The 144,179-nt window shown below is 36.8% G+C and overlaps 2 protein-coding genes across 7 annotated transcripts in view; one reads left to right on the top strand and one right to left on the bottom strand.

Annotated features, from left to right (window-relative positions):
• Positions 1-54,330: 54,330 nt before the first annotated feature.
• Snx27 (sorting nexin 27) lies at positions 54,331-116,922 on the bottom strand. Of its 6 annotated transcripts, none has more exons than XM_067105487.1 (10): positions 116,850-116,922; positions 103,751-103,853; positions 97,861-98,123; positions 97,107-97,236; positions 93,494-93,671; positions 89,819-89,931; positions 89,469-89,618; positions 85,590-85,730; positions 74,340-74,468; positions 54,331-54,993 (listed from the first exon to the last, which is right to left on the bottom strand). In XM_067105487.1, the coding sequence occupies exons 1-10, from the start codon at positions 116,903-116,905 to the stop codon at positions 54,865-54,867; spliced, it is 1,392 nt and encodes a 463-aa protein (XP_066961588.1). In that variant the 5' UTR covers positions 116,906-116,922; the 3' UTR covers positions 54,331-54,864. The 6 variants fall into 6 exon arrangements, with proteins under 6 accessions (XP_066961588.1, XP_066961589.1, XP_066961591.1 ...); XM_067105488.1 differs by having other exon boundaries at positions 97,861-98,120; XM_067105490.1 differs by lacking the exon at positions 116,850-116,922 and adding an exon at positions 115,611-115,742 and having other exon boundaries at positions 97,861-98,120.
• Positions 116,923-141,140: 24,218 nt separating this feature from the next.
• The window catches only part of LOC136839762 (glucoside xylosyltransferase 1-like), an 8,566-nt gene continuing 5,527 nt past the window's right edge, over positions 141,141-144,179 (top strand). The window contains exon 1 of the mRNA XM_067106106.1: positions 141,141-142,608. Within this exon, the coding sequence (XP_066962207.1) occupies positions 141,553-142,608 (1,056 nt within the window). The 5' untranslated portion in view covers positions 141,141-141,552. The remainder of the gene's footprint in view (positions 142,609-144,179) is intronic.

Here is a 144,179-nt window from a genome sequence, read left to right as displayed (position 1 = left end):
CCCATTTCTAAGTAAGGGATTTATTTTCCTATATTAGTGATATTCTAATTAGTGATTACTATTTTTCATAATATTATAATAATTGTATAAGACCGCAAAGCTTGATTTTACTGCAGTGAGTTGTCGTCTGACTCGTGACTTGTGTAGGCGTGGTTGTTCAGCGTTTGTTTACTTTATCCTCGCAGTTGTTTGTTTATTTGCCTCTCCAGTATCTGAACGGAAAACATGTACGGCGGTAACGTATATAGGCTGTGTAGAAAATTTACATTGATAGCAAATAATTTTATAGGCTATGATGAAAACTTTAGGGTGAGTGTAAAACATTGGGAACAAACCTTATCTAGAATACCATGTCCTGGCCTAACCTCATTAGGGCATTTATTTTTGTAATGTATATTATGAAAAAATTTCGCACTGATAGCATATAGCCTAATATTTTTTTATAGGTAGCACATACATTTTTTATAGGTTATGGAGAAAACATTATATTGATAGCATATATTAATGAATTTTTATGTTATGAAAAAACTTTGCACTGATAGAAACTTTGCACTAATAAATATAAAATATATATATATATATATATATATATATATATATATATATATATATATATATATATATATATCTTTTACTGTAATACAACAGTATAATATGAAGATAAAAAGGCCCATAAAACGCTATTTGAACGTTGCAGCCATATATTTCGAGCACTTCCTTCTGTGCCCCTGTTCACTGGTAAAATATGGGGAGATGATGTGTTACAAGAGTATTTTATACCTGTACCGCCACACCTACATATGCTTTGTATACATACTCTTGTAACACATCATGTGTCCATATTTTACCAGAGAACATGGTCACAGAAGGGAGTGCTCAAAATATATGGTTGCAATGTTCAAATAGTGTTTTATGGGCCTTTTATCTTCATTATATATATATATATATATATATATATATATATATATATATATATATATATATATATATATATATATATATATATGTGTGTATATATATATATATATTTATATAGCCTATATACAGTACATATATATGTGTGTATATATATATATATATATATATATATATATATATATATATATATATATATATATTATATATATATATATATTATATATATATATATATATATATATATATATATATATATATATATATATATATATATATATATATATATATATATATATATATATATATATATATATATATATATAGTATATATATATATTTATATATATATATATATATATATATATATATATATATATATATATATATATATATATATATATATATATATATATATATATATATATATATATATATATATATATATATATATATATATATATATATATATATATATTTATATATTTATATATAAAATTTTAGGTAGCATATAAATCAAGAGAAAGAGCACATTTCTATTCATTTGATTATATTGTAAATTTCAGGGCATATTTCTTATATGACAAAATAGTTTTTGTGCAACAATCAGCCTTCTAACTGTCATAGTTTCATAGTTATTGCAAAATAACCATTATTTTTTCTTTCGCCATTTTCTCAAAACTTGGTTTTTTCAAAAATAAAAGCTTATAACTCCAAGGAGACAACCAAATTCGATGAAACTTTTACAGATTGTAATATAACTATATTTCTTGATTTTGTAATTGGGAAATTATATAATTTTTGACACTACAACAGAACGAGCTTGAACACAACGTATAGAAAAAATTGAAATAAAAAAAGGGATTGTAAATTGTCGTAGGAAATTATTGAAACTTTATATAAAGAAACCTTTGTTACTTGATTTAGTTAGATTTCTCTTATTAATAAAGTATTAATACACAATGGTACAGTATAAATTTGAGAATTGTTTCTTAGATTAGGTAACAAAAAGTTTTGTGATTGGACGTTCACAAGACAACGAAACAGTTTTCTAATAAAAACGTGAGCACAGTTTTAGATCCTAGCATCCCTGGGGCACACCGCGGAGCATATGTTATTCTCTTATTCGAGATTCCACCCTTTAGCCTGAGTTCGTCTAGAGTTTTCTCTTTCGATAAGACTTCCAGACCTTAAAAATTTCTTCTTGTTTTCTTAAATTTGAATGTGCAAGTTCAAAATGCAAAATCAAATGAAACATTAGATATTTGCATTGCACTTTTTATAATATAAATTTCCTCCAATACAATGTTGGCCATTGTTTATGATCCCATCTTCCTAAAATTGCTTTTAATAGTGCTTCTGAAGCAGTTAATCATAAAAGCCCTTGTAAATGCTCCTAGGGTATTTGTAAAGGAATCTGTGATAATTTAATCTTCAGATCTATAAATTACTAACAGGAAGACATTGCTGTAGATGATTTCCCGATAATTGTCAAATGTTCCACTGTGTTGTGCTCATGAACACATACCATTCTCATACTTTTGCTAGTAACCTGAATGCTAGAATTGAAAAATATCCTAGCATAGTATATACAGTAGGTGAGACAACTCCATAAGAGTTAAGATATCTCTCTTAATGATCCATGAAGTTTTGCAAAGCAAGAGAGATCTAAAATGAACTGGAAGTAGAGATTTTTGAGGTGTTCCATGACACGTGCTAGATGTCCTGCTTGCATATAAACATAATGATTCGCAGTCTCCCGATATTCAGAGATATCCATCTCAATTTTCAATGATTTAGTGTCTTTGTTCTCCCATTGTCTTGATGTCAGTTATATCCAGGTACATTATATTTCAAACAAAATTGCTTGGAAAAGGTGTTTTTTTTTAAATAATGATGCCAATTACAATTTAGACTATTTTCATTTCCCATTTACCATTCATCCTCCGCTTGCTCACATTCACTTGTAACTTTCTCCTCTTATGAACATTCAAACACTTTTAATAGCATTTAAAATGTCTCTTTACTAATTTTGTAAGCTTTAATTGCGTCTCACTACATTAATATCCCATTTCTTATTTCACAATTAATTTTGTACAGTCACACTACAAATGTGTGAAGATTCAACGGTTTCTTAAATACTTCTGATATGTCAATACTATACTATTGTTATTATTATTATTATTTTTGGTCTATCACAGTCATCCTATTCGACTGGGTGGTTTTTATAGTGTGGGGGTTCCTGGTTGCATCCTGCCTCCTTAGGAGTCCATCACTTTTCTCACTGTGTGCGCTGTTTCTAGTAGCACACTTTTCTGCTTGAGTCCTGGAGCTACTTCGGTATCCAGTTTTTCCAGATTCCTTTTCAGGGATCTTGGGATCGTGCCTCGTGTTCCCATGATTATGGGTACTATTTCCACTGGCATATCCCATATCCTTCTTATTTCGATCTTCAGGTCTTGATACTTAAAGATTTTTTCTCTTTCTTTCTCATCAATTATTATTATTATTATTATTATTATTATTATTATTATTATTATTATTATTTATTATTATTATTATTATTATTATTATTATTATTATTATTATTATTATTATTATTATTAAATATTATTTCTAAATGCTTTACTATATGCCAGTACTATATTATTATTATTATTATTATTATTATTATTATTATTATTATTGAGGTGATAAACCCAGTTCATATGGAATAAGCCCACAAGGGCCACTGACTTGAAATTCTAGCTTCCAAAGAAGATGGCGTTCACCTGATGGGAGTTACAAAAGATAATAGGAAATTCAGAAATAAGAGATCAGTTATCAAGGAAAAAAGAAAAGATACATTAATAAATAAATAAATAAATAGATAAAAATACAAGGTGAATTGTTTTAGGGTTGCAATACATTGCATTGTCGCTTCGACTTAAGGGGTTCTATTTACACAACACCCTCAGGGAGACTGTTCCACAGTCTAACGGTGTGAGGAATCAAGGACCTCTGGAACTACATATTGGTGCTGCTGTTCAGAATATCTGCTGGCAAAGCATTCCTGACACTAATCTACATAAAACCAGTAAAAAATGCTCCGAAGTTTCTTCGGCGCAGCCGAGTTTTCTGTACAGCCGCAACAGCGTATAATCAAGACCACCGAAAATAGATCTACCTTTCGGTGGTCTCGGTATAATGCTGTATGAGCCGCGACCCATAAAACTAACCACGGCCCGGTGGCGGCCTAACCTATATCGTTGCCAGAAGTACGATTTTGGCTAACTTTAACCATAAATAAAATAAAGACTACTGAGGCTGTAGGGCTGCAATTTCTTTTGTTTGATGATTGGTGGGTAGATGATCAACATACCAATTTGCAGCCCTCTAGCCTCAGTAATTTTCAAGATCTGAGGGCGGACAGGAAAAAGTGTGGACGGACAGACAAAGCCGGAGCAATAGTTTTTTATTTACAAAAAACTAAAAAGCAGTGGTGAGGAATCTTATCACAGAACATTACAGAGATAGATTTTAGAAGCGTATGCGAGTGAAATAAATTACACGATTTCCACACTGAAGCAATGTACATAATCCAGTTAAAAACTTACTCTTTCAGAAATATAGAAGATTTCAATCTTAGGGAAAATATGTACTTTTATCTAACAAAGTAAAGAAAGTTCTATGTTGCAATCTGGATATGATGTCAACAAAATATTGTAAAACAGAAAGGATTCAGTAATCAACGAAAAAGAAAAAATTGAACGTATTAGCGTGTAGAAACTTGCAAGAAATAGATTGTATGTGATACCACAAGTAGTTTTACTTTTACTTGTAAGGAATCACCAGCGGCACGATAGATAATCATATTTCACATTACCGTTTACACAAATCAAAATTCATGTGTATATAATTATGTTGGTGTTAATCCTTTGCGCATGCTTTACGGCTCTGAACTCGAGTAAAGCATTTCACAAATATAGACAGAATTAGAATTTCTCCTATCCTGCAACCATTCCACACTTTAAATAATATATATATATAAATATATATATATAAAAAAATATATATATATAAATATAATATAACATTTATTTAAAAATTAAAGTCCTCCTGGACCTCTATAGGCTCATAGGGCAGGCAGTGATCTTGTTTCTTAGGCAGACAGACAGTGGGGCAGGTCCCAATGAAATGATTTATGTACAATTAATATAATACAAGGTGGATTTCAATGCAAAGATTTTATTAAGAGAAGACATGGGTTGGTGGCAGAAGTGTTTTGGGAGTAAATAAATTTAAAGTGGCGGGACGTAATATAATTGGAATTTGAGGCGATTTGATTTGGCGTTGGTGCCCTTGTTACCCGGAATAGGGTTAATCTTTAGATACAGTAGAAGTTCCAAGACAGATTCCTTCGTAGAGCGGCATAACCGAGTGGTCATATCTCTCTACCACTGGGGACAAAAAAAAAAAGAAATACTGGTGGTATAAGGCGTAGCCCTATACAACCGGAATTTTTTCACAGCCGCACACCAAAGTTATATAACATGAATATATAATTTGATAGAATAACCTTAATTTTGAACAAATGGCGTTTTAAGATGACAACATAAATGTTTTGCGATCAGCGAAGTTAAGCTGCATTGGGTGTGTTCAGTAACTGCATGGGTGACCGCCACTGAATCCTTGTCTTATGCTCTCTCTCGCCTTTTAAAAGGGTTCTTTTGTTTTATTACGAGGATCTACTGTATATATGCATGTAAATATACACCTAAATTATCTATAATATAAAAAGTTAAAGAATAAAAACTTCGTCTGTGGTGGGAATCGAAGCCCTCCCTCCCCTGCGCTGATATCGGCAAGTGGTGAAGGCGATTATGTCCTTATGGATGAATTCACAGTTTGTAATTAAGGCAGAAACAATGATGACTCTAGGATAGGAAAACACTGCTTAATATACTCGTCATATAAAGGTTCTACCAATACAAATGAAATGCTTAAGATACAATTAGCAGATTTTTTTTCACATATTGTGTAATAAATAACAGGCCTAAGCGCTGCCAAGTTCTGTACGAAAGACACTTATGATTTCGCTCTCCTCTCCAGCAAATGTGAACAAGGTGTAAGAAAAGAGAATTTCTGTTGATGATTCTCATTAAAAAAAAAAAAAAAAACAGAGTAATGCAAATTTATACTTCAAAAAGTTGGTACTACAAAAGGATGATCACTTTTAAGCAGCTATACGAGAATTCTTACTAACTTTGCAAATTACATGAAAGCACAGAGGGAATAATGAGAAATTGAACTATCATTGTTGATACAAAAATATTTGCGCGATTATCAGAAAAAACGAAACATTAAAACGATGAAATTAATTAAGTAATTTGAAAAAGACTAAAGACTTGTTGCCAAACTGCCATACTATCATAACGTCTAGTTAGACCAATTTGTTAATATAATAATGACCCGAATGAGAAGGAGAAGACACTGTACTGGCAAACAAACACATAACATACATATATATTATATATATATATATATATATATATATATATATATATATATATATATATATATATATATATATATATATATATATATATATATATATATATATATATATACATATATAAACTTATTGAAATATAAAGAAAAACTTATTGAAATATAAAAAAACATGACTTGAAGCAGCAATCACAAGCAGCCAGCTTTGTTTCCATCGTCAGCGTCATTCAAAATGAAGAAAAGGAAAACAAACTCATTATCAAGACGATGGGAAGGGGCTTGAGATGGTGAATTAAGTACAGGGTAGAGAAAACAGCTGCTTTCCAATCAGCAAAGTTAAGCTGCTTTGGGTGTGGTCAGTAACTGGATGGGTGACCGCCACTGAATCCCTGTTTTATGCTCTCTCCCGATTTTTAAAGTGGGTTCTTTTGTTTCATTATGAGAACCTATTGCAGATATGTATGCATATACACAAATAATTTCTAAAATCAAGAATTACAGAAAAAACTGACGTGTGTGGTGACAATCGACCTTCACCTGCACTGAAGTCGGCCTTGATGAGCAGGATTCGAGTCCATGACAGACGTCGGTTTTTTTTTATTCTTCATTTTTTAAATAAACTGTTTACATATATATATATTTACATATATATATATATAATATAATAATAGATTCTGATAATGAAACAAAAGAACCCGTATAAAAGCGAGAGACAGCAGAAGACAAGGATTCGGTGGCGGTCACCCATGCAGTTACTGACCACACCCAATGCAGCTTAACTTCGCTGATCGCAAAACAGCAGTCGTGTCATCTTAAAACGCCATTTGTGTCGCAAAAGGAAGGATATTCTATCAAATAATGTATTCATATTAAATAACTTTGTTGTGCGGCTGTGCATAAATTCCGACCGCATATGGGTACGCCATATACGATCAGTATTTCTTTGTTTTGTGGCCCAACGTGTAGAGAGATATGACCGCTCGGTTATGCCGCTCTAGGAAGGAATCCGTCTTGGAACTCCTACTGTATCTAGAGAATAACCCTATTCCGGGTAACAAGGGCACCAACGCCAAATCTAATCGCCTTAAATTCAAATTATATTACTTCCAGCCAACATTTACTACTTCCAAAACAATTCTGCCACCAACACATCTCATCTCTTTTAATAAAATCACGCATGAAATCCACCTCGTATTATATTAATTGCATAGAAAGCATCTCATCAACGATCACCATCTCAAGCATTCAAGGCGATGCGCTTTTGTTTTTCTTTTCTTCTTTGAATAACGAACAAAGATGGCTGCTTATGATCGCTGTTGCGAGTCCTCTTTGCTTTTCATTTCGATCAATTTCCACGACATACTATATTATTTTGAATTTTAGTCTCGCAGTGACCTCAATAAAAATAGCATGAATTATGTAGTTTCATAAAAACGTCTCTTTACATGCTGTAGATTTCTAAATTGGGAGAGTGTAGAGGGAGTCTTGTGCCCACCCTCGGTATCATGTTACACCAAGCTGTCAAAATAAAACAACGACGCTTCCGAGTAAATAGCCCATTTCTTCCATTTCATTCTCGTATATCATATTACCTCTAAACAAACTTCTATTCCTCCAATTATAAGGTTTGACGAGCCTTATTAGGCTGCATTTAGGATACAAAAAAAGATAGAAAACCATCGGGTATAAGCCAAGTACATAGTTTGAGAAGCAACAAACATTAAGCCAGTTTAAAAGACTATTTTCTCTGCCATTTTTCCCACATAGTCTAGTAGACTAGATTAGCCTAGAAATAATGTACCATTTCTAGGAAGAAAGATGATTTTCTAAATTGTAGAAGATATTGGCCTGTACATGGAAGTCTTTATGGAAGTTGAGACTATAGTTCATATTGTGGACTCAATGAATAATTGTTCGAAACCTTGGTTTGTAGGATTATTTGCTTTAATATTTTTGTTTAGTTTTGTTTTAATTCTAATGAACAGTCGATGTTACAAGATTCATTTATACGATAATCACCACTCAGCAGTTACATAAAATCTTGCGCGTTAAAATTCTGATTTAATCTTTTAGCTCAGTACTTGTCTTTGCGTAACACTAAAATTTACGTTTTATTCCCTAAAATAATTAGCTACAATTAGTGTGCAGTTTATGTGCACTGACTAAAGCATACTTCAGCTTTTCCCCTTTCTGTTTCATTTCAGCCTCCTTCTGTCCAATGCATCCTGACTTCTCGAACCAAAGCTATTTATTTCTCTCGCGCTGCCGAAACCTTTACTTAATGATTTCAAATGTCAAAGTTTGCTCATAAGGGTACTGGACCACGAGTTCCAACAGCGCTACTTCATGTCAAGCAAAAATAAAATGCATTTAAATATTCATTGCCATTTAAACTGACAAAATAAAACCACTACCCTTGCGAGTGAATAGCCCATTTCTTCTATTTTATTCTCGTATATCATATGACCTCTAAACATACTTCTATTCCTCCAATTATAAGGTTTGAGGAGCCTTATTAGGCTGCATATAAGATGTACAAAAGATAGAAACCCATCGGGTATAAGCCAAGCACATACTGTAGCTTGAGAAGCAACAAACATAAGACAGTTTAAGAAGCCTACGGGAGGCCCCGACATAATTTCCCAAACTACATTTGGGACACGAAAGTAAATAGGCCGCATTGGATGTCACAAGAGGCTTGTATTTTCATTATACCTGAATAAGGACCGAATAGTTAATGGGTTTCTTGAGATTAATTCGCATTTTATGGCCGGACAATGTTCACATCTTGAACGTTTAACTTGTTTATAAAACGTTGTATCTCTGATAAACGGGACACTATCACAGAGTGGCATTCTTGGTGCAGTCGATCTGTTATTTTTCCCTAGTAATTTATTATTTAGGAACTTACATTGTAAAGTTGTTTAAAGAAAACTTAGCTGGATAGCAGTTTTCCATGAAGTATTGTCGTAAAAGAGTTATTTCATAGTGAAATTTGGACAAGCCAGAGGGGAGAGAATAGTCTCTGTGGAAGAGTATGCAAATTTTTTATTAGCTTTATTTGATGGAGAAAAACATAATATATTTGGACTAACAAGTACTGAATTTCTTTACCCTCATATGCGATTACTGTCAGGACCAGTATAGAAAAATATATTGTAAGAAATCGCGTATCACTTGAATTACATTCTTTGCGAAATACGTGTCATAAATTCATGATGAAGTTGTTCCTACGAAAAATTCTCGAGAACCAGATCGAAGCTGGAACCATTCATTAAAATGAAAACAAAACAAAACCAAAATATTAAACCAAATAGTTTTACAAACCAAGGCTTTGTATAACTATTCATCGAGCCCACACTATGGACTTTACTATTCTCAACTTCTATACACTTGCTTGTGCAGTTCATAATATTCTAGAAGTAAGGAAATGAAGTATAATTCTAGAAATGGTACAGTATTTCTAGATCAGTGGAGTCTATGTGAGAAAAATGTCAACCGAAATAGTGTCTTTAAACGGGCTTAATGTTTGTTGCCTCTCAAACTGTATCTGTTCGGCCTATACCCGATGGTTGTCTATCTTTGTACTTCCTAAATGCAGCCCAAGAAGGCTCGTCAAACCTTATAATTAGAGGAATAGAGGTTTTAGGGGTAATATGATACACGAGAATCAAATCGAAGAACCGTTTTATTTCGATAGTTTATACAAAAGTTACATGATATGAATGTATTATCCGATGGAATACCCTTCCCAATGCGGCACTAATGTGTTGTAAGAAGGCACAACATATGTTTTGCGATCAGCGAAGTTAAGCTGCATTGGGTGTGGTCAGTAACTGGATGGGTGACCGTCACCGAAGCCTTGTTATACTCTGTCGTATGAAAGGTGTTGCTTAGTTTCACTATTAGAATGTGTTATGTGTGTAAATATACACGTAAATAATTAGTAAACTGAGAGGAACTGAATTCTGTGGTGGACTGGAATCCTGCACATCAACAAGAACTCGCCTTAATTAACCACTTGCTTATAATACGAGAACTGGGGAGGGTTCGACGTCACCACCGACGACGTTTTTTTTTTTTTTTTTTTTTTAATTTTTTTATAATTTTTTCGTGTAGATTTACATCCATATATACAATATAGTCTCATAATGAAAGAAAAGAAGCCTTTTAAAAGCCGAGAGAGAGCATACAAGAGGGATTGAGTGGCGGTCACCTTTCCAGAGTACTGACCACACCCAAAGCAGCTTAACTTCACTGATCGCAAAACCAGCAGTCGCGTCTTCTTAAAACGCCGTTAGCGACGCAAAATGAAGGTTATTCTATCAAATAATATATTTATATCATGGAACTCTCGTGTGCGGCTGCAAGAAAATTCCGATCGTATAGGGAAGGCCTTATACGATCAGTATTTCATTGGTTTTTGTGTTGAGGGTAGAGAGATATGACCACTCGGTTATGCAGCTCTACGAAGGAATATGTCTTGAACTCCTACAGTATCTAGAGGTTGACGAACCAACGCCAAATCAAATCGCCTTAAATTACAATTATATTACATCCTGCCAACATTTACTGTTCCCAAAACACTTCTGCCACCAACACATCTCTTCTCTTTATAAAATCACGCACGAAATCCACCTTGAATTATATTAATTGCATAGAAAACATTTCAACAACGATCACCATCTCGAGCAACTTGCCATCGTCTTGGCGATGCGATTTGTTTTTTTTCTCTTCGTCTTGAATGACGACGTCCAATGGAAACAAAGATGGCAGCTTGCGATCGCTTCTGGAAGTCCTCCTTGCTTTTCATTTTGGTCAATTTGGACGACATGCTATATTATTTCCAATTTCAGTCTCACAGTGACCTCAAAAAATGGCACGATTTATTTAGTCTCATGAAAATGTCCCTTTAGATGCCGTAGATTTCTAAATTGGGAGAGTGAAGAGGCAGGAGGGTGATATTACACCAAAATGTCAAACAAAACAAAGACTGTTCTCACAATAAATATTACACCATTTCTAGAATGACAGTTCATTTCCAAAATGTGGCGAGAAACAAAACGAAGACCAGATCTCAGTATATTAGTTTGTAGGACTATTTGCTTTAATATATTTTTGTTAGGTTTGTTTTTGTTTTATTGAATAGATGATGACACCAGATTCCTTTGTACTACAATAATCTTTCAGCAGTTACATAAAATCGTGCGCGTTAATAAGTTTTGATTTCTTATCTCCTGTTTCCTTGCATGCAAATGACAGTAACTTTATGTAATTAAATAGAAGTAAGTAAAATGGTGAAATAAAAAGGGCGACATTTAAAATGGTGAAAAACATTCATGTCATTTTCGAAACAAAAGGGCGACATTTAGTACAAACCTTCAGTACTTGGAATTTGAAACTTAGAAAACTTGCACAGAAAACATTTAACTATTATTCGTTTTCGATTAGTCACAAAGAAACAATCTTACTTTGTACAAGTACTACTGGCAATAGGGCTGTGTCGGCAAACCTTCAGTACGCGAGAGAGAATATTGAAACGTCATTAGAAAACAATGTTAAAAGCATATATATATATATATATATATATATATATATATATATATATATATATATATATATATAAATATAAAGAGAGAGAGATAATAAACATATATTGTAATGAAAAGCAAAAGACGAAATGCAGCAGCGATCACGAACCATCTTTGTTTCCATTGGACGTCGTCATTCAAGACGAAGAGAAGAAAAACAAAATCGCATCGCCGTGACGATGGCAAGGTGCTTGAGATGGTGATCGTTGTTGAAATGTTTTCTATACAATTAATATAATTCAAGGTGGATTTCATGCGTGATTTTATAAAGAGAAGACATTTGTTGGTGGCAGAAATGTTTTGGGAATAGTAAAATTTGGCAGGAAGTTATATAATTGTAATTTAAGGCGATTTGATTTGGCGTTGGTGCGTCAACCTCTAGATACTGTAGGAGTTCCAAGACATATTCCTTCGTAGAGTGGCATAGCCGAGTGGTCATATCACTCTACCCTCAACACCCTAAATAAATAAATACTGGTCGTATAAGGCCTATCCCTATACGATCGGAATTTTTTCACAGCCGCACAAGAAAGCTCCATAATATAAATATATTATTTGATAGAATAACCTTCATTTTGCGTCGCTAACGGCGTTTTAAGAAGACGCGACTTTGGTTTTTGATCAGTGAAGTTAAGCAGCTTTGGGTGTGGTCAGTACTTGGAAAGGTGACCGCCACTGAATCCCTGTCTTACGCTCTCTCTCGGTTTTCAAATGCCTTCTTTTGTTTAATTATGAAAAATTTTGTATATATATATGTATGTATATATATATATATATATATATATATATATATATATATATATATATATATATATATATATATATATATATATGTATATATATGGAAGGGAAACGTCTTGTGGTGATTTTGCAAAGCTTTATTAAGCGACATAACGGGGTCCAGTCCCATCATCACAGCTGCAGAAAGACAAACACACATAAAACATATAATAAAAAGATTCATCCTAAAAGCCAAAATAGTTATAATAAAATAAAAAAAAGAAACACAAAGTGGTAAGAGAATGACCATTTCAAGTGAAGGGAAGAAGACGAAGGACTCGAAGAAGCAGCAGCGAAAGGTCCCAAGAACTCGTATGGTTATGCCAGGTAGAGAAGGGTTGCGGTAGTTTGGTTGTTAATTTTGGAACTATTGCTCTTATGAAAAGCAATTCGAAGACCGCAATCTGTTGGGGGGAAACAGCCCTGTAATGATTTTAAAACGTTTATAATTTGTATTAAATTTGCTGTTCGATAACTCACCTTAAGAAGCCTACGGGAGACCCCGACATAATTTTATATTCTTTGTTAAATTTGTTGTTCGCTAACTCACCTTAAGAAGCCTACGGGAGACCCCGACATAATTTCCCAAACTGCATTTGGGACACGAAAGTAAATAGGCCGCATTGGATGTCACAAGAGGCTTGTATTTTCATTATACCTGAATAAGGACCGAATAGTTAATGGGTTTCTTGAGATTAATTCGCATTTTATGGCCGGACAATGTTCACATCTTGAACGTTTAACTTGTTTATAAAACGTTGTATCTCTGATAAACGGGACACTATCACAGAGTGGCATTCTTGGTGCAGTCGATCTGTTATTTTTCCCTATTAATTTATTATTTAGAACTTACATTGTAAAGTTGTTTAAAGAAAACTTAGCTGGATAGCAGTTTTCCATGAAGTATTGTCGTAAAAGAGTTATTTCATAGTGAAATTTGGACAAGCCAGAGGGAGAGAATAGTCTCTGTGGAAGAGTATGCAAATTTTTATTAGCTTTATTTGATGGAGAAAAACATAATATATTTGGACTAACAAGTACTGAATTTCTTTACCCTCATATGCGATTACTGTCAGGACCAGTATAGAAAAATATATTGTAAGAAATCGCGTATCACTTGAATTACATTCTTTGAAAATACGTGTCATAAATTCATGATGAAATTGTTCCTACGAAAAATTCTCGAGAACCAGATCGAAGCTGGAACCATTCATTAAAATGAAAACAAAACAAAACCAAAATATTAAACCAAATAGTTTTACAAACCAAGGCTTTGTATAACTATTCATCGAGCCCACACTATGGACTTTACTAGTCTCAACTTCTATAGACTTGCTTGTGCAGTCCATAATATTCTAGAACTAAGGAAATGAAGTATAATTCTAGAAATGGTACAGTATTTCTAGATCAGTGGAGTCTATGTGGGAAAAATGTCATCCGAGATAGTGTCTTTAAACCAGCTTAATGTTTGTTGCCTCTCAAACTGTATCTGTTCTGCCTATACCCGATGGTTGTCTATCTTTGTACTTTCTAAATGCAGCCTAAGAAGGCTCGTCAAACCTTATAATTAGAGGAATAGAGGTTTTAGGGTAATATGATACACGAGAATCAAATCGAAGAACCGTTTTATTTCGATAGTTTATACATAAGAAAGTTACATGATATGAATGTATTATTCGATGGAACACCCTTCCCAATGCGGCACTAATGTGTTGTAAGAAGGTACGACATCTGTTTTGCGATCAGCGAAGTTAAGCTGCATTGGGTGTGGTCAGTAACTGGATGGGTGACCGTCACCGAAGCCTTGTTATACTCTGTCGTATGAAAAGTGTTGCTTAGTTTCATTATGAGAATGTGTTATGTATGTAAATATACACGTAAATAATTAGTAAAATGAGAGGAACTGAATTCTGTGATCGACTGGAATCCTGCACACCAACAAGAAACCGACTTAATTAACCACTTGCTTCTAATACGAGAACAGGGGAAGGGTTCGACGTCACCACCGACGTCAGTTTTTTTTTAATTCTTCGTTTTATGAATTTTGAGTGTAGATTGACATCCATATATACAATATAGTCTCATAATGAAAGAAAAGAAACCTTTTAAAAGCCGAGAGAGAGCATACAAGAGGGATTGAGTGGCGGTCACCTTTCCAGAGTACTGACCACACCCAAAGCTGCTTAACTTCGCTGATCTCAAAACAGCAGTGGCGTCTGCTTAAAACGCCGATAGCGACGCAAAATGAAGGTTATTCTATCAAATAATATATTTATATCATGGAACTATCGTGTGCGGCTGCAAAAAATTCCGATCGTATAGGGAAGGCCTTATACGATCAGTATTTATTTATTTTTTTGTTGACTGGTAGAGACATATGACCACTCGGTTATGCCGCTCTACGAAGGAATATGTCTTGGAACTCCTACAGTATCTAGAGGTTGACGAACCAACGCCAAATCAAATCGCCTTAAATTACAATTATATTACATCCAGCCAAAATCTACTATTCCCAAAACAATTTCTGCCACCAAAACCTCTCTTCTCTTTATAAAATCACGCACGAAATCCACCTTGAATTATATTAATTGCATAGAAAACATTTCAACAACGATCACCATCTCGAGCAACTTGCCATCGTCTTGGCGATGCGATTTTGTTTTTCTTCTCTTCGTCTTGAATGACGACGTCCAATGGAAACAAAGATGGCAGCTTGCGATCGCTTCTGCAAGTCCTCCTTGCTTTTCATTTTGGTCAATTTGGACGACATGCTATATTATTTCCAATTTCAGCCTCACAGTGACCTCAATAAAAATGGCACGATTTATTTAGTCTCATGAAAACGTCCCTTTAGATGCCGTAGATTTCTAAATTGGGAGAGTGAAGAGGCAGGAGGGTGGTCACCCACAATATAATTACCAAAATGTCGAAACAAAACGAAGACTGTTCTCAGTATATAGTTTGTGTAGGACTATTTGCTTTTATATATTTTTATTAGTTTGTTTTTTATTTTATTGAATAGATGATTGACACAAGAGATTCCTTTGTACTACAATAATCTTTCAGCAGTTACATAAAATCTTGCGCGTTAATAAGTTTTGATTTCTTGTCTCTTGTTTCCTTGCATGCAAATGACATTAACTTTATGTAATTAAATAGAAGTAAGGGGGCTTTAAAATGGTGAACTCTTGTCGGAAACAAAAGGGCGACATTTAGTACAACATGGTAATTTCTGATCTTGCAGAAAACATTCATTCATTTTCGTAGTCACAAAGAAACAATTTTACTTTGTACAAGTACTACTGGCAATAGGGCTGTGTCGGCAAACCTTCAGTACGCGAGAGAATATTGAAACGTCATTAGAAAAACAATGTTAAAAGCATATATTATATATAAAAAGAGAGATATATAAAACTTATATTGAAATGAAAAGCAAAAGACGAAATGCAGCAGCGATCACGAACCATCTTTGTTTCCATTGGACGTCGTCATTCAAGACAAAGAAAGAAAAAACAAAATCGCATCGCCACGACGATGGCAAGGTGCTTGAGATGGTGATCGTTGTTGAAATGTTTTCTATGCAATTAATATAATTCCAGGTGGATTTCATGCGTGATTTTCTAAAGAAAAGAGAAGTGTTGGTGGCAGAAATGTTTTGGGAACAGTAAATGTTGGCAGGATGTAATATAATTGTAATTTAAGGCGATTTGATTTGGCGTTGGTGCGTCAACCTCTAGATACTGTAGGAGTTCCAAGACAGATTCCTTCGTAGAGTGGCATAACCGAGTGGTCATATCTCTCTACCTCAACACCTAAAATAAATAAATACTGATCGTATAAGGCCTATCCCTATACGATCGGAATTTTCACAGCCGCACAAGAAAGTTCCATAATATAAATATATTATTTGATAGAATAACCTTCATTTTGCGTCGCTAACGGCGTTTTAAGAAGACGCGACTGGGGTTTTTGCGATTAGTGAAGTTAAGCTGCTTTGGGTGTGGTCAGTACTTGGAAAGGTGACCGCCACTGAATCCCTGTCTTACGCTCTCTCGGTTTTCAAATGCCTTCTTTTGTTTAATTATGAAAAGCTTTTTTATGATATATATATATATATATATATATATATATATATATATATATATATATATATATATATATATATATATATATATATATATATATATATGGAAGGGAAACATCTTATGTTGATTTGCAAAGCTTTATTAAGCGACATTACGGGGTCCAGCCCCATTATCACAGCTGCAAAAAGACGAACACACTTAAAACATATAATAAAAAGATTCACCTTAAAAGCCAAAATAATTATAATAAAATAAAAAAGAAACACAAAGTGGTAAGAGAATGACCATTTCAAGTGAAGGGAAGAAGACGAGGGACTCGAAGAAGCAGCAGCGAAAGGTCCCAAGAACTCGTATGGTTATGCCAGGTAGAGAGGGGTTGCGGTAGTTTGGTTGTTAATTTTGGAACTATTGCTTTTATGAAAAGCAATTGAAGACCGCAATCTGTTGGGGGAAGAAGCCCTGTAATGATTTTAAAACGTTTATAATTTGTATTAAATTTGCTGTTCGATAACTTACCTTAAGGAGCCTGACATAATATAATTTCCAGACTACATTTGGGACACGAAAAAACAATAGGCCGCATTGATGTCATAAGAGGCTTATATTTTCATTATTAAATTTGCTGTTAGATAACTGACCTTAAGAAGCCTATTTCCTTGGATGCCCCGGACATAATTTCCCAAACTTTATTTGGGACAAAACGAAAGATAAATAGGCCGCATTGGATGTCACAAGAGTTGATCTTATATTTCCATTATACCTTAATTAGGACCGAATAGTTAATGGGTTTCTTAAAGATTATTTGGATAGCATTTATGGCCGGACAATGTTATTTCATATCTTGGAACGTTAAAATAGTGTATGTGGAAGAGTATGCAAATTCTTTATTAGCTTTATTTGATGGAGAAAAACATAATATATTTGGACTAACAAGTACTGAATTTCTTTACCCTCATATGCGATTACTGTCAGGACCAGTATAGAAAAATATATTGTAAGAAATCGCGTATCACTTGAATTACATTCTTTGCGAAATACGTGTCATAAATTCATGATGAAGTTGTTCCTACGAAAAATTCTCGAGAACGAGATCGAAGCTGGAACCATTCAATAAAATGAAAAACAAAACAAAACCAAAATATTAAACCAAATAGTTTTACAAACCAAGGCTTTGTATAACTATTCATCGAGCCCACACTATGGACTTTACTAGTCTCAACTTCTATAGACTTGCTTGTGCAGTCCATAATATTCTAGAACTAAGGAAATGAAGTATAATTCTAGAAATGGTACAGTATTTCTAGATCAGTGGAGTCTATGTGAGAAAAATGTCAACCGAAATAGTGTCTTTAAACGGGCTTAATGTTTGTTGCCTCTCAAACTGTATCTGTTCGGCCTATACCCGATGGTTGTCTATCTTTGTACTTTCTAAATGCAGCCTAAGAAGGCTCGTCAAACCTTATAATTAGGGGAATAGAGGTTTCAGGGGTAATATGATACACGAGAATCAAATCGAAGAAACTCTTAAGAGGCGTTTTATTTCGATAGTTTATACAAAAGTTACATGATATGAATGTATTATTCGATGGAACACCCTTCCCAATGCGGCACTAATGTGTTGTAAGAAGGTACGACATCTGTTTTGCGATCAGCGAAGTTAAGCTGCATTGGGTGTGGTCAGTAACTGGATGGGTGACCGTCACCGAAGCCTTGTTATACTCTGTCGTATGAAAATTGTTGCTTAGTTTCATTATGAGAATGTGTTATGTATGTAAATATACACGTAAATAATTAGTAAAATGAGAGGAACTGAATTCTGTGATCGACTGAAATCCTGCACACCAACAAGAAACCGACTTAATTAACCACTTGCTTCTAATACGAGAACAGGGGAAGGGTTCGACGTCACCACCGACGTCAGTTTTTTTTTTTTTTAATTCTTCGTTTTATAAATTTTGAGTGTAGATTGACATCCATATATACAATATAGTCTCATAATGAAAGAAAAGAAACCTTTAAAAGCCGAGAGAGAGCATACAAGAGGGATTGAGTGGCGGTCACCTTTCCAGAGTACTGACCACACCCAAAGCAGCTTAACTTCGCTGATCTCAAAACAGCAGTGGCGTCTGCTTAAAACGCCGATAGCGACGCAAAATGAAGGTTATTCTGTCAAATAATATATTTATATCATGGAACTATCGTGTGCGGCTGCAAAGAAATTCCGATCGTATAGGGAAGGCCTTATACGATCAGTATTTCATTTATTTTTGGTGTTGAGGGTAGAGACATATGACCACTCGGTTATGTCGCTCTACGAAGGAATATGTCTTGGAACTCCTACAGTATCTAGAGGTTGACGAACCAACGCCAAATCAAATCGCCTTAAATTACAATTATATTACATCCAGCCAAAATTTACTATTCCCAAATCATTTCTGCCACCAACACATCTCTTCTTTTATAAAATCACGCATGAAATCCACCTTGAATTATATTAATTGCATAGAAAACATTTCAACAACGATCACCATCTCGACCACCTTGCCATCGTCTTGGCGATGCGATTTTGTTTTTCTTCTCTTCGTCTTGACGACGACGCCCAATGACGACGTCCAATGGAAACAAAGATGGCAGCTTATTATCGCTTCTGCAAGTCCTCCTTGCTTTTCATTTTGGTCAAAAATTTGGACGACATGCTAAATTATTTCCAGAGGCAGTCAGTCTCACAGTGACACTCAATAAAAATGGCACGATTTATTTAGTCTCATAAAAACGTCCCTTTAGATGCCGTAGATTTCTAAATTGGGAGAGATGAAGAGGCAGTTTCTAAGGTGGTCACCCACAATATAATGTTAATGTCGAAACAAAACATACGAAGACTGTTCTCAGTATATAGTTTGTAGGACTATTTGCTTTAATATATTTTTGTTAGGTTTGTTTTTGTTTTATTGAATAGATGATGACACCAGATTCCTTTGTACTACAATAATCTTTCGGCAGTTACATAAAATCGTGCGCGTAATAAGTTTTGATTTCTTGTCTCTTGTTTCCTTGTATGCAAATGACATTAACTTTATGTAATTAAATAGAAGTAAGGGGCTTTAAAATGGTGAACTCTTGTCGGAAACAAAAGGGCGACATTTAGTACAACATGGTAATTTCTGATCTTGCAGAAAACATTCATTCATTCATTTTCAAGTAGTCAGACAAAGAAACAATATTGAAACGTTGAAAACACAAGAGGAAGTACTACTGGCATTATCGGGGAAAAGCGAAACATTGAGGACTGTGTCGAAAAAGACGAAACCTTCAGTACGCGAGATAAAGTCATGTGTTAAAATAATACTGAAAATGTCATTAGAAAACAATGTTAAAAGCATATATATATATAAAGAGAGAGAGAGATAATAAACTTATATTGTAATGAAAAGCAAAAGACGAAATGCAGCAGCGATCACGAACCATCTTTGTTTCCATTGGACATCGTCATTCAAGACGAAGAGAAGAAAAATAAAATCGCATCGCCACGACGATGGCAAGGTGCTTGAGATGGTGATCGTTGTTGAAATGTTTTCTATACAATTAATATAATTCAAGGTGGATTTCATGCGTGATTTTATAAAGAAAGAGAAGTTTTGGTGGCAGAAATGTTTTGGGAATAGTAAATGTTGGCAGGAAGTAATATAATTGTAATTTAAGGCGATTTGATTTGGCGTTGGTGCGTCAACCTCTAGATACTGTAGGAGTTCCAAGACAGATTCCTTCGTAGAGTGGCATAACCGAGTGGTCATATCACTCTACACCCAAGTACCTAAAATAAATAAATACTGGTCGTATAAGGCATATCCCTATACGATCGGAATTTTTTCACAGCCGCACAAGAAAGCTCCATAATATAAATATATTATTTGATAGAATAACCTTCATTTTGCGTCGCTAACGGCGTTTTAAGAAGACGCGACTGGGGTTTTTGCGATCAGTGAAGTTAAGCTGCTTTGGGTGTGGTCAGTACTTGGAAAGGTGACCGCCACTGAATACCTGTCTTACGCTCTCTCTCGGTTTTCAAATGCCTTCTTTTGTTTAATTATGAAAAGCTTTTGCATATATATGTCTATATATGTATGTATGCATATATATATATATATATATATATATATATATATATATATATATATATATATATATATATATATATATATATATATATATATGGAAGGGAAACGTCTTGTGGTGATTTTGCAAAGCTTTATTAAGCGACATAACGGGGTCCAGCCCCATCATCACAGCTGCAGAAAGACGAACACACATAAAGCGTATAATAAAAAGATTCATCCTAAAAGCCAAAATAATTATAATAAAATAAAAAAAAAGAAACACAAAGTGGTAAGAGAATGACCATTTCAAGTGAAGGGAAGAAGACGAGGGACTCGAAGCAGCAGCAGCGAAAGGTCCCAAGAACTCGTATGGTTATGCCAGGTAGAGAAGGGTTGCGGTAGTTTGGTTGTTAATTTTGGAACTATTGCTCTTATGAAAAGCAATTCGAAGACCGCAATCTGTTGCGGGGAAGAAGCCCTGTAATGATTTTAAAACGTTTATAATTTGTATTAAATTTGCTGTTCGATAACTTACCTTAAGAAGCCTACGGGAGGCCCCGACATAATTTTATATTCTTTGTTAAATTTGCTGTTCGATAACTGACCTTAGAAGCCTACATTGATGCCCCGAGGCTCAATTTCCCAAACTACATTTGGGACACGAAAACTAAATAGTTAATTGGATGTCACAGATTAATATATTTGGCCGGACAATTATACCTGAATAAAACGTTGACCGATAAAGTTAATGGGTTTCTTAAGATTATTTCGCAATTTATTATTTAGGACAATTGTTCACATCTTGAAAACGTTAAACTGAGAGTTATTTCATAGTGAAATTCTTTATTATGCAAATTTTTATTTGATGGGAGAAAAACATAATATATTTGGACTAACAAGTACTGAATTTCTTTACCCTCATATGCGATTACTGTCAGGACCAGTATAGAAAAATATATTGTAAGAAATCGCGTATCACTTGAATTACATTCTTTTGCGAAATACGTGTCATAAATTCATGATGAAGTTGTTCCTACGAAAAATTCTCGAGAACCAGATCGAAGCTGGAACCATTCATTAAAATGAAAACAAAACAAAACCAAAATATTAAACCAAATAGTTTTACAAACCAAGGCTTTGTATAACTATTCATCGAGCCCACACTATGGACTTTACTAGTCTCAACTTCTATAGACTTGCTTGTGCAGTCCATAATATTCTAGAACTAAGGAAATGAAGTATAATTCTAGAAATGGTACAGTATTTCTAGATCAGTGGAGTCTATGTGGAAAAATGTCAACCGAAATAGTGTCTTTAAACGGGCTTAATGTTTGTTGCCTCTCAAACTGTATCTGTTCTGCCCTATACCCGATGGTTGTCTATCTTTGTACTTTCTAAATGCAGCCCAAGAAGGCTCGTCAAACCTTATAATTAGAGGAATAGAGGTTTCAGGGGTAATATGATACACGAGAATCAAATCGAAGAACCGTTTTATTTCGATAGTTCATACAAAAGTTACATGATATGAATGTATTATTCGATGGAACACCCTTCCCAATGCGGCACTAATGTGTTGTAAGAAGGTACGACATCTGTTTTGCGATCAGCGAAGTTAAGCTGCATTGGGTGTGGTCAGTAACTGGATGGGTGACCGTCACCGAAGCCTTGTTATACTCTGTCGTATGAAAATTGTTGCTTAGTTTCATTATGAGAATGTGTTATGTATGTAAATATACACGTAAATAATTAGTAAAATGAGAGGAACTGAATTCTGTGATCGACTGGAATCCTGCACACCAACAAGAAACCGACTTAATTAACCACTTGCTTCTAATACGAGAACAGGGGAAGGGTTCGACGTCACCACTTACGTCAGTTTTTTTTTTAATTCTTCGTTTTATGAATTTTGAGTGTAGATTGACATCCATATATACAATATAGTCTCATAATGAAAGAAAAGAAACCTTTTAAAAGCCGAGAGAGAGCATACAAGAGGGATTGAGTGGCGGTCACCTTTCCAGAGTACTGACCACACCCAAAGCTGCTTAACTTCGCTGATCTCAAAACAGCAGTGGCGTCTGCTTAAAACGCCGATAGCGACGCAAAATGAAGGTTATTCTGTCAAATAATATATTTATATCATGGAACTATCGTGTGCGGCTGCAAAGAAATTCCGATCGTATAGGGGAAGGCCTTATACGATCAGTATTTCATTGCTTTTTGGTGTTGAGGGTAGAGACACATGACCACTCGGTTACGTCGCTCTACGAAGAAATCTGTCTTGGAACTCCTACAGTATCTAGAGGTTGACGAACCAACGCCAAATCAAATCGCCTTAAATTACAATTATATTATATCCAGCCAAAATCTACTATTCCCAAATCAATTCTGCCACCAAAACCTCTCTTCTCTTTATAAAATCACGCATGAAATCCACCTTGAATTATATTAATTGCATAGAAAACATTTCAACAGCGATCAGCATCTCAAGTACCTTGCCATCGTCTTGGCGATGCGATTTTGTTTTTCTTCTCTTCGTCTTGAATGACGACGTCCAATGGAAACAAAGATGGTAGCTTGCGATCGCTTCTGCAAGTCCTCCTTGCTTTTCATTTTGGTCAATTTGGACGACATGCTATATTATTTCCAATTTCAGTCTCACAGTGACCTCAATAAAAATGGCACGATTTATTTAGTCTCATAAAAATGTCCCTTTAGATGCCGTAAATTTCTAAACTGGGAGAGTGAAGAGGCAGTCGGGAGGTCACCCTCAGTATGATGTTACACCGAAAAGTCGAAATAAAACGAAGACTGTTCTCAGTATATAGTTTGTAGGACTATTTGCTTTAATATATTTTGGTTAGGTTTGTTTTTGTTTTATTGAATAGATGATGACACCAGATTCCTTTATACTACAATAATCATTCGGCAGTTACATAAAATCGTGCGCGGTAATAAGTTTTGATTTCTTGTCTCTTGTTTCCTTGTATGCAAATGACAGTAACTTTATGTAAGTAAATAGAAGTAAGGGGCTTTAAAATGGTGAACTCTTGTCGGAAACAAAAGGGCGACATTTAGTACAATATGGTAATTTCAGATCTGACAGAAAACATTCATTCATTTTCGTCGGCAAACCTTCACAAAGAAACAATTTTACTTTGTACATTTAACTATACTACTGGCAATCGGGAAAAGCGAAACATTGGACTGTGTCGGCAAACCTTCAGTACGCGAGAGAATGTTGAAACGTCATTAGAAAACAATGTTAAAAGCATATATATATATATAAAGAGAGAGAGAGAGATAATAAACTTATATTGTAATGAAAAGCAAAAGACGAAATGCAGCAGCGATCACGAACCATCTTTGTTTCCATTGGACGTCGTCATTCAAGACGAAGAGAAGAAAAACAAAATCGCATCGCCGCGACGATGGCAAGGTGCTTGAGATGGTGATCGTTGTTGAAATGTTTTCTATACAATTAATATAATTCAAGGTGGATTTCGTGCGTGATTTTATAAAGAAAAGAGAAGTTTATTGGTGGCAGAAATGTTTTGGGAATAGTAAATTTTGGCAGGAAGTAATATAATTGTAATTTAAGGCGATTTGATTTGGCGTTGGTGCGTCAACCTCTAGATACTGTAGGAGTTCCAAGACAGATTCCTTCGTAGAGTGGCATAACCGAGTGGTCATATCACTCTACGCCCAAGTACCTAAAATAAATAAATACTGGTCGTATAAGGCATATCCCTATACGATCGGAATTTTTTCACAGCCGCACAAGAAAGCTACATAATATGTATATATTATTTGATAGAATAACCTTCATTTTGCGTCGCTAACGGCGTTTTAAGAAGACGCGACTGGGGTTTTTGCGATCAGTGAAGTTAAGCTGCTTTGGGTGTGGTCAGTACTTGGAAAGGTGACCGCCACTGAATACCTGTCTTACGCTCTCTCTCGGTTTTCAAATGCCTTCTTTTGTTTAATTATGAAAAGCTTTTGCATATATATGTCTATATATATGTATGTATATATATATATATATATATATATATATATATATATATATATATATATATATATATATATATATATGTATATATATATATATATATATATATGGAAGGGAAACGTCTTGTGGTGATTTTGCAAAGCTTTATTAAGCGACATAACGGGGTCCAGCCCCATCATCACAGCTGCAGAAAGACGAACACACATAAAGCATATAATAAAAAAGATTCATCCTAAAAGCCAAAATAATTATAATAAAATAAAAAAAAGAAACACAAAGTGGTAAGAGAATGACCATTTCAAGTGAAGGGAAGAAGACGAGGGACTCGAAGAAGCAGCAGCGAAAGGTCCCAAGAACTCGTATGGTTATGCCAGGTAGAGAAGGGTTGCGGTAGTTTGGTTGTTAATTTTGGAACTATTGCTTTTATGAAAAGCAATTCGAAGACCGCAATCTGTTGGGGGGAAACAGCCCTGTAATGATTTTAAAACGTTTATAATTTGTATTAAATTTGCTGTTCGATAACTTACCTTAAGAAGCCTACGGGAGGCCCCGACATAATTTTATATTCTTTGTTAAATTTGCTGTTCGATAACTGACCTTAGAAGCCTACGGGATGCCCCGACATAATTTCCCAAACTACATTTGGGACAAGAGGCTCGTATTATATTTTCAAATAGGACCGAATAGTTAATGTGTTTTTGGATGTCACACAAGTTAAATACATATTGAACGTTTATATTTCCATTATACCTGAATAAGGACCGAATAGTTAATGGGTTTCTTAAGATTATTTTTCCATATTTATGGCCTTACATTGTTCACAAAGAAAACTTGAACGTTAAAAGAGTTAACTAGTGAAATTTGGACAAATTCTTTAGTCTCGAGGAAGAGTATGCTTTATTTGATGGAGAAAAACATAATATATTTGGACTAACAAGTACTGAATTTCTTTACCCTCATATGCGATTACTGTCAGGACCAGTATAGAAAAATATATTGTAAGAAATCGCGTATCACTTGAATTACATTCTTTGCGAAATACGTGTCATAAATTCATGATGAAGTTGTTCCTACGAAAAATTCTCGAGAACCAGATCGAAGCTGGAACCATTCATTAAAATGAAAACAAAAACAAACCAAAATATTAAACCAAATAGTTTTACAAACCAAGGCTTTGTATAACTATTCATCGAGCCCACACTATGGACTTTACTAGTATCAACTTCTATAGACTTGCTTGTGCAGTCCATAATATTCTAGAACTAAGGAAATGAAGTATAATTCTAGAAATGGTACAGTATTTCTAGATCAGTGGAGTCTATGTGAGAAAAATGTCAACCGAAATAGTGTCTTTAAACGGGCTTAATGTTTGTTGCCTCTCAAACTGTATCTGTTCTGCCTATACCCGATGGTTGTCTATCTTTGTACTTTCTAAATGCAGCCTAAGAAGGCTCGTCAAACCTTATAATTAGAGGAATAGAGGTTTCAGGGTAATATGATACACGAGAATCAAATCGAAGAACCGTTTTATTTCGATAGTTTATACAAAAGTTACATGATATGAATGTATTATTCGATGGAACACCCTTCCCAATGCGGCACTAATGTGTTGTAAGAAGGTACGACATCTGTTTTGCGATCAGCGAAGTTAAGCTGCATTGGGTGTGGTCAGTAACTGGATGGGTGACCGTCACCGAAGCCTTGTTATACTCTGTCGTATGAAAATTGTTGCTTAGTTTCATTATGAGAATGTGTTATGTATGTAAATATACACGTAAATAATTAGTAAAATGAGAGGAACTGAATTCTGTGATCGACTGGAATCCTGCACACCAACAAGAAACCGACTTAATTAACCACTTGCTTCTAATACGAGAACAGGGGAAGGGTTCGACGTCACCACTTACGTCAGTTTTTTTAATTCTTCGTTTTATGAATTTTGAGTGAAGATTGACATCCATATATACAATATAGTCTCATAATGAAAGAAAAGAAACCTTTTAAAAGCCGAGAGAGAGCATACAAGAGGGAATGAGTGGCGGTCACCTTTCCAGAGTACTGACCACACCCAAAGCTGCTTAACTTCGCTGATCTCAAAACAGCAGTGGCGTCTGCTTAAAACGCCGATAGCGACGCAAAATGAAGGTTATTCTGTCAAATAATATATTTATATCATGGAACTATCGTGTGCGGCTGTGAAAGAAATTCCGATCGTATAGGGGAAGGCCTTATACGATCAGTATTTCATTTATTTTGGTGTTGAGGGTAGAGACACATGACCACTCGGTTACGTCGCTCTACGAAGAAATCTGTCTTGAACTCCTACAGTATCTAGAGGTTGACGAACCAACGCCAAATCAAATCGCCTTAAATTACAATTATATTACATCCAGCCAAAATTTACTATTCCCAAAACAATTCTGCCACCAACAACCTCTCTTCTCTTTATAAAATCACGCATGAAATCCACCTTGAATTATATTAATTGCATAGAAAACATTTCAACAACGATCAGCATCTCAAGTACCTTGCCATCGTCTTGGCGATGCGATTTTGTTTTTCTTCTCTTCGTCTTGAATGACGACGTCCAATGGAAACAAAGATGGTAGCTTGCGATCGCTTCTGCAAGTCCTCCTTGCTTTTCATTTTGGTCAATTTGGACGACATGCTATATTATTTCCAATTTCAGTCTCACAGTGACCTCAATAAAAATGGCACGATTTATTTAGTCTCATAAAAATGTCCCTTTAGATGCCGTTGATTTCTAAACTGGGAGAGTGAAGAGGCAGTCACCTCAGTATGGTTACACCGAAATGTCGAAGACTTTTCTCAGTCAAACTGCTACTGACAAGGTCAGTTTTTCTAAATAGACTAGTTTAGTTAACAAACCATTTCTAGAATGAAGTCATTTCCTAAATAAAACGAAGACTGTTGAGACCAGCTCAGTAGTTATGCATAGTTTGTAGGACTATTTGCTTTAATATATTTTGGTTAGGTTTGTTTTTGTTTTATTGAATAGATGATGACACCAGATTCCTTTATACTACAATAATCATTCGGCAGTTACATAAAATCGTGCGCGGTAATAAGTTTTGATTTCTTGTCTCTTGTTTCCTTGTATGCAAATGACAGTAACTTTATGTAAGTAAATAGAAGTAAGGGGCTTTAAAATGGTGAACTCTTGTCGGAAACAAAAGGGCGACATTTAGTACAATATGGTAATTTCAGATCTGACAGAAAACATTCATTCATTTTCGTAGTCACAAAGAAACAATTTTACTTTGTACAAGTACTACTGGCAATAGGACTGTGTCGGCAAACCTTCAGTACGCGAGAGAATGTTGAAACGTCATTAGAAAACAATGTTAAAAGCATATATATATAAAGAGAGAGAGATAATAAAAATAATACTTATATTGTAATGAAAAGCAAAAGACGAAATGCAGATCACGAAACATCTTTGTTTCCATTGGACGTCGTCATTCAAGACGAAGAGAAGAAAAACAAAATCGCATCGCCGCGACGATGGCAAGGTGCTTGAGATGGTGATCGTTGTTGAAATGTTTTCTATACAATTAATATAATTCAAGGTGGATTTCGTGCGTGATTTTATAAAGAGAAGAAATTTATTGGTGGCAGAAATGTTTTGGGAATAGTAAATTTTGGCAGGAAGTAATATAATTGTAATTTAAGGCGATTTGATTTGGCGTTGGTGCGTCAACCTCTAGATACTGTAGGAGTTCCAAGACAGATTCCTTCGTAGAGTGGCATAACCGAGTGGTCATATCACTCTACGCCCAAGTACCCAAAATAAATAAATACTGGTCGTATAAGGCCTATCCCTATACGATCGGAATTTTTTGCAGCCGCACAAGAAAGTTCCATGATATGTATATATTATTTGATAGAATAACCTTCATTTTGCGTCGCTAACGGCGTTTTAAGAAGACGCGACTGGGGTTTTGCGATCAGTGAAGTTAAGCTGCTTTGGGTGTGGTCAGTACTTGGAAAGGTGACCGCCACTGAATACCTGTCTTACGCTCTCTCTCGGTTTTCAAATGCCTTTGTTTGTTTAATTATGAAAAGCTTTTATATATATATATATATATATATATATATATATATATATATATATATATATATATATATATATATATATATATATATATATATATATATATATATATATATATATATATATATATATATATATATGGAAGGGAAACGTCTTGTGGTGATTTTGCAAAGCTTTATTAAGCGACATAACGGGGTCCAGCCCCATCATCACAGCTGCAGAAAGACGAACACACATAAAGCGTATAATAAAAAGATTCATCCTAAAAGCCAAAATAATTATAATAAAATAAAAAAAAGAAACACAAAGTGGTAAGAGAATGACCATTTCAAGTGAAGGGAAGAAGACGAGGGACTCGAAGCAGCAGCAGCGAAAGGTCCCAAGAACTCGTATGGTTATGCCAGGTAGAGAAGGGTTGCGGTAGTTTGGTTGTTAATTTTGGAACTATTGCTCTTATGAAAAGCAATTGAAGACCGCAATCTGTTGGGGGAAAGAAGCCCTGTAATGATTTTAAAACGTTTATAATTTGTATTAAATTTGCTGTTCGATAACTTACCTTAAGAAGCCTACATGGAGGCCCTGACATAATTTTATATTCTTTGTTAAATTTGCTGTTGATAACTGTTCGATAACTGACCTTAGAAGCCTATATTTTCATTATACCTGAATAAGGATTTGGATGCCCTACATAATTTCCCAAACTACATTTGGGACACGAAACTTGTGTATAAAACGTTGTATTATAAAATCTGATAAACGGATGTCACAAGAGGCATTCTTATATTTCCATTTTTACCTGAATATTTAGAACTTACATTGTAATAGTTAATGGGTTTCTTAAGAAGTATTGTCGCATTTTATTGGCCGTGAAAATGTTCAAGCATCTTGAACGTTAAACTAGTGTATGCAAATTCTTTATTAGCTTTATTTGATGGAGAAAAACATAATATATTTGGACTAACAAGTACTGAATTTCTTTACCCTCATATGCGATTACTGTCAGGACCAGTATAGAAAAATATATTGTAAGAAATCGCGTATCACTTGAATTACATTCTTTGCGAAATACGTGTCATAAATTCATGATGAAGTTGTTCCTACGAAAAATTCTCGAGAACCAGATCGAAGCTGGAACCATTCATTAAAATGAAAACAAAACAAAACCAAAATATTAAACCAAATAGTTTTACAAACCAAGGCTTTGTATAACTATTCATCGAGCCCACACTATGGACTTTACTAGTCTCAACTTCTATAGACTTGCTTGTGCAGTCCATAATATTCTAGAACTAAGGAAATGAAGTATAATTCTAGAAATGGTACAGTATTTCTAGATCAGTGGAGTCTATGTGAGAAAAATGTCAACCGAAATAGTGTCTTTAAACGGGCTTAATGTTTGTTGCCTCTCAAACTGTATCTGTTCTGCCTATACCCGATGGTTGTCTATCTTTGTACTTTCTAAATGCAGCCCAAGAAGGCTCGTCAAACCTTATAATTAGAGGAATAGAGGTTTCAGGGGTAATATGATACACGAGAATCAAATCGAAGAACCGTTTTATTTCGATAGTTTATACAAAAGTTACATGATATGAATGTATTATTCGATGGAACACCCTTCCCAATGCGGCACTAATGTGTTGTAAGAAGGTACGACATCTGTTTTGCGATCAGCGAAGTTAAGCTGCATTGGGTGTGGTCAGTAACTGGATGGGTGACCGTCACCGAAGCCTTGTTATACTCTGTCGTATGAAAATTGTTGCTTAGTTTCATTATGAGAATGTGTTATGTATGTAAATATACACGTAAATAATTAGTAAAATGAGAGGAACTGAATTCTGTGATCGACTGGAATCCTGCACACCAACAAGAAACCGACTTAATTAACCACTTGCTTCTAATACGAGAACAGGGGAAGGGTTCGACGTCACCACTTACGTCAGTTTTTTTTTTTAATTCTTCGTTTTATGAATTTTGAGTGTAGATTGACATCCATATATACAATATAGTCTCATAATGAAAGAAAAGAAACCTTTTAAAAGCCGAGAGAGAGCATACAAGAGGGATTGAGTGGCGGTCACCTTTCCAGAGTACTGACCACACCCAAAGCTGCTTAACTTCGCTGATCGAAAAACAGCAGTGGCGTCTGCTTAAAACGCCGACAGCGACGCAAAATGAAGGTTATTCTATCAAATAATATATTTATATCATGGAACTATCGTGTGCGGCTGCAAGAAAATTCCGATCGTATAGGGAAGGCCTTATACGATCAGTATTTCATTGGTTTTTGGTGTTGAGGGTAGAGACACATGACCACTCGGTTATGTCGCTCTACGAAGAAAATATGTCTTGAACTCCTACAGTATCTAGAGGTTGACGAACCAACGCCAAATCAAATCGCCTTAAATTACAATTATATTACATCCAGCCAAAATCTACTATTCCCAAATCAATTCTGCCACCAACACATCTCTTCTCTTTATAAAATCACGCATGAAATCCACCTTGAATTATATTAATTGCATAGAAAACATTTCAACAACGATCACCATCTCAACCAACTTGCCATCGTCTTGGCGATGCGATTTTGTTTTTCTTCTCTTCGTCTTGAATGACGACGTCCAATGGAAACAAAGATGGCAGCTTGCGATCGCTTCTGCAAGTCCTCCTTGCTTTTCATTTTGGTCAATTTGGACGACATGCTATATTATTTCCAATTTCAGTCTCACAGTGACCTCAATAAAAATGGCACGATTTATTTAGTCTCATGAAAACGTCCCTTTAGATGCCGTAGATTTCTAAATTGGGAGAGTGAAGAGGCAGGAGGGTGGTCACCCACAATATATTACACCAAAATGTCGAAACAAAACGAAGACTGTTCTCAGTATATAGTTTGTAGGACTATTTGCTTTAATATATTTTTATTAGGTTTGTTTTTGTTTTATTGAATAGATGATGACACCAGATTCCTTTGTACTACAATAATCTTTCGGCAGTTACATAAAATCTTGCGCGTTAATAAGATTTAATTTCTTGTCTCTTGTTTCCTTGCATGCAAATGACATTAACTTTATGTAATTAAATAGAAGTAAGGGGCTTTAAAATGGTGAACTCTTGTCGGAAACAAAAGGGCGACATTTAGTACAACTTGGTAATTTCTGATCTTGCAGAAAACATTCATTCATTTTCGTAGTCACAAAGAAACAATCTTACTTTGTACAAGTACTACTGGCAATAGGGCTGTGTCAAGATGAAACTTGCAAACCTTCAGTACGCAAGAGAATATTGAAACGTCATTAGAAAACAATGTTAAAAGCATATATATATAAAGAGAGAGAGAGATAATAAAACTTATATTGTAATGAAAAGCAAAAGACGAAATGCAGCAGCGATCACGAACCATCTTTGTTTCCATTGGACGTCGTCATTCAAGACGAAGAGAAGAAAACAAAATCGCATCGCCACGACGATGGCAAGGTGCTTGAGATGGTGATCGTTGTTGAAATGTTTTCTATACAATTAATATAATTCAAGGTGGATTTCATGCGTGATTTTATAAAGAAAAGAAATTTGGTGGCAGAAATGTTTTTGGGAACAGTAAATTTTGGCAGGATGTAATATAATTGTAATTTAAGGCGATTTGATTTGGCGTTGGTGCGTCAACCTCTAGATACTGTAGGAGTTCCAAGACAGATTCCTTCGTAGAGTGTCATAACCGAGTGGTCATATCACTCTACCCCAACACCCAAAATAAATAAATACTGGTCGTATAAGGCCTATCCCTATACGATCGGAATTTTTTTGCAGCCGCACACGAAAGTTCCATGATATAAATATATTATTTGATAGAATAACCTTCATTTTGCGTCGCTAACGGCGTTTTAAGAAGACGCGACTCGGGTTTTGCGATCAGTGAAGTTAAGCTGCTTTGGGTGTGGTCAGTACTTGGAAAGGTGACCGCCACTGAATCCCTGTCTTACGCTCTCTCTCGGTTTTCAAATGCCTTCTTTTGTTTAATTATGAAAAGCTTTTGCATATATGTCTATATATATATATATATATATATATATATATATATATATATATATATATATATATATATATATATATATATATATATATATATATATGGAAGGGAAACATCTTATGGTGATTTTGCAAAGCTTTATTAAGCGACATAACGGGGTCCAGCCCCATCATCATAGCTGCAAAAAAGACGAACACACATAAAACATATAATAAAAAGATTCATCCTAAAAGCCAAAATAATTATAATAAAATAAAAAAAAAAACACAAAGTGGTAAGAGAATGACCATTTCAAGTGAAGGAAAGAAGACGAGGGACTCGAAGAAGCAGCAGCAAAAAGGTCCCAAGAACTCGTATGGTTATGCCAGGTAGAGAAAGGGTTGCGGTAGTTTGGTTGTTAATTTTGGAACTATTGCTTTTATGAAAAGCAATTCGAAGACCGCAATCTGTTGGGGGAAAAGCCCTGTAATGATTTTAAAACGTTTATAATTTGTATTAAATTTGCTGTTCGATAACTTACCTTATATTCTTTGTTAAATTTGCCTTTAGAAGCCTGGAGGCCCCGACATAATTTTACATAAATAGGCCATTGATTAAATTTTAAATTACACAATGTTCTCTTGAACGTTAAAAGTGTATGCCGCATTTGATACACAAATTTTATATTGCGATTTGTTAAATTTGTTACAAACCAAAATTCATGGCTTGAGAACCAGATAACTTTCATCGAGCCCAACTAGGCTGCTAACCAAGAGGCTTCTATTTGGGACCGAATAGTTAATGGGTTTCTAAGATTATTTCTGCATTTGGGACACGAAAGTAAATTAGGCCGGATGTCACAAGAGGCTTGTTTCATTTTCATTATAAATATACTGAATAAGGAACTTGAACGATTTAATTTTATGGCCGGACATAAAACGAACGTGTATAAAACGTTGTGGCGGTCACCTCTGATAAACGGGACACTATCACAGAGTGGCATTAATGGTTTCTGTTATTTTTTCCCTATTAATTTATTATTTAGAACTTACATTGTAAATGTTTAAAAGAAAACTTAGCTGGATAGCAGTTTTCCATAGAAATTGTCGTAAAGAGTTATTTCATAGAAATTTGGATAAGCCAGAGGAGAGAGAATAGGCACTGTGGAAGAGTATGCAAATTTTTATTAGCTTTATTTGATGGAGAAAAACATAATATATTTGGACTAACAAGTACTGAATTTCTTTACCCTCATATGCGATTACTGTCAGGACCAGTATAGAAAAATATATTGTAAGAAATCGCTATCACTGAATTACATTCTTTGCTACGTGTCATAAATTCATGATGAAGTTGTTCCTACGAAAAATTCTCGAGAACCAGATCGAAGCTGGAACCATTCATTAAAATGAAAACAAAACAAAACCAAAATATTAAACTAAATAGTTTTACAAACCAAGGCTTTGTAAACATTCATCGGCCCACATACTTGGACTTTACTAGTCAACTTCTACTTGCTTAGTCCATAATATTCTAGAACTAAGGAAATGAAGTATAATTTTAGAAATGGGTATTTCTAGATCAGTGGAGTCTATGTGGAAAAAATGTCAACCGAGATAGTGTCTTTAAACGGGCTTAATGTTTGTTGCCTCTCAAACTGTATGTATCTGTTCTTCCGCCTATACCCGAATGGTTGTCTATCTTTGCTTTCTAAATGCAGCCTAAGAAGGCTCGTCAAACCTTTTATAATTAGAGGAATAGAGGTTTATAATAATACACGAGAATCAAATCGAAGAAACGTTTTATTTCGATAAGTTTATACAAAAGTTAATGATATGAATGTATTTTACGATGGAACACCCTTCCCAATGCGGCACTAATGTGTTGTAAGAAGGTACGACTTCTGTTTTGCGATCAGCGAAGTTAAGCTGCATTGGGTGTGGTCAGTAACTGGATGGGTGACCGTCACCGAAGCCTTGTTATACTCTGTCGTATGAAAAGTGTTGCTTAGTTTCATTATGAGAATGTGTTATGTATGTAAATATACACGTAAATAATTAGTAAAATGAGAGGAACTGAATTCTGTGATCGACTGGAATCCTGCACACAACAAGAAAACGACTTAATTAACCACTTGCTTATAAGACGAGAACAGGGAAGGGTTCGACGTCACCACCGACGTCAGTTTTTTTTTTTTTTTTTTTGAATTCTTCGTTTTATAAAAACGTTTATAATTTTCGTGTAGATTTACATCCATATATACAATATAGTCTCATAATGAAAGAAAAGAAACCTTTTAAAAGCCGAGAGAGAGCATACAAGAGGGATTGAGTGGCGGTCACCTTTCCAGAGTACTGACCACACCCAAAGCTGCTTAACTTCGCTGATCGAAAAACAGCAGTGGCGTCTGCTTAAAACGCCGATAGCGACGCAAAATGAAGGTTATTCTATCAAATAATATATTTATATCATGGAACTCTCGTGTGCGGCTGCAAAGAAATTCCGATCGTATAGGGGAAGGCCTTATACGATCAGTATTTCATTGCTTTTTGGTGTTGAGGGTAGAGAGACATGACCACTCGGTTACGTCGCTCTACGAAGGAATCTGTCTTGGAACTCCTACAGTATCTAGAGGTTGACGAACCAACGCCAAATCAAATCGCTTTAAATTACAATTATATTACATCCAGCCAAAATCTACTATTCCCAAATCAATTCTGCCACCAACACATCTCTTCTCTTTATAAAATCACGCACGAAATCCACCTTGAATTATATTAATTGCATAGAAAACATTTCAACAGCGATCAGCATCTCAAGTACCTTGCCATCGTCGTGGCGATGCGATTTTGTTTTTCTTCTCTTCGTCTTGAATGACGACGTCCAATGGAAACAAAGATGGCAGCTTGCGATCGCTTCTGCAAGTCCTCCTTGCTTTTCATTTTGGTCAATTTGGACGACATGCTATATTATTTCCAATTTCAGTCTCACAGTGACCTCAATAAAAATGGCACGGTTTATTTAGTCTCATGAAAACGTCCCTTTAGATGCCGTAGATTTCTAAATTGGGAGAGTGAAGAGGCAGGAGGGTGGTCACCCACAATATATTACACCAAAATGTCGAAACAAAACGAAGACTGTTCTCAGTATATAGTTTGTAGGACTATTTGCTTTAATATATTTTTGTTAGGTTTGTTTTTGTTTTATTGAATAGATGATGACACCAGATTCCTTTGTACTACAATAATCTTTCGGCAGTTACATAAAATCGTGCGCGCTAATAAGTCTCTTGTCTCTTGTTTCCTTGTATGCAAATGACATTAACTTTATGTAATTAAATAGAAGTAAGGGGCTTTAAAATGGTGAACTCTTGTCGGAAACAAAAGGGCGTCATTTAGTACAACTTGGTAATTTCTGATCTTGCAGAAAACATTCATTCATTTTCGTAGTCACAAAGAAACAATCTTACTTTGTACAAGTACTACTGGCAATAGGACTGTGTCGGCAAACCTTCCGTACGCGAGAGAATATTGAAACGTCATTAGAAAACAATGTTAAAAGCATATATATATAAAGAGAGAGAGATAATAAACTTATATTGTAATGAAAAGCAAAAGACGAAATGCAGCAGCGATCACGAACCATCTTTGTTTCCATTGGACGTCGTCATTCAAGACGAAGAGAAGAAAAACAAAATCGCATCGCCACGACGATGGCAAGGTGCTTGAGATGGTGATCGTTGTTGAAATGTTTTCTATGCAATTAGTATAATTCAAGGTGGATTTCATGCGTGATTTTATAAAGAGAAGACATTTGTTGGTGGCAGAAATGTTTTGGGAATAGTAAATGTTGGCAGGAAGTAATATAATTGTAATTTAAGGCGATTTGATTTGGCGTTGGTGCGTCAACCTCTAGATACTGTAGGAGTTCCAAGACAGATTCCTTCGTAGAGTGGCATAGCCGAGTGGTCATATCACTCTACACCCAAGTACCCTAAATAAATAAATACTGGTCGTATAAGGCATATCCCTATACGATCGGAATTTTTTCACAGCCGCACAAGAAAGCTACATAATATGTATATATTATTTGATAGAATAACCTTCATTTTGCGTCGCTAACGGCGTTTTAAGAAGACGCGACTCGGGTTTTTGCGATCAGTGAAGTTAAGCAGCTTTGGGTGTGGTCAGTACTTGGAGAGGTGACCGCCACTGAATCCCTGTCTTACGCTCTCTCTCGGTTTTCAAATGCCTTCTTTTGTTTAATTATGAAAAGCTTTTGCATATATATGTCTATATATATATATATATATATATATATATATATATATATATATATATATATATATATATATATATATGGAAGGGAAACGTCTTGTGGTGATTTTGCAAAGCTTTATTAAGCGACATAACGGGGTCCAGCCCCATCATCACAGCTGCAGAAAGACGAACACACATAAAGCGTATAATAAAATGATTCATCCTAAAAGCCAAAATAGTTATAATAAAATAAAAAAAAGAATCACAAAGTGGTAAGAGAATGACCATTTCAAGTGAAGGGAAGAAGACGAGGGACTCGAAGAAGCAACAGCAAAAGGTCCCAAGAACTCGTATGGTTATCCCAGGTAGAGAGGGGTTGCGGTAGTTTGGTTGTTAATTTTGGAACTATTGCTTTTATGAAAAGCAATTCGAAGACCGCAATCTGTTGGGGGGAAACAGCCCTGTAATGATTTTAAAACGTTTATAATTTGTATTAAATTTGCTGTTCGATAACTTACCTTAAGAAGCCTACGGGAGACCCCGACATAATTTTATATTCTTTGTTAAATTTGCTGTTCGATAACTCACCTTAAGAAGCCTACGGGAGACCCCGACATAATTTCCCAAACTACATTTGGGACACGAAAGTAAATAGGCCGCATTGGATGTCACAAGAGGCTTATATTTTCATTATACCTGAATAAGGACCGAATAGTTAATGGGTTTCTTAAGATTATTTCGCATTTTATGGCCGGACAATGTTCACATCTTGAACGTTTAACTTGTTTATAAAACGTTGTATCTCTGATAAACGGGACACTATCACAGAGTGGCATTCTTGGTGCAGTCGATCTGTTATTTTTCCCTATTAATTTATTATTTAGGAACTTACATTGTAAAGTTGTTTAAAGAAAACTTAGCTGGATAGCAGTTTTCCATGAAGTATTGTCGTAAAAGAGTTATCTCTTAGTGAAATTTGGACAAGACAGAGGGGAGAGAATAGGCTCTGTGGAAGAGTATGCAAATTTTTGAGAAGCTTTATTTGACGGAGAAAAACATAATATATTTAGACTAACAAGTACTGAATTTCTTTACCCTCATATGCGATTACTGTCAGGACCAGTATAGAAAAATATATTGTAAGAAATCGAGTATCACTTGAATTCCCTTTTTTGCGAAATACGTGTCATAAATTCATGATGAAGTTGTTCCTACGAAAAATTCTCTAGAACCAGATCGAAGCTGGAACCATTCATTAAAATGAAAACAAAACAAAAATATTAAACCAAATAGTTTTACAAACCAAGGCTTTTCATAACTATTCATCGAGCCCATACTATGAACTTTACTAGTGTCAACTTCTATAGACTTGCTTGTGCAGTCCATAATATTCTAGAACTAAGGAAATGCAGTATAATTCTAGAAATGGTACAGTATTTCTAGATCAGTATAGTCTATGTGGGAAAAATGTCAACGAGATAGTGTCTTTAAACCAGCTTCATGTTTGTTGCCTCTCAAACTGTATCTGTTGTCTATCTGATGGTTGTCTATCTTTGAACTTTCAAAATGCTGCCTAAGAGGGCTCGTCAAACCTTATAATTAGAGGAATAGAGGTTTGTTTAGAGGTAATATGATACACGAGAATCAAATCGAAGAAACGGGTAATTTCTTTGGAAGAGGCGTTATTTCATTTCGATAGTTTATACAAAACCTCATAAGAAAGTTACACGATATGAATGTATTATTTGATGGAAAACACTTCCTTTTGCGGCACTGATGTGTTGTAAGAAAGGTACGACATCTGTTTTGCGATCAGCGAAGTTAAGCTGCATTGGGTGTGGTCAGTAACTGGATGGGTGACCGTCACCGAAGCCTTGTTATACTCTCTCGTATGAAAAGGGTTGCTTAGTTTCATTATGAGAATGTGTTATGTATGTAAATATACAAATAAATAATTAGTAAAGTGGGAGGAACTGAATTCCGTGGTGGACTGGAATCCTGCACATCAACAAGAAATCGCCTTAACCACTTGCTTCTAATACGAGAACAAGGGAAGGGTTCGACGTCACCACCGACGTCAGTTTTTTTTTTTTTTAATTCTTCGTTTTATAAATTTTTCGTGTAGATTTGCATCCATATATACAATATAGTCTCATAGTGAAAGAAAAGAAGCCTTTTAAAAGCCGAGAGAGAGCGTACATAAAAACGACTTTACTATGTAGGCTATACGTATAAGTTACTGTTAACCTTGGACCTCATTGTCTACAAACCTTTAGTATACGACATAATATTCAGGACGTCATTAGGAAACACTGCTTATGGCAAAATTAATAATAATTAAAAAGTAATATGTAAATTGCTTCTGCCGCGTAGCTTGTGTTGGTTTATGTAAGGGGGGTTGTAGGGTTGCGGCTGTTAATATTCTTTTGAGTTGCCAGTGCTTCCCCCTTCCTCAAAAAGTATACGGTCTTTCATGAAGAAAACAGTACAGCAGTTTCCAGGATATATTGTGAATTTTTTGGGAATAATTTTAAATGGCAATGAATATTTAAATGCATTTTATTTTCGCTTAACATGAAGTAGCGCTGTTGGAACTCGAGGTTCATTACCGTTATGAGCAAACTTTGACATTTGAAATCATTAAGTAAAGGTTTCGGCAGCGGGAGAGAAATAAATTGTTTTGGTTCAAGTCAGGATGCATTGGACAGAAGGAGGCTGAAATGAAACAGTGACCACAAAAAAAAAAGGGGCGAAGCTGAAGTATGCTTTAGTCAGTGGACATAAACTGCACACTAATTGTAGTTATTTATTTTAGGGAATAAAACGTAAATTTTAGGGCAACGCAATGACCAGTACTGAGCTAAAAGATTAAATCAGAATTTTAACGCGCAAGATTTTATGTAACTGCTGAGCGGTGATTATCGTACAAATGAATCTTGTATCATCAACTATTCATTAGAATTAAAACAAAAATATTAAAGCAAATAGTCCAGCAAACCAAGGTTTCGAATAAATATTGAGTCCACAATATGAACTAGTCTCAACTTCCATAAAGACTTGCATGTACAGGCTAATATCTTAGTGTCGTGTTCGTTTTGTAATATTCTAATTTTATTCAGACTCTTTCAAATGATTTACTGTATCAAAGAAAATAATCCTGCAAAGTGAATATATATATAGTTACACAAAGAACAGGTGTTACGTGAATTTAGTTGGTGCATTGGGACCATAAGGATGCATTTTAATTGGGTAGTTTTCATCTTCTCATAGCATAATGTATTTGTTGGTTTTGTAATATTCTTACTGTATTCAGACTTTGTAAATGATTCACTATATCAAGGAAAATAATCCTGCAAAGTGAATATAGATACCTATATAGTTCCCCAAAGAGCAGGTGTTATGTGAATTAAGTTAGTGCATTGGGGACACAAGGAAAGATGCATGCACTTTAATTAGGAAGTGGTGCATTGGGACCAGATAACTCGGTGCATTTAGTCCATAAACCGAAAAACAAGACTGAAAAAGTACGTTTTACGTAAAGTTTTTAAGGTACTTTTTTTTTTTACCCTAGTTCAGAAAGTGGATGAAAATATTGATGAGGTTGTTGCTGACTTAAAGGTTAAAACTAGAACTTGTAGTTTTGGTGATTTGTAGGGTATGAGGAAATGATCAGAGACAAGGTTATTTGTCGAATAACTATAGAGTGAACAGCTTCGTGGTAGGCTACAAAGTAATGTATCATTGGATAAAGTTCTTGAGATAAAGTGTAGGTCTCGTGAAGCAAGTAAAAGGCAATTGAAAGATCTAAATAGTATTACTGAGAGTAATGATACGTCATTTGATGTAAATTCTAGGCTTGAGTATAAGAAAGGTAATTTTATTTAAGCCTAGGTGAATGCCAGTAGCCTATTGTGGTTATAGGTTAAACATGTGTTGGAAAAAGTAATTGGGTAGGCTAAATCTAAGCAATGGCTCTGCACGAACTATTACCTTGGAAATTGATTTTTCGTATACTTCTAGTGTTGCTGATGAAGGAGATGGTGGTGTTTATTGTCGGTCAATAATTATTAACCTTATGTCTACCCTACATGATTGGGGACCCTCTGGAAACTCAGAGTTTTGGAAACGTTGGGAGAAGGACCAGACTTCCATGTTGTTGTTATGGAATGGTTCAGCACATGTGCAAGTCGTCAGGGAGCCATATGTTTAAGAAGGGATTGGCTAAAGAAACCTATTACAAAAGGAACTATACTAACGTAACATCCCCTAACCTAACCTAACCTAACCTAGCAGGCTATGTTACTTAGCCGGGCAGGCTGTCCCCCAGTGAAGGAAACTCCACCGTTTACCAGAAGCTCCCCTATAACACTGTGCATGCTCAATAGCATTGTAGGATGGTCAGCATACAACTTCTGAGGTTAATTACAGGTTAATTACAGTCGACCGACAAAAAATAACAATAAATAATTGATAAGCAATCAAAATACTGTGGGAAAAATCAATTGCCAAGGTGATACCCCATGTGGAGGTATTTGTTTAATTATACCAGTAATTGTCCAGCAGCTAATAAGTATTGTGCTAAGTGGATCTCTAAGACATTTTAGTAAAAGGTGTCCAAATAACGGTAGTGGAGCTAAGCACAAAGGTAAGCATGTATGGTATATTTTATAAGGTTTATAGTAGTACCGAGTATCTCCATGTGATCGTAAGTTTTTCTATATGTCAAAGAAAATAACTATTGGTTTTTGTTTGCATCCCAGTGCTCTATGAATTCCATTTCCAGATGAGATAGTGAATTCACAACAGATCTTTTGTAGGCATTAGTACCTTATTTTTATGTATGTGCCATACAAGTCTTGTATTTACCATTTTGCCTGACAACTTGTATAAGCAACTGTTAGGGAAATTGACCAGGAGATGGGAATAATTATGGCATTACACCGTTTATCCGGGGACAGATCTCTGGGCCACAAATGATTATAAAACTCTAAAATGTGTGATTTACCTAATAGTGATAATGTTTGATCATCTCAAAACAAATGTTATCTCTCCCAGGAGCAGATTTTTTATGTAGTTTGAAAAGCTATAATATTCATTATTAAAGTTTTCTCATTTTCTGTCGCTCCAAAATTTAGTGGGTTTGATTCAGCTTTATTTTTTTTATTTTTTACAAAAATATTCATCCATACCCTTGTTACCCATTTTTGCAAGATTCACTCCTAATTTGTTGCTTATATCATGGGGGTCAAGAATCTTTATCCCTTTTTTAATGTAATGTGCCTTGTTTTGAGAGATTTCCCATGTGTTTACCTGAATTATCCTCACTTTTTGTGTAGGAATATTTTTGGAAATGATACAAATATTGTCTCTGTGATATTTTTCCTTGTGAAGCTCCTTTTCTAAAATTTGCATAGAGTTTGTTACATATCCATGTCCTTGTATCCATTTCTATTAACACTGTATTATATTCATTTTTAGCGTTTCCATCTTGTCAAGGTTGTGATATATCAGTGTTGTTGAACATTTGTTTAGATTAATCTTCTTCAATTGAATGATTTTGTATTATTAATTCTTGTAGAGTATCAGACTACCAAGGCAGTTTATGTTTATTAGGCTGTGGTTTAGAATGAGGGATGGCTTTATCCGGGGCTTTTTTTTTTTTTTATAAATTCTTTAGTAAAATCAGTTACATCGTGGTCTCCTAGATATTCAAATGGAATTATCTTGGGAGTCATTGATATACAGTATGTACAGTATTTCCCAGTCAGCGCTATGAATATTGTAATGTGGAGTAAGTTTAGTAGGATTATTTTGTAAAAGTGAAATTAAAATTGAAAAGTGTATACTGTATGTATATGTGTTCCATTAAAATCTAAGTTGGATGAGCAAAGTGTGACATTCAATGATGAAAAAGTCCCATGTGCTTTTGAGAAACAAGTATTTGTTGCATTGTCATTGAGACAACACGCATTATTTGAATTCGTGTGTTCCACTGCATTCCCTGCAAGATCTGGTGATATGCAATTGTGATCTCAAACAGGGTGATAGGCATTAAAATCATCAGCTATGAAAATGGGCCCTTGGAGAGTACTGTACGTAATACTTGTAAATTATTTAAATTGTAGTTTTTATTCCCTTGATTATATAAATTACATATGGTACAGGTATTTTAATGTTCAGCATTATTTTGACAAATTATCTTGCTGGGTACTATATATTGCAGTTCCCAAGTTGCCGCCTTCTTGTGACATTGCTTGTAATTATTTGCCTATTGATGATACTGGATTGTTTACATGTTATAAACATATTACTGTACTATTGTTATATAGAGTGTGAGGAGACGTATTTCTTTAGGGTATAATCTGGTCTTAAGATAGCTTGCTTTTCACTGGACTTTATGATTATTGAATGTCTTGTGTCAGATTTGTGAGATTTTCGTGGTTTATAGAAGCTGATGTTTTAATATTTCTTTTATTAAAACTGGAATAGCAGCTTTGTCGTTCTTTAGAAATTTCAGTTTCCTTACTGTTTGGTGTTCTTGGGTTAAGTTTTAATACTAGTTTCTATTTTTGGGTTTTTAGTTTCAAAGTCTCCTAGTAATTTATATCAAATGGTTGATAAATATGCATCCTCATTCATGAGTTTTTATGTCAGTTTCATTATTTCTATATTTTTTGAAATTTTTAATTCGTGTTTATTAGGCTGTCTATTATACAGTTATTCTTGTTTTTATTGCAGAATTTAATAAATTACCAAATTAAAAAGAGATTTGCATTTTACGTAACATTCAAACCTATGCTTTCATATATGGAGTATGCTGTGCTTACCTAGCTTCAGCTGTTCTCGACTCTTCTCTGAAAAACAAAATCCAAACGCTACCTGGGCCACATGGTGTGACCTGACCCCCACCTTCCATTGTCTGAGACAGCCCTTACGCAGCTCCGCTTCACCTCCTAAAAGGAGTGAGAAATCAAGACTGCTTGGGTTGGCACGAGGGGGGTAACTATGTATATGAAAGCATAGGTACGTATGTTAGGAAAAATACAAATTTCTTTTGAATTTGGTATTTGTTCCAACACACATATGAACCTATGCTTTCATATATGGAGCCTCACCTGAAGGTGGGAGGATGATCTCTGAGGTAAACATGTAGGAATGTTATCCCTAATACCCCCAAGGATTTGCAAGGGTGTTAACTGATGTGGTGAACATACTTTTTCTTCATAATGTAGATGACGACACCTTTCCTTCCTGACAGAGCTCCCATAGGGCTCTACATCATTAAATGACGTTGTGCAGACACCACTGGACCCGAGGTGAGGGCATCTAAGGACTTGTGTGCTAGATACTTAAGGTAGAAAGAGGTGAATGTCTGCCTCTTCCAGAACCCATTTCTTCTTAAACACCTCAGACAGACCTATTCTTCTGATGTTGTGAGCCCTGACTCTGGCTGAGGCGGGGTCTTCGTTACCTTCCAAACGATTTGCCCTCCCAATTACCTCTCTCATCCAGAAGGAGATAGTGTTCCTTGAAACCTCCTTCTTGACCTTTACTTGAGAACAGTCTATGACAGACTGGTCTGTGGGGCTGTACGTTTAAAGAAGACTCTCAAACTCTGACTGGACAGAACCATTTTGCCCTGTTAGTTACCTACAAAGTCCTTAAGTGAAGGAACGAAGAAACCATCGAACCATGGGTCGTGTGTGGAGGAGTTTTGGGTCTTTGCCACAAACTCTGGGAGGAAGGTCAAGCCCATCGATGTCCATCCATTGGTGTGGGTCACGTCGTATGAGAAGGCATGAAGTTGCCCACTCTCTTTGTCGATGCCAGTGCCAAGAAAACTGATTTTAGAATCAAGTCCCGGTTTGAGGCTCTCCTGAGTGGTTCATAGGGTGCTTTCCTTAGGGAAGCTAGGACCTTGGTGATACTCCATTTTGGGAGTTTTAATTCTCGAGGAGAGCAACTTCTCGAAGTTTCTAACCATGTCCGACTCCCATGATGTTGACACTGAAAGGTGCTCCTTCTGATACAGGAAAAGAAGGAACTCTGCCACATCCTTCACAACTGCTTTGAGGGGATGAAGATCCCTCTCATTGCACCAACAGAAGATCTTCCATTTTCCCTAGTACAGTTTGAGGTAAGAGTGTCTGAGGGGGGGCTGGCAATGACTGCAGGAACTTCTGAAAAAAAAAAAAAAAAAAAAATCATTCTGAGCAGTTGCTGGATAGCCCCATCCATGAAGCTGGAGGGAGTTCACTGCCCAGTGCAACCAGCCATTGTACTCTTGTTCCGGCAGGGTCGGGGTGGAGGGCAGCTGTCTTGGGATGTCTACCAGCAGGTGGAGAAGATCTGCATACCACTCTGCTTGTGGCCACTTTGGAGCTACGAGTATCGTCCTGGGACACAAACAGCCTGTTGATGACTGAAATTGGCTGACTGGGGGAAGGACATATATGTTTAGGTTGTCCCATGGGTGCTGAAAGGCATCTTGCAGGACAGCTCTTTCGTCAGGTACCAGAGAACAATACAGGGGTAACTTCGTGTTCCTCACTGTCGCAAAAAGATCCAATGTAACCGGTTCTATGCCCTGTTCTAACAACCATTCTGTTCCCACTATCTAATCCGCCTTGCTTAGTTGGTCCGCCATGATATTCTTTTTCCCTGTAATGTACCTGGCTATCAGCATCAGTCTCTTGGTCTCTGACCATTCGTGCATTTCCACAGCTAAGCTGTTCAGGTCATGGGACATTGTGCCTCCTTGCTTGTTTATGTATGCAACCACTGAGGTGTTGTCCCTCATGACAACCATGGTCTTCACTTGGAGGAGATTTTGAAAGTGATGGCGCACCAGCCAGACTGCTTGCATCTCCAAGACAATGTGATACCGATGTTGCTGCTCGTCCCACTTCCCTGGAATGCATGTGCTGTTCAGATGGGCACCCCAGCCCCTTCAGGATGCATCCTAGTATACCAGCATCTTCGGGGATGGCTGACTTAACTCTACTCCCTGCAGATGGTTTTCTGGGTTCCTCCACCACTGCAGGTCCTCTATGTTCCTCGTTGTCACACTTAAGCCCCGTGTCAGACTGTGTGCTGTCTGTCCTTCTCCTTCATTCTCCATTGCAAGGAACGGATATGGGTCCTTTGGCCTCTGGGTACCAACTTCCCAAAGGACACCTGGTGACCAATCAGTGCTTGCCACTTTTTTGATTGGTGAGGGTTGCACAGGAAGGAGCCGGATATTTCTAAGAACCTGGCTACCCCCTCTTGAGGGTAGGCCTTCGCTGTCACTGTGTCTATTACCATGCCCAGGTACTTGCCACTTCTTTGATTGGTGAGAGTTGGATAGAGGAGCCGGATATTTCTAGGAACCTGGCTACCCTCTGTTGTGAGAGTAGGCCTTCGTTCTCACTGTCTGGTACCATGCCCAGGTACTATTTGATCCTCTGTGCCAGAACTAGGTCCGACTTTGAGGGGTTGATAAAAAATCCTAGCTAACTGCAGAACCACGTCCATCCTTCACAGCTTGTTCTGCTGAGGGTGCTAGACTGAGCTAGTTGTCCAGGTACCTCCATAGTCGGATGCCCTCCCCTGTGGGACCATTCCAGCACCAGTTGAAACACTCGGGTGAATACTTAGGGAACTGTCACGAGACCAAAATAGAGGGCCCTGAATTGGTAGGTGATTTTCCTGGAGAAAAAGTGCAGTAACTTCCTGGAGAAGGGATGTACTGGGATATGGAGATACGCGTCTTGAAGGTCCAACAAGACCATGAAGTCTCCCTCCCTGATCGCCGCCAAGATTGACTGGGCCGTCTCCATTTTGAACGGAGTCAATGTATGAAGCTGTTCAGTGGTGACAGATCTATGACGGGTCTTCATCCACCTGATGCTTTCTCCACCAAGAAGAGGCAGCTGTAGAATCTTGGTGTGTCCTCCACTACATCTACTGCTGCCTTCTGTAACACATCTCCTATCTCCCGTTGCAAGGCTCTCTCCTTGGGCAAGTGGCTCCAGTAAGAGGGGAACTTGAATGGTACTGATGTCAACAATGGTTTCTGCTCGAAGGGGAGGACGTATCACTTCCGGAGGGTCTGGACTGTCCATTCCTCTGCTCGGCACTGCTGCCACTCTGGCCACTTGTTCCCCAGACAGCTCCCCACTTTGGTCTGATGGGGGGTGGAAACATCCAAACCTCATCTAATGCCCCCCTCCCCCTCTTCCCCATCCTATTTCGCTTCCCAGGACGGAGGAGCTGGGAGGTCCGGAGGGACTGCCTTACTTTCTTCTCGTGGTTTTCCTGAGTGGCTGGGAGGCCCTGTTGTCGAAATCAGGGGGGAGAAACGATTGTCTCGAGGTCAGTGTTAGCCTTCTCTGGGCCGGTGTGTCAATCGACCACCATCTTGAAGCTGACTTGAGCAAGGCTGCCAAGAGGGAGTCCTTCACATCTCTCTTCTCAGTTACTACCTGGCTCAGCAACTCTGGAGGGAAGTATACATGGACACATCCATGAGGGGCTGTTCCTTAGGCCAAGCTAACTATCGGCCGAGATGTGCCTCTGAGCCAATGACAAGAGGGACTCACTCCCTTTTGAGGGTGATATTAGCCCACATGTGGGCCACATGCTTGGCCACGCACGACAGAGACCCCTCTCTGGAGCCATGTACTCCTTCATGGCGTGCCATTTTTCGGATAGTGCGACCTCTTTACTGGCCATCTAAGACTCACCATGACTTGCTACTATCACACTTTCGTACCTACGGATGGGTACCTGAGGGTTTAAAGGGGTTTGTGATCCTAACTTTTGAACTTTTCATTTCATGACCATATTTTTTCACTTTTTCATATTATTTTTACCCATGACCATCTTTTTGCTTCGAATACCGTATGACACTTACAGGCTGCTCTATGAGCAAGTGCCCGTGCTGGCATAAAGCCAGCTCAATCAAAAAAACTGACAGATAATAGTATAAAATGAGCACCAAAGCCCACAGGAGCACTACAAAGATACACGAGATGAACTTCAAGCAATATATTTGTCTCAAAAAAGAACATAAAACTACATCATATATACAACGTGAATGTTGATGATTCTTTAGGTACACAGTACCCTGCATCTCAAATATGGCATGTAGATATATACATCAAATGTTTATATGCATGCATTTGAAATATATGAAGCTGCTACATAAAATGTCATAAATATTATATGTAACTATTCATACAGCATTTTACATAGATGAAATCAACACTTGTATATGATAAGAATATAATGTAACAAAAATATTCCCTGTCAAATTCTACTGTTAATTCCCCCCCCAAAAAAACCTTAACATCTGTAACATAAAACTGCTTGAAAACCTCACCCCAGAGTGAGTAATTTACCATTTTTAAACATGTGGGTTGTTCAAAATTTGTCTATTATGGCCATCTCAACAAATTTTGGACAAACTATCAACAAATTACAGTATACTCAAAACTGGAATGGTCTGAGCACCACTGCCCTGGCATGAAGGTAATACAGGATGTACTTTTCATCAGCAACAATGAGAGGGCATAAAATCAAGAACTGGCCAAAATACTAATACAGTAAAAGGGAGGTTTCTAATTTATACTACAGAAATAGAATAAAAACAACTTGAGGAGGAAAAGGCAGAAACTATGCAAGCTTTTTTGGTGACCTCTACAATTCTCTATTTCATTATACCAAGGTTTCACTTGATACTAAAAGTACTTGAATAAAAAATCAATTTGTAGAAGTTTCCTGGCACAGTTTTACATAACCTTTGAAAGCCTAATACCACACTAAATGAAATGGGCTAAAATTTCTTACCTTTATCTGAGAATACATCACAATTAAACACTATTTAACTATCAAGCCCAAAATAAGATGTACAATTAATGGCTTTATTTAGCCCACAAAAAAACAAGGAAAAATAAAGTGGAGTTACCTAACCCTACAGAGAGACTAACTCGCTCAAGAGACAAGTAAGGAGAAATGGAAGCAAAAGGGAATTCCACAGTTTGGCAGTGGCACAAAAAAAAGGTACTAAACTAAGCACTATGAGGATTACTGGTATGCAGACAATAAATGTAGGAAAAGCTGGCCTGTTAGGTGAACCTTGTTGGTACTTAATAAATGCAGTGATGCTGCTCCTCAGCAAAACCTACACCTAAACCAGCTTTAAAATCTTACTGTTATTTCAGACTTGAGTATATGGCAGTACAGTATTCATTATAATGGATGCTGAAAATATGTAAAGATGGCCAATATATTGAAGCTACTGAATTCCTACAAACTATACTTTCCCAAGCCCAAAGAAAGACCTTTTGAAAAAATTTTGTTTCTGTGTTTATACACATTAACAAAAGAAATATTAAACTTTACTATGCATATGAATAATCATGAGCTGTTTACTATATAAATTACTACTAAAAATACTGCTGTCAAAACAAAAAGACTGACCCAAACATTCAAAATTGTTTTCAGTTTTGACTACTGTATTATTCTACATACCATTTACTAAAATGTATTTCAAACGTCAACATTTTCTAGTAATGAAAATAATATTGATATGCATAAAAGTATATATTGCTCTTTTATACTCATGTTAAGTGAAATTACATGACCAAATCTCATATTTTATGGTCCACAACACACACAGAGCCACATGAGGAAAGGAATGGATGCATAAGCGATACAAGCTATGTACATAATACATGCTGAACAAGAAAAAAATATCTGCTTAAATTGTTCTTAACCTTACATTTGGGTAACACTCAAGAGGAAAACCTAGTGAACAGATCTTTATAAATCAACCTACAGTGCTCTCATTTGACACAAAGTGCCTCGATCTTTCAAAAATCTATTAAAAATATATCAGAACTTCAGTACATATTTCAAGTGGAATTCAATAAAGCTACTCATACTTTGAGGGGGACAATAAAGACAAAGAGGAACTAAATACATATTAACCTTCATGATGGTTCATGATGTGCAAGATAATTTCAGTATAAAGGAATATAAAGGAAATACCTTCCATCATCTGATACATGAAAAATATAACATATTGCTCAGTTAAAAATAAAAGAATATTCTATTTTCTACTTATTAGCCATCCTAACAATCTTTTTTCACATACTTCAACATCAGTCAGTCCCCTCTAATACATAAGAGGAAATTAACAACCTTACACATTTGGGTGTATATACTTCATGTATATGAATTTACATAAGCTTAAATTATTCTCACTCAATTTCTGTGCCATTTCTAATAGCAGTTATAAAATCAAAACATGAGGCAATCATCATGACTTCCATACTTCCCATCTTCTTATACAATGCAGCTTCATTTAAGTTGGTATAATACTGCTACCATTTACATTGTAATTCAATAAACAAAAGTAAATGGAAATTTTCTCGCCTTTACACTGAGGTGGTAAAACTTGACAGACTGTGAAAAATATGTACTCAAAAGATGATGGGAAAGCATTAGCTGTCCAAACCTGTATCATAATTATAAGTGAATCACAGCAAAACTCAACCAAACACAAATCTATTATGTTTCACCTTTTACCATAAAATGTAAAACTATTGTGTTTCTAACGTGTACATTAACCTGCAACTGAAGATCCAAGTAGCCTAAATAAATTCAAGCACTATTATGTTTTTTATCTTGAGTTCTCAACTCTCTATGCATGCCAATACAAAATTTCTCTAAATTTAACCTTGTAAGGGCATTAACAGAATGCAAAACAGAGCAACCATTGTGAAACTTAACTTGACTAAAACAACTTTCAAATACCTGTATTACTAATAAATAATTGCTGTTGCAGTTTTCCACACCAAAAAAGCTATTAACCCCTTCATTACAAATTTCATCAGTTCCTCTTCCTTACGCTGATTAAAAAATGTTAAAATATTATGTTCAAACCTGACAATACCCAAATTAAAAACAGATCAGTGTAGTCTGCAACTATAAGCTAAATTTTCAGTTTATTCATAAACCAACACTACTGTTTCAGTAACTATGAGAAGTATAGTTTTTAACTCCTAAATATACTCAAAAGGAAATTCTACTTGAAAAAAGGATGACATCTGTACTTAAAGCATCAAAATTATTATCTATGAAAACATATTCATTAGTAACTCTTGTTCTTAATTACTGTAACCTAAGTATTATTACTAAAATTGGGAACTGGAACACTTAAAAACACTGCATTTTCTAAATTTCTCTTCTAATGACAGGCTACAAAATATATGAAGGAATCACTTGACGATATAAAAATTACAATACCAGACATCACTGCAATTCATATCATAAATGTAGGTACCACCAATAGTGTGCTTTGCATGGTGCCCTGCAGAATATAAACAAGTTCCTTAACATCGTCCCTTCAACCCTAAACTACACTTTTTCTGCCTTTTACCTTCCACTCTCTCTAGGTTCTTCCCACTCACCTGAACAACTTCCTTGAATGTGTCTTGTTCCCAGTAATTTTTCCCACTCATTGAAGAATAATTCTTTGGGTGAGCCTTATGAGCCCAGAAATGTGTCTCAGTGGTCTGGTGACAAAACTAAACTACAATTCCCGATTTTTAAAAACGACCAAATGCAGTAAGGCTGAGGCTACAATACAAAAGAAATTATGTTCTTAAATCATTTTACAGATTATGGTGGTTAACCATACTGGAGAAGAGATATATATCAAATTTCCAATCTAGAAAGCTCACATTCAGCGTAACATAATTTCATTAAAAATCTGGTCACGATAAAATTTCCAGTTTCAAGCCAGTATGGTTATTCAATAAATGTTACCATTAAGGGTAAACATTCCTGAAACATCCTCTACAATGTAACAGCAACATATCTGAACCCAACATTAAAAATCCTGAAACATCCTCTACAATGTAACAGCAACATATCTGAACCCAACATTAAAAATTCCATGGAAAACTAATATCGTACAGTTTCAACTGTTTGGTACAATTCTAAAAGTTGAATAACCATAATAAAGTTCATTATCTTGCCTAGTTATTACCTCAACACAATTTACAATGGGGAATGAAAATTGTTTCTCTAATGCTTTCATTAAGTACCAGAGTTATTTCTACTTTCAGTATATTCATTACACCTTGTTACAGCTACAAACAGTTCTTTAAGTAATGAGTTCACAGGTTATAGTAAACTAAGGTTTATCTCAAGGATACCATTGTCCATAACATGCAATTTCCTAGTGTGTGTGATAATCCAACCTTGGGTTTGGAAAACAACATACTGTTACATACCCTAGACTTTTAGCAGTTCCCAAATAAAATGTTTGTCAGTTTCAAATGAAATCACAGATATTATCTCCTTAATGTTCTGGTTATTTCATATTTGGGTGGATGGCTTTGAGTCTAAAAATACCGTTGTTGGGTAACGTTCTTAACTGAAGTCTTCTCTTACAACACTGCTGGTTTTACAGTACCAATACCTCATCATGTGAAAATTCTGGGGTTATCTGAATAACCAATTGGCCTTATCTTGAACTAATTTTGAAAGGCTGGGTATTTAAGAAAATGGAAAAACCTGCCCAAGCTATGGCAGACAAGGAACAAAATGGCTGCACCTATAGTATGTATGCTTTACATGCAATGGAAAAGCTATGAATACAGAATATGGATGCAACATGACTGTAAAACCAACAGTGGAAGAGTCATGTAAATACAAGAATGAAGAGCAAGACTACTTCATTTTCAATTTAGAAAGAACACCTGCAACTTGAGTTATACATGGAATGAATTGGACAGGGGGAGTAATTTGTATAAGGCACCCTTAATGAGCAGGGGGGTACAGATAAATTTTGTCATACAACTGTCAGAAGTTATTTGAACACCCAATTTACTTCAATTTCAGCATATTTATAACTAATTCCATTCCAAGAAATGTCTGCTTTTGAACAACTTCACAAGCCAATGTATGTTCAGCATTTAGTGCCCTACCCCATCACATGCACTTTCATTATTTATATAACCTAGCCAAATCTGATGCATTACTTTGATAAGACAACAACAGTCTATTTCTAAGTTTTAAGTTGTATTCCTTAAATCTCACAAGAAGTCTGACTTCTATTCCTTCAAATCCCTGAGGAAAAAGCAAACCATGTGATAAAAATACAAACCTTAGCACTAACTGGCAAAACTAAAGCATCTGACACCTGGTCACAAGCAGATGAAAACAGAGGGCTTGTCTTATCGCACTTCTCATATCCATCGTAACCTAGAACTTTCCTAACGGAGACAAACATGAAACTTACCTTTAACCAAAAGACCAACACCCTATCATGACTCTGGTGAGAAACTATTCGAAAAGACGAGCTAATCTAAGAACACAGTAGTAGCTACAATTGGAAAATGGAATGTTTAAGTAACTAAGGTCATAAAAAATTCTCAAGAGCAAAAATAGAAAGTTATAGCCAATAGTAATATTGTAATAACTCCTCAAATTACGAATTTCATAACCAATCCATACAAATTGCAATAAAAATTCAAGTACAGCACATCGCTTTCATCAATTCAGTTTTAGTAATTGTGACAAACTACCTCCCAAATGTGACTCAAAGCTTGTTTTAAAAAATGCTTCATTATATTTAAGGTCCATTCTTTCCACATTTTACGTGCAGTTTAATCAGTCTGTATAAAAATAAAGTTTTTTATTCTCATATTACTAAGAAATTCCTTTATCAAACACTAAACTGATGAGAAACCAAAGGATTTAATGCATGCTAGTGAGATCAACATTCTAAAAACCTGATCAAAACAATGAAAACTTAATCAGAAAACAAATTTCTAAACAAGGAAAATCAACAATTATCAAAAGTCTAACTTATTTTTCCCTAACCCTAATATAACTGTATTTAAATATATATTTATATATTTATATATCACATATAAAAGATCTAAAATGCTATAAAAAAAACTCATGGGCACCATGAGGTTTAAGTATGTTTTCTCTTAAACTGCCAAGAAAAGATAAAAATGAAATGAAAAGAGCTCAATCAATTAAAACACATTAATGGAATCCATTATCAATTAAAAAAGTGATGAATGATCAAGGATGTAAACTAAACAATGAGAATAGATAAATGGAGTTTAAAGGCTATATATAGCTAGGAGACATTGAATATAGTGCCTGGCAGAACGACTTCTAAAACACAGCTACAAGATAAATAATGTGTCGCATAAAATTATTTCATTGGCATCAACGCAACACACACTTCTGCACTAAGGGACTCCTTTCTTTTAATGCACACTTCAAGAACCTCTTACCTTAGACTAACAATCTTCATAAAATCTCTCCACATACTTTACAATATACACAACACTATTTTACATCCAGGGAAATCCGTGAGAGCACACAGCATGATTTGTTCCCTTGCATGATCATTTGTGCTCTCAACTTTTTCCTGTTTCTTTTCCAACATTCCATGGGACTAGTAACAAGAAAAGCTTCGTTACACCGCTAATAATACTGTACTGATTAAAAAAATTATTACTGTAATGTCATCAGTTTAATGTGATTATAAATGAATGGTATGACAAAAAAAAAAGTGAAACTTTATTTGTGTTCCCATCTCCATACCGTACGTAAAACCCTTGATTCTGACTAGGATTCGTCTGCTCCTACACCGCTCCTCCATAAAGTGATACTGTAAATGATTAAAAACAGAAATTAACATGTGAAGCAGAATTCGACCATTTCATTAATGATACAAAATGTCACAACAAAGTAGAAAGCAATACTGATATTCTTTACTTCAACCAGTCCACTGGGCTAGCCATAAAATTATGTTTTCACAAAATTAAAAAAAAATCTTTTTCATACAACCCTATTAAACATAAACAGATTTATTCTTGCAATGGCTCCTAGCAAAACATACTTGCTAAATTGGTTTTATGCAAATCTATGGAGGATTTTGCAAATCAAGTTTCATATAAAAGACTGACTATTAATGGGTTGTTGGGGGCACTTAAAAGTCCCTTTTATCAAATACATCTGAGCATGTACCAATTCTAAATGTTTTATTACGGGGTAATAAATGTACAACCAACATTCAACATTCTTGGGTTATTCAATAACCTCTATAACACAGCATTCCATTCTTTTGTGCTCCGTCCTAAACACTAAAGAACTTTCTCTTGTTGATTTATTTATCAATTCTTTATTGTTAATTATGAACAGAACAAACTGCAACTATCCTTGTAAATCAAGGCAAAAGTTGAGGGCAGAAATTAAATTCATGTCAGATTTGGAAGTCTGGACCACCAGAAAATGTTAATGATATATTCAAAATGTCTCTAAATCAATAAAGTTTGGCAACACCCGAGTAAAGTCAATACTTGGATAGATGTCTAAAAGGATTAACAAATGATCATCACGTACCTTACAAATCTGGTGCAAGTAAGAATTAGGCCCACTCTATCACCAGTAAAAAAGTTTAACTAGACAAGTTAGTTAAATGTCTACTCCTACATTGGTGATCTTAAGAGTTTAGTCTTGATATACCTTAATCAACACCATATAAGCACTTGTAGGTTAACTTTCCCTTTTATGGAGTTACAATGTGAAATGAATTTTCTCGTCTCTCCTCTGTCCTGTACTCTTTCTGGTGAACTCCTACAGGTCTAGGTCTTCATCTCTTCCCTTTCAATGATATCCTTAGCCTTTCCTATAGGATATTGCCCTGTTACTTCCATATCTACATCTTTCCTGACCAGTTGTTTCCCATCCCTTCTCAACACGTACACACCGTCTCAATCTTTAAGATCTGTAATTTTCTCCAAGTGCTTGATACCACATCTCTCCACAAATTCCTAATAAGACAACTGTACTCCAGCAAACTCTAACATTCTGTGGTTACACCTTGTACTGATCATGTGGTTTTGCCCTCCTATTTACCCCAGCAATCTATCTATCTCTTTTCTAACTATATATATATATATATATATATATATATATATATATATATATATATATATATATATATATATATATATATATATATATATATATGTATATGTATATGTATATGTATATATATATATATATATATATATATATATATATATATATATATATATATATATATATATATATATATATATATATATATATATATATATATATATATATATATATATATATATACAGGTTGACCATCATTAATCCAGCAATCAGTAGTCCGGAACAATCAGTAATCCAGCACAAATTTCGGCTAGAGTAATTTCTAATGTTTCGCACTGATTTTCAAATTTCCCGGGTCGCTGCGCTAACTCGCTCGCTGGCCGCTTCGATTTGGTGGCGCAGTGTGCTGCATCAACAAACTGGTAGCCTAGCCTACATTATGCTGAACTCTATTCACATATTAACAGTATTATACAAACATCAACATAACGAATGTGCATCTTTTTCATGGATCTTTTAAATTTTAAAAGTTATGCTTTACTACATTGTTTCCAATTGCGTATATTCTCATATTGCTTTTGTGTTGTAAACTGCAATCAATGTTTTGTTTTGGGAATCAATATCGCCGCATTTAACCAAGTTCAAAGCGCTTTTCTTGCTTCTAGTTAGCGTAAATGAATACGGATACTTTATTTACTTGGGACAAGGATATTTTTCGTTATACGAAGTGCTTTTAAGTCGAAATATAACTTAAATAGGTCTCGTTGTGAAATTAATTTAGCTATTTTTCCGTTAATATATGACGTTTGCGGGAATTGTGGCTGGCCGTTTTGGGGGCATGTTTTTTTTCTGAGTAAAAAAAATCAAGATTCCGTTTGCTATTTTCTCTTGATTTCATCATAATACGAGCTTTACGTATTTATCTTTTATCGGCGTGAAAACAGTAGTAATTTGTATTCTTTCATGCCCAGTAGTTTTGATTAAAATACATTCTCTCCAGTTTTATTTACAGTCGAGTTTCATCCATGTTGCCGATGCACTATAATTTATAGTCATTAGCAGCTTGAATAATGTTTTCTCAGCTTCAGCTACAACTTGCAGCTTAAAGTTACTGTAGCAGTATATTTCCCTGCCATCTTTTCTCAAAGCGAACAAGGGTATAGTGTAAAAATATTTCAGTCCTATTGTACAGTACTTAACGTCATTTGTAACATAACTACAGTAATTGTGTATTACCGTATATATGGTTGAAATACAAGCACAACAGTTGTTATCCGATACAATTATTAGCAAAACAACAGTTTCCCGTTCAATTGTTTATGGCTGTACACATTTACGCAAGAGTATAACGTTACTAACAATACTTTTATCATTCTTTTTACTTTTTAACTAGCAGATAGAATAAAGAGATGGAGGAAAAGAAGCTGGTCTATTGTAAGTTGGTCTCTCTCGCTGCCTGCGCCTACAAATACATGAAATCTAAAAATATTTCCTAAATATTTTTATTATCGGTATTAATTGCTAACCCCATCATTAAACTCGGGCATATTGTAAGTCGAAATATTGTAAGTCGAATTATCGTAACTCGAGCACTACCTGTATTTGATAATTGTCTTTTGTTTATTAACCAACTTGTACTGATTTATGGGATATTTTAATTCTAGGATGAGGTGCTTAGCTACTGGATTTCGTGTATTCTAGCCTAATAAATGGCTAATCCGGCACCCTCTAGGTCCCAATGATGCCGGATTAGTGATGGTATATATATATATATTTTTACGTTTTTCCTGGCGATTTAGTTTGAAGTATTCTCTGTGAGACAGGTAGCAACAATTTAAGGTAATTTAGCCTTGTGATTCTGACTTCGTGGGTCCAGGAAGACGTAAAAAAAAGGGAAACAAAGGAGAATTTCATATGAGCATAGGGCTCTTGTTACTGAGGGAAATATTACGTAAAACACGTGGGCAAATTTAAAGGAGTGTATTTACATAAATGACATCAGTACGGGAAAGAGGAACGCAAGTAGATTATTGATCCTGAAGGGGATTCCTACAGGATGAATGAAACTGGGGGATTCCAGACACAGTCCAAGAAGCTTCCACGAAATAGGGTCCCTCTGAAATGAGAGATATGCACATTATACGCCAGTAATGAAAATAGACAAAAGAATAATGAATTCGAAGCTGCACTGAGGGTGCCAAGGGACTTCGATGAATTAATAAAGACTTAGTACTGCCGATGCAAGAGGCGCACGGACATTAGACAAGGGATTCGTTGATTAATGGCGCTCACTTCAAATAAATGTTACAAGGACAAAGCGTGACTGAATGGAGGTTTTCCAGGGCACATTACCGTAAGACAGGTGTGGTTCCAACGTAGAAAATTGGTCCGTGGATGACTTGCGATTTCCGAGGGCGAGTTCTTCCACGTGGTAGGATGCAAGGGCACGGCGATGGGGACTTCTCGAAGAAAGGGCAACGCGTGGAAATTTCACGAAGGGCCGGGCAATTCTTGAGGGCATCCGGCAGGTCAACGGTAAAGCGAGCACGTGCTTGGAATTGCGGTTGAAGGGCACGAGGAGAAAGTATACTTTGGAAAGGCCACGTGGTTAGCTAAGGACACTGCCAAGGGCAGGTGGCTTGGTCCTTCTTCACTCCTTGTCGTCCACCCCGCGTGTGTGAGAGGGAGGCCTTGTGTTTTCTGCTTTTATCTCCTCCTATGGGGCAGGGGGCACTTCCAACATATGGGGGTGTTGAATCATCTCCAGCTGATGCCCGCAGGGAGGTTTGCCTGCAAGAAAAACTGCCAGACAGAGATCACTTTGCCTCGAAGAAAGATCTTAAAGGGAGTGGCCTTAATCTTTTAAACCCTTGTATTCTGACCGTGCTAAGTCGATAGACAGATGGTCTGTCGATCGGGCGCTCGCAGTACATGAAAACAACAGAACAACCAACAACAACAAAAGAAGGGGGGAGGCAATTTGCTAGCGAATTCTTGCTAATCATAATACCTCCCCATACAAGATGATGTACATACCTCCTTCGGGTGTGTACATCGATATGCAAGAATGAGCGACAAATGCTTTACGTTACTCTACATTCTGCCTTGCAATGAACTTTACTACTAAGGGTTTTATGAAGCTGTAACATTACTTTTAATAACACATTGGGACAAGTTTCTTTTAACAGGACGCAAAGTGATTTAAACACTTGCAAAAGAGTAATTACTTTAGATTTGGTTACCCATTGGTAACTTTATAAAGTGACTCGAACAATTGTGAATTAATTAAGATTATAAGACCACGTATATGAGGCTATGGCCAACAAATGAAAAGAAAGGTTATTGTTCAAGAATTAAAATACACGGTTACTTAATTTTAGATAAAATGCATGCGGTTAGTACAATCTGCCTTGAAGAGGCTGTGTAAATGAAAAACAGCGTTTATTTTTTGTAAATGACATCCCCTTTACGCGATATTGTAATGACTATACATATTCGCATTGGTAATTGCTTAGCTAACAGTCCAATGCTAGCTGACGGCTGACCCTCACACAGGGATTTTGACAGTCGTATGCGGGCGAGAGTATTCGCGAGCGTTAATTCGCTAACCTTAAACTACGCTAATTTTATGCGTCCACTGCCCACACTGAGTACTCAATGTTATGACGGGGCGAGCAGACAAAAGATGTGGGGTCTAGGACAAACAGAGTTCTTGGAAGGAAGGGAAGGGGAAAAGGGATAATAATAACAAAAGGAAAATTAACAAGATGTTACGAATGAAAACGTGACCGCATATGAAAGGCAGAACACGTCTCTCAGAGCTTAAGAAAGGGGCATATAAATCACAAGGGCAAGAGTCTATGACTCGCGATTCATTAAAATAAAGATAAATAAATGACTAAAAGAAAGTAAATGATATTGGCAGAAGAGCTAAGGTAAAAGGAGTGAGGGTTTTATGGTGTTAGGCGGGAATTTATTGTCCTTCGCCTATAAATTACGGCCCGGACCATCCCTTCAGTCCCAGGGCGAGAAAAGTGCACCCGAAGGGCGCGACTCCTTCAGGGAGAGCTGACACGCACGCCCGGTGCCAAGGTATAGGCGCAAGGGCATGCCACTTCTCACTCTGTTATTCTCAATGATTTATACATTGTGTGGGGAATGGTATCCCGTATTTAATTGCCTCTTGTGGTGATAATTTAAGAAAAGCTTGATAGAGGATAATAAGAGATACAGGTTCCTTGAATTATAAGAAGGCAGGGAGGCTTGCCACCACCATCTGGCCGGTGGGCTACGCCCCCCTGGAGTAGAAGTATTGGTTCCGAACCGCTTGAGGTTGTCTTGCCCACAGATGGAATTTTGGGCGCTAGTAAGGCCCCGGGGTGTTACTCTGAATGCTGTCTAGATAAGACATCAGCTATTTTGTTATCCGTGCCTTTGATGTGCTCGATTTTCCAGTTATAGTCCTGGAGATCGAGGCACCACCTCATTAAGCGTTTGTTCTGGTTCCTAAAGGTAGTCAAGTACCGTAGGGGGTTAAGATCCGTATATACCGTCAGCGGGAAGGTGTGGTCAGCGTGGTATGACTCGAAGTGCTTCATCGCCAGCACCATTCCTAGCAATTCCTTCTTGATCGTACTATACCGCGTTTCAGCTGGCTTCAATTTCTTTGCGTAATATGCCACTGGATGCCTAACTCCCTCCTTCTCTTGGAACATAACTGCTCCGATACCAATGTCGCTGGCATCTACGGCTAGGCAAAAAGGCCGTTCATAGTCGGGGGTGTGTAGGACCGGCTTTGTCATGAGTATGGCTTTTAAATTATCGTACGCCCTTTTGCATTCCTCCGAGCACCTGAAGGGCTGCTTTCCCCGAAAGAGGTTTGTGATGGGGGCAGCCGCATCCGCGAAGTTTGGGATGAACCTGCGGAAGTACTGTACCATCCCGAGGAAGCGTTGGGCGTCCCGTTTTGTTCTCGGATAAGCCATATTCATGATGGCTTCTATATTCGCCTCCTTTGGTGCTAACCGGCCATTCCCTACCTGATGGCCCAAGTATGTAATCTCCCAGACACCGAATTGGCACTTTTTCAGATTTATTACCAAATTTGCTTCTCCCAGGGCAAAAAAAATTTGTTCTAGGATTGCTAGGTGCTCTTCCCAGGTGCTGGCGTATGTAACGATGTCATCCAAGTATACCACGCAGTTTTTTATGCCCGCCAGTACCTTGTTCATCAAACGTTGGAAGCAGCTGGGAGCATTTTTCAACCCGAATGGCATCACCTTACACTGGTAAATCCTGCTGGGAGTTATGAACGCTGTCCGAAGGTGCAACTCCTCGGACAGTGGGACCTGCCAATAGCCCTTCTCCAGATCAATTCTGCTTAGTTAGGGGGCACTCCCTAGGCTGTCTAAGCAAGCCTCGATCCGGGAAAGGGGGTAAGGTTCCGACTCCGTCGCTTCATTCAACTTTCTGTAGTCGACACAAAGTCGATCTCCACCGCCCTCCTTAGGTACTAGTACTACTGGTGAGGCCCAGGGGCTATGGCTTTGTTCTATAAGGCCGAGGTCAAGTTGGAGTTGGACCTGTTCCTCAATCCTACGGGCCTTATCCGGGTTAACCCGGTAGTACCCCTGGGCTATGGGTTTCACGCCCTCCTTGATATTTATGGAGTGCTGTATTGCGCCCGTGCACCCAAGGGTGTCTCGGACGACCCGCGAATTTCTGCTTAATAACCGGCGGATATCTTCCCTGTGGGCGGCGGCGAGACCTGGGGTTATGACTTCCAGACTCTCGAGGATCTCCGAGTTAGCAGTGGGCTGATACGCTAGGGCGGCAGCGCCAACTACTGCCTCGGGGTTAGAGGCACCATCTTCAGGTGTCTCCTCGCCACGGGTCCGGTATGGTTTCAGATTTTTATGGAGCCACTTGGCCCTTCTTTTCCCACAATCCACTAGGTAGTTCAGATCCCCGCGCCTTCCCAAGATTTTGTGGGGGCAGGAGAAGTGGGTTTCGAGGGGCCTCGTGGCGCCCGTTTGGAGCACTAGGACCTGGTCTCCCGTCTCGAAAGAGCGGGAACGGGCGGCCTTGTCAAATTTCATCTTCACCCGTTCTTGGGTGGCGGCTTCAGTGGCCTGGGGTACCGCCCAAGCTGCTCGAAGGTTTTTCTGGATGGTCGGCAATTCTGCCGCCCAATCCGCGTGCGTGGGGTCCGCCCAGGCGTCATATATCGAGTGGGGCCTGTGTGGAATGAGCGTATAATAGCTCGAAGGGGCTATACCGGTGGTTTTCGGAGGGAGCGTGGCGGGCGGCAAAAGAGGCGTGCGGAAGGTTATCCTCCCACGAGCCACCTCCCTCGTGCTCCAACCGTTAGTGTCGTGAGAGTGACTGGTGGAATCGCTCGATGATTCCTTGACTCTCGGGGTGATAAGGCGTGGAGTGGAAATGCCTAATTCCGTGGCTGGCCATGCCATCACGAAATTCCTTCGACATTAAGTGTCGACCCTGATCAGTTTGTATCATGGCAGGGAAACCAAATCTGCAGAAGAATTTTACCAGAGCCTTTACAGCATTTTTGAACTTTTGCTCCTGACGGAATTGCCTCCGGGTAAAACGCGTGAAAATAGATCGATGATGGTAAGGCAGTGGGCGTTCCCCGATTTACTTTTCATCCGCCCCTGCAGAGTGAAATAGTCAATGATGACGTCCCTGAAGGGGACGCCGGCGGAGGGGATATTCTTAAAGGGGGCCCAGGGGACCACCTCGTTAGGGTTGCCTGCCACCTGGCAGGTAGGGCAGGAGGCAACGAATTGCTTCACGCTTTTCCGGATGCCCGGCCAGTAGAACTTGCTCTCGACGGCACGGGCGGTGCGAGCGACACCGAAGTGCCCGCTGATGCCGTCATGGGCCAAACTTAGCACATCCTTCTGCAGAGTCTGGGGAACTACCACGAGTTTATGGCGCACCTGGGAAGGCTCGCTCGGCCCCCGGGTTACCTTGCACAAGAGATCGTCTTCCAGCAGGAAGGCGTCCCTCATCAAGTCAGGGAGGGCATCCTCGCTGGTGGCGGCCTCACTGCGGAGGCGGCTGGTTGAGGCATCTGCCTTTTGCTCCTCGATTAGTGTCTCCCTCGCGAGGGAGGGCAGGGCAGCGGCAGCTCCAGTAATGAGGAGAGTTGTGGGGGCCGGAACAGTTTCTGCTTCCTGAGGGGCAGGGAGCGGCTCCTGGAGCCACGGGATCGAGCCTAGAGACACTCCAGGGGGAAGCAGATCCTCCTGCTGTCGTCGGGGGGGGGCAGTGGGGCAACCGTGGGCTCGGAAGGCTTGAGGCAGAGGAGTGGGACGCAGGGATCCCTCCATTGGATGAGATCTTGTCCCAGAAGGAGGGGCTTCCCCGTGGTGAGCATCTCGGCTACACCGAAAATGTGGTCCCTCTCTCGAGAGTCATCGCGGGTGGTGACCCTTAAGCGGACCATCGGGAGGTCCTTCCTATCCCCATTCACCCAGAGGATCGTCATCCGTTCGTCTTCCCGAATGACGGCTCCAGGGGGGACTTCTCTCCGCACGATTAGGCTGACCTCCGACCCTGTGTCTATTATGTTGTCGAGATTCCGGGGAGGACTGGACCCGTCCGGAGGCGCGACCCTCATGGACTCAAGCCCAATCCACCCGGCGGGCCGTTTAGGGCAAGTTACAGTGCCTACTGCCTTCAGCTGGTTGTGCCGAGGGCAAAGCTTGTAGGTGGAAGAGAAATGTCCCCTTTTCCCGCAATCACGGCATGTCTCATGGCGGAAATCCTGCCGGGGGGGCGGTGCCTGCTGCAGGCGGCGATCGGGGCGCAGTAGCAGGAGGCGGCTGTGATGCCTTCGGGAACGGATGACAGGGAGCCTTGGGCTGACTTCGGCACTGTTCAGTTGAGTGCCCCGTTCTTTTGCAATAGTGGCAAGTCAGGGGCTTGCCCGAGTTCTCAGCCTTAGGGGAATTTGTTCCTCCGAGGAGGGGCGGGGGATTTATCTTCCGCCCCATGGATCCTTCTTGAGGGTGGTGAGTTTCCCACACGTCTGCTATTCGGCAACACTCGGTGAGTGTTGCTGGGGCTTTTTCCACTATATGGGTGGCGAGGGCAGGAGGGGCGTAGCGCAGGAAATGCTCAAACTTAAACCGCTCGAGTACCTCGGCGGTGCTTGTGGCTCCTTCGGAATCGAGCCATTTTGTCAACGCCCGCTCCGAACGGTGCGCCCAATCGGACCAAGTCTGGCCTGCTTCTCTGGGCTGCTCCCTCCAACGTCTCCTCCACACTCGGGGTAATCTCGTGCGCCTTAAGTAACTGCTTGGCGTCACGGCTTCCCAGTTTCCCGATCGTCTGCTGGAAGGGCGTGGTAGGCAACGAGGCCTTTCCGCCCAGGAATTTAGTGAGAACAAGGGAGAGTTCCGCGGGGGAGAGATCGCAGCACTCCAGGACTCGTTCGGCCCTTTCAAGCCATACTTTGGGTTCGGACTCTGTCCATTTTGGCATGAACGAGTGAGCTTGGCTGAGGGCACTCATTCCCGCGGCAGGGGGCGGGGGGCTGGCGTGCTGTCGTTCTAGCACCTGGAGCTCATGGGCGCGCTGTCGCTCTCGATCTTCCCATTCTCGTTCCTCTCTTTTCTCTTGGGCAATTCTTTCTCTCTCTCTCTCTCCGCACGTTCTCTCTCTCTCTCCTGCCGTTCTCTCTCCTTCTCCTCCCGTTCTCTTGCTCTCTCCGCCTTGGCATCGTCCACTCGCTCTTGAACCCATTCTCTCAGATCTTGCCCTGATAGTCCCATGTCCTTCCCAGCGGACAGGTAGAATTTGAAATCCTCGTTTTGTTGGGCTCTGGTATTAGCCATCTTGAAATAATGGTTATATGGTAGGTCTGGAAAGACTCAGGTTGTCTGAAAAAGACTCAATTGCAGGAATCTGAAACACTCAATTGTTCAGACTGCAGGAGAATGGATCGGTCTGAATAAGACAGTTGATTAGTAAGTCTGAGGAGACTTTTTTGTTAAAATTTGATATGTCTTGGAAAGACGTGGTTGTTCTTAAGGCTTAACAATTTTAATATGTGTCTCGGAAGACGTGGTTGGATTTTGTCACGCTCGGACTTGGCCAGCTGTAGCGTGAAGTTAAGGAGTTGTTCTAACGAACTAGAATGATCAGTCCGTAAGGGCTTAGATGTGTGTGAACTACACTATATAATGTCTCAAAAGGACTTAATTTTGGGTTCCCGCAGGGAATGAGAAATTCTCGCCACGTGCGACGTAGAATTTTTAGTATGAGTCTCTGAGGACTGGAATTTGGAGAAATTCTCGCCACGTCTGCGACGTAGAATTTTGGTATGAGTCTCTGAGGACTGGAATTTGGAGAAATTCTCGCCACGTGCGACGTAGAATTTTGGTATGAGTCTCTGAGGACTGGAATTTGGAGAAATTCTCGCCACGTGCGATGTAGAATTTTAGGAGTCTCTTAGGACTTGGAATTGTGGAATTTGGAGGAATTCTCGCCACGTGCGACGTAGAATTTTAGGAGTCCCTGAGGACTGGGAATTTTGGTTGATGAATTCTCGCCACGTGCGACGTAGAATCTTAGGAGTCACTTAGGACTTGGAATTGTGGAATTTGGAGGAATTCTCGCCACGTGCGACGTAGAATTTTCGGAGTCTCTGAGGACTTGGAAATACGATTCGTCCCTTAGGACTTAGAAATTACTAACGGGAGAACCCAAAGAAAAATGATTGCTGAGAAATGAATGGAGGGAAAAAAAAAAAAAATGCTACACACGCGGGCATGGGGGGGGGGTGAAGGACGCCTGACCATCACCATCACCGGAGTTATTTTTAGATTCTGTGTGAATGGACCCGTCTATTTATAGACCGTCTGGGATTCCGGGGAATTTCCCAGTCGTCTGAGAGGATAACAGTAAAAATGACCTAGTAATTTTCCCTATAAGCGAAGTTTAAATTTCGCTTTCCTAACACCTAACTCGAATTCTAACTACACTGAGAGAATTTCAGCAATGCAAGCTGACTTCGTCTTGTCCCACGTGGGAATTTATTCGCGCCTAAATAACAGTTCGCTAATCCGAAATGCGAAGTAAAATTTATCACAGAGGAATTTCTTTCACACTATTCCTCGAAGCAAAGAATATGGCAAGGATTTTAACACAGAGAATTTCGCACTATTCCTCGAAGCAAAGGATGGTTAGCACTGGTTATTTCCTAACTACCTATCCTGAAAGGCATGCATTAACGAATCTAATACGGCGGTTCTTTTCTCTCAGTGAATACATGCGTCCCTATTTCTAATTCCTAGGAACAGTCACGATTGTAAAAGGTTTTGCTAAGATAAACACATTACTTACGTGGAATTTCCGGATCTGTGTGCTGGTTTTACACAAAAGGTTCGTAATTGTCTCGTACCCAGCTTAGCTTTGCTAATAGCTGATCTGGCAAGTTGCAAATGCAATAAAGCAACACTAGGGGAACTGCAACTGCAAAACGAGATCTATGGCCAGGTCGCCATTTTTACGTTTTTCCTGGCGATTTAGTTTGAAGTATTCTCTGTGAGACAGGTAGCAACAATTTAAGGTAATTTAGCCTTGTGATTCTGACTTCGTGGGTCCAGGAAGACGTAAAAAAAAGGGAAACAAAGGAGAATTTCATATGAGCATAGGGCTCTTGTTACTGAGGGAAATATTACGTAAAACACGTGGGCAAATTTAAAGGAGTGTATTTACATAAATGACATCAGTAATGGGAAAGAGGAACGCAGTAGATTATTGATCCTGAAGGGGATTCCCTACGGGATGAATGAAACTGGGGATTCCAGACACAGTCCAAGAAGCTTCCACGAAATAGGGTCCCTCTGAAATGAGAGATATGCACATTATACGCCAGTAATGAAAATAGACAAAAGAATAATGAATTGAAGCTGCACTGAGGGGTGCCAAAGGACTAATGAATTAATAAAGACTTAGTACTGCCGATGCAAGAGGCACACGGACATTAGACAAGGGATTCGTTGATTAATGGCTCACTTCAAGTAAATGTTACAAGGACAAAAGCGTGACTGAATGGAGGTTTTCCAGGGCACATTACCGTAAGACAGGTGTGGTTCCAACGTAGAAAATTGGTCCGTGGATGACTTGCGATTTCCAAGGGCGAGTTCTTCCACGTGGTAGAATGCAAAGCAATGGGGACTTCTCGAAGAAGGGCAAGCGTGTTGGAATTTCACGAAACTCTGGGCAATTCTTGAGGGCCATCCGGCAGGTCAGGGCGAGCACGTGGCTACGGTCGAAGGGCACGAGGAGAAAGTATACTTTGGAAAGGGCCACGTGGTTAGGATGCTAAGGACACTGCCAAGGGCAGGTGGCTTGAGTCCTTCTTCACTCCCTGTCTTCCACCCCGCGTGTGTGTGGAGGAGGCCTTGTGTTTTCTGCTTTTATCTCCTCCTATGGGGCAGGGGCACTTCCAACATATGATGTGTTGAATCATCTCCAGCTGATGCCCGCAGGGGAGATTTGCCTGCAAGAAAACTGCCAGACAGAGACCACTTTGCCTCGAAGAAAGATCTTAAAAAAATGTGGGCTTAATCTTTTAAACCCTTGTATTCTGAAGCTAAGTCGATAGACAGATGGTCTGTCAATCGATCTGCTTTCGCAGTACATGAAAACAACAGAACAACCAACAACAACAAAAAGAGGGGAGGCAATTTGCTAGTGAATTCTTGCTAATCATAATAATATATATATATATATATATATATATATATATATATATATATATATATATATATATATATATATATATATATATATATATATATATATATATATATATATATATATATATATATATATATATATATATATATATATATATATATATATATATATATATATATATATATATATATATACTATATATATATATATATATATATATAAAAATATATATATAATATAAAACACTGTAGCTACAAAACCTCTGAGGCTTTCAATCCCACTAATTCCCTTCTTCCACCAAATTCATACACATTGTATTATGCTGCTCTTTAACCTTCAATTCCTTGCATAATGCTACTAAGTAATAATTAAAAACTTAAAAAAATACTAAATTTCAGTAAATTACCGGGTATGTCAAATGAACCTGCTGTGGTACAAATCTGTACAGTACTAACCTAGACAAGCAGGTGTACAGAACATTTGCTGTCATTAATATTATAGTTTAAATCAATCAAGTCACATTAAAATGTACCCAGTTCATTGGAACCTCCAACATTCAAACTATGTGCAAAAGCTCCCTGTTGAGCAGGATGACAAGAGGGTCACTTCCCAGTTTATTTGTTCAGTTTCACTTAAAGCCCAATTTAACTTAGTTTTTTTTATTTCACTTTAATATTTCATTATGTATATCTCAACTTCCTTTCCTTTGCTGGGCTTCTTTCACTAATGGGGCCCTTGGCTTGTGTCATTCTCTTTTCCAACTGCGGTTCCACCTTGCCCTATAATCAACTTAGCAGACAACAGAAGGTCTGGCCTCCTGATGAATGAAATCCATTAGGTAACAAAGACCCACGACCCCCATAGCATAAGCTACATAATACCCAAGAGCTGGTGCAGATATCATGAAAATCAATTTCATACTTTTGTCCCTCTCTTGTTTCACTGAAAGTTTTGAGTAGGGTCCTGAAAGCAACTGACATAGGATTAGTCATTAAAAAATTTGATTAATAATAATGTGCAAGCAAATCTTTACAAAAGTCATATTTGTTGATGTTAATAAGACTAATACTTCAACTTATAACAGTCGTAGGCCTATGTCTACAAAGTTCACACATATGAAGGAGGTAAAATAACGATAGTGATGGCAGTTGGACATAAAAATATTAAAAAATAAGAACAGTGATGACCTCTGAAGTATTATAGTAACATCCTTTAATTAAGTAAAGTATGACAACAGTAAGCAGTATCAGAAAAAGCCCTGTTTAAGGGAAACTGCAGGTAATTTCTGGGACCCACCACTAGTGTTCAGTTGTTTCATGCGCTTACAACTGAGTTGCCAAATAGCGCCAGATGTATGTTGCAAAACATTTTTGAGTGATTGTACATAAAAGCAGTAATAATTCACATAAAAAAATAAAAGGGAATTTTACAATAAATTTAATATAATGGTACAATATAAAAACAATAAAATGCAATGCAATAACAATAAAAAATCGAAAGAGAATCTTACCCTGAGCAAGCACTCAGGACTGCGCTAAGTGAGACGGTAGAGAGGAGAGGGAGGGGATGGTGGTAGGTTAGTGAGTGAGAGACGGGTTCCACTTCCCAGCTGGGGCTGGGCTCGCATGATTTTTCTTTCACTACATTTTGCCAGTTTCTTTCACTTACATTTGATTCAACGGAATCACTTCTTTTTGTTATTACTGTAAAATATCTATCGAGTGACACTTGCTTTTTACGATTTTTTTGCACTTTACAAGTAACTCATCCCCACATCACGAAAAATACTGGCGCTGCAGTCAGCTTCTGAGTGCCTTAGATTGTTTGTTTAAATGACTTCCTTGCGAAAAGTTATTTGATCTCTCTTTCCTTTTCTTGCATTCTTTACTTATTACTTATTTGTTTACAAAATCCTCAAGTTTATTGGATAATAATTTTAAATTCTGCTGTTTGCCAACAGTTAGTTGATGAGTTGTGGCACAAATAATCTTCTTGCACTCAAGATCCAAATGTAAAAAACACATCAACAATCATACACACGAGGGATTGTTTTTCAGGTCTTCTGGACACAGTGTCCAGGATTCAGAAAGATGTCTCTCTCTCTCTCTCTCTCTCTCTCTCTCTCTCTCTCTCTCTCTCTCTCTCTCTCTCTCTCTCTCTCTCTCTCTCTCTCTCTCTCATCTTTGCAAAACATGAATAATTTTATTGATTCTGTTATCAGCCTTTGCCTACTAGGACCATTTCGGTTTCCTTGAGGGGATCCCATCTCTCCTCCCTCAATCCCAGCCGGCCATGAGCCATTTTCCACCAAACACGGAATCAAAATTTTTCAAAAATTTTACTTCGTTTAACGAAAATATGAATAACAAAATCATTCATATGCTGAGGAACCACTATATCTACTTGCATATTCTTCACTTGTTTCATTCTGAGATACTGTATACTGTATAAAAAATCTGTAGATTATGTGATATACCGGTAAATAAAACATAGTACACTATTCTGGTTATTTAGTCAGTATAAGAATAGTGTGGGTATGGCATATTATTAGAGGCTTATTCTTTATAGTATTATTAGTACACAAGAGGTTTACTCACCAGCCTTTTGGTAAGACCATACCCAGATGTTAGGTGATGGATATCTGTAATGAGTACTGGCAGAACAATCCCAAAGAAAATTCCTACATGCTGCAGCAGGGCAGTTAACAGTACTGCAAAAAGTGAGGTAACAGTTTCATACATACAAAAGGGACTGGAGGGGTCAGTGAGACCTCCACCTTCAGTATACAGTCAACCCCCAGTTTTCGCGGGGGTTAGGGACCACAGCCATACGCGAATAGCTAAAATCTTGTTTTACTTGACACGCCACTCTAAAAAATGCTGATAACTGCTTATTTTAACAATAGTTCAAACAACAAAGACCCCTCCCCTAAAAATGCTTATAACTGCCTATTTTTATAGTGTAAACACCAAATATACCTTAAACTATCATCCTAAAGCACTTTAAATATCATCTTAAAACATTAACCTTAAAAATATATGGCATACAGCTACGTGTGAAAACTAATCATTACCCTTATATTCAGGCACAGCCATTTTCTCTCAGAGAGAGAGAGAGAAGAGAGAGAGAGAGAGAGAGAGAGAGAGAGAGAGAGAGAGAGAGAGAGAGAGAGACTGTTTGCCCAGACCCTTCATGTCAATATGTCAAAATGATTGACAGTTAGGGCTGCACCCCTCTCCTGCTTATCTACTAGAAAAAGACTGGGAATTCCACAGAATTATGCTAAAATCTTACCTAATTTACTATATTTTACTATATTTTCAGTTATTGAAATGCAAAAAGTTGTAAATATAGCATGGAAAATATGAAAGAATAAATGACAAAGTAAAGTCACATTTACCTATAAAGCTATACAAAACAAATAAACATACATGTTACATATGCATAAAAAATCTCAACCTTCTGAATCCTATGCACAAAGCATCTGAGCAACAAGCTTTTGTGACTGGCTATTTCTAACCCTCCAGCCAATAGCATGTAGTCATGGAGAGAGAGAGGGGGGGGGGAGGTGGTTTGCTACAAGTTCTGTGACTGGCCAGTTCCAACTCCTTCAACCAGTAGCTCGTCATCATGGAGCCTACGTCAAAGCGATAAAAAATTGTAACACGTACAGATGTATGCATGCACTCATTCGATGATGACTTTGTGAACTTCCTAGTGTTTATTTCATATTTTTAATTATACAGTAATTCATATTTCGTTAAAGGATATACAGTCATCCTTCGCCATATCACGGTTCACTAATCGCGGTCTCACTGCATCGCGGATTTTTTAATTTAATATATCTAAATTTGCATTGCAGATTTTTCGCTCTATCATGGGATTTTGCAGTATTTATTATTTTTATTTTTTGTGGTAAAATAAGATTTTCTAGCCTAAAATTTTAATTTTCATGACTAAATACATTTTTTATGATAAAAAGATTTACTAATTTTCAATTATTAATATTCATGTAAACAGCATAAAATGCTAAATTAAAATCCCACAAAATCACAAAACAGCTTACCAATATACATAAACACTCTAATTCAGTTTCTCTCTCTCTCTCTCTCTCTCTCTCTCTCTCTCTCTCTCTCTCTCTCTCTCTCTCAGTAGGCATATGTTTTAATGAAAAAAATAGAAAAATTTCAATAAAACTTTATTTCACTTACAGAATAAACTATACTGACCTATTATTATCATAACATATGTATAAAAAAACCCACTGTCCCGACATCTGTGACTGTGTTTACTGTAGTTATGTCTTGCCATATTTTTTCTTTCTCTGATTTACTGAACTGTGCTTCATTGCAAGTTTAGTAGTTGACTCTATGATTATCACACATGTAACAGTACACAAGAGAATATTTTATCACTGTTGATGTTTCATCTCTAATCACCGTAAAAATATTTAAAATCTGAATTTCATATGTAAGCAACTCACGGTTACTGTATACTGTACTCTCTCATCCCCAGCTTGTCAAGTCAAGACTTAGTCTTGTCCCAAGCTACTGTGTTGAGACTTCGTTTATACGTTATAACACCAGTTCTCTCTCTCTCTTTTAATGAAATATGAATTACTGTATCAAAAACTTTTATGTAGAAAATTAAAATAATTCCATTAATAAATTTGTTTCTTTTAGCAACTAAAAAATTACTTTCCCAATTCTTTCGGTAGTAGTGAGCAGCTTCAGTCAGCTGATTCTCAGAACCATTACAAATGTGGGACAATCAGTTTTTATATGCATACTATGATGATAACAGATCAAAATAATAATACAGTATACTAAATGGATTCTATAAGTGAAATAACATATTAATGTGATTACATTAATATTAGTATTTGAAAATTATTAAATCATTGTAACATTTACATACACAAGAGAATTTTTATCACTGTTGATGCTCTGTTCCGTGAACTATTATGTACGTTTAAGAGTATAGAAATTGTTTAAGTGCATAGGAAGTGTTTATAACAGTGTGGGAAAGGATAACAACAGTGTGGGAAAAGTTTATAAGAGTGTGGGGAGGATTTATAAAGCCTTAAAGTATACAAGTTTACAGTAAATAATAAAATAAATATTAGGTCGCTACTTCGCACATTTTCGCCTATCGCGGGGGGTTCTAGAACCTAACCCCTGCAACAGACAAGGGACAGCTGTATAAAGTACAGAAAGAGAGAGAGAGATGGGGACTGTCTTACGTTAAATATCCAAAGAGTGAAATTATTCATGAATTATTGGAGAAAGAGAGAATAACTTGAGAGAGAGAGAAAACTGATATGTTTTCATGTACAGTTGAACCTCTTAAAACCAGCATTCTGTGATAGGAGACTTCCGTGGTTTGGCTTGATTTTGAATCATCCGCCATCAGTTCATCAAGTGGCCATGAAAGCGGCGCCATGTACTGTTTACAACTTCCTGACAGCAAAAAATTTGCCACATCTCTTTTGTTTTTATGAAAATAATTGTTAGTTATAAAAATAAGTGAAGCCAAATATGTTTTCGATATTAACTTTAAATGAATAAATATATTTTAAAGATTCCACTTGAGAAGGCTCTACAACTCAAGACTTTTAACCAAAACAATGAGACATTTGGCAACGCACAAATTCCTTACTCTTAAGAGTGCTTGAAAGACTTGCAGGTGATATGGTTTTTATCATTTCTTTTATATAGCTGTATATTTACCCATTCGATATGACATCCATGAGATCAGATGATGCTAGAGGTAAGAAGCGCAAGCATAAATCTTTATGCTAGAAAATGTTTCTCCCATTAGCGAATGTTTGTGTTCATTTTCCTCAATAGATGGCAGTGTACTTTGTTTACGAAGTGTCAAAATTCATTGAGTGATTGCCAAAATTCATTCTTTATTTTTGTCATTTCATTACCATCTACGATCAAAATAAATAAAGAAACTAATAGTGATAATTATGAAGGCAGTAAATTTAGGAGATGAAAGTCATCACCAATAATATTCTGCAGATTCTCAGAAAAATGAAGTACTGTAGACATTTTATTGATATTTTGCTGTTTTAAATAATTTTTTTACATTAAAAATGTATTTAGTCACAAAAATAATATGAAACTACAGTAATTAGTGAATATTGCTCAACGAAAAAATCCGTGAATTACAAAATTTTCCGCGAATAATTTGGGGAACTTATAATCCACAAATAGGTGAAGTTAACGAATCCTGAACCGCGAATAGGCAGGGGTCAACTGTAATACACAAAAGACTGGAACACTTGAGTTACAGAATACTAAGCTATTTATGGAGTTGTAATAACAAAAAAAGTCCTAATATACTTACATAGGGAGTGAATATCTTAACCCATCTGATAAGCTCCTCTGTCTGTCTATATAGGAAACAAAATGCCATAGTTTCATCATCTAATTCGAACTTTTCAATGGTTGACCAAGCAAAATCAATCACTTGTGTCTGAAACAAGATAAAAAAAAGTTATTAGTACAATAATCTGCTCAAAAGCTATAGGACAAAATTAAAAAAGACCCTCAATTTGTGTGGAATTCAATTGTGTAATTTTGCAAATATTTATCAGAAAATATTAAAAAAAAAAAATCCAGAAAGTTTCAAACCAGGAAAAATGAACATACTAAAAATCTCTGTGACATAAAAAACATTTCAGCTTAATTCATAATATGCGACTTAGGAAAGGAATGAGGGTCTGTCTTTTAAATGAGGGCCACTAAAATAGAGAGATTGGTTAGTTTGTGCTAGGGTGTAGGAAAAATGGGACCATCTGGGATGTTTGCTGTGACATCTAGGTAAACCTTAAGTGCTAGAACCAGGCATAATATTCTATACGAAATATTGCGTTCCATTATCAGAAAAGGGGATTTTCCCTTTGAAAAGGTCCTTATTCTTGGCATGGAATGATAAGCCAGGAGACAACAATAAATGACAACTAGGTGAATGAGTGGTGAAGTTTTGTCCTTGTCTAAGAGACCCCAGTAGGCTAATCTGAGCTCCTGATGCCAAAGCAGTCAAGAACACTGCCTTCTGGAGCATATGAGTTGTAGTAGTATTGGGCCCAAGAATTGAGGGGATGACAGAAGGGAGTCTAAGAACCTTATTCAGGGGATCAGATAATAGGAAACCTTGCAGTAGCTGACCTTTGCAGCATACAAGACTGGAGAATGGAATTAACAATTTCTATATCAGGATCAATTCCAAAACCATAAGGCAAGGGTTCTGCCAATGCTGCCTTGTATGCCATGATTGTTGAAACAGCAAGATGCTTGACCTCAAAAGATAATAAAATGTAAAACTGTTTCAACAGATTTCAACTGGACTCTCAGTGTGGAGGTAATCTAACCACATTTTCCATATGGACTGGTATGTACGGATAGATCCAGCATTTATGATAATAAAATGTAAAACTGTTTCAACAGATTTCAACTGGACTCTCAGTGTGGAGGTAATCTAACCACATTTTCCATATGGACTGGTATGTACGGATAGATCCAGCATTTATGATAATAAAATGTAAAACTGTTTCAACAGATTTCAACTGGACTCTCAGTGTGGGAGGTAATCTAACCACATTTTCCATATGGACTGGTATGTATGCGGATAGATCCAGCATTTATGATAATAAAATGTAAAATTGTTTCATTTCAACTGGACTCTCAGTGTGGAGGTAATCTAACCACATTTTCCATATGGACTGGTATGTACGGATAGATCCAGCATTTATGATAATAAAATGTAAAACTGTTTCAACAGATTTCAACTGGACTCTCAGTGTGGAGGTAATCTAACCACATTTTCCATATGGACTGGTATGTACGGATAGATCCAGAATTCTTCTTCCCTTAAATGTACCTGGCTGACAGTTCCAGGTCCTGGGAGGCTGACAACTCGTGCATTCTCACTGCCTGGTTGCACAGGGTGGGAGAGATCGTTCCTCCTTGCTTCTTGATGCAAGCTACTATCATCATGTTGTCGCTCTTCACAACAACAAGGGCCCTCCAGGAGGTGTCAGATGTGCTGGAATGCTTAGTATGCCACTTTCATCTCCAAGTGGCTGATGCGCTCCTCCATATCTTTGGGACTCTACATCCCTGAAATACACTCTCCATTGAAGTGTGCAGCCCAACCTTTTCAGGAAGCGTCGGAGAATACCAGCATCTCCAAGGGCAGTCTGCTGAGGGGCACACCCAACATTAGGTTGGCCAGGTCTCTCCACCACCTTAAGTTTTCTTTCACCTTCTGGGTCACTTCTATGGGCTGCGACAGGTCTTTCTTTGGTCGCTGCCAAGTCTCTTTCATCTGCTACTGGAGGTGTACTCTACCCCTCAGGACCAGCTTCTTGAGGGAGACCAGTTGTCCCAGCAGGATATGTTACTTCTGCACTGGTTGGGATGTCTAGGAGAGAGTGTCAAGGGAGATGTCCAGGAGTTTGGTTATCCCCCTCCTGTGAGGGGAAGGCTTTTACTAACTTGTGTCCAACATCATCCTGAAGTATTTGATGTTCCTCTTGGGAGTTAACTCGGACTTGTGGAGGTTCACCACAAAGCCCAACACCTGACACAGGTCCAGGGCCATGTCTCTTACCTTCTCCGCTTCCTCCCAAAACAAGGTGAGGATCAGCCAGTTGTCTAAACATCTCCGCAGTTGGATGCCCTTGGAGTGTGACCAGGAGGAGACCAACTGGAAAATCCTTGTGAAGACCTGGGGTGCTGTTGCTAAACCAAAGCAGAGCCTTGAACTGGTGCATCACTCCCTTGATGACAAACCATAGGTATTTTCTGGAGCTCGGTTGAATGGGGATGTGAGGGTAGGCGTCCTAATGATACATTAAGATCATGAAATTCCCCCTCTCTGATGGACACCAGGATTAACTGGGGTGTCTCCAGCAGGAAGGGTGTCTGTTGCAGATACTCGCTGAGAGCTGACAGGTCTATCAATGGACACCACCCCCAGGATGCTTCCTCCAAGGGGAAGAGGCAAATGTAAAATGGGGGGGGGGGCTGTCCAACACAACCTCCACCACCCCCTTCTGTAGTATCACTTTGACCTCCTGCAAGGCCCTCCCTTTCAGCAAGTCTAATCAATGGGACTAGAACAGATGGGGAAAGGAGCCAGTGGGGGTTTTCGTGCACCCAAAGGGCCGTCTGTACCCCTCCTCCAGGACCACTACTGTCCACTCCTCTTTCCCATACTGCTGCCACACTGTCCATCTGTTGGCTAGGCAACCCCCCCCTCCAAAACCCATGGCAGCTCGAGGGGGATCTCTGTTCCTCCCCTTAAGCCTCCTCTCTTTCCTGGGTGATTTCCCCTTCTGTGGGCTGGCTGGGTGGCCTGAAACAACATTATTCAAACAACTGCATGCCGAAATATTTTGTGAAATATACACCACTGAATAATATGAGCATTCTTTAGCAGACAAATACCAAGTAATACAGTGCTAAATGCGTGTAAGTGTTAATGACAGTGAGAGCATTATATAGAGAAAGCTGGATGCCCTGGCTAATGTTATAGAAAAAGAGAAAGAACAGGGTGAAAGTTAGAAGGAAAATGCGTGATTGGGTGTGTGTGGCGTGTGGCAGAATGATATAAGTAAAGATAAAATTGTTCTTTTATGTTTGGTTCTGGGAAACGCGATGTTGAAAGAAAGCTTAAATTTTTCTTATATACGTAGCCTTTTTCCTTTACCTTTCGTTCTTTCTCTTTGATCACCAACCGCCCAATTGTCCTAAATTCTTTGTTTCACTTTTTTCGAGCTGAAATATATTATTTCTGAAGAGCTCATTCGGTCAGGCACGATGAGATTTTTGATGATTGATTGCTATTTCTTGCTAGACTATTTTAGGTAACTTAACTTATACAGGATTATTTTGAACAAGATGAAGAGATGAAAGGTTTAAATTTCAAGGAAGAGTAGTGGGACAGATTATCTAAAGTAAATTTATCTATAAAGTGTATTAATATACCAAATTACTTTTGCATAGGAATAAATTGATTAAAAAAGCTTTTGGGAATAGAGAAGAAACCCAATTTTGAGAATTACATTGCAGAAAAACATAGAAAACTAAAAAAAAAAATGAAAAAAAAAACATAAATCAGAATGTAGGAAAAGTGCAATTTCATGTTTGACTCCACCGACAAAATTGCAACATTCTCCCCAAAGGAAAGAACGAAGAAGTCCGAGTTAAGGACCTGCTGAGGCTGCTGCTGAGGCTTTGCCGCCTGTACCTGGGCCTTGGGGAATAACGCCTACCACTGGCATTACTCTGTCTGCCCAACGGGGTAGTCCTGCCCATCCCGTCTTGGCTGATGTACGACTTGGGAGGAGGAGGATTGTGAGAACAGGGTGCCTCTGGATTCCTCTCTCTCTTAATTTCAATGGCTTCCTGGAGTCTGTCTGGAGGGAAGTATCCCTAAGCAACTTGTAATGGGCTATTCCTTGAGGCCAAACAACTTTCATAAATGGCCTACCAGCGACACTCTTGCAGGACAACAGTCCTAGGTACATCCTGAGGGCAAGCCACCTCTCCAGGATCACAGCGTCCTTTATCTCCAAGAGCCACTCTGCCTGGCACTTCTCAAACCAGGAGATGGCTCTGATAGTCCTCGCCAGGGCCAGCTCGATGTTGGAGGCCTCCACCCTCCTAGATCTACCTGGCTGCTACTTGAACCAATAAAGGGGCACATTGTTCCTTAATCCACAATTCACCAAGTCTAAATTCCTGGGGATGGTGGTGGCTTTCCAGGATAAATAGAATTTCGCCTGGTGGGAAAATGGGAGGGGAAAGTTTCTCTGATCTGGCTATAACTCAGCAATGATGCCTTGTATCAGTGGTAAACCAGGAGGCGGAACAATTGCTTTACCTCAGGGGTCGTTTCCACCATTTGCTTGAAACACAAGTGCCGGGGGGTGGCTAACATGGACGTTTCCCTGCTGGAGGAGGAGGCCTGTCTGTGAGAGACCTTCTTCGCCCTCTCCTCCGTACGCACCCATTGCCGATCCACAGAGTGGAACTCAGGAAGCACTGGCAAAGTTGTTTAGGGTAGTCTCCCTCGATGCCTTATAGGAGGCTCTACTGTAGGGCATGCCACCCTTCATATGCAACACATGAGGAGTCCCTCACGCAATCATTTCCTCTACAGGAAATGCAGATGGAATGCAGATCAACCACCACATGAGACAAACTTATTACATACCTTCTCTCTGCCTATACAGCAACAAATCTCAGGTTTCACATATGCGGTAGCCATCTCAAGAACTAAGGGGTAAACACGTGGTACACACACAATTTATAACACAGAAAACACAGAAAAAGCCCCACTAAAAACCACTCAGGTATTACACACAAGCCTACCAAAGCTAACATGACTTAGAAAAGTTTCTATAAGTCATACCAAATAATTTTAACACAGTGACCAAGGTAGGCCAACAGAGGTCAGGGCCTTCTGAAGGCCCAAGGCCTACCTGATAAGCAGTCCCAGGTTAACAGTGGGGGTTCCATTCCTGGCTGAGCGCCGCTAACCGAAAATCGCTGCTAACCGAAAATCGGTGATAATATTACTAACAGCCCGCTTAACGGCGCCATTAACTGGATATCGGCACAGCTAACCAAAGATCAGCACTGCTGTTAAGTGGGGATCAGTGCCACTAACTGGAGATCAGTGCCAAAAATCCAGTTAATGGCATTGATAGACAAGCACCGTAAAACCGGATTGCCGTTAACCGATGCCGCCCGTAAGCAGGGATTGCCTGTAGTCTTTTTTCTCTTTTTTTTGTCAGTACATGACCAAAGCATATGATACACAGGAATACTGTACACTATTTATGAAGCCTGCGCTTTGCACCCTCATATGAACAAAAAGTGATTTTAACCACCCACCCAGCTGTCAAGAGAGATTAACATATATACACTCATGCATCATGCAATACTTCAAGAAGGAAATTTATACTGTATCTGATTTTAGAGAGTCACACCATACACAAGATACAAAATAGGCTTTTACAGCTGTATTCAAGATAAAGGTAATGGTAATGAAACTGATATCTTACTGAATCCAATTACTGTATATTGTATTATTATCATGTTATATCATCATGATATAAAAAAATAATCATCTGCCATATGCATTTACCTAGCTAGGATAATGTATATGTTCTAAAAATCAGCTCATACAGGCTTTCTACCGAAATAATTAGGAGAATCATTTCTTAGTTGCTAAAAGAAATGGATTACTACTGGAATTATTATTTTTCTTTTAGTACACACACAACTCAGTTGTTCATGCCACATTTTTGGGAAGACTAATGCAATATTAAGTGGCTGTTAATTATAAGAGATGGTTATATGATTTGTTACATAAGCCAAAACTTTGGGAATCTTGTTTGAAAGTCTAGCCTAGAATAATCTACCAAACATGAAATTCGCTCTACAAGCATAGCCTAGTACAGTGTAATCTACTGAAAATTAAATTTGCTCTTCAAGCATTGCCTAGTACAGCATAATCTACTGAAAATAAAATTCACTCTACATGCATAGCCTAATACAGTAAAAACTACCAAAAATTAAATTTGGTCTACAAGCATAGCCTAGTACAGTATAATCTACTGAAAATAAATTTGCTCAGTAAGACCCAGTTTTATTTAATTTTACTTTTATTCATTTACCAAGAAGATGGGATTGCAGACTTCGTATGAAAAGAGGTTAGCCTAATTTTATCTGACTATCAAAAATGCAACTCACATGATACTTAAGATATATAATGAAATCATGTTTTGGGGACAAAATTTTAAAGGCCACTTGATACGTGAAATCAGATGATACATGAGTATTAAGGGATATTGGCTCTAAGGCGCACAGTCTGTCAAATTCAGGTTCTGTATTTAGAATCAATATCAACCCATCTCCGCTACGATAACCGAGTGGCAAATTTCATTACAGTAAAGCCCCTGTATTCGCAGTCTCACAGTTCGCGAACTCACCTATTCACGGATTTCTCTATGGAACATATATATGCATTATTTGCTAAAGTTCGCCCATTTGCAGTATTTTTCACTGAGAAATATTCACTAATTACTGTATTTTCATGTCATTTTCATGACTAAATGCACTTTTTGCGATAAAACTATTAAAATATTCAGGTACCCAGGTAGTGCTCGAGTTACGATAATTAGGTGGAGTAAGCAATTAATACTGATATGACAATATTTAGAAAATATTTTTAAATGTCCTGCGGGAACAGGCAGCAGTGTACAATCAGGCAGCGAGAGAGACCAAATTACAATAGATCCCCTTCTTTTCCTAAATCACTTTATCCCATCTTCTAGCTAAAATGGTAAAAGAGAATTATAAAATTATTGTTAGTAACATTATGCTCTTGCACAAATGTGTACAGCCATAAACAACCATCGTACGGTAACCAACAATTACCGTAGTTACAGTACAAATGAAGTTAAGTAGAATAGTACTGATATATTTTTACATTATACCCTTATTCGGTATGAATAAAAGATCAGCAAGGAAATATACTGCTAAATTTAAGCTGCAAGTTGTAGCTGAAGCTGAGAAAACGATGTTCAAGCTGCTAATGACTATAAATTATCATGCATTGGCAACATGGATGAAACTCGACCATAATTAAAATTGGAGAGGAAGTATTTTAGTCAAAATTACTGGGCATAACAGAACACAAATTACTGCTATTTTTACAGTGATGAACAATAAATACGCAAAGCTCGCATTATGATGAAATCACGTGAAAATAGCGAATGGAATCTTGAATTTTTTTTTTACACAAAACAAACATGCCCCCAAACAGCCAACGTCATCTATTAACGAAAAAAATAACTAAATTAATTTCATAACAAGACATATTTAAGTTATATTTCGACTTAAAAACACTTCGTATAAAGAAAAATAAAAATAACCTTGCCCATATAAATAAAGTAACTAGAGATTCATTTACGCTAACTAGGAGCAAGAAAAGTGCTCTGAACTGAGTTAAACATGGCGAAATAAACTTAACGCATAATCAATTTCCAAACCAAAATATTGATCGCTATGATCGCAATTTATAATACAAAAGCAATATACTATATACAATATTATTGGATACAGTGAATTATAGCATAACATTTTAAAAGATCCATGGAAAACATGCATATTCATTATGTTGATGTTTGTATAATACAATATTATGTGAATATAGAGTACAGTATAATGTAGGCTAAGCTACTGTTCATGATATAAACACAGTGTAGGCTATGCTAATTCTTGTTTGTTGTTCAATTTCTCTTTGTATTGAATTATCATAAGCCACTCCGCATGAACCTTCAGAATTAGCTGATATTAATAATTACTATACCATGTATGTACAGAGTATACTTTATAGTGTAGGCTAGGCTATACAGTATTTGAGATATGTTTTTTTCCAACAAACGATGGGTTTTTGGAACCTAACCCCATCGTAAGTAGGATAATACCTGTGTAAGCATTTTTAGGGTTTTTTTATGTTTGAGCTATCAAAATAGGCAGTTCTAAGTATTTTTTAGAAGGGTTTTAAGTATTCGCGGATTTTAGCTATTCGCGGGGGGGGTGTGGTATGCATCCCCTGCGAACACGGGTAGTTTACTGTAATTTGATTTATGAAAGTTTTGTTTGATGGACTGGTAAGTTTGTATCATTTGGCTAACTCTTGAATTTTAGTCACATACACAAAACTTGTTTTCCTTTTGCATTCACAATTAATTAGCCACATGCACTGTAATATCACATATACTATGCCTTAGGAATAACTTACACTCAAAAGGTAAATATAATTAACCCTTAAACGCCGAGCCTCTATTTACAAAAACGTCTCCCGTATGCCGGCGGCGTTCGGTGAGTTAGCACCGAAGCGGAAAAAAAGTTTTTTCAAAAAATCACAGCACGCTTAGTTTTTAAGATTAAGAGTTCATTTTTGGCTCCTTTTTTTTGTCATTGCCTAAAGTTTAGTATGCAACCATCAGAAATGAAAAAATATCATTATCATATATAAATATTGGAATATATGACAGCGAAAAAAAAACATATAATTGTATACAAATCGCTGTAAGCACAACGTTAAAGCTAATGAGTTAATTTTTTTAGTTGTATTGTACACTAAATTACGATGATTTTGGTATATAACAAATTGTAAAACGATCAAAGCAACACAGAGAAAATATTATCACAAAATGATGCATGAATTCGTAACGAAGCGGACGTAAAAAAATGTTTTTTCAAAAATTCACCATAAATCGAAATATTCGAAATATTGTGCTAGAGACTTCCCGTTTGTTGAAAAATGAAGCTAATTGATTGAATATTACTAGACTGTAAGTGTTTTAGCTTACAATTGCAGTTTTCGACCATTTCGGTCGAGTTAAAGTTGACCGAAAGTAGAATTTTTTCTATTTATCGTGATTTATATGAAAATATTTCAAAACTGATAAAAGCTACAACCATGAGTTATTTTCTGTTGTATTCTACATGAAATTCCGCACATTTTCATATATAAAACTTTATGTAACGACTAATATAAAACTGTGCAAAAATTACGACAAAATGACAAAAGAATTTCTGAGATGTTCGGCCGAGTTACCGCGCAGACGTAAGGAAAATGTTTTTTTCAAAAATTCACCATAAATCGAAATATTGTGCTAGAGACTTCCAATTTATTGCAAAATGAAGTTAAACGATTGAATATTACTAGAATGTAAGAGTTTTAGCTTACAATTGCGTTTTTTGACCATTTCGGTCGAGTTTAAAGTTGACCGAAGGTTGAAATTTTGGCAGTTATCGTGATTTATGTGAAAATATTTCAAAACTGATAAAAGCTACAACCATGAGCTATCTTCTGTTGTATTCTACATGAAATTGCGCACATTTTCATATATAAAAGTTTATGTAACCACTAATGTAAACGATGCAAACATTACGACAACATGACAAAAGAATTTCTGAGATGTTGGCCGAGTTACAGCGTGCAGACGTAAGGAAAAGTTTTTTTTTTTTTAGAAATTCACCATAAATCGAAATATTGTGCTAGAGACTTCCAGTTTGTTGCAAAATGAAGGTACATGATTGAATATTACTAGAATGTAAGAGTTTTAGCTTATAATTGCGTTTTTGACCATTTCGGTTGAGTTAAAGTTGACCCAAGCTTGAAATTTTGGCAGTTATCGTGATTTATATGAAAATATTTCAAAACTGATAAAAGCTACAACCATGAGTTATTTTCTGTTGTATTCTACATGAAATTGCGCACATTTCCATATATAAAACTTTATGTAACGACTAATATAAAACCAGTGCAAACATTACGACAACGTGACGAAAGAATTTCTGGCGCGGACGAAAGGAAAAAGTTTTTTTCAAAAATTCACCATAAATCGAAATATTGTGCTAGAGATTCCAATTGGTTGCAAAATGAAGGTAAATGATTGAATATTACTAGAATGTAAGAGTTTTAGCTTACAATTGCGTTTTTTTACCATTTCGGTCGAGTCAAAGTTGACCAAAGGTTGAAATTTTGGCAGTTATCGTGATTTATATGAAAATATTTCAAAACTGATAAAAGCTACAACCATGAGTTATTTTCTGTTGTATTGTACATGAAATTGCACACATTTTCATATATAAAACTTTATGTAACGGCTAATATAGAACAGTGCAAAATTACGACAAAATGACGAAAGAATTTCTGAAATTTTCGGCTGAGTTACCACACAAGCGTAAGAAAAAAAGTTTTTTCAAAAATTCACCATAAATCGAAATATTGTGCTAGAGACTTCCAATTTGTTGCAAAATGAAGGTACATGATTGAATATTACTAGAATGTAAGAGTTTTAGCTTACAATTGCGTCTTTTGACCATTTTAGTTGAGTCAAAGTTGACCGAAGGTTGAAATTTTTTGTAGTCGACGTACAGTACGTCCACTCGGCACCCAACAGACAATTTTAGTCGACGTATGATACGTCCAGTAGGCGTTTAAGGGTTAATAAATGCATCTGGGCAAACCTAGATTCAAAGCATGGCCTGATCTACGAACAATGATAGGAAATTACTTTTACCACCTGTTGCTAAGTGTGTACACTTTTCTTCCTATTATCTGTCAGTATTGATTCCGTAATCTTAAATCATTCACTTAATTTTTTTTTTATTTTTAACATACACTGTACTTTAGTTTACCTTAGACTCCTCTTTTCATTGTCATATTTCAAAGCTCTAATGTCTATGTTATTATAGTCTTTCATTCTTTACTTTTCCTTTCTTTCTATTCTACTTCTTCCTATAGCGAGTAGCATTTATAGTACAGTATAAGGAAATACAAGAAAAAAAATACAGTAAAATTCAACTTTCCTACGTCGTTCGGAAAGAGATGCACAGTAAATAACACAAAATGCATGCAACACGTGATTTATGTTATTACAAAAGTACAGTAAATTATATTGCAACTAATCATAACCATACAACTAGAATCCCATAATATTAATTGGGACTAAGCAAAACATCACAAATGAAAGGTCAAACTGAAGACAACTCCACACACCTGTAATGTGCCATCTTCTTTGCAGGCCTGTAATCTGAAGGACTTGTAACCCACATAAGCCACAACATGGCCTCTTTTACGTGAATCACATGGACAGTGAGGAAAAACAATGTCGCCATAGCCTTCACATCCTCGTACAACCTAAAAACAAAATAAACTTGGTGCTAATTCACTATAACAAAAGTATGAATAACCATTTGTATTTACACCAAGAAGTTTACCATCATTGCCATAACCATTATATTTTGAAAAAGATATTCACACTACCAGGAACTTCAACCATGATCAAATCTGGTCATTGTACTTACCCACAATTTAAATAACACTCTTAAGACATAAAAAATGACAAGAATTAAAGGTAATAAGATAAAACTAATGCAGACCACAGTATTCACCACATTTTTATATACAGTATATAAACCTATCCAATAATGCACTCGTTACTATACACAATAAACAGTAGGTAGACAGGAATAAAAAAAAAAAAAAAGATATTTTAACATCAGAAGCACATTTATTGCAAAATAGCCTTCAAGGTAATATGGTTAATGAAGGTTACAATAACCACAGGATTTCTATATATCACATTAACCTACCCATAGGACACTCAAGTTCTTAAGTAATGTAGGATTGAGTGAGCATCCCTCTATTCTGAGCAATAAACTATAAGTAAACAAAGGCAAAAGAGAACTTTATAACAATATAGATTAGGCTTACACATTCACTCTACACAAAAAGGCAATAATGTACATAACTTTAATTATACTTACTATCAATCTTATTCTGATCCTCACACTTTGAAATAATTTCTTATATATACCCTACAATTTTGTTTTTGTTTTCATATGGCAAATTTAAGCGCTCATAAATTCATAAATTCATGCTTTGTCGTAGTTTTTTCTCCCATGCTGTCACTGTACATTTGGATACCAGTAAATACTTACATGTAAACATCCAAATTTTTTTCAATATTCCCTTCTAAAGTTAGGGAAGGGGATCTTACATGGCCTTCAGCCTTATATGCCATCACACTATGTAGTCGTCTCCCTTTACCTTGGTTTCTCTCAAGACTGAGGACAACAAAATCTCATAATTTGATTTTCTAAAATTTTGCATGCACTTTGTCTCTGACAGAACTGGCTTGTCAATACAGTATCCTTTTTTTTTTTAAGTGCCATTTTGCTGGATGTTTCACTATTCTTTTCTCTTAAGTACATTTTTATCTTTTTTCTAGAATGAATAAGACCCCTCAAACAGTAGGATATTAAGGATAATTTCGGTTACAGGTTTTTCATTTGAGTTTTGCACTTTGTACCGTTTTCTTTTGGATCATTAGTCTAGTATTCTATTTCATTATTATTTCCCAAATCATTTCTTTAAAGTTTAAAGGTTTTGGTTTAATATTATTTTGCACTTGGGATTTTTGAAATGGTCATGGAAACTCCTTACTCTCAATTCTAAATTTACTTCTTTTATTGTCAAACCTGTACCATCTAGGAGTATAGTACAATATTCTGGAGTCTGTATTATACAATATACAATATGGAATGAGCATTCTTAATTCTAGAGTTGACACAATTTGGTATGACCTGACAACAAAGTTGGGAGGTTGTTGATCTGCAGAATGCACATCTTATGTTACAGAATGCACATCTTAGGTTAAAGTTATATTGGTTGGTGGGATGGCCAAATTTGCTGCTGTTTTAGCATTCAAGCAGGTTTGAAATTATGGTCTAAGCTCTTGATTTAACAAGATGTTGCATTTGGATTCTTAGGAATGCATTCAGCAAACTGAACTTCATTTTTGTCCACTTTAACAAGTTATATATTTTTCTTATCCGGCATGTCACATATATAGTTTTCTGAATTGTACCTTTCTTGGAGAAGCTATCAAACAGCTTCCAAACTGATGTTTAACTGTATGTCCAATAATCCATTCTAAAGGAAATATCCTTTGAAACATATCTTAACTACAGGCAAGCATAAAATCTTTGATGTTTTGTACATTATAACAAACCTTGACTAATTTTCATTAAAAGAATAAAAAAAAATCAGGGTCAGGCAAGGTCTGACTTTCCATCTTATTTTTCCCATATGGCTCTGTTCATGGCAACTAGTTTTTACTTAATTCACAGGAAGGGTCTGAGAATATCTACTGATCATTAACTGTTCAAGGAACAGGATTGCTACTATAAGAATTTCCAATGGCTACCACAAAGCTACAATTCGACTACAAATGAATCCCACTGTTACAGTCTGCCCTATGGCTTATATCCAGGTATAAGCAGTGCTCCTGTGCCTTAAGGTTGCCAGTCAACAGAAACCAGGCTAGTAATAAACACAGAGCTGAACAGGAGACTTTCACATTACTCAACTTTAATAGCTATTCAGATTTTACATGTAAGAAGGCAAGCTGTTTGCCTCACCCTCCTGGTTCTGAGTGTGCACAAAATCAAATTATGCAAGCAACAAAACAAAAGGTTAGTCATAATGGGGTAAGAAGAGAAAATCCTGGCTACTCTGGGTTTGAGCAACAACATAAGGTTGAGTTATAAGCCACAACTATACAGCTCATCTGAAACACCACCCAAAAATGGGGGGTTAGGTGCCTAAGCGAAGTTTAGGCCAGAGCCCAGGAACTTTTAACAGGGCCAGATCCCTTCCCACTTTAGCCTTGGTCTCTAAACTTTGTAAATTTAATATAAATATTTTAGTATAGTACAAATATGGGTAAATAACAAGCTGAAGTACAAACATTTTCTATGTACAATAACATTGGGTAAGTGAAATGTAAAAGCAACATTTACATTACTACATATACATTAGTGAACAATCATGCACTGAGACTAAAACTAAAATTATTGTTCTGTGTGAAGTTCATTCTTTCTCTGCAGAGTACCACTTGACAACATTATGATCACCATCATACAAAATAAGGATGAAATTAAAGCTACATTTTATTAAAGGAGTCAAAGAAGTAGGAACAATTGTTGTTGGCCTGGATAAATGACACTTGGGTGGTAGTGTTTCCAAGGTCATAATTCTTGAAAAAGCCAAATGTAAAATGAAGTTACTGTCTACAGTATTTATGTGTATAATGTAATTATTCTTTTCTTTATTTACTACTGTGTCGTATAAGTAAAATACAAGCCCATCATTGCATAAAATACCTTTTTAAATTGTATTTTCTGGGATGGTCTGGTACGAATCAATTCATTTTGCTTTATTGTTTATTGGAAAAATTCATTTGGTACTAGTCATTTTCAGCACTCATCGTACCTTTTGGAACAAATTAACTAAAAGTACCAAAGTATCACTGTATCTAAAGGACAATAAGCAATTGCTACTAAAAATGCTCATGATTTTTTCTTATTTTAATATACTTAAATTACATTATTTTTGGTACTTTAACCTATATTTTTTTCTTATTTTAATATACTTAACAAATTATGTTATTCTTACTACTTTAACCTATGTATATACAGTACTTATATAGTGAACTGTTAAAAAATTTTGTAGCTTTAATGATTATTTTTGAAAATGACCTGATGATCATCCATAACTATTTCCAATATCTTATATTTGCTTTATCAAGCATATATAAACATGCCCTAAACATAATGCCAATGTGATTAATAAGGTATTTTTGTTAACTGTATTAAATTTTCCTGTAATGTTTGGCAAATAATGTACTGTACTTTGTAATTTTCAGTTCGACCCCTGAAAATCATCAAAAAATTCAAAAAATTCAAATCTCAGATTAGTCAGAAATTCATATTTCAATGGCCAAAATTAACATGGTTATTAAAGTTTATTTCTCATACTTCACACTTCCTCACCATGCTTGTAGCAAACACTATCCACAGAAAATAGTCCTACCTGTAAATACTGTTCTTTTCGAGCTTCATCTTGTAATGCTTTTAGTTGATATAATTGATCTGTGGGCTTGATATGACCTCTATTGACATCTTCAACCGCAGTCCAGAACAGCCAGGTATGAGCAGTATCATCTGAACTACACAGACGTAACTAAAAATATCATGGAGAAACCATCACAAACATGACAAAAGTAAAAAAAATACAGCAAAAAATACAAATTAGAATACAAAAAACCATATATAAATCAAAACAAATCATTAAACTTCACTATCCAACATTGTATTTACATATTAAGTATAGTTCTTGGTGAGATGATTTTTTTTATAAAAGGCTTTGATTCCACAACTTACCTCTCGATGTGGATTGAATAACCAACGGTGTATACACAAACAAGTTGCAGTTGCTGTACTATAATTCTGAATGTATAAGTTATGAGGCAGCTCATCATCACATATTTTACGTTCTGAGTGAGAAAGAAATCTTCATATCAATAAGGACTTCAAATCCACGTTAATTCTACAACAAGCCCATTTACTTATAAAAAGCTCAAATCTAAGATGTGAGAAATTTCTTAAGACACTCCATTCCTTATCCACAGGAAATCATCTGCTGGCTGGCAGCAACATACATGCTCCTCATGGACCTAATGTTCCAAGCCCCATTTTGCACACCATGTTAATTACTATTTTACCATCAGCCCACTAACTGGTAAGTAAGATTTCAATCATATTCCATAAGTGTTTTCATTGCTTGCTGAGTGGGATTTCTCTGGAAGGTTCTCTGCTAGAACAGTTAGTGAGACCTCTAACATGACAATTATGGTCATTGGTCAATTTCTTCCAAATGCTCTTTCTGGAATAAGCATACATCTCTGCCTGAAGAAGCAATAGAGCCAGACCCACAAGCAAAGGCAGCCTCCAGTGACTATAGCTAGGCAGCAAAACATTTGCTGACTTCAAAAGCTTTAAGAGGAGGTTCACAGGGTTGGACGGGCAGAAATAGCAGAGCAACTAAAGACAACAATAGAATGGGCAGTCAAGAAAGTACCAGCAGCAGCAACAGCAGTCAGTTAAGCTGCCATTATTGCAGCATCCAGTATAGCAGGAACAGGATGAGCCCAGGCAAAGGAGGTGCAGTAGGTGCAAAAGAAAGGACACAAAACAGCAGGTGGTGCCGGAGTAACAAGAGCAGTAAACACAACAGGAGCAGCAGGCTCCATCTGAATAGCATAACTGGTAGAGGCAGCAGACTAACAGATTTCACAGGTAGCACATGTGAGGGCACAGTTCTATTTGCCACAGTAATGGAATCAGCAGGAGTAGTGAGCAGACCAAGTTCAGCAGAAACAGCTTCCAAAGCCAAGGCAAGAGACTGAAAAGCAGCAGGAACTACAAGAACAGCACACACTGCCGGTGTACCAGGTACAATGGGAGCAGCAGACACAGGTAGACATGGCAGGTGTAGTACACAGGTAGAGCAGAAGCAGCTAATGCAGCAGGTGTAACAAGGAACTCAGGAACAGAAAACATAGCAGATGTAACCGGACAGCTGGCATACAGGGGTCACAAAGCCAACACAGCCAAAGTAATAACTTGACAAGGATGGTCTGGGATTATTCCAGATATAGAGGAGAAACCATTTCTTACAAGTGTGAAAAATCTCATACCAAAATATCACAGCAGGAATGAGCAAGCAAGCAATTAAAGAATAGGGAAAGTTGAGCTGACAGTCTGGCCATCAGGAACAGCAGGAACTGCATGTGAGAAGTGAGCAGCTGAGCAGACAGGCTGGGCAACAGACAGAAGAATATCACTAGATGACTGATGGTTCTTCATCTTAACTGACAATGAGGAAGATCCAGAGACTGATCAAGACAAAAAACTCAAGAGCAAAAGAAGCAGACATACACACAGTGGCATGCCCCTCCCTCGTGACCTGTATGACCTCATCTCATATAGCTACCACGGTGTGGAAAATGAATCGCAACACATCCCACAGGTATGAGCAGGCAAACATCACTGTTCATAATAGGTTTAGTTCTGTCTCTGGTGGGAACATGATGGTCCAACAGACCTTCCCAAGACAACCCTCAAAGATTTGCATGGGACATTCTCTAGGGTGCATGGCAAAACAACTGGAAAAATGCACAACCAAAAACAAAAAATACTAAACAATGATGAACATATCACAGTACAAAACAATAAGAGCAAAAACAAGGAATAATCACTTTCACTGCAGAAAGGAAACTAACAGACACAAATTATGGGAAGCAAAACAGATGTGTAATAACTAAGAAAAAACAACAAATAAAAACAATTATCAGTACATAATTACACAACACTACAAAATATATTGAGAGAAAAGCTGAGCCAGTACTTCATGCTCAACAAAGAAGATTTATCATACCAAACCTACCTTTGGTGCTAATTAGCAAGCAGCTTATTCACTAGTAAGCTACATATGGTGGAAAATAATGAACAAAGGACTAGAAAGAAAACTGAGACTGTGAGTTACACACAAACACTAACAAAACTGAAATTCCAAGGTAAATTAAATAAAAAGGTATAAAATGAGGCAATATTACTTATGAGAACTGGAGCTTACAATACTAAGGTTAAAAGCTGTTCAAAAATTACAATACTAAGGTTAAAAGCTGTTCAAAAATTACTGGGCAAAGAAACTGGAGAGACTCTAGTGGAGATTTGCCGAGTGCTTAAGACACTCAGACTATGAGAAGGGTAGTTAGTACATACTGGAGGGTCCACAACCTATGAGAAGGGTAATTAGTATATACTGGAGGGTCCAGAGTGCACAAGTGTGAATGATTACTCTCCTGCCAGGATGACAAAGGGGAAGTGTATTTGGAGGCATTCCTGGTTACAACTGTAGGCATGATATGATTAATAGGGTTATAAAAAGCAACTTATAGATAAAAAAATATATGAACCATATGAAGTTGACAGAGTATGTGCCATTCCAATTATTTAGGAGTTGAAAGATAAAAACTAGTTAGGACCCATGACTGTCAGGAACAGCATGCAACTTATTAAATATGAGAGCAATACTTATCAGGCAAGCCAAACAGATAGACATTAATATGATTGTGTAATCAAGTAAATATGATGTAGTTTGAAATTGTAATTAAAATTTTTTTTATACCGTATCATTTTTTATACAGTATCATACATCAAAAATAATAATTCTGTAATATATCTTAGACAGGCTTAAAATTACAGTACCATATCAGCAATGAATGTCTAGAGGAGACACAGAGGGGAGGAAATGAAGGAATTTTTTAGGCTAGTAAGACCGCCTTTCATTCACCTGTTTATGTTAGTTTGTAAGATTATAGTACAGTATGTAAATACAAATAACTATAATGTATTTTCATGTCTTAATAATCAATTTGTGTGCCATACCACAAAAAACAATAAATACTGCTGAAATATATCTTTAACAGGCTTAAAACTATAGTATCAGAAATGAGTGCTAATACAACAGAGAAGACAAAGATGCTAGACCAGTCTTAACTAGTCACTGAATAAGTCAAAGGCCATCACTGTAATTCAGAAAAATGCATATCCTGTGTGTGGGCATACCCTCTAACATGCATAAGGATACAGGTTTTACTGTTTCTTATCTTTCACAGAAATACTTAAATACCAGTAGGTAAGAAGCTTCAAAATAACACTCTTTAGAAAGGGCCGTGAAGGTCAGGAAAAAGAGGGGTACTTCAAATTTTTAAAGATAACACTCTCCAATTTGGCCTCCACTTCCATCCACACACTTCAGTCCATACACTTATTGCCAAGAACTTCAATCCAAAGGCTTTGAAAAGTATAATAAACTTTGCATAAGAATATATTAAAATTATACAATCTCCATCCTCTAAATATAAAGCAAAATAACACACTAAGCCTTAACTTTTCAAGATAAAACCAACTAAGCTTTCACCAACTAGTGCAATGTACTTCCACTTTCAGTCAAAATCAAAAATACTCTGGTAACATATAAGGCATACTTACCAAAATTATATTCTACTATTTCAAATAGAGCAAAACATTTGGCTGTTTCTGGGGGAATGTTGATTTTTTCAACTACTGCTTGATAGACCTGATGAGCAAGTACATTCTTTGCTTGTGTTACAGTTACAACAGTCTTATCAGGTAGTAGCACCTTCAGGTCCACACGAATACTGTTACCCTGAGAAGCAATAAAAAAATCAGCTATTATTTGTTTTATATATTTACCTTATCAAGGCTAGGCTTAGAAATGAAAGTTCACAGTAGTTCTTCAATCTTTCATCATAGTAGTACTTCAATCTTTCATCTATCCTCAGTGTGATAATGACCTACTTTATATAATTGACCAGTTAGTTAGTTATAAATGATTTGTTTAACCAGACCTCTGAACTCTTTTAGGGTTCTTCTCGGGCTGGGAGATATATATGATTTATAGTTACTAAAACCAGCATCGCAACATCTTGGTCACTGATCCCGTAATGACATTAAATATGTAGGAAAAATACATACATTATACATATATATATATATTATATATATATATATATATATATATATATATATATATATATATATATATATATATATATATATATATACATATATATATATATATATATATATATATATATATATATATGTGTGTGTGTGTGTATATGTATGTAAGTATACATATATATGAACTGAATCACGAAAATATGGAATGTGATGAATATATAAATAAAGATAAAATCCACGAAGGAAAGGGAAACACTGGAGTGCTGCGAGGCCTTTCGACTCTTTCGTCCTTGACTCTGCAGACTGAAGAAATATAACAGTAAGTTTACAAAGAAAGCTCATATAAATGACAGATGGGGATTATAAAGGAAAAATATGTACCTGGAATCCAACACAATTGAAGAATTAGTAGAACTGCCAAAACAGGGTCAAACATTTAAGAGGCTTTACAAAGGATTAGGATCAACCATTCAGAAGCAGGGACAGGACAATTAAAAGATTATACAAGGGCGTGACTGACCACCCAAAAAATAATAATTTTTGCAAGATGAACATTTTTACAAATGAAAAATTATATTAAACATACGGATACATAGAAAATATATATAAGGTAACTAATTTGTAATTAAGTCAGTGATTTTATCTTTTAGGTCATTCTTGAACATTTTTCTAATGCAGGGGTCCAAATAATACATGCCAGGGCTAAGGTTAAAATTACAGCTGGAAGCAGGCTGGATAATAGCAGACTCCAATAGATTTCTTGAAGAGAAATCTTTCGATCTGGCAATTACTGAACTTTCAGTCCAATTAATCCTGTGAGAGTTTTCACTTAAATGAATGAATATAGCACTGGATGTTTGTCCAGTTTTGACTGAATACTTATGTTGCTTAATACGTACATCTAAATCTTTTGCTAGATTGGCCAATATAAAAGAGGGCAGTCAAACATGGAATTTTATATATTATGTTGTTGTTTTCCTTAGGGCTATTTTTTATTAACATTCTTTTTAGTGTGCTATTACAGGAAAAAACGAGGTTGACATTAAAAGGTTTTAGCAATGATTTTATGTTTTCAAAACCACTAAAATAAGGCAAGCCAAGAATGTTCTTAGGGGTTTCTATTTTGATGTTGGTAAGTGATGGCCTGAATAAAAATGGACATAAGCTGTTGGTTGATTTCCTATAAATACTGAATTTGCATTGAAATGGTTCTCTATGTATTAAAACATCTAAGAAAGGGAGGCAACTGTCTTTTCTAATTCTAAAGTAAACTTAATGGATGGTACCTGGTTATTCAAATTAGAGAGTAAATCATTTACATCAATCCCAGGAGGCAAAACAGCTAAAATATCGTCAACATACCTATACCACTTTAAAGGGAGTATAAATGATGTTAGGTAAATATCGTTTTTCAAAGAATTCCATGTACAAGTTTGAAAGGAGTGGGGATAAAGGGTTGCCCATTGCCATACCAAATATTTGTTGGTAAAATGAACCACTGAATATAAACTTATGGCCCATATAAAAAGAAGGGCAGTCCAAACATGGAATTTTATATATTATGTTGTTGTTTTCTTTAGGGCTTTTTTTTATTAACATTCTTTTTGGTGTGTTATTATAGGAAAAAACAAGGTTGACATTAAAAGGTTTTAACAATGATTTTATATTTTAAAACCACTAAAATAAGGCAAGCTGAGAATGTTCTTAGGGGTTTCTATTTTGGTGTTAAGGTGATGGCCTGAATAAAAATGGACATAGTTAAGTTGTTGGTTGGGTTACTATAAATACTGAATTTGCATTGAAATAGTTCTCTATGTATTAAAACATCTAAGAAAGGGAGGCAATTGTCTTTTCTAATTCTAAAGTAAGCTTAATGGATGGTACCTGGTTAATCAAATTAGAGAGTAAACCATTTACATCAATACCAGGAGGCAAAACAGCTAAAATATCATCAACATACCTATACCACTTTAAAGGAGTATACATGAAATATTGTTTTTCAAAGAATTCCATGTACAAGTTTGAGAGGAGTGGGGATAAAGGTTGCCCACTGCCATACCAAATATTTGTTGGTAAAATGCACCACTGAATATAAACTTACAAATGCACAACCTAGTGAGTGAAATAATATGACTTACAGGTAGAGGTAATCATGATGGATTAGTTCATTACTAAGATACTCTAAAATGGAATCTATAGGGACTTTAGTAAAAAGAGAACAAACATCAAAACTAACGAATCTATCAGTGGGGCAAAAAGTGATTTTGTTTATCAACTAAATCTAGACAATTATATACATGAGAATCGGAGATAGTTCCAAGTAAGGGGAACAAGAGCTTGGTAATATATTTCGAAAGTTTATATGCTATTGAGCCAACAGTACTCATAATAGGCCGCATAGGATTATTTTCTTTGTGCGTTTTTACTAATCCGTACAAGTAAGGTAACAAGGGAAATTTTACTGACAACTGACCTTTTAGTTCTTTTTTTATCTTTAAGGATTTTTTTCACTGTACTGTTGAAATTTTTTTATGACTTGATCAAGGGGATTTTTTGTTAGTCTTTTAAGTCGTATCATCATCCAGTAGGGCTTGCATACGTGACATGTAGTCAACTTTATCTAAAATTACAATACTATTCGACTTATCAGCTTTTGTGTTGTGGATTGTATCGTCTTTTTTAAGATCGGTCAAGCTTTTCTTATAGCAAGCAGGGAAATTACTTTCATGTCTAACATTCGCTGCTCCATAAACAATACCTTTAATTATGTCAACATGATTTTGAGGAAGATCACAATATTTTTCAAATATACATAGGGACAGTGAAAAAAAAAATCCTTAAAGATAACTTAAAGACTAAATTCATTTTCAAAGACTACACAACATTTCTTGCAAACTGCAGGTATCACTAAAGGAAGTTGACTAACAATATATACTAGCAAAGGTATTTTCTAACAAGGAAAGTCAAATAGAACTAACTGAATTATCAAATCAAATCTGACTAAAGCAGCAATAAAAGCTTGCAGAACATAAAATAACATAATATACATCCCTTTTAAGACCACCATTAACACAATGATAAATATTTCTATCTAATGCCTATACAATATGACACTCACCTGGTGATCGTCAGAATCATTCAAGAAATCCTGCATTATATCAGATTCTGCAATGACACGAACAGCACAAACTTTCTCAAGGTATAATTCAAGTCCTCGACGTCTTCCATCTAGCTGTTGTTCAGATAACCTTCAAGAAAAACCATACATTTCTTAACTCCTGCATGAAAAATATGCATCTGAATATAATAAAAATATAAAACCTTCAATCATCCAATTAATGCTTTAAGTTAACATGTTATACGATCAAGTCATTTCTAGTACAAAAGCAATGTTTAAGTCCCAATTATAAAAAACCTTAATCATACTATGAAAAGTGCAGCATTAGATCTTCAGCATTTTTAATAATAACAGTACAGCATTAAAATTAGTATTTATCATTAACCAATGCCATCACATTATTATCTGTAAAAAAATAATGCAACAATATTGTCATGTACCAAGATGTATAAGAGAGTTTAAAGTTTTATATCTTTCAAAATCAAACCTGAATTGGCAATTGGTAATAATAAGATCATCTAATTTTCATTTACTTTTCACATTTAAGCAATTAAAAAAATAATACTGGAGTGAATGGCACACCTGAGATCAATCAATATTCTTCCAATAGTTACCATAACTGCAGTTGTAATTCTAACTTTATTTCAAATTACAATGCAGCACAATTTTAAAGCAAAAATGAAAAACACCATCCAATACCAAAATTAAAAATTGCTTTAAAATTTTACATCTCAACACTCCAGGAACTACTTACGAAAAAGGCCACTTCCCTGGCAGCTTTGGGAAGTTGAAGTCCATGAACTCTCGTTTGAGATTATTGTGTAGATTTGAGAATTCTCTGTACCTGCGGGCACACAAGTGTCTTCCCGCCATATAAATATTGAAGACAACATATTTTTCAACACCAGACTCAATATATGAGTAATCTGGAATCGATATTGGGAGAGAGCGTTTTTCACTGTAGTCAATGTATGAAAAACCAGAGGTTTCTTCACTTGGTTCCAATCTCTCAGCCTCCTGGAAGAAAGTAAGACACTACAGTACCTGGTCATGTACAATGTGGCTTGTTGAACAAATAATTATAAAATGTAACGTATGCATATCAGAAAAAATGTAACCCAAGCATATCAGAAACTCTGTAAATGAAAACCAACGTGTTTCGAACCAATTAATTATAACATATGCTATTATGAATTTGAGCTATTACCATTTCCCATAAGGTTGGTACAAAAAATCTAATAAAAGCCAACTTGGTATTTTCTGGTCTGGCTGTCCCAAAAGTCTGCAAGGTACACAAAAATGCTATAAACTTTGGTAATAAATCTTACTGTGAAGAATTAGGACATCAGCGAAGATAGGGCAGAGACACAAGTGTATCATGTTTTGCATTCTATGCAATGTAACATTTTTGCAGTAATATGCCAATTTTTAAAGTACTGTAATTGTATTTTTCATAAGTGTACAAGCCAAAACCTTTAATGCACAAGTACAGTAAACCCCCCGTATTCGCGGGGGATGCGTACTACACCCCCCCTGCAAATAGCTAAAATCCAGGAATACTTAAAACCCCTCTAAAAACACTTAGAACTGCCTATTTTGATAGCTCAAACACAAAAAAAAACTAAAAATTTCTTATATCCGAGTATTTTAATAGTTTTATCATAAAAAGTGCATTTAGTCATGAAAATGGTATGAAAATACAGTAATTAGTGAATATTTTTCAGTGAAAAATACAGTGAATGGGCAAATTTTCCATGAATAATGTGCATATACGTTCCACAGAGAAATCCGCAAATAGGTGAGTCCGCAAATCGTGAGACCGCGAATACGGGGGGTTTACTGCATTCCTAACCACAATCTGGAATCGCTCATTGAAACTTAGTACACAGGAAGTTACCTGTGTAGTTAAGGGAAGTGAGTGTGGGATTACCCCTGAATCACCCGCCATCACCAAGCACATTTTCCTTCACCATCAGGGACAGGGCAGGGTGGTTCAGATAGGAAATATGATAAAAGCCTGTTGTTTGTATACATAGGAAAAACACAAATTACCTTAAAATTGATTTGCTCCTACAAAATACAAGCCATTGCCTTTTATGTAGAGACTCCCTCTAAGTAGGAGGTTGTCTCTATCAACTGTGAACTGACTGGAGGTTGAAACCCACCCAGAAATGTCATGGTCCAAGTCATGTATGTGACCAAGAGTGAAGTCTCCTGTAACCTCCTACTAAATCTGTCATAGGAATGCCAATTGGCAGGACCCTGAGACTGAGCAAAGGTTTCTAGAGCTTCATTCAAGTAAGGAAATGTTCAAACAACCATGTGTTATCCCCATGAGGGTTACACAAGTTGGTGGGTAGCTATTGGATGATAGACTAATGGCTTCAGATTATGGCTCTACCACTGGCTCCCCCTTTTAAAAGGAAAAGCAGGGTGTTTAATCCTACCTCCTGAAGCTTTACGACTGGTTGCTCAACTGAGTCGCCTTCTGAAAGCACACTCAGTCCAGCATGTACTTAGACCAAGTTGCAGCCATACACAGACATGAAAAAGGAAGAATGGGAGTGAGGCCAGTCACTTTACCATCTGACCTTAGGATACAATAGGAGAGATGCTTTTATCCCAAAAAAGAGCTGGGTGTTTTCAAAACCTGTTGAGAAGCCATCAAAGGCCCAGGGAAGAGGAGTCTGGGAAACTTTGAGTGACAATCATTGGTAGAATGATGTAAAGGTGGTCTGATGCTTTAGACACCTACCTTCATTAGCTAAGTTATCAAAATGTTACTCCAAAATACAAGGGATAGTTCCATGCCCCTTGATTTCTTAAGTTTTTACTTGAACTGCACAACTAGTTGTCTACTTGCAAAAAGCATCAAAAGTTCATTTAATACATCACAAAACCAGGAAGAAAAGTGTGTTCCTAAACACCCATTTCTTGTGTTTGCCAGTACTGGCAAGAGGCACTGACAATCTGGCCTCAGAGGCTGAATCTTACCTAAGTAGCATCTACAGCTCACACCAGGCATGGAAACCACTCGTTCAGACCACCAATAAGGCCCCAGAGAGAGAGAGGAAATGAAAGCCTTTAAATCTCTCGTCTGAACTGATAAATCTCATCACAAAATAAGGAAATATAGAGAATGAGATATTCCATCCTTCAAACAACAAACAGGAAGACCACATTGCTCATTAGGACCAAGATCTGCCGAATGGAAACTAACCAGTGAGATGCATCCCCCCGACACCTCATTACCAATTTAGGATTTTCCACTTCTGCTAGTTGGTAGAGTGGCCAACAGGTATACTCTCTGGGAGCCTGCCAAGATCCAACAGAATGGGAAGCCAGAGTGATGAACACAAAGTTGATCACTCAGTGGGACAGAGTGAGTGGAGGGAAGGCATAGGCATTCAGAATATCCCAAGGATACTGAGTGGCATCCTCCAGGACCGTCCAAAGATCTGACTGAGAACAGAAAAGAATACCAGGAGCTAAATGTTCAGTCATGTGGCAAGGAGGTTGATCACCAGTGGTTCTAAAAGCTCGAATAACCTTCACCTCACAAATGAGTAAGGACTATGTGCTTGTCCCTATGCCCAAGTCACTAGGTTGATCTGTCAAAACATTTCTCATTCCCAGAATGTACCTGGCTAATGGTTCAATGGTATGGTGAATCAGACACTCATGCAGGTGTGTGACCCAACCCTCTCACAATGCTTCTGTAAGCAAACACATCCAGGAGGTGGAGAGTTTAGGGGGAACTCCTGCAAGAAGGTTCCAGTCATCCATCAACCATGCAAGATACTCTTTATTTGCCCACCCGTAGTGCAAGCTGGGAGGGAGGATCATTTGGTACTGTTCTCTGTCATTTCAGCTGTCGCTGACATGAGTGAAAAGGAAGGCACCCATGCAGAACAAGCTTCCCAAGTAGCAACAAGTGGCCAAGAAGACCTGCCAAAACCAAGCTGGCCGACAATAAAAAAGACCACCCACGTGCTACTTCCTCTGTTGCTTGCGGACAGGATCACACTGTTCCCAATTTATCACAATCCACATGTAGTGACCAAATGGGATTAGGCACTCTCTGTTCCATAATAACTGTGCCTTGAGGACACTGGAACTAACCAACCACCTGTGAAATGTGGCAAGCATACACTCTGCGAATGAGTCCAAGCAAGAACCAAAGCGGACACCCTTGTGAACACCAATAGGGCCAGTGTCAATCTGATTAATAGTTGCACAGTACCAATGAAGACAAGGCAGTTATATTTCTTGGGCCCTTCCTCTTGAATGAGTAAGGTGCACCAGTCTGCTATGATGGCCATTTACAAGAATGGCATACAATCAGTACCAACAGTACAGTACTGGACTGTGTATCCCAGACTGAGGGTTACCATATACGGAACTGGGTTCCAGCCATATTCTATCAACCCACAGAGCTCCTATGTTCAGCAGACACCAAACTAGAAGAGGTAACAGGGAATGGGTATGTACTCTTAATGCAACCCCATGGCCAGTGGTGAGCCATGAGCCAGTCAAGAAACAGCACGATTGTGATAAGCTGATTATCCCAGTACCCATCAGCAGTGTACTGATATCTTGCACCTGCAAATGCCATCTGGGTGCATACAATAGATGTGTTTCAGGCAAAAATATTGGTGGAAGAGCCAGTAGCCGCCCTCTTGTACAGGAGAGAATGAGTCGGCACAGGGTACTGAGAATGCTTGGCGAGACCTGTATCAGCCATACATTGAACAAAACATCCAGAACCAGTGAAGGGTACCCACTTGAAGTCTTTCCCCACTTCTTATGCCAGAACACCTTGGGCTTCTTTTTACATTAGGAAGATGAAAGAGACAACCAGGAAGAGGATGAAGAGCTCAATAATGCCAAGGAGGATGATCAAGAACATGTTGCAAACTCCTCCTTGCTTCTAGCTTGAGTTTTGCTCTCCCCGGAGAAAGTAATCCGCTCTAGGTTAGGTGTGTCATCGCTTCTCATTAAAAGCGCTATGGTTGATGCCACTGAGGAATCTGCCATGGTAGAAGAGAAAACAGCTTGCTTGATTCCTGAATAACAGGGAACCCTATGATCAACAACTTGATCTAAGGCACAACAAGCTTCTGGAAACTACAGCAGTCCAAACAAATGCCTCACCTACTGAGTGAACCATATAGATTTCTCCAGCCTATGAGAAAGGCTCAACAAAGGGGCAGTGATCATTCAGCTAACGAAGAGCCAAACAGTCTCTGTTCCAACCCTGCTGAGGGCAATATAATCAATAACTGCAGCACAAGCATCCTGTCTTTATGCACATGGTTTGGCACCATGCACATACTGGGCAATAGGGTAGTGGTAACTTTACCCGTCAAGCTTTGCGAGAAGCACAGTCCAAGTACATGCCTTTTTTTTAGGTTGTTTTTTTACTGATGGTAACGTAGTTAAAACAAATTTCTAAATACTTATTTTATTCTTGACTGTGAACTTCTTTTGGATTGTTCTTTACTAGTGTATACAGTAATCTTATGTTTTGGTGTTTGGCCTCTATTTAGGTTGAAAATGGCTTAATGTGTTGAAGCCAAAACATCCCCATGTAATAAAGATGTTCAATATACTGTAGCCATTTCAGATGATACTATTATGTTAATGCAGCTCCTGTACTACCAGACCACTAGTGGAACAGGGTGCAGCACAACTGTGCCCAAACTGATCATCCCAGCACCTGCGAGTACAGCAGAGCAGAGCCTGTTGCATGCAAACCTCCTCTCGGTATGCACACAGGCCAAGGACTGCACATATACTAAACTCTACCAAGCATACTTCCAAAGTAGCACACATGCATGAGTCACTGGCAATCATTCTGTAAGAGAAGACATGTGAGACTTGGGGTAATCAGTACCCAGAAAACATTTAAACATCAAGCATGACGAAAGTCGTATAACCATTAAACACACTTCAGGAGAAGCACGAGGCAAAAGGAGTAATGTGCACCCCTATATGCACAGTCACAAGACCATGACATACATACAATCAATACCAGGTGATGTACCTTGCCCAGAAGATACCATGTGCAAAGAGTAGAGTTCCAGGCCATGGTCAGTCATTCCATGAAGCTCCCCATGTTCAGTGAAACCAAACTGTAGAGGTCATGAGAGAGTGGGTGAGGTGTCATTTGTTAGCTGTTGTAAATGACAAAACATGATCAAAAACCATCATCCTACCATTTTGCACTATGGAGGACATGATAATGTTGATGTAGAAGATAAGCCCTGGTTTTCAGATGTATCAACACATACCATAATTGCATTTACATAATTTGTAAATACACGAATAAATATCTTTTTTAACATATTCTTCAAAAGCTACACCTCAATTTAGAGTAAATTACTTTACTTCAATGCATAATGTCCAATCCATACGAAAACTTTTATAACAAAGAAACTTAGTGCACTTGGTCTCTACTGCTTATTATGTTTACTACAATATCTGTACTAGAAAAATAAGGCAGTTGATTTTAAATAGTAAAACCCTATAATGTTTACTACATTAACTATCATAGAAAGCCATAATGTTTACTACATTAGCTATCATACAAAGACAAAGTACAGTAGCTGATTTCAAACATTAAAAAACCCATAAACTCTTACCTTCTGTGACACAGATATTACGGTCAATTTCAAAACATCACCTCCCTGCTTGATGAGTTCAACAACATAACGATGCTCTGCTCCTTCCACATTCACTCCATTCCTACGAAAAAAAATAGAATGGTTATTTGAACAGCTGTAATTGTCAACTACAAATTATAATTTCTTTGGCAAATATGCCTACCAACACAAAATTCCATTGAGACCTGAAATAACAACTGAACTCTGACAAATTAGTTACAGAAAAGAAGAATTATTTCTCAATACATTTTACCAAGAAGTAACATATAAGAAATTTACAGTCTGACAGAGATAAACTCCATCCAAGAGTTGGAAACAGTCATGTAAATCAAGTTACGAAAAGTCTGCGAAGGTCTCAACATGTTTTCAACACAGTGATACTGATACATAAGTAAAATATGATTTATCTACATGCCACGTAATAACACTAAACACAAAGGAACCTACAACAGACCATAACAGTCTGGATGGAACTGTGGCAGAATGCTGACAAGTAGGGAGACCTGGTCATGAGGAAAAAAAAAAAAGGGGGGGGGCACTGATGAGAACCTGGATCAAGCGGGAATACACGCAGAAAGTGACAATGTATAAGAAAATGGAGAGGACTCGGCAACCATCCAACAGCAAAAAAGGGGAGGTGTAATAACGTAGGCTAAATAAGGATAGTGATTAATGAGGTTCAATGATTAATGAGACTCAAAATTCTTTGGAGCCAACAGGATGGAAAAAATAACGTTTATAACTATTCCAGGTGAAATTACAGATGACAGGCATATTATATAGCCTATACAGTAATACTACAGTAACATCTTGCTTAGTAACCTAGCTTTAAGGTAGCCTGCCAAGATTCCTAGCCTATGATTTAAGTAACACCAAACAAAATAATTATTACTACTAAATTGTAAATGCATTAGATGCACATCGGTATAACCAATATTTAAAATAATCTGTAATTTTTCTTGTGATAAAAACCAGAGCCTTTCAACAGCTGGTTCCAGCTTACATTGAGAAAGACTATATAAATAGGAGTCTTTTTCAGTGCAAGTTGGAATCAGCTGCTGAAACTTGGTTACAAGGTAGTTAACTAGTGGTTAAGGTTAAGTGGGAAATACTCTTCATTCTCCTACCCTCATCAAGCACTGTTTCCTAGGGGCAACAAGAACAAAGCATGGTAGCTGAGATGGAAAATATGGTAAAGGGGTCTGGTTTGTATACCATGGAAGAATACAGATTACTTTAAAATTTTGTCTTTTGTTCTTACAGAAATTCAAACCACTGCCTTTTAAATGTAAGAGACTCACTGCTTACATGGAAGGTCATCTCAGTCAATTGACTGAAAGTTAAAAACCACCAGGAAATGTCAGAATCTCAGTCACATATGTGACCAAGGGGAACAACAACTCCAGTAACCTTCTACTTGGTCTGTCTTGGGGGACAGATGCCAGAGTGGTAGGGCCCTGAGCCTCAGAGAATTTTCCTAGTCTTGATCAAGCAAAGAAATGCTCAGAGAACAATGGGTTACCCCATTAGAGTTACACACGGCAGAAGGCAGCTTTACCTACCTGTAAGACTAATGGGTTCAGAATATGGCTCTACCACCAACTGGCACCCTTATTTAAAAGGAAGAGTGGAGGGAGTAACATCTTTTACCCTGAAGCTGTAAAACAGGTTGCTCAACAAAGTACCAACCTGCATGCATGCCTGGTCCTGCAAAAGGAGCTGAGCAATTACACAACCTGCTGAGCAGCCGTCACATGCCACAGGGAGGAGTCTGGGAATCTGAGGGTGATCTCCCTCATATAGACTGAGGTAAAGGTGGGTCTGATGCTTCAGGCACCTGCTCTCATTTGCCATGTTACCAAAGTTATTCTGAAATGCCAAGGATGGTTCCATGCCCCCTTGAATTTGGGAGTTTTCACCCAAAGCCTATGACCGCAGACTTGCCAGGGGCACTTTACACTCATTTGATAATCAAAAAGTCAGAGAGAAAAGTATGGTCCTAGAACCCCACTTCTTATGTTTCCCAGTATTAGCACAAGGTACCAACAGTCAAGTCCTACTTAGGTAACATCAATGGCTCACATAGGGCATAGAAGCTTCTCTTTCAGACCACCAGTAAGATCCTAGGGAGGGGAAACAAAAGCTATCGTATCTTTCATCAGAAATGATGACTCCTGGTTTTCCTACAAAAAACCAAGAACTAACAAGCACAAGAATAGGCTGTTACTTGTCAGGTCCACAAGCTGCTGAAAGGCAGCTCCAACCTGAGAGAGACCCCTCTGCATTGGAGGTAACAGACGATGGTCCACTTCCTAGGTTTTGGAGGTTGGGCCAGGGGAAAACCGGTTGGGAGCCCTCCAAGAGCCAGCAAAGCCAAGTGGAGGAAAGGCATTAACATCCATAATGTCCTAAGGATGCTGGGAGGGTCCTCTAGGATCATCCAGGGATCTGGTACGGGAGAAATGAACACCAGAAGCTCCATTTGTGTGTGGAGGGCAGCTCAATCACCGGTGATTCTAAGATCTTGAATAAAGTTCTCCCCACTAAAGAGTAACAACTACTTGTCCCCACTGCCTGCTAAGGTAGTTGAGCTGGTCTGCCTAAGCATTCCTCATTCCTGGATGTAATGGCTTGACAGAGTGGCAAACCACCCAGTCATTCATCAGTTTTGCCAACTGCGAAAGGCGAAGGGAAACTAGTCCTCAGCCCCGCTGCTTGTTGATGTAGGTCACTCGAGTCATGTTGTCATTCATCTACAATACAAAGTGGGCGACCAAACAATCCTGGAAAGCTTGCATAGCTAACAGAATAACTTAACTGCCAAAATGTTGATGAACAGGTGAGGTTCATCCTCTGCCCATACACCTGGGATAAACAAGTCATTCAAGTGTGCGACCCAACCCTCCTACAATAACTGTCAGCAGAGGCATCTCTCTCTCTCTCTCTCTCTCTCTCCCTCTCTCAAGTATGTCTGGATACTGGAAAGTGTCCAGCAGATGAGATAAAAAGAAAATGGGCCATATTTAATCAAATCATGCTTGGCTGGACATGAGGGACACCATTATTCTACCAGGTCTGGTGATAATTCAAGAGTCAAAATTATCACTTTGGTGACCACATTAATCATCATCAATTAGGGCTTCCTCTTAATGTAATAGGAATTAAAAATCATCGCTGCAAGTGCAATAACACATGAATGCACAAACAATACAGCCATTAGGCAAATAATTCATCATTAAGTACTAAAGTATGTGTGCAATGGAAACTGAATTTATACAATTTCCAAATTCATAACTGACTCTCCCTTTAGATTACAATATTTCACATTTACACAAAACCAAACATGTACAATGGCACCACAGCTTACTGGACTTCACCTATTGGATTTTGTTACTTTTTGGGATACATCACAGTATGGAAAAATAATCATATTTTGTACCTGTAGAAAAAATACAGTAGGCACGATAGACAAACAGGATACTAAAGTAAATGCAACCATATTTGCCTGCCCAACCGTAAAACTGTTGGGCTCTTTGTTATCATGGTATATAGCCCATCATGCCCCACTATGCACCTTAATGTCACTGATACTGCACATGTAAATTGCAGCTCCTGTAAGCAATGATATCAAAGGCTGTCCATCTATTCTAAGTTTTGATAAAAGCAATATCCCTTAATATGACTTGATGATCAATATAATGGTTAATCAGTAAATAAAGTACCTTAATAAAGCATGATTAATATAACTATCAATTAGTTAACATAGTGCACTACATACTTATGCAAGGTTGTAACAAATGATGTATATTGTAATAAGTTTGTAAATTTTTGAATGCCATACCAGATAAAAAACAATATTACATTAACATATTTTTAATGAGCTCTGCACACACACAAACACCTGCATACAAAGGTCTGAATGAATGTTTATTAGGTTTTTAATATGAAGGTACCCACATGGTAGTAGCTATCTGATCAATATAAAATCAGCAGACAAATGCACATAGTGTATACCCTCACACGAATGAAATAACAATACATAATATGAGAAAGAAATAAACTTTTTCATATGATTGCTATATTCTTGGACATCAGTTACACCTAAGATTTTATTACTTAATGGAAGGTTGGACCCCAAACTGTCCATCAGTTACACCTAAGATTTTGTTACTTATTGGAAGGTTGGACCCCAAACTGTCCATTAAGTTGAGGTGCTACTGTAATTATACTAGCGTAACCAAGTTACCTCCTGTATGTTTCTTGTGTTTCAGATGAAACACCTATAACATATATGGTACATATGATTAAATTACAGTAATCCTTCAATTACGCAGATCACCACTATCTGGAACTCAACATTATCCAGCACACATCTGGACCAGGGACCAAAGCCTGAAAGATATATGATACATATAGATATATGATACATATAAATTTCAAAAAAAAATTTTAAAAACCACTCTCTGATGACTGGCAACGCTGTGCAGCCCCAGGAAAATGTTGGTAACACTGCTTACAATCATAAACAGACTGAGAAAGGGTTTTGGGGGGTGGGGGAGGCCTGGCGAAGTTTCCAAGGTGAGGGGGGTTCAGCTGGCTGGGCACATGGGAGAGGAAGGGCAATAAGGCTGTGTAGAACAACTCACTCAGAGTGAAGGGGTTGTTTTGGAAGGTGGGTGGAGCTGGGGAGCAGTTTCCCTGGTTGGGAGGGGTTGGAGATGCAGTGTTGGATAGGTGAAGAGGGCTACATAGACGTATGACTTGCTGGAGCTTACTATGTTTCATGTTGTTACACTATGATTTTTTTATTCATATTTTACTCTATTCTCATTTATATTCTTATTGTATTTTCTCCTTTTTATTTTTACATCCCAAAAGATAAACACAATCATGTGCATAGGGTAAGTATAGTACATACAAACACAATTTGCTGGCATTGGTGAACTTGCTAATTTTGCTTCGTGTTATTACACATGATTATTTTGTTTATATTTTACACTATTATCATTTATATTTTAACTGCATTTTCTCATGTTTTTGTTTTTACAACCCAAAAGATTAATGCAGTCATGTGTATAAAGTACATGTTACACAAACTCATTCACTGGCATCAATGAACTTGCTAGAGCTTGTTTTGTTTCATGTTATTATACTTATGATTTTTTTATTTACTCTATATTTTACTGTATTTTATCATTTTTTTTTTTACAACCCAAAAGATAACTGCAACCTAGTGCATAGGGTACATATGTACCCACAATCATTCACTGGCATTGGTGAGCTAGCTAGAGCTTGTTTTGTTTTGTGTTTTTACATGCATGATTTTTCCACATTTTATTTAAGAATATGTACACTACTGTACTGTAACTTGTATTGAAATACATCAAACACAAAGAAAAAAATTAAAAGATACGGTAGAGAGAGAGAGCACAGAACAACTACTGAGATATGAAATAACAATGATCAAATATTTTCTCAAGTACTGTTATGATATGTATGACAATCATAGTCAACTAAACTTGTAATGAAATACAATACTGCACAGTAATATCAAGCAAAGCAAAAAAAAGGCGAACCCGATACTGCTCTAAGAAACACATACATGAACTCACACACTATATAGAGATGGTAACGTCAACACTGATGAAATGCCACATGTAGATGTAAACACAAACACGCACAAACATAAGTATATAAATAAAGCTTCCAAGATGTTATGAAGTGAAACAAAAAATCTACTGCTTCTTAATAGTGTTCTTAAAATGAATTTGCTTTGGACACTTGTCACTAACAAATGCCATATGTACAAAAGATGTAAAGACAGGGTGTTTACACATACAATTTCCCTGATAGTCTTTACTTACTTAACGAATTTCATTTTCAGCAGATCATACTGTCCTAGGCTATGCTTCTAGAGCAGTGGTTCCCAACTTGGGGTGTAAGGTTAATTTGGTTTTCAAGGGGGGTCAATTCGAGAATGAGTTATTCACAGTGAATTTTTTCTAGCAAGTCTGTGGGGTTTGAATGTGTGCGAGTTAATACATATGGTGTATATACAGTATGGGTACTTAAAAATACTTGTGTCCATGTACATATGTAATTGCATATGTACTGTATATATATTATCACCATCATTACAACCATCAAATGGCTTTCATAATTAAATTAATGAATTGACTGATGAAAGAAGGAACGAATGAATAAGTCCTAAACGTGTAAGAAACTCGTATGAGGTCACGCCAATGCTGTGTTTTGCAGTGGCTTTTGGTTCTAGGAGGTGAGGTGTGCACATTGCGTCATCTCTTTTTAAACAGTGTGTCTTTGTATGCCATGGAAATGAATCAGCATTGTTTTATTTTAATTTATTATGGTTGCTTTTTATTTTTTTTTATTTTTGCGTATTCTTACTGAGTAATGTTGTTTCACTTGTGACGTGTTAAAAGTCTTAAATTCTGCAAGTGCATTTCATTAGATTTCTCACATTTATTTCTTTCAGTCACAAACCCTATGCATAAAATGAGTAGTACAAGCAAGAAAAAAGTTTGTCAGTATTCAGAGGAATATTTAAAGTTTGGTTTCATACCCACTGTCCATGACGAACGGTCACCTTTCTGCCGCTTACGCCAACACCGTTTGACCAACAAAGCAATGAAATGAGGTCGTCTTGAGGTGCATTTGAAGGCAAAACATAGTGCATAAGTAAATTCAGATTTAAATTACTTTAAGTCTTTGAAGGAGAAGTTTGAAAAAAGATCAATCATACAGTCTCTGTTCACTGTAAAAACTGTCACTGTCAGTCGTACTCTTGAGGCTAGTTATGAAATTTTGTTACTAATTGCTAAACCTGGAAAAAATTATACTATGGGGAGGATTTAATTAAACCATCAATATCAGCATTTCTTGAAACAGTTCTGGAAACATGACAAAAATGTTAAAGCAATGCTACTCAATAACAATATATACTGTTTGCAGAAGAACAGATGAAATGAGTGAAGATGTTGAAACACAACTTGTTGAAAAGCTGAAATCAAGAAAATTCTCAGTACAAATGGATGAATCAACTGTGAGAGACAGTGAGGCCTTATTGCTAACCAATGTCAGATATATTGATAAAGGAGAATTTCCTGAAGAAATGTTATTCTGCAAATCACTACAGAGCACCATTCATGCCACTAATATACAGTATACAGTAAACTAAGCCACTACCTAGATATCAATAATACACCAATGGATAACATAACATCTTGTGAAGCAGATGGCACCCCTACTATGATGGGCAAGAAAAATGGCTGCTTAAAACAGATGAAAGATGAGAATCCACAAATGCTTCTTGTGCACTGTTACTCATAGAGAGAACTTAGTGTCAAAAAACATTTCTCCTGTTCTTAACGAGATGCTGAAATCAGTTATCACTGCATCAGTGCTATCAAAGCTAATGCCAAATGTGAGTGTCTCTTCAAGCAATTTTGTAAAGATAAAAATGCAGGCCATGTGAGACTTTTACTTCACACTGAGGTAAGGTGGCTTTCAAAGGGGAATTGTTTGAAAAGATTCATGGAACTATTTGATGAGCTTAGTGACTTTTTAAATGACAAGCCTGAAATGAAACACCTGCTCACCATTGATGGTAAAGCACTTGTGAGTTATTTAGTAGATAACTTTGAAAAAATGAATATGTTGAATGAACAGCTTCAAGGAACAAATAACTCTTGTTGATGCAAAGGCGAAGATACTTGGGTTTATTACAGTTACAGAGTTATGTCAAAAACATTCTGACAACAATTTTTACCAGTTTCATCAACTAAAAAAATGTGAGCCGACTGATGCTGCTGTACTTGCCATTGTGGATAATCTGAAAATACTGCCCACTGATTTGAAAGAAACATTTTCTAATTTAAAACAGACTGATTTTCCAACATGGGTGATGCAGCCAGTGCTAGTGGATTTATTTGATGTTTCAATGCAGTACCAAGAACTCTTGGAAATACAAAATGATGAGTCAGTTAAAACTTTATTCAATATACAAGGAGCAATGGCATGGCTTTGTGATGAGACAATATACCCAAATTCAACCAGCTCTGCAAGTAAACTGTTGTTACAGTACTGTTCCCATCTTCATATTTAGCTGAATGTGGTTTTTGAGCTGTAAATGATTTGCTACTGAAGAAAAGAAATTGACTGGATATCCCTAAATGAGGTGTTTTGAAACAAGCTGACTAAATTAGTGCCAATTATAAATCTCTCTGCAGCAGGCAGGATCTCACTAAGACTAACTTTAGTAATCTTAGCTTGAGGTGAACTCAAATTATATTTTGCATTTGATAGATACCTTTATTTTATTGTACAGTACAGTAATTCAAATGATCGAAGTACTGCAGAAAAAAGCTTAAAATCAAATTATTTTATATTGTATACATTTCAGTGGTCTATTATATGTTTTGAAACTTGCTGTTTTTGTAAGAGACAATCCACAGACATATTTTAACATTCTATTTTCTTGCTCTTTCTCTCTCTCTTTATTACCAGTGAATACTCTTTTATTATTATCATCATTACTATTATTTTAATATCAGTTATTCTTTTTTTTACAATTTCTTAGTATAATTTCTTTCTTAGAACTTTAAATGTCCTTTGGATCTTTTATTTTTCTCTCCCATGGATACCATGTTCTTTGGAAGCTTGTTTAAACAAAGTTAATGGCCTTTTAGGCTTCCTGCATGTGAATAGTTCACTTTTTGAGCAATAAGAATTATATATCACCACAGGGGCATCAGGATTTTAGAGGTGATAGGTGGGGCATGGCCAAAAATAGGTTGGGAACCACTGTAGAGCAAATTTAAAACTAGCCTATGCTTTCAAGCAAGTTTACTAAACTTATGGCTTATGTAACAATTCACAACCATCTCTTACAATTAACAATCTTTACCAAAGAACTAACATAAACAAAATCAAGTATGATGTTAACAAACGAGTCAGGAAACACCTGCTTTGCAATTTTGAGGGATTTTTCTTTAACATAAAGTATATGTAAGTTTACCTTTGTATATACACCAGTTGTACATTTATATAAAAATAAAAATAATAATGTCAGTACAGTAATACATTAGTTTCTTTTACCAACTGAAAAACTATTCTACTAATTCTTTTGTTAGTAGGCTCAATCACCTGATTCTGAGAATGTAAATATTTAGTAAATGCAAATGGAAGACAATCAATTTTTTTATATGTGTGACAATGATGTTATAACATGATAATAATATAGTATAAATGGATTCTGCAAGTTAAGTGCCAATTTCATTACCATTACCTTTATCTTAAATACAATCGTAATAACCTACTTGACTTATACAGACGAATACTGTGAGTGTAACACCTAGCCTAGGTCAATAGTTCATACTGTACACACATTTTTTATCTTGTGTATGGTAAAAAATATGGTAACAACTGATCAGATTGCTGTATAAAAATACATTAATGGTCACAACACCATGGTAGGTTGTTGGTACACACACATAGGCTACTTACCTACTGGATTGTTTCATTTACGAGAGAAAAGGAAAGGATTAAATTTTTTTCAAAGTGCACTTATGCAGTATATTTTGTTACACAGGGGCTAAAAAGGTAGATAATAGCATTTTGCATAAAGTTTTCAGTTTAAAGTGTGATGGTTGTTGTTTATAAGCATACTTAGTGCTTACAGTTATGTTTTATTGACAAGGTTGGGTGAGGAAGGGTATGGTGTTGCCCTTGAACACCACTATATTTTTTTATTCGCCCTTATCCAGATTCTGCCATTATCCAACATGCCTTTGACTCTATTAATCCAGATAACTGAGGGATCGCTGTAATATTAACCAGCAGTGGCTTCTCTTTATCTTAAATACTGAATATGCTTTAAACAGTGATATTTCTAGTTCTTCCTGGTGTTTTGTGAACTGATCTTGACATGTATAAAACAACTGATAATACTGTTGTTTTAACCATATTTTGAGTGAAAATCAAAGCCTGTGAATAACCAATATTCTACCAGTACCAAACACCACAAAACAAGAGATTAACATCTATGATGTCTATAAAAGTGGTATCTGTAGAAAGGTGTTTTGACTAAGTAAACCACATCTCATATAGATTCGGGACTTTCTGGCAAAAGGCAGCTGTGCTCCGTTTACTGTCAAGCAATTTTTGACAAGGCCAATTAAGAAAAAAGCCCCAAAAAATAAATCTTCAATACATCCATAGCAAAAACTGATTTCTTGTGTGTTCACAGGTGCTGATCTACAGATAAGTATCAATTAGATCCTACGTTCAGTGAGATTTGTATTAGCTGTCTGAAACAAATTAAACTCTGGTATTATGGAAGTTTCAACTCACTGCAATAAAACCTTTGATTTGTAAGACCATTTTCTTAACTCCTACAAAAATTGGTTCTGAACACATTAAGCATATGGAACTAACTTTGGTTTGATGCTATCACTTTTTCGCCAGACAATACCCAATTGGTGAAACGTGACAAAAACCTTAAGAACATCATATAGGCCCTACTATTGGCCTTTTGATGACAAATGATTCCTTGTTTGGTCCTAGTTTCCAGTCAGTGCTGTACCCTAACCTTATATTGGTTCTATCAAATAAGGAGGGACGCCAAGGGACATCGGGATTTTGGGTACCCCCAGTAATTCATCTGTCAATGTGGTCAATTCAGTTGTCAAGTGGGGTCAATTGGCTGAATTTTGATGTCAAGTTGAATTCTGATATCAAGTTGAATTCTGATGTCACACTCCACCCAACATCTAGCCACAGCAACAGCCATCATATAAGAAATAGTGACCATGGTTCACCAAGATACCCAGCATGTTGCAGAATAAACTGGCCCAACATGACATCCCGACATAAGCTATGCTACATAGGGTAAACCACGGACGGAAGCTACCGTGGGCTATCTAGAAGACGAGCCTACGCCATGGGTACTTATATATACCAAGTGAAATAGCTTACTAAGCCGGCTTGTCATCGGTTCATGAAAAAGGAGCTGCACAAGATGAAAGCGAGGTAGTGGGCATGGGTACTCACACTTCGAGGATGCGATCTCCCTTGCGAATGCCAGCCTGTTCAGCCGCCCCTCCTTCCAATACCGCGGAGACATGTTGGAGGGGTGGATATAACTCCCCATTTATCGGCCTCCACTGGCCTCCTTCGCTGACCTGTCCTCGCACATTAAACCCGAACCCCGTGTCAGTTTTGTAGATGGTCACAACACGAGGGCCAGGGGTAAACCTGCTCATTGTCACGTATGGTACTACCCTTAGCAATGGTTTGTTTTCACTCTTACCAGACTGCCATGATACCTGTAAGCTTGGTCACTAGCTATTGCTTATATATCCGGTAAGCCCTTTACCTAATCAGTGGCATATTATGGATCACTATTGTTGTTTTTATACAGTATTAAGTATAATGTATACTAATCAATATGTTTTCAGTTCATATCAAAGTTCCCTATAGCCCTTATCTTATTTTACAAGTAGTTGTATAGGTAAGGTGTCTGCGCATGTACACGAAACGAGTCTCTCAATGTGCCAGACGAAATTCACAGGAGCGCCAGAATCAAACTGCTTTACGAGGTCCTGCCAGAGTCCACACTAACTGATCTAAATCACTTCAAAGCAGGAATTCCGGGTGATCTTGAGTATTTATGAGTGTATGACTTACGGTGTAAAATAATTAGCTTACTCATTTCTTAACAGTATTATGCCGTATGTTTAAATTCACTCGGAAGAAAGTGTCTTTTTTTTTACTGAAGTTAAAAGTTTAACTGAAGTGGCCTCACATATTAACCACCAACCTCTGAAATTTTCCTGGATGGATGGTCTGTAAGCTGTAGTTAAGCATACTTGAAGCCCTTATGGGAGAATGTTAGTCCTCTCTTGCTGATGCCTGATCAGGTGTGTCCCCGCAGGTGTGTCTAGTTTTTTTGAAGTAGGTTGGCGAATGGTGAAATTTCATGGAAGGTTTTTACCTGTAGTTTTAACCCAGAACACTAATTATAACCATGTCTATAATTTTATAACGAGCTTAATGCATTGCTTATATAATGTCTCCTTGAAGAGCCGAGAGAATAAAACAAATATAAAAGGAATCTCATAAAATCTTGTTGTTGCCATAACACGGGCAAAACTAGCACTTTCACTATTACTGCTCCCTCTACTATCGTAGAGCAACGCGGTGTAGATGTTTCCAAACTGGCCTTTCTCGAATCTTGTCAGTGAATTATGTATGGTAAAGATATATGTTCGAGTGACACGGGATAGATGCGTGCTGACAACGCAAAAACAAGAAAACATTTTGGGAGCACTGCCAAAGCAATACTTGTCCCCTACTAATTCTAACCAAATTCCTTCTGAGAGCATTCCGGTAGATGAATGCTGAATAAAAAGTAAAGACATTATTATGATTTTTACTAAAGGTAGATAATCGTTAAAAATCTAACACCCCCCTCCCCGCCCCATAATATGTCTATGAAACACGTATGTCCACAGCAGTAGCTGTTTTTAGTATGAAGGTCAAGGTCACGAGGTCACCAACCATGGTGTAGTTTTATTTTCTATACCTCTGAGTTGAAAAGTTACAGACCAAAGTTGTGTACAAAATCTATTGACTTTTGGGCCCTGTACATATATGTTTTGGCAAAGTCCCCACAAAATAAAAAACAAAAAGTGTGTGTCTACCGATGGACAAAACCTACGGACAATCTCCTTTCTTGCACATTTGTGCATTATGATCTACTTTTGTGCTGTTTAATTGCAATCCTTTCCATCAGATCAGTGTGGCAGACACACCGCCGAACAAACGAAGGGAAAATTATGATCTCCCAGACTTCGTCGGTAAGAGACCAAAATGAAGCTCATGCATTGATCAGTTCATTGCATAATCCTGGTATCTCTTGTTTGATTGTGCCCAGGCAAAGGTATTGCCAAAAACACCTTTTGCAGGGAGGAAATTAATTATTTCAAAAAGATTCCGGAAACGGGAGGCTATCAAAACCATTCACAAGGATACACAACTGAGACGTAAGACTGTTTACCTTCTTTCTTCACAACCACAGACGCTCCCACCCAGGCAACAATGTTGACCAAACATATGCCACGCGATCCTAACGGTTTGCATAGCAAAACGCGGTTCCTGGAAGGTCAGGGATTAGCAAAAGAAGTTGTACTTACCGCTTTATTCCGACACGGACACCAGAGAGGTTTGTCGCAACTCACTGATCGAGACTAGGAAGTAGTAATTCTACGTAGCCTATTTCATCCTCTTTTTCCAAGTATCGTTGACATTCATTCACTGTAGCTTAATTCATCTTATTCATGTTCGTTTCCGTTACATTCCCTTTTTCTTCTTGTTTATATATGCGAAAATCATATCTGATAAGCTAGGTTTCCACAAAGTGGCTTGTCTTTTAAATGCTTCATGGAAACGCGGAGAGAGGGAGGCTAAAAACTGAACTTCAGAGCGTGCCACACTTTTGTCGGTGTTATAATTGATGGCGCAATTTACTGCAGCGGGGAATCGTTCCCGTTGTAATATGGGAACTCTCGGCCATTCTTGAATAGTATGTTTCCAATACAGTTTTGCAATCGTTGCCGCAGGCAAAACAACGGTCAGGAAAAGAAATTGAAAAGAAGGAAGTGTAAACAGGAAAAAATGAATAATACTCCCCGACATGAATGTGACCATGATAATTCTGCCGGGAAAAGTGTTTTTTATTTCTTTATTTTTTTTCTTTGCTGAACTGTTGTCTGCAGCTTTCTTCCCCATTTTATTAGTAATGTTTTGACTTTAATTTATGTAATTCCTAATAGATGTTTACGACAAAGCTCAAAACAATCACATTAAGGACTAATGACATTGACAGACATGGAAGGAGATAGTGAATCACAACTATCAAGGTCCCCGATGTTGAAAACACATAATTATCAGTGGAGTTTGTTACAAAAATTTTGACAATATTATTTTCCTCTATCGAAGGAATAAGATCGAGGAACGCGACGTTCTATAAACCACATGAAGCAGTTGTACTGGACCACTGACTGCGTCACATGCCTAGACCTTCATGGAGTGAGGGCAATTTGAAGCGGGTGGACAGCCACTTCAGGTATGACGGGTTCATATCGAAGAGATGAAAACTCAATGGGCAAAAAAGAGAATAATAATAAAATAAAATAAAAGAGAATAATAATAAAAGGGACAATGAGAAGATTTTCCGCCCTAGACAATGCGTTGTGCATTTTTGGGATGCTCCAAGAGCAAGAAGGCAAGAACCAGTGCTGATATAAGATAAGGCCAGCTTCATTCACGGTCCAGAGAATACCTCGGCATAGTCTACGGCGTGTTGCGCAAATCTAATTGTAGAAGATGCTCCCCTACGCTGAAGAATGGTCTGTCCTCGTCTCTTCACAAGAGAATGATGGAAATAGTTTTACAATCTGTCTACTCTTACCCCCACCCGACACCTCTATATTTTGGCGTTGTGTACACCCAGGACCCACTAAACCATAGTCTAAGATAGTGGTTCTCAAACTGGGGTTATTACCCCCGTGGGGGTAATGAAGCCGTTTCTGGGGGGTAACGAGGCACTTTCTAAGTCATAGTTCTTTGGAGTAAAATCCCAAAGCCAGGAACCAGCTGAAAGACGTTGATGCTGATATGCGATGCGCACTGTCCTCTACAGACCCTCGCATTGATATTTTATAAAGAACAAACCATAACATGTTTCCCATTAATAATACAGTAATAATGTCTTTATTTTCTATTAATTACCAAAGAAATAATTTTTTAATTCCAGTTTGTAATAAAAGGAACAGTGCTTTAATTTTAATGTTTTGTCAAAGGAATAATGTCTAAAATCTAAATTCTTTATTTCTTAAGATTTGAGTGAAAGTAAAATTATTTTCTTACATATAAAATGCATTAGAAATTAAGCATTCCAATATTTTCATTTCCTTTATATTATAACTTCACATAACTGCAGAGGAATGGGGTAGGGGTAATGGTGATCTATCACACCACTGCCGGGGGTAACGATACCAAAAAATTTGAAAACCACTGGTCTAAGACCATGCACTGATCACAGCCGTGCGGTGAGTACACCCGGGCGACATGTGTAGGAACAGCAATTCCAACGCTATTTTAAAGGCCGGTGGCTTCCGGCGTTGCGACTAGCATGACATGACTACCCAAGCCCCGGTTGTGTGATAGCCTTGTTTTAAGTTTTATGATAAAAGGCAATAAAATGTTAAACTTCATACCTATATTAATTCGGACCAGATGGAAACAAGAACTAAAAGGGGTGTGATGGACCTTGAAAGATGGATGATGATGGAAATCGGAGAAAACGGAGGTAGGAAGAGTTTCTAAAGCTTCAGCTTAGGTTGGGTTAGAGGGCCGGTTGAGGAAACGCCCAACTAAAAGCAGAGATGAGGAGGAGGAAAAGGAAATAAAAATAAAACCGATGTTGGGAGCATACACTTACCAATCCACTCAATTGCAGCTTGTAATCGGGAAATGGGATAAACTCTCCAAACGAAAAATAATATTGCGCGATCCCCGACAAGATGCGTCTACAGTAAACCCGTTCATCCGTTCTCGGGGTACTGTTTTGAAACAAACATGCACACAAACACAGAAACGTTACCTTTCCCAAGTTTAGTGGCGGAGATCAATATTGTGCCAGGGTTTTCTTCTTGGTATTTTTCATGAGAAAACTTTATCACGCTGTCGTAAGTGGCTTGTAGTTCAGCAGATCTCTGCAAAGAGCAAAACATGAGCAACAAGACTAATAATTTTTAGATGGAATTCATAGAAAATAATTGCGCCAGAGAGATGGTTCAATAAGAATGGTTTTGCAACTGTTGTCGGAGGTGAGTTGTCTTCGTCGAGATAAGGTGTTACGGTTGTTTCAATGTTTTTAGATCTGGAACTTCTTCAATTTTCCTTTTCATGGATCTTTCAGAAGGTGCAAAGATGGCGGAGCCTTCCAGCAAATCTTCAAAATCTGTCCATCTATAATGAAGATAACATATAGGTTGTGAAAGAAACTTAAATACGATAATCAGAAATTATATATAAATATATATATATATATATATATATATATATATATATATATATATATATATATATATATATATATATATACTAAATCCCACATGGTAAACAACTTTCCATGTGATCTTTTCGAAGCCTTTAGCTGTATAAAAAGAGAGAAAAAAAGGTCATCGCATTACTGAAGTTCATAAGCTTAGGTGATGAATAATTAAAAGAGGAATCGGCCAACATCAAAAGGGCATGCGGCTGCAACAGAAAGGATCTGTTGCAAGTGTTATTGAATTTCGAAGGTCGTTCAACATCTATAGGACTTTGATGTTCGGAGCCGCATTTTTTCATCAGCAGCACTACGCGTTCCCCTTCTACTCCTGTTACATGCAGTGACTGCGTGGTGCCTCCTCCCATTGGAATCATACCCCTTCCATTGGAAGGCATAGCAGTCCCCCCTAACCCGCTGTTTGCCTTTGAAAGTTGTTCGAGGATCGTTGAGAGAGGATGTCCGGCCACAGAAGTAACAGTGCACTTTGGTTGAACTCATGTATAAAAGTCTTTCTAGCACTGAGGAGTAGCACTGAAAATGTAAAAATAATGGCAAATAAATAGAGAACTAGAAACCAACACGATGTAACCAAAATAAACTGAGGGTGTTCCTAGACGACCGAGACTTTTTTGCGCGACTCAGCATTGCGTCAGAAACTTGATCACCTAGGATGCTTATCGAGGGCTCCTTACGCAGCGTTCAAGCAAAAATTGACCAACGCGCCAATACGGCGTCAAAAAAGTTGACTGTAAGAGCACCCTCTGACGTAGTAATAGGCCTTGGTCATTCGAGGTAGAATAGCATCCCCTCTCCAACTTAAGAGGAAGAACAGCTGTTGAATTAAGTCCATGACTCCACGCCAGCTGAGTCTCCTCTGTTTTCCGTAGTTGTAATGTCACATCACCGTGTAATAATAATAATAATAATAATAATAATAATAATAATAATAATAACTCCTCCTAAGATACCATAAAACCAGCGTTTACCTGCAATTCTCATAATATTATTGCTAATGAAAAGTTAATAATAATAATAATAATAATAATAATAATAATAATAATAATAATAATAATAATAATAATAATAATAATAATAATAACTCCTCCTAAGATACCATAAAACCAGCGTTTACCTGCAATTCTTATATTATTGCTAATGAAAATTTAATAATAATAATAATAATAATAATAATAACTCCTCCTAAGATACCATAAAACCAGCGTTTACCTGCAATTCTCATAATATTATTGCTAATGAAAAGTTAATGAAGTTAATAATAATAATAATAATAATAATAATAATAATAATAATAATAATAATAATAACTCCTAAGATACCATAAAACCAGCGTTTACCTGCAATTCTCATAATATTATTGCTAATGAAAAGTTAACGAAGTTAATAATAATAATAATGATAATAATAATATTACAAAGCCCGTGTTTGCCTGTATTTTTCACTGACACATGCGAATTATCAGAAGCTTTATGGACTATAATGTCACTGTCATCAGACAATCTCCTTTTACAATAACTCAGAAGATTCTTAATCCCTGATTTATATTTCCTCTTCGTTTATTATTTCTTGCTTATTTGGCATAATTTACATTTACATTCACAAGGCATTAAGTAGGCTAAGCAATGGCCTCATACGATAGCAGCTTAATTTCATACTTCATCTTTTTTGTGGATGCATTAGCCCTAGAAAGGTCGTGAGCTCCAAACGGACTGCGTCACTTCACTTCTTTTACTGAAAGAGTTCTGAGCTCGGCTGCATTCGAATGAGCTTGGATAATTATAAGCGCGTATTTCTTTGTTTAAACACCTCCTCTGAGATAAGTTCAGTAGCCTTCTTTTGAAATGGAATGACTCTCAACCGGACACGCGTCCCTCAAATGAAGAAAAAGATCAAGAAGAGGAGATAAATAGAACGAAAGACTAATAATGAGACCCTTTTTAAATAGGATCATGCATTTTTCATGACTTAATCAGTGACGTCACTTCCTCCCGCAGTTCCTGCCAAGGGAAATACCAGAAGTGGACTGAACCGCGATCACAAAGGGTCTATGTTGACGATCTCCCGGTCACAGGAACAGAAATTCCATAACATTCAAGAAAATTTGAGCACACAGTGCGATGATTTTTGTAAAACAAATAATGGATGAGTGTATAGTTAGCAAAAAACGTTACGTAGCTTTTTGTCGAAGTATTTATATTATCTAATTCATATGCAGTAAGCCACACCCTGGAGATTTTACCCAAAACTCTAATTGTTTTAGTCGTAGGAGAATAGATTTGGTTGAACGTAAATCTGTCTTCCTACGTGGAAAAATCTTACCCTTTTAGCTATATGGAAATTGAACTTTGATGATGCAGAACGCGTCTCCCAAAAATAGCTCTTGAGCTCGTCTCTAGGAGAAAAACAGTTAAGCGAGAGAATGGACACACAAAAGACGGAAAAGGGTATCGAAGCTGAGTCGTGAGTTAGAGTGAATTCATTTAATCTTTTCAAGTGTTAACTGAAACTGAGAGTTCACACAGCCATGCAAATCTAGAGCCAGTTAAATGAGCTGGGTTGAGGGAGTAAGAATAACGTCCCTGTCTTCCAAAAGAGAAAAAGCATGTGCAACATATCATAGTAGTCTGGTGCAAGGGCCATTGGTAATAATGATGCACGAAAGCCAACAAAGCCAGTTCTACGATAAATAAACTTTATTGCACCATTATCATAAAGGGTGTCTTGAGAACTGCCAAAGATCAGGACGGAAATGTTAACGACGAAATATTCCCTGCCACGCTTATCCTTCCTTGTTTTTTTTTACAGAAGTCATCCCGCCGGTCTCAATTACTTGCCCATAAGGCGGGAACCTTTTATATTTGTTGTTTACTATTTATAATGTTCGTGAATAGCTGCTCTTAGTGCCATAGTTGCTTTTAAGTAGATGACTTGAGTTTCATGTTGAATTTTATGTCAAATTTTCCACATTTTTAAGTTCCTTGGGCATCTTATCGATTAATCGATGGCCATAAAGAGCTCCTATAAAGCGCAGGGGAAATCGTCTAAAACAATTTCTAAAGTTTAATACTCGGTTTATGAACATTATGTGGCCTGCCTTCCCATGCATAGTTTTCGGAAACTTCTTCGCAGATGAAAAAGAGAACCAGTGCGATGGGAGATTTGCCGGTCTTCTGTTTTCTCCGAGACCCATAAATCCGTTTCTTTCAGTCGAAGGAGAGGGAAGTCTCAGTGGCCCGGCCTTGCATTTTCTCAGAGGATTTTTTCCTTCAATATCTCCACCAGCGACGGACAACTTGGGCATTAACACTTGTTGGTCTCTCCATAATCATACATATTGGAGATTGGTGATTGATTTCGACAGAATTTTCTGGAGGGTTTGGCTTTGGATCACGGAAGAGTTCATTGAATTCTGAGACGGATCCTGATTCAGATAATGAGTCAAGGTTTTTTTTCTCTCTCTCTCTCCGTTGGCGGTATTATGCGCTTTGTGGTTTCTAGTTCTTTCTCTGTTGGTCTTCAAAGTTCTGGATGATTAAGGAGACTGGGTTATCATATCCGTCATTTTCCCTTGAGTCTGAGTTCCCTGAGGAGTCTTTTCAGAGTAACATAGGAGGAAAGTCATCGTAGGTGAAGTTGTAAGCAGACAAAGGTAAAGGGCAAAGCAGAGGCAGACAGGCATAATGATACTGGAAATATAAAACCGACCCAGTCATTGTATCTGAGCACTGATCGGCGTAACGGTGCAAGAGAACAGTCAAGGTCAGCTAGAGGAAAATTAGTTTGGTTCTTATAAATTCATACCCGACCCAAGGTCTTTCATTTATGTAATGTTTAAGGTGATTAAAGGTGTAAATTGATGAGACCCAAGGTCTTTCATTTATGTAATGTTTAATGTGACTAAAAGTGTACATTGATTAAAACAAGTGAAATTTTATAATTTAATGTTCACATTAGCTAAGCTACTGTAAAACTTAGGCTACTTCAGTAAAAGCCAAGTCATGAAACGGCTTTAACTACAAGTTGACCACGATCATGCTGGCTGCAAAACGTTAGATTAAATGAGAGGCTTCAAATGTCTCCATAGCATAATACTGACAAAGTTACTAGGAATTAATATCACATGAAATGGTCTCATTTTAACGTACAATTGCATGATGCTGCCTTACCCATATTGAAAGAAGCGCTATCGGTGTAATTGCATCCGACTGTATACGATATATGGTTTCCATCTGCTCTTGTGGGTTGGTTTCTGCCTCGTGAAAGAGACTTTCTACCTAAAAGAAATTTCTGTGTCATGACTGTTATTCCCTAAGACCTTTTGCTGATAACTCAGCGAGACGTCTGGACTAAAAACATTTCATTTTGAGATACAATGACGAAACCAATATCTCTTGATACAATAAAAACAAAACTAATTATCATTATGCAGAGAGTACGCTAGAGTTACTTTTGTTACCAACTGAGCCGTGATCAGCTGGAAGAAGCCAAGGTTGGCGTATGGCCACAATTAGAGCGGAAGTAAGTCGCCTGACGCCGAACGGAAGACTCGGGAGGCCGACCCTAAAAGAACAGGGGTCAAATGTCCTATGAAGAAGACAAAGAAGACGCTCACTTGAATTCGGCAAGGCGATATTTTCACGATGAGCGATCCTGAGTTTCGCTATGGTAGAAAATAAGAATATTATGTCCATTTTAGAAATATCTCGTTCATGAAGAGACATGAATAATTAGCCTTCTTCTGTCTGAATATTATCAGCCAGTCATGTAGTCATTAGGTAAACATCTTATCCCAGAAAAAAATGCATAATTCGAAATTGATAGCAATCATTAAAGAAAATAACATGATCTTTGAAACAAAACGACAACGATCATATAAATATAATTATCGGCGAACATTCAGGTTCCAGTCGATAAAAGGAAAGACCAATCAGGTGAAATTTATGCTTCTGCGTTCTTCTACAGTACTTATAGAGACGTATTTACGGAAGAACTCTTTAAAGAGTTCTCCATGATGAACACTACCCTGTGAAATTTTTTTTCCAAATGTGCATATAACTGGAAGAACATCGAACGCAAATGTAAGTCGCTAATAATAATAATAATAATAATAATAATAATAATAATAATAATAATAATAATAATAATAACAATAACAGCAACTGGAAATCATTCCCAGAGCTGATTACATAAAGTGTCTTGGTATCGCCTGAAAGTTTGACCGAGAGCGGCCTGCATCAGCTATTTTCGGTACCCGGATATCCCATAGTGATAAGTGAAAGGCTAAAGGCCTCTGTATAGCGAAAATGGTCATGGGTGATGGTTTAAATAGATACTGATTGAACATTCATTGCACTTGCTACTTGATGTGGGTCATTGAAAATCGCTATTGTTATTTCTTTAGGTGATGGAGAATATTGTCCTTTTGCATGTTTGCTCACAAACGCGCACGAACAGACACACACACACACACACACACACACACACACACACACACACACACACACACACACACACACACATATATATATATATATATATATATATATATATATATATATATATATATGTCTATATTTATATATACAAATACATACACACTATATATGTGTGTGTATGTTTTATATGTATGTATATATATATATATATATATATATATATATATATATATATATATATATATATATGTATTTATATATATGCATCTGTGTGTGGGTGTATGTTTGTTCGTGCGCGTTTGTGAGTAAACATGCAAAAGGACAATATTCTCCATCACCTAAAGAAATAACAATAGCGAGAGAGACAGACAGAGATAGAGAATCTATAAGGAAAGTCGTAATATAGAAATATATAAAGTATATACGAAAAAAGTTTACAGTAAAAGCACTGCAAAATAAATAAAAAAAAAGAATAAAGCTTCGTTCAACAGTCGTTTTAATTTCTTTCTTTCTCAAGTTCAGAAACAGCATCAAAGCAATGCAGCACCCGAAATGAGTTATGACTTTCGCTCTCATAAATTCATTGATGAATATCATGGATGCAATAGAGAGCTTTTTAGAATACGATATGACATAGCCGGCAATGTTTTTAGCACATCCTTTCGTTCTGTGTACAGAAAAAGTTAGTTATGCGCGCACTGATGTTCTTATGCAAGCGCACAGTCACTTCACATCCACAAGGAATTATAACTGATAAGTGCTTTGTCAATAGTGGGATTCGAACCGCTGCCTAATTTAGATACAACAACAAACAGTGACTTTGACCACTGAACGGAAGCCCTCATCAATTATAATTCCCTTTGATGGCAAAGTACATACATACATGCATATACATACATGCATATTTATGTATATATATAATATATATATATACATATATATATATATATATATATATATATATATATATATATATATATATATATACATACACACAAACACCCTAGGCCATCTTCATGTGACAAAAGAATTTCTTTGTCAAGTATTACGTATTTGCTAATGAAACATGTATGTTATAAAATATACGAAATAACCTTTACCAGCAAGAAGACCCATTTATAAAGGAGTCATAAAATCATAGAACTTTAAAGGAAATCCCAGAAATCTTTTGGCGAAAAGTCAAGAGTTGCTGTGAATAATAAATCAAAGGGACCGCGACTTAGCCAAAGTGATTGCAGGTGTCTTCTTCCTCTTTTATTGGGAATTTCTGTCTCCTGAGTGTGAAGAAAATAGAGAAAGAATACAAAAACTGAAAAGTTACAGGTCAATAGAATTCTTGTAGTACTAGCACTGTTTAGATAAGATTGTAGAGATTATTTGTGTGTGTGCATTATACTGTATATATCTCAATTCATATATAGATTATGTTTACTTGGCACGGAATGTTTATCACTTGATAACAGATATTAAAAAACTACTTACAGATTTTAATCACAATTGCTTCAAAGAAATGGAGCCCAGTATCTTAATCTATCTTCTAGATTTTTATGGGTGTAATTAAGCATTTTTTCTTAATTTATTTACTGATTTACTGTTTCTCTTTGTTTCCTCACTTTTAACATGCAGACGTTTTATTCTGTGGAAGTTTGATTGGTCAATTAGAGGTCTCTTGGATTTCGTTCCTAGGAATGTTTGCTAATTTTGACTAAAATAATAAAAGAGAGTAAATTTGAGCAGTTGCATCTCAGAATTAAATACATTTCTCCTGAGCTGCTTTGCGAAGAACTGCTAACCTCGTCACGAGTAGAGAAACCCACAGACAGACAGACATGCGCAAATCCATTTAGACTTTTATGGAAGTCTAAGTCACTCCCGACACACAACGCACACGCACAAGCACACACACGCATGCGCAATGTTACTTAGGCAGAATTTTTCTCCTGCTTGGCAACAGCAAGCCACTAAATGAGAATTATTACTGTTATTGATCAGTTTTCAAAAGGAATGATTCTCAATGACCATTGATTTTTTGAAATATGTATCCACGGACACAACGCCATATTCGAAACAGACAACAAGAGAGAAGAGAACAACAAATAAAAAAAAAAAAATAAGCAAGTATGAGTAAGTAAACAGACGATTACAAACATTCATGAGCATTTTCAGAAGGCAGTGGCATGTGGCGCTTGAGCAATGCCTTGTGGCCTTAGCCTTTCGATCAACACACAAGCACAGATTAAGGAAAGAAATGTTTGGACATTCAACTAGGGGATGACAGGGTGAATATATATTGTTCGCTATTAATTAGTAAAACATGGTCATTTATAGTCTAATTTCTTATCATTTGTTATTAAGAATTCGTTACAATGTGCAACTAGATAATAGAGCATCATAAGGCTTGCATTATAACTTCCCGTACTAGAGTACAGCTTACATAGTGCCTTGCGTATTACACTGCAGACTGTGTTGAAATTTTGTTCGGCCTCAGCTGCGTTGCTTTTTGCTTTTCGTCCTCCCCCCTGGGTCTCTTCCTAACTCTAGCGTCTCTTAATCAGGAGTAGAATAATAAGAACAATGGTAATTTAATTTTCTTACAATGTACACTACTTGAATCGTTTACTTTAGACAACGTCTTCACTTGATCATTGTAGCCACTATACACAAAGTTTCAGAGCATCTGTTGGATGATGTAATCTGCAATGTTCATAAGATTTGTGCAAGTAATACACACACATATATATGTATATATATATATATATATATATATATATATATATATATATATATATATATATATATATATACATATTATGTGCATATATATATATGAATATATGTACATATATATATATATATATATATATATATATATATATATATATATATATATATATATATATATATATATATATATATATATATACACATACAATCTGGGCAAAACGGTTTCATTATCTTGGGATCATCACATCTTGTCAAAACACCCAGATAACGGTTGCAGTTATCTAATCATTAATTTCAGAAGAAGAATCTCTTAATGAAATAAGGATTGAGGAGTGAGCTTATCGGACCTTAGATAAGACTTTTAATACTTAGCTCTGTCAAATTTTTCAATGAAAGGTCAGGAGTCGACAGAGTAGCCGCTTCCCCGACAAACATAATTATGTCTTGAGTGTAGGCGTTATCGTTTTACATTCTTGGTAACTGATTGAAAAGTCATGCCGGACGAGCATTAATACATTTATTATTCCAAGGAAACGGCATACACAAATCCATCGACGTACAGTATGGACGAGGAATATCACTCTGCGACGTATTTCTGTAAATGTGAGAGCCTCCTTCATTTCTTGTTTCAGGAACTGAATTTTCTCTTGAGACCACTGCTATTCCTGCCGATAACGATGATTCAGCATCATCATATCATTCTTGAATTTCTCTTGGGACGTCTTTCGTTCGAGTTGACCTCATCTTGTTCATCGATACTGAAAGGATTCTGGTCTCACCGTGATAAGTTAAAAACGTTGTGCGTTGGAACTTCATTAATTTTGGCCGTGACTTTCCACCCCCCATTCTGTTCATTCTGCACTTGCCGTTTTGCATGTCGTCTAAATAGTGAAAATCAGTTTAGACAAGAGCAACAGATCTAGTGGGGAGACATACTGTACATACTAACAAAGGTTGTTGCCACTGTACAGGCAAACTGGGCACCATTTGGAATAATCAGAGTCACGTCTAGAACTCGAGAAGACCCAATGTCTAACTGAAATAACCATTAGAGAATTATCCCAGCTGTTGACGCTTTCATTGATTAAATACTACTAATGAGTTATTACATAAATATGTTTACTGTTACGTAGTCAGTACCACCTCTTGCTCCTTCCTTCATGTCAGTCATTATCTCATCAACTATCACTTTCTATGAAATGCAGCGTCATCTACCTAGTAACTCTTCAAGTGTTTGATAAAGGCCCTGAGCTACAGCATAACCACTGAAACATTCCACCGACTGAGTCTTCATCCTTCTTACTTTTTATACTGAAGAACAATGACAATTTTCTGTCACCGCCTTCAGCGCACGTCAAGGAATTTGGGCGGCCAGTCTCGAAATCTTGTTGGTTTTCTTGATGTATGGTCATGGTACCACGCGTTTTTGACATATATGGTTCATTATTTCATTTATCTATGTTTCCTAGTACATCCAGTGATGAAAATGTCATTTTTGGTTTGAGTGGTGATAGTAATCAGTTGCCTTTTGCTCATTTGTTGAGTAGCTAGTTTGTACGATTTAAACCAAGATTTGAGTCCCTTGCTGGTTGGAGAATGACCAGTCTCATAGCTTCAATGCCACCTAGTCCCGTTTCGTTTCCCTTTCAGAAGCGAAAGTTGCCAGAAATAATGGTAATTTCCCCATCTGGTTTGAAAGACAGCTGGCCCCTCACGTGGTTAACGTTGTAATTCCTCTCCTCAGGCATTGCTGATGTTTCTCAGCCTCTTCCAACAACAGAGGTCTTTGTTCAGGTGGTCTAGTTTTCAAAAATGGATGAGTTTATTCAAATGAGCCGTATCATAAATATAGGGGAGCCACCTTCTGGTCCTCCCTCAGCCAGTCCCCTCTCATACCTCTCCCTCTTCATGGCTTAGGGCTTCCCCAACCTCTTCCACACTTGTTTCTCCAGCAGATGAATCGCGTTGCTACCAATCAGATGCGGTGGTGTCCAGTAGCGGGTAATTCTGCTCAGAAAAAGACATTTCATTCATCAGCAGCACAAATTTGCCAAAAACTACCATAATCAGATTAATGATGTTTGTATATATCCATGAATTAAATTGTTTTCAGTGATGATGCTGAACCAATTGGATCTAATAAAAATCTATATAACCGTAAACCATAACCAGTCACTAGGAAATCCATGCAAAGTATTCCGTTTGTTATAGATTTTTTGGTCACCAACCGACCCTCATCAAGGTGAAAGCAAGCTACCAAGGTCATGACCGAGCCATGAGATTGTTCAGCTTCGACCTGCATAGCAGTTTGACTCCCTTACCTCCTCCACTAACTTATGAAATTAGGTTCAGTTATTTTCAGATGAACTTACAACGTATCTTTTCGTCCATCCCCAGCATATAATGGTGTTACTATAAGAGTGTAAATCGATATTTGAACTGCAGTAAGCAAACAAACGAATTTTTATTTGTCTGAAGGAAGGATGCTGGTATTCAGGCTCCTGTCTTCTATCTTGAATGAATAGTACCGAACGCACATACGCGTATATGCATGTGTGTGTGTATGTATGTATGTATGTATGTATGTATATATATGTATATATATATATATATATATATATATATATATATATATATATATATATATATATATATATATATATATATATATATATATATATATATATATATAGGCGATCTACCTCTTGAACTTGCGATGTATCAAATTGTCATTGAGTTGGAGGAAGGAATAAAGCAAGAAGTTGATGTAGAGCTTTCTTATTCCCACACCTCCCCTCCCGAGGAGATGTGAAAACAATAAACGTCCAGGTTAACTTTGTGGTTTATTTCTTCCTCCAGCGCAATAACAAATGTGTATATATATGTATATATATTACTAAGACGACCTCATTCAAGCTGGATGGTACATCCAGTTTGAATGAGGTCCTCTTAGTAATTCTACTAATGCATGGAACAATTATGTATGTGATAAGTTAATATGAATATATATATATATATATATATATATATATATATATATATATATATATATATATATATATATATATACATAAGTGTATATATATAAATATATATATATATATATATATATATATATATATATTTATATATAATATATATATATATATATATATATATATATATATATATATATATATATATATATATATATATATATATGTATACAGGATGAATAGAGAACACCTAAATTTACAGCTTTTTCCGGTTAAAAAGGGGTGACGCCAGAGAGAGAGAGAGAGAGAGAGAGAGAGAGAGAGAGAGAGAGGCGAAAAACACCCAAGTGCTTTCTTTCATCAGCTGTGGGCTGCATCTCATAGATGCACTGTAGATTGTAGAGAAAGGGGCGACGCCTCTCTGCCTCCGTATGATGACCGAGCACGCCTCTTCAAATCCGAAAGGTCACAGGTCTTCGGGATCAGGGAAGTTAACACTTTCGATCAATAGCTTTGCTCTGCTGCACGATAAATATATCCGATCACTCTTTTTGAGACAATAGAAATACAGCCTTTTTTTTTCTCTCTCACGTGGATAGTTTTTTAAAAGTGGATTTCTCTCTCGTTAACCTGCGCTTTGTCTCTTCATTGTCTGTGCTAAATATTCTTTTTCGAGCCCCACCGTATTGATTTATTCAATAATAATGGATTCTTGATAGTTATAGATTTTTATGTATACATATAAATATCCATATGTATATATATGTATATATATACATGTATATATACACACGCATGCACACACATACTGTATATACATACACACACACACACACACACACACACACATATATATATATATATATATATATATATATATATATATATATATATATATATATATATATATATATATATATATATATATATAAAGATATAAAGAAAAATCCACGAAGGAAACAGGAAACACTGGAGTGCTGCGAGGCCTTTCGACGCTAGGTCTGCTAAGTAAAGGACCTGGCGTCGAAAGGCCTCGCAGCACTCCAGTGTTTCCATTTCCTAAATGATTTTATCTTTATTTATATATTCATCACATTCCATATTTTGGTGATTCAGTTATACATACACACACATATATATATATATATATATATATATATATATATATATATATATATATATATATATATATATATATATATATATATATATATATAGGCTATATGTGTGCGTGTGTGTTTTCTAGGTCATAAGATGGATTTCCATAATTGAACAGGTTTCTCAAGAAACAAATGAATATTATCGCCAAGTGCATCCGGCTGCTGCCAGCAGAGACGCTCAGCCCTGAACACCTGTCATGGTCAAGTCTTTCGCCCTTAGCAGGTGTCTGAGATGTCTTACAACCTTGAACTTGTTCATGAAATCTGTGTGAAAAATTAAATTCCCGACTGTGCATATTCTGACGACGTTAATGTGTGACAAACAGGAAAAGCATTTTAGCAACACTCATCGGTGTTCAGGGCTGCCCAAGAGCAAGAGCCCGTGTCAGCACAAGGTTGGCTTCATCTAAAACGGCAGAACAACGAACGATCCCATCGGAGAATTGTAAAATGACATCTATCGGTACAAGTGTGGTAGTTAGCAATACACATGTGTGTATGTGCGTACATTTTGTTTGTGCGTAGCAGTGACGGGAATTAGGCTACATGTAATACGTAAGATAAATTCTTTGTGTTCGTTATTTCCACACACACATATATATGCGTGTGTTTGTTTGTTTGTGTGTGTGTGTGTGTGTGTGTGTGTGTATAACTGAATCAGGAAGATATGGAAAGTGATGAATGTATAAATAAAGACAAATGCCACGAAGGCATTTGCCTTTATATATATATATATATATATATATATATATATATATATATATATATATATATATATATATACATATATATATACTGTATATATATATATATATACATATATACAGTATATATATATACATATATATATATATATATATATACATATATATATATATATATATATATATATATATATATATATATATATATATATATATATATTAAGGATATGAATTAAAAAGACGAACGACTTTTGTTCACACTACTTGAAACGAGTGTGAGTGTGTGCGTTCGTCGTCCTTTACTGTCAGGGAGAGGAGCAGGATAAGGCGAAAGAGAGCGGACGACGTCACTCGCCTTCTCTCTAGCTCATTGGACAGTTTTTCCCTTTGACGTCATGAGTCCCATAGATGCAATCTGTTCAACACACTTCAATAGATCTTAGCGTATTTGTTTTATTTTAAGTTTGAAACATTGTAATATTGAATCTTTTGTATATAGTTTTAGGTTCTGATTCACTGGGTTTGTTGTAGCTATTTTCGAATTCTCTGTGTACATTGTTAGATTAATTTGTTATTCTTACTCATCGCCTTAATGCAGATGACTGGTAGTTGTGACGCCATATTTACATATAAAATCAATCAACCTGCAATCCGTCTCCTCAGCTCAGATAAATGACTGGGCGTTTTCTATCCGTCGTCGACCTGCCTCCTAGCCCCCTTCCTTAAGACACCGCGGACCTTGCTGCATACAAGGTCATTCATTGAAGCGCTTTCTTTCCTTACACGAACATCATCAGTGCTTTCATTTTGGATCTTGTAACGTTACCGACGTCGTGTGCGTCATTAATTAGTATTTCTATTCAAAATGAGTAAACCCTCATTGAGAGGGAGGTTTAAATGCCACTGACTTTCGGAGTACTCTAATACAGAACAGAATGTTCATAAATGAAAAAATGAGCAGAATAGCTTTCATTGAATGATAAAAAGCGAGGTGAATCAGCAGCTAAAGAAATCCACTTGTAGGTGAATAGCGGTAACCACAAATTACAAATTTCCTACGATCGGGAGAGAGAAAGGCAAATCAGTCTCATTTCTTGCTGTTCATAGCCATGACGACCTGAATACTGTCGGCATTTCCATAGAAGCGACAAGGTTGTGGTATCCCACAATAACTGTATGGCAAATATTTATTAGTATGTGGCCATTTTAACAAGTAATATACACAATACAGCATTATATATATATACATATATACATATATATATATACATATATATATATATATATATATATATATATATATATATATATATATATATATATATATATATATATATATATATATATATAACACACAGACACACTCACGTATAAGTATATGCGTGTGTGTGTGTGTGTTCAAATGGATCCTCGTAGCCAGGCAGTTTGACGCTCACCGCACAAGATTCGACCATAGGTCACTACGGTGTGTTGTAAAATCGTGACTAAAGAGCGTGAGATATCATGACACGCTCCGTAAGAGCACTTAATGATGGGACCTAACTACAACACTTGTCCTAATAACACATTGGCCATTCTTACGTAACTATCAAAATCACCGCGACCTTGTGGCGCCGCATCTCACACCTACTTCGCACTCTGGTGAGGTCTTTGTCTGTCAATATAGATGAAATAAAGGTTTTTCCTGCCGAGTTTCATTGGTTTCGCCGAATATTTCTCTGTTTTAAGTGTCGAAAGAACTGTTTCTTCAGCAGAAGAAAAGCCGGAGAGATAGAAAATGTAAGCCGGCCAACACAACCTGACATACAGCACTGTTTACAGTAGTTTTTTTTTACTATTGTTCTATTATATATATAAACATACACACACAATCATACAATATATACATATATATGCATACATATATATATATATACACACACACACACACACATATATATATATATATATATATATATATATATATATATATATATATATATATCATTTACCACAGGTGAAAAATAAGAGACAGGATGTAGATATATTTGTGACTTCTAATACTCTGTATCAGTCCTTCGTCAATGGCTTGGAAATTAAGTCGAAACCGGTCAGGACCTACACCCCGTCTCTTATTTTTCACCTGTGGTAATGTGTGATAAATGAATCACGTACAAAAGTGATTAGAATCATATATATATATATATATATATATATATATATATATATATATATATATATATATATATATATATGTGTGTGTGTGTGTGTGTGTGTGTGTAATCAGACTGGTAAATATATATTTATGTGTGTATGTATATATATGTATATATATAAATATATATTATATATATAAATATATATTATATTATATATAAATTTATATATATACAAAAATGTATTTTTTATTTACATCTGCTTGTGCTTGTGTGCGCGCGTGCGTGTGTGCGTGCGTGTTGGTGTGTGTGTATGCTAACAGAATATTCTACAACACCTATAATATTGATAAGATAAAAATTTTTTTTCGCGAACAACGTTTATTACAACATTGCGTAAAATAGTTTTCAGATGAGGCAGCCATGTTATGAACGTATTTCCCTTTTGCGACCGTAAGTGGCGTGCATAAAATAAAACAAAATAAAATAACTTACGATTCAATAAGCAAAACATTTAGCAGAATAATGAGATTGAAATCAAATGGAATGAGATTAAATAAAATTACAAAGCAAGCAAGCGTAATGTAAGATAAACTTCTATATAAAAAAAAATGAACGGGGTAAGAAGCCATAAATGAAAGCAAACCACGTTGCAAGAGAGAAAAAAACAGGAGTGAGACAATCAAGCAAAAATGCAAGATTTGAAAAAAAAACAGACATTACAAATGTTAAATATAAATGATTTCTATATTATAAAGATAACTACGGGTGAGCAAAATATAGTAAAAAAAAAAAAATTATTATTTCTGGTAAATTACCGTATTTGAAACATGAAAGATAGAACAAGCAAAACCGGAATGAAGAAAGTAATCGACAGAAAACGAGGGAAGGATAAAGGACATTAAAAGAGACAAACGTCAAGAAAAGAGAATGTGTAGCGCGTACAGAAAGATAAAAAATTAGAGAGAGGAAAACAACACAGATAAACATTTGAAGTCAACACCGGACACTACTTATCAGATTTATGCTAAAACTCTCTCTCTTTATCTCTTTCTCTCCGTTTTATAATGACCTCCTGATGAGTGCGTTTTTATAACTTGTAACGATTGGACAATGCTTCAGAAATGACACCGAGAGCTGCGTCTTTCGATCTCATGCCATTTCAAACCACGGTTGAGCTATAGCGATATAGCTCAACCGTGTTTCAAACATGGGTGAAGGAAGAATGGGCGTAAGTCCAGCATGTATAAGTATCCAGTGAGTAAGTTTCTCTACATAACGGGTGTCTCGATATTTAAAGTTAAGCAACGGTGGATCTGATCATTACCGAGATGGGTGGCAACCAAAATACTTCCGTTAATGCTATTCTTTCTGCACTGCTGACCTTTCAGTCAGTAAAGTTAAGCTACGATGAGTCAGTACTAATATTATATCTTACTGGGTATGGTTGCAACATCAATGAAGGGGAAGTAATTAGAATTTTACGTAATGGGACAGCAGGAATTGATGAATCAGCAAAGATCCGAATGTCATTTTTTTAATGTGATTCGTTTTATTAGTTCCAGAATTCATTTTCTTTAATTATGCAATGTTTCCGTATACTAGGGGAAAATATTGTTTTATTCATACATTACAGATAACATGGTACACAGAAACTGAATTACGCAAAAACACACAAAGGAACCGGATATATACATACAAACATACATAATATATATATATATATATATATATATATATATATATATATATATATATATATATATATATATATATATAATAATGTGTGTGAGTGTGTGCATTCACATTTGCATGAAAATTTAACAGAGAAAACGTTGTCACAATAATTAGTGGAGAGTGACTAGTTTAACAGAAAAGTGAATCTACGATGAGTTTGTGTTAAGTCATCATGACGCGATGTGAGATGTCAAAGAGACGTTAGAAGTTGGTGTAAAATTGTTGGACAGGAAAATAGATTGGCGTTGGAGCGTGGAATGACTAATAATATTTGCCCATTGTGCAATGCTGATATAGTCTATAATGAAGAGAGACTGCAGAAACTAATGAAGGAGTTTGAGAGTGCTCATAAGAGGAGAGAGTTGGAAATGAATGAGGACAAGACTAAGATTATGAGGGTAGGCGGAAACCGGGAAGATGGAAGGTTAAAAATTGTATTTAGGAATAAATGTTATGGGTGTTGGCAGGATAAGAGCAAAGTAGGTAAGGATGTAGGCAAAAAAAAAAAAAAAAAAGAGAGGAAGAGTGTCAATGAAAGCCAAACTTAGAATGTGTGAGAGAATTTTTGAGCCAACTCTTCTTTTTTTATGTGAAGTGTGAATGCTGAATGCAAATGAAAGGAAAAGGGCTGAAGTTTTAGAATGAATTGTTTCCATAGTAGGCTATATGGAACGAGAAATACTGAAAGAGGGAGAAACAGAGAAGAACAGTAAAAAAGGGCGAAAGATGGATGAGTGTTTTGAAATAATGTGGCTATTTAGAGAAGAGATGTATGATAGGTTATAGAAAATACTGCATACTTTCAAAAGCTGGAGTGACAGAAGGGAGAGGGAAGAGAGACTTGGAAAACTGTGATAAATGGTGGTGAAGGTCTTCCGGGAAGCGAGGGAGAGTCTGCGAAATAGAAGTGGATGGCGCGCTTTTTGTAGGGCGTTCGATGTTGATATATACAATAAGTGTATGAAGCGCAAATGTTATGGAAGTTTTCTGCGTAATGGGCTTATCTTCGATTCATTAGTTAAAGCATGAAAGCAGCAGCCACAACTTCCTTGTTTTTTCTTGAAGGTTAAATCTCCTCAATTATAGGCTATACACATATATATGCGTGTGTGTGTATACAATAGTTATGAGTGTCCCCATACATAACTCATGTATGAGCATATAAATCAACGTATACACACACGAACACCTTTGCCTTGTGCAACAGGGGATATTTCTAAGTAATAGCTCCGCACGGACTATGCGGGACGGTTCCGCAAATACGAGAGTCATTAGGGAGCCGTATGTTCAAGAAGGGATTGGCTAAGGAAATCTATTATAAAAGGAACCATACTAACCTAACGTGCCCTAACCTAACCTTGCCAAAGTTCCCCTATAATAATGCGCATGCGCGACAGCATTCCAGGATGGCCAGCATACAAAAACATAATCAGTTCTAAGTTTAATTACAGGTTAATTACAGTCGCCCGACAAAAAATAACGGTAAATTCTTGATAAGCAACCAACATACCGAAGAAAAAGTAATTTTCCAAGGTAATAACCGGTGGTGAGTTATTACTTAGCTCTACCAAACAGACATATTGATATCTCTGATAAGCAGCGTCGAAAGCAAAAATCTTGAATAAGCTTAGAACAAGTAATACTCACATGGACTTGGTACATATATAAGAATAGTGACTTAAAAAATTCATGACTGGATTGAAGCTTTTTCCACTATAGCACATAAAAAAATATATTTTTAATATTCAAGCTTCAAAAACGTTTGTTTACGTAGTTTTGGGAACTACCGAATTTCTTTTGTGAAGGTAGAGAAAAATCATTAAAGAAAACGTGACAATTATAATCGTCTTTTAAGGGGTGGCTACTCGATAATGCGTTTGTGCGCATCTAGTGATATACAGTTACTATGTATGTTTATTTTTGCTACTTACATACTGGTTTAAATTTCACGTAAAAATATGATAAACAAAGGCATCACCAAGTAAAGAAAGAATCAATTCTCATTTTGGTGATTTACTAGTAAAGTACGTTGGTTGTCAGTTATGAGATCGGAAAACTCTACGTCTTTAAATAGCCTATTTTCATCTCATGACTGTGAACATTGAAATTAATTTTATGGCGGATTCAAGTAACGATGTTACGTTACATGTCATCGTTGTCTATAATATAATAATAATAATAATAATAATAATAATAATAATAATAATAATAATAATAATAATAATAATGATGTTGATGATGATGAAAACATGAAAACCTGAAATATAGTTAATCTTAGGTCTATCGTTCAAAAAGATGGCTTCACAATGCGTTCGATATCGAAACTGATTGTTAAAACACTCGCCAAGATAATTCAGACAAAAGCCTCCTTATATAACATTTTCGGAAAAAATACCACTTGTCTACAATTCCCATTGGAATTTAATGGGGAATGCCAATTTTTTCATACTAGGAACAGTCCACAAAATTTAATGCATTTGTGTGGAAAACTGTTAAAGTCTAAGAGATCATCTTATAATGACGAGGATTTCTAACTGTATCATATATATGTATGTATATATATATATATATATATATATATATATATATATATATATATATATATATATATATATATATATATATATATATATATTATATATATATATATATATATATATATATATATATTCATTCGAAGACTGATGACCTGAGCAATTCCAGTCCATTATTATCTATTAAAGGCCGAAAATAAAGGGAAAAGTGTGTGGTCTGACCCCAAGGGATAGAGGGAAGGAGAAGCAAGTAAAAAATATCAATGTTTGGCGCAGAGTGATAGGAAAAGGAAACGCTCAGTGCAATAAAGCCGCTGTAATTCCCACAGACATCTGAGATGAGGTGGCCATTAGAAATCACGTGACTGGATGAGACGACGAGACTCACTCTTGCAGGAAAACGCAGCAGCTTTTCGTAATGTTCACTGAAATGACTAGGAAAAAAAAGGTTTCGGACAACATTCCAATTTATGATGACTATTTTACTGTAAGAGCAGAGTTCACAGTGCAGACTTTTGCCAGGTGTTAATACATGTTGATATAACATAAAAATGAAAGAGCAGAAGATTGAGCGAGATTGGTCACTAACGGATATAGATACTATTAACTTTAGGAATTTTCTGCTCTGTGCAAAGAAAGACAACTGCAAACTTACTCAAACTTAAAACGATTGGTCTTTCTTTGCTGTCTTCGCATGCCTTAAAATCTTTTCACTCATTTTCATCTATTTGTTGTACAAATCTCTCTACCTTTCTCTCACTCGAAATTTGCATAATGCTCTTGAAGGCTCCTCTGGCATATCAATGAACCAAAGTGATAAAGAGCCACCCAGGGAGAAGCACCTATAAAACCTGAGAGAGAGAGAGAGAGAGAGAGAGAGAGAGAGAGAGAGAGAGAGAGAGAGAGGGTGTCCACTGGTATTAATATTGCGTTTAATAAAATATGGATTCGCACGAAGTAATGTAAAAAAAAAAAGTAGCATTTGTCACAAACAAAAATTTCAACGGCTTAAAAAAATTACCCCCAAGGAGAATACAAAGAACCGAACCGATTAGTTTGAGGAAGAGTACTGTCAGCAATTCCGTCGCCACGTCGTCAGGAAAAGGAGGCGCCGTTAAAAATGGAAAGTTTTCCTGGATGTTCTTCAGTTACCGGTGGTCCACGATTCCGCTGGCTGTCTTTCGCGACGATGGTGACCCTGTCTTTTACAGATGCGCCAGTGTAAAAAGAACAAGTTTTCTGACAAAGTGACGTGGGTTTTGAAGAAGTGTCATTGTAATTAATATATCTTATTCGTAATCCATGTACGTTTTACTCTTGTACACACACCCATCCACACACACACGTATATATATATATATATATATATATATATATATATATATATATATATATATATATATATATATATATATATATATATATGTGTGTGTGTGTGTGTGTGTGTGTGTGTGTGTGTGTGTGTGTGTGTGTGATAAAGAGAAAAAGAGAAAAAAGATATAGAGAGAGGAAGACATAGAAAAAACTCATTTGTTTACTCTGATAAGAGTGGAATTTTCTCATAGTAGCAGCGATGCAATCTTAATGTATTTTATAATGAAATAAAATGTGTATAAGGTAACGAGAGATGGGTGTGCAGATGTCTGTCACGAAGCCAGTACCTAAAAAAGATTTTCCGCTGGCTACTCTGGAGATGCAATTGATAATTTCTATATCATCAAGATATCATTACTTCGCTGATGTTACAGCATCAGTTATACAACATATTTTGTATGTATGCATTTTATTTATTTTTCTCTTCCTTTACAGGTGTTAGGAATGATAGTGATATGATTTAGTGATATGATTTATAACTTGTGTTTAACAAAATGGACTTGAAATGCAGACAACTTCTAGTTATTGTTTTATTAAGTATTCTTCAGCTTCGGCTAGAGCTTTATTTGTTGTTGCATTCGCAGTAAGGTGAGAACGACAAGTCTCTTAAAGTGAAGATTCGACGCACAAATGAGAATCTTGGGATAATACATGTGAGAAATGCAGTGACCTAACGACATCCACAACCCAGAACATCCATTTTGTGAAGAAATTATCTGAACATCTGTTACTGAATTTGGTTATTAGGAGTAAAAATAAATGGATTAATTTTAGTCAACGTTTGCAGACATTCAATTACAGTGGACGTAAATATTTAAGTTCAATTTGATATAAAAACAATCTTAAGATGATTTCCCGTGTTAGATGGTCAATATTTTTTTTGTCTGTTCTTTCTATATTTTGTCTCTTATACTCTTATAATGACTTAATCCAAACCTCAATTAGGACTCACGACTATAGAAAAAGAGCCGGTTCTCTTTTCACAGTGACTGGAAGCCCCTCTCTCGATTCTCCATTAGTGATAGTGGTTTGCAATCCATACGAGAATGATACATACAAATTCGGGCAACAGCAATCTTTCAGTGGTAACTCCACAAATCCAACAAACTCATCTGGTGGGCCAATATTCGAAAATGAGGAAACTCTTGCAGAACTGCGGAAATCCTGGACCAGACAGTCTCAACAGACGCTCACTATGATCAAAACCTTGCTGTACTTTAGTAAATCTCCCTTGTGGCGGATTATTGTCATTTCAGATAGCAAAAGAACGTTTCAGAGATTAGCTAACCTTACAGTTGCGTTTCCAGAAGTTGAGCGGCGAAGACTGATATTAGAACATAAGTATTTGTGGTTCCCTCCAGAGTATCCAGAACTTAGAAGCCACTGGAGGCCATGTGCCTGGGCAAAACAGTTTTTGGCGGAAACGCTCCCAAAGGAAGATGCAGTAATATATGTTGACAGTGACCTACTATTCTTGGGCCCGGGTGAAGAGCTTTGGTGGCTTTTGAAATCGATGGGACCCAAACAGCTGATCGCTTTGGCCCCAGAACCTTTCTACAAATTGGAGGAGAAAACCTACCATTACGCAGGTCGGGTAGGACTCAATACAGGCGTTATGGCGATCAATCTAACCAGGGCTAGGCAGCTTCCTGGAGGTGGCATGGGCAGTGCCATTTTGACCGAGGGGCCCATACAGCCTGAACCTCGTCACGATCAAGATGCTCTTAATCATTTCTTAAAGGATAAGCCACATCTCCTGATGGAGGTGACCTCGAGGTGGAACTTCTTACCCTCCTCTTGTATGAAGACAGCGCCGCCTTGTCCGGACTGTTACTCTGCTGGGATTATTGTGCTTCATGGCGCAGACATGAGCTTCTACAGACCGGTCGATGTAAAGTTCAGTGTAAGCATTAGTATAAAGTACTTGTTCAATTCTCTCTCTCTCTCTCTCTCTCTCTCTCTCTCTCTCTCTCTCTCTCTCTCTCTCTCTCTCTCTCTCTCTCTCTCTCTTTATATGATAATGTGCAACTGCTTTTCTAATGCCTGAACATCCATCAAATTCCTACATCCTTTAGTTCTCGTTTTTTATCCCCATCTCCATGCTTCCTGACTTAGCTTTTGAACTTGTATCTCGATTTTGTCAGATTTTCTGCTAGAGATGTGATTCAAGTGTCAACCGGTAAAAATGAGACCTGAAAGCCTACGAAATGAATGAGTTATCTTTTTTACTACTCAACGTATTAAGAAGACCAGAATATCACAAACTAAAATCTCTTGTGGGTAATAAGTAGCAATTTATTCAGAGGAACTTTGGAAATTTTTATGTTTACAGCTTTGTAAAACACAAAATGTAAAAAAAAAAATGCAGCTACCACAAAATGTCTTTCTCTTTACACATACACATACACACATCACACACACACACACACACACACACACACATATATATATATATATATATATATATATATATATATATATATATATATATATATATATATATATATACTATATATATCACACGTTTGTCAGGAGTTTGAAAATAATAGGAAAAGACTGTACGTAGTAAACATACACCTAGAAAATGCTTATGGCAGTCAGAAGAGAGGCAATAAGAAGGGTATTAGGATGCAAAGTATAGATAAGCTGTTGGCAGTGATGAAGTATCGTTGTGGGCGGTGGGGGGACTAAGTGGTCTGGTGAAAAAGTAAGTCTAGGACGGGGGTTGGTTAACCCTTCATGGCCCTGTGGTATCTTTATTGTTGCAGTGATGTTACAACTCAGAGAAGAAGAGTCTCAGTGTTTATATGAAGAGAAGATTTAGAGAAAATGTGGCCAAAAGTAGAGGTTATAAGGGTTTATGGACACTAGAAAAACAGCACGATGAATGTTGTTGTTGTTGTGGATGACGGTAGCATGAAAACAATCGATTCTTAGAGAAATATGGAAATAACTTTGGTTGTGCGCAAATAGGTGTCCACTGAAGCCAGTGTAGGAATTTATAAAGGGATTGTTGAGCCTACTCACCTTTATGGAAGTGGATCTTTTTTGTTATTTAACGTCACCTCAAAATATCTCTTTTATTCCTTCATTGATCCTCTCATTCCCTAAACTTAGTGTTTCATTCGTTTCTCATACCTCCCGACACCCCAAACACTGCCTGCTGATTCTATTACACCCTCCTTGAATTTGACAGACTCCTCATATTCCTCTTAGCCATGTTTTCAGTTCTTTCTCTCCAACAAAAGGTATAATTTGTTTTCTCCTTTTTCACAACTAGGTAATAAGATACCCCTTTAGTCCTTCCTTTACTTATTGTTACAGCCATTCAATCTGCTCTCCCAGTTACCCTCACAATTACATGATGATCTAACCAACACTTTCTCAAGTACACTTATGAATATTTATCTTTGTAGCCACGTTTTCCAACAATAAGGGCAGTTGCCAAATGCATTTTCAATAGACCCTGTCCAG

The sequence above is a fragment of the Macrobrachium rosenbergii genome, chromosome 6, assembly GCF_040412425.1.
Source record: "Macrobrachium rosenbergii isolate ZJJX-2024 chromosome 6, ASM4041242v1, whole genome shotgun sequence".
Taxonomy (NCBI): Eukaryota; Metazoa; Arthropoda; class Malacostraca; order Decapoda; family Palaemonidae; genus Macrobrachium; species Macrobrachium rosenbergii.
The sequence above is the reverse complement of the archived record's forward strand: the minus strand, read 5'-3'. Positions and strand labels throughout refer to the sequence as shown.

Bases quoted from the DNA above. Each gene is read 5' to 3' on its own strand.
- Snx27 (XM_067105485.1), bottom strand. From the start codon at position 115,053: ATGAGCAGGTTTACCCCTGGCCCTCGTGTTGTGACCATCTACAAAACT. The intron at 93,672-97,106 runs GTGAGTGTCATA...ATTGCTTCTCAG, and splicing joins ATGATTCTGACGATCACCAG to GGTAACAGTATTCGTGTGGA. The intron at 89,619-89,818 runs GTAAGTTGTGGA...TGATATTTTTAG, and splicing joins TATTCAATCCACATCGAGAG to TTACGTCTGTGTAGTTCAGA.